Below are 108,675 nucleotides of genomic sequence, written 5' to 3'. Positions count from 1 at the left end.
GTTCCTGGTCCCCTCATCAGGTGAATTGAACTCCTAAAATTGACCTGACGAAGGAGCAAAGTTGTCATCAATAATACTAGTATCATCATCCATATACATCCTCGATATCTCCAGGGTATACGTACCGAAAAGTCTCCACTATACCCTGGACGCATCTACGGCTAAGCCCGATAAATTTATTACCTCCCTTGGCTGACTTTTTATCCAATCAGGTGTATACGCCGGGAAGTTGAGCGAGCCTATCACAACACACTTTCGCTTTTTAAATTATCTAACCGATTAAACTTGGCAAAACAAACCAGGGTATCCAGGGTATAGTGGAGACTTATCGGAACGTATACCCTGGAGATATCAAGAATGCATCCATATACTACTATCTGCCTTTTACTTATGTAGTAAAGTATAGTATATAAGTAAAAGGCAAATACTAGTATCTATATATATATATATACATATATAACACATTTCTGAAATAATTACACATGGATCTTCTCCAACATGTTTCACTTTTATCTTCAAGGAGAAGTAATTACAAATAAACAGATAAAATGTAAGTCTGTCATGATGTCACAATGGCAGCTTTTTAATTGACAGCAGTAGTAGCAGAATAAAAACATGTATAATTCAAACAAATTGTGTTACCTATTTAACACTGGACACAATTCTTTAATGAAAATGGTTTGTTTATACCCCACTATGAAGTAATGAGGGTACATACTGTACTTTCCGTCTGTCCTACCATCTGTATGTCTAACCGTCCCAAAACTTTGTCCGGAGTATCACTTCAAGTTTACATGCTTGGTTCACCCAACTTCACACAAATGCTAATCATTACACATAGATGTGCCTCTTACTATTTTGAAGTTTTCAGAATTTTGTTTTTTGCTGTTTCCATGCAAACATGACTTAATGCCAAATGTATTTGATGGTTGTGTCCGGTCTCTTAAAGTTTACGTGCTACGGTTACCAAACTTCACACACATGATAATCCTAACCCACTGATGTGCCTTTTGCTATTTGCCTTTTTCAGAATTTGTTGTTGTTGTTGTTGTTGTTGTTGTTGTTTCCATGGAAACCTGACTCAGTGCAAAATGTGTTTGATGGTTACCTGGCCACAGCATATCACTGAAACTAAACATGCCAGGTTCACCAAACTTAAGTTAATATTGACCAACAGATATGCCATGTGCTATTTATTTGCAAAATGTGATTATTCAAAGTGTGATGTTACCTTTTCACTTTTCATGGTCTTTCTTTGTGTCATATGTACCAATATTCTCTGTATCTAAATTATCTCCTTGACGTTATGGACGTGTGATTTATTTTCTGTAACTACATGGGTTGTTTTGTTCATGTCATAAGTGCAAATATAGTTCTGACTGATTCTAAATAGTTACCTTCTTCATTTCATATATGCAAATGAAAGTTTACATGGCAAAACTATTATCTAACATGTATATAAATTTTAGGAGAGTCCCAAAGAGGGAAGTAGGGGTATGTGAGCTGTGCTCACTTCTACACTTGTAGAACATGCAGTGAAACAACTGATTCAATATTCACTGAGTTTGAGTAAAAATGAAAAAATGTCAAAAAACACAAAAAAGAAGGGTGCTGAAACACACTAGTACTGGGTTGGATTCAAACACCCAAGCTAGATAGACTGACAGATAGATACTGGTTAGATTACAGACAGTACATATACAGTCAAGTCTCGGTAATCTGACATCTGTTGCACAGCAAATTGTCTGATTAGTGAGGATGTCAGACTAAGTAAATAAAACTAAGTTACTTTATTCAATTTGTTACCAACAAAAGCGACTGTGGATAAACAGAGGTTAGATTATTGAGACTTGACTGTATAACACAAAATTTCTGAAATGATTACACAACACAGATCTCCTCCTACTTACTGCACTTGTATTTTCAGGGAGAAGTCTCAAATTTCTAAAAATGAACATTTTGTGGACATTCTGTGCCTAATTTTAAACTTATTTAACATTTCTGAACAAAGGACTATTAAAAAATAGGACTATCAAAATATCAAAGAACTATTAAAAGTACTATTAAAAATTTGAAAATTCTAAATGTTTAAAAAGATATGATACAGGTTTACAACTGTTATCACACAGTTTAGGAATTCCCAAACTATGAAAATGCGTTCACCAATGTTGAAATGATGAGGACTCTTCTTAAATCAGTAACAAGTATTCTCCTGCCAGTAGCCAGAAATATATCGCCAACACAGTGACATCCCAGCTTGTCTACAGATAACCACATCTTATTAGAACCTTAACTGACAGTATCTGTAGGTAATGAAATTCTGTATGTTAAATTATGTTTCAGTTTGCTTGTAGGATCTTTATACTTTCTGTAAATTTCATAATGTGATGTTAGACATTCCATCCACTTAAAAGGCAACAGAGCAGTGGAAATTATATGTCTGAATCACTGATGACACTACACAATCATAAACAGGGTAGGCAAGCAATGTTAGTATGTGAAACTGACACAAATAGTATTGAGAAGTAAAACTCCAGAGCTGGATGGTGTCACATCAATTTTACACTCATCAAAACAAATATGCAGGATAAAAATCCTGAAGAAAGGATCAAGAACAGTTTGTAAAAATATAATATGATGTCTGGATTAGCTCGTTTAAATTGTAACACCACCCAAACCCTATACGCAAGCATAACCAATTGGTGTGAGACTACCTCTGAATGCAAAGAACAAATGAATTTTGTTGACCAACAGAGCACACAGTGGCATGGACAGTATCTCACACTTTGCTGCAGATAGTCAGTGGAGCTTACAAAGATGATACAGAAACAATACCAGTGTATTAAACTAAGGGCAGTCTTTCTTGACATGATGATGTTTTAATTGCTACTTTGTTTAAAACAGGATAATGGCAAAGACCCCATTTTATGCTTAATGCCAATGTAAGCAACTGTCCTTTGTAGCTTAAACCAATATACAGAATAACATCATTTTGCAGATTGTGACGTGAAGGCTATGATGTAAGTAACAATCTTGGAGTTGCTACTGCCTCATCATTGAATGAGAGTTCTTGTGTCCACTCGTATAGCTTGCTTGCCTCATGTTCCCAGTCTTCCTGGGGCTGTGTGGGCAGCTCCCCATGTTGGTTGTAGCAGTCCAGGTAGTGATCAGCAGCTCCCTCTCCGCCCACCCGGTCCTGCAGGTACACAATGCAGGAACATAAACACAGGAAACAAAGGAGGCCCATTTGAGGACTCCATTTGCATAGTCCAAGTCACCCGAGATCAGTGTATTAGTAAAAGTAAAAGATACAGAGTCAGTGAACAGATTGCCAGAGGTACAACTTGTTAAAAAATCACAAACAAAAAACACCTGGGTAAGACTTCCGCTCGTACCTCTCCTCTCAAAAAACATATTATGAACTGTCATTCACATAACACACTGGATATGAAGTCATTAAAGTGTACAAGGTAAAAAAAACAATATTTGAGGTTCAATAACTGCCGGTCATATATTCACCTTCGGAAATCGATGCAATTCAGCCTACTCACCGGTCTGCACACCATATGCAAGCTATATTCCTTACAACTAATTATTACACACGAAAAACACAACCTACTTCTACTGACAATCACTGATGCTCAAGGCCCTGCAACGGCCATGTGAAAGAGAATGTTATACCCTCATGATCTCCGACCTCGTGGACATGCGCAGGTTCGACAAACCCCAGGGCGAAGGCAAGGTATGTGGGTTACAATTAAGACACAATATTTACAGACAAGTGGAAGTCCATGGTGGTGGTGGTAACTTGGAGATCTCATAAAAACATGCAGTACAATCTTGTCCACAATGACAACAACAAATGGGTGATGATCCCGGCATTTGACGGCAATCTTGGCAATTTAGACAATGTCGAGACCTCGGGTCTCTTTGGAAATATGTTGTACCTGTTAGTCCTTAATGATAACAAGCAATGGACGTTGATGTCACCAAAATCGACTGGCTACTCAATTTCACCCTCAGTTCTCCCAAAGCGCTTGTTGACTCAAAGGGTCACTATTAAAGGTCACATGCAACCAAAAAATCAAACATAATTAAAACACATATATCACTTATTCATGACATATAATATACACTGCTCCTTTTAAAAAAACAAATAAACAAAATTATAAGCGTACAATCGCGATTCAAAAGTGCAATATTTTGTACTTGGGCTTACTTCCCCCGAAACGAAGCCCTCGGGAGACCGAACCCAGCCATAGCGGGTGGATATGCACTCAAGTGAAACAACGGCTTCCGATTGGCTGTTTCATTTGCTGATATGCTAGGTTTCATTGTGTGTACAGAAAGATGATCTGTTTGATGGGCATTTTAGAAGTATAGCCAGTCACCAGAAAGTAAAATTCTTTATGGATAACAACTTCTTTTAGTGTACTTGATCCGTCGTTTCAGTATGGATTCATATACTATTGTCAAACAAAATCATATACACTAAAAGAAGTTGTTATCCATGAAGAATGTATATAGAGATGTTGGGTTTGGAAAATACATATTCTCTGAATTTGCGCTCGATCCAATAAAAAAATCATGTCAGTAGAGATAGTAAACTACTGCGTGGCTGGAATCTGTCATTCGTCCAAGTACAAAGCAGGACTTGAAACTGACAAGAGTTTGCACCAGTTTCCGTCAGATCCAGTCATCCGAAAAAAATGGATGTAGTTTGTTTGCAACCCACAGACATAAAAACATGTCATGTGTATCACACGTGCCTAATTACATAATGTGGCAGACACGGGACTTGGGTGCACGAGTCATAAATCAGCTTATTTTCTTTATGTCGTATAGTCTGATAGGCGTTAAGTTCAAATCGCATGTGGTCAATGACTGAAGCTGTGTATTGCATGTTGTCTTTAGCAGACAGGCAGGCAGACATATTGGTGTGAATAAACCAGACACTGAGCTTTCTCTGTGACAGAGACTGCTCACCACAATCAACATGTTTTTTTTAAGTAACGAGCAGATTATTTACTTGTTTGTGTACACAACCAAGATTAGACTACTGCTCACGACCTCAGTATGCATACTGTTTCAAGCTCCGCGAATCTATTCAGTGCGCATGCGTTATGGACGCAGCGCAGCACAGCTGTTGAAACCAGTTTTCCCCCCAGCGCTGGGGGGAATTTAGTGAAACGTTTGAACTCCGATTTCGCGGGCTTTTTTTTCATCGCGTTTTTTTCAACTTTATAGATTGAATTGGCATTTTTTATTATTTGTTTCGGTAATTGCATATCAAAAGGTACCAGAATCTGCAAAGTTGTGTTTTACGTTGCATGTGACCTTTAAATGAAAGTCCTCTATAAGGGGATTCTCATACGTCCCCAAGTAACGAAGGAGTGCGCCTTTGAGCATCATCCCAAATAAAGTGAGTGGCATGGATAGTCAAAATGTGAGTATACAGTTGGTGTATGAATTTGACGAAAGAAGTGATTTCACGCAGGGGATACTGAACAGGTCCACGCTTTACATCTTTCTCGAGGAGGCATCGCCCAACCAAACTATCGAAATTATACTGGGAGTACACCTTCGCTGGCCTCGAAAACATCAAAATCACATGTGCAAAATTACACTTGCACAACAATGTATACGTGTGGTAAGAAGTCATCGTTGAATCTCTTGAAAACCTGTGAATGCATGTACCAAGAAAGAAGTGCAGGATTATTACCCACCACTACAGGTGTTGTTTTATGTGATGGAACTGAGACAAGCCAGAAATTGCTTCAAAATAATTTCTCACTGCAGATGTCTTTGGTGTCAGCAGGACATGGATTCAATGCTACACATTTGGAAACACATTCCTCCATGCAGTTGAGACAGGTTTCTCCTGACTACAGCAAGATTTCATCTCCTTTCTGTTTCCACTATACTCAGAAATGACCTACAGAAAGCCAGTGTGTTTATGCACAGCGCATAATCCTTTCCATGCAGCTGTTCCCTGCCACAGAGGGGTATGTATTTGCATCCCACTGGCCCAACATCACAGGCAGACAAGTTTGAACTGGGCTGATTATCATGCCAATTGGACAGACTGGGACCAGGGTGTTTTCATTGATTAATCAAGATACTGTCTAGATCTTAAAGATCATGAGAATGGGATTCAAGCATAACCCAGCATGACTGCTATGTAAAGAGGCTCAACTTCTAACAACCATTGCCTACCAACTAACAACCACACAAAACATTACATGGAACATGGTTTCTCACTGGATGCTGCAATCTTGAATGGTGTCTAGTTCTGCGAAATTTTGCTATTAAAAAATTACATATTCACAAACTAACTAAAACATGCCATAAACTCCTGTGGCCAGAAGGCAAATTCTGTTAGAAGCTTTTAGAGACACTATCGATGTCAACACCTTTATGTGAGTCAGTTCCCTAGGCCTGGCAAGTTTAGAAAATATATCAAAAGTTCAAAAATTGATAATGCTTGAGCAACACATAATGACATAAGAGGACTTGACTTTCAGTCATGTGAGCTAAAAATTCCAGAGATGTTTTCACATTGCAGAGAATTAACCTTGTTTAAGCCACTTCTTACATGCACAAGTTTACTTACAGGAGTATATTTTCTTATATAAGTAAACTTACTTATGGTAAGAAAACTGACTATGTAAATGTCACAAAATGAATTTACTCACATAAGAATTTGTAACTCCTGAAGTAAATTTGCACCTTCTCCAGAGATGAAGTAAAAGCATAATTACTCCTGGAGTATTTTACTCCTGTGACAAATTGACCTTGTTCATGACACTTTTAAAATTTGATTTACTCTGTAAGTAAATCTATTGCATCACATCTCCAAATGTACTATTATTCCATTATGTTTGTTTTATCAATGTTTCATCAAAAGACATAAGTTTCATTGGAATTTATATGTTTTCATAATCAGTCTTTGTCGCTTTTTCAATTTCCTTTATGTACAGTCAAATTCCATGACATGGATGTTACTTCATTTATACTAGAGTTACACAAAGGTCCTGGTGGGCATGGCAGCCCGTTTTCCCAAAACATACTGCTCCATGGGATTTTGGCCATCTTTTCCCTCTAAGTCAAGTTTTTTCATGGTCCATTAGAGTATACATGATGGTTCATTTACTTTATAAGTAAACACAGTTACAGAGGTAAATGTGTGCATGTAAAAGAGGTGTTAGATTTATGACTTACCCCATCTAATCCCATCATTATCCTCATCTTGGCAGCCCGTAATTTTGCTTGCTTTGATCTGCGCCCAGATGTGTGTGGGTTCAAAGCAGACATTTTCCCTGATTTGGGTGTTGGCATCGGCACAAGCGGGGTCCTGCAACAGCATCAGCAATAATGCATCTGGTAGCTTCCTTGTCAACAACAAAAGTCTGTATCCAACAATAAAAACTACATACCTATTAATTAACTTTCAGGACTAATAGCATGTATCAGTATATACCCTAAACATACTCCCTGTTGAGGGGTTCCAGAGACTTCTGCTTGGCAGATAGGCTTGAGACCAGTGAACTTAATCATCACTTCTGGATCCTTGTCCTAGTGCTTATCACAAATCAGGCCTTAATCCTGGCTTCCATTTGTTTATTGTCATTTCCCTTGTCAAATGTTACCATTGTGTTACCTCATCATACATGTCTGTATTAAGACTCCAAGGTTTTCATTTGTCCATCCACCTTACCAATTTAATGCTAATTCACTTCTGGTTTCCCTTGTTGTCTTAATACTGTTGTTGTTCCACATGTACATATATTGCTGTCTGTGTCCTTGTCTTTCACTACTATAGAGTGATGCTTTAGAGTTTATGGACACACACCTAACATTACAAACACTCCTAAGCCCACAAAATAACACCCAAACCTTCAAAGCCTTAAGCATATTTCATATACAACTGACCTTTCATATCAAAGACAATTCTGCATAACCAACTATTGCTAACTATACACTTTCCTTCAATCACCTATTCTACCATTTTGTATATATACCATCTGAACAAACAGAATCATGGTTCACACTATTTCAATAAAATAATGATTAACAAGAGTCATCAAAAGATAACAAATATTTGAAAGAACAAATCCATCATTTAGACTAAGTCCAAATGCATAGAAATCATGAAGAATATAAATGCATGCCAAAATCTGCCTATAGCAAAAGGCACAACTTTGGGATCTGTCTCACATATCTGCTAAGTTCTGTTGGAAGATATTGAATGTTATTCTAGGTATGCTCCAGAAACAAAGGTCACCCCACCTTTTGAGACTAAGTTCAAATCATTTTCATGAAAAACAAGAAAAATGAAAATGACAAAAATCTGTAAGTAGCAGACTGCACCACTTCAGTTTCTGTTTGATAGATCGACCAATTTTTGTAGAAAAATATTGAACAGTTTTTGAGTTATGCTCCAGAACCAAAATGACATCTGACAGGCAAGGAACTGACAATATCTCCTTGCATTACATACTTGGGAGACAAAATATATGCGAGAGAAATTATCACTTCACCAAATGTGAGTACTCCCTTGGACATTATATTAACAAACAACATAGGAGGAGTATCAATTCTATCTCCTTTAGTTGCATAAATGTGACTGAACTACAGTGGCTCCAGTATCAAATCTGACATCTGACTACTTCAATAAGGTTTGGTGAAACTGCCAAACTGCTCTATCTATTCTCCTAAATATGCTGTCATGCAAAACCAAGCAAATACTTAGAATAATAAACAAATCATTAAAACAAACCCACAACTTTTGCTAACTAAAAATTAATACAAAACCAAACAAAAGCAACTAAAACAAACACCAACCAAACCATCTCATAGTTCATCACTCCCCTACAACTTCAGGCAAATTAAAAATTCACAGATATTTTGATTATGCAACACATCCATCCCTCCAAACTGCCATATCTTTTGGTCAAATCGCCCCTCTTCCAATCAAACACTAAATGACCTGAGGGATCTGTGTGTGAATAATGCAGTATGTTGGAAAGCACAACAAAAATCTCTTAAGTCATCATCATCGCCTAGTCTTTCATTCACATAATGAAGGAGTAGCACTACACTCTGAAATGTTGTGTTCCTCAAATAGCAGTCGACATCCACATAAGCTCGCCTTTAAGTGTATCACTTTTCAGTGTGTTTCAGAGCTCTTTTGCCACACAACAGTCACAAATTGGTTAAAAAGCGAGAAAGGCGTTCATGTCTGTGTCCTAGTACTTCAACACATGCTACAGACTGGTGATTACCAATAAACTTTGTGGCAGTCAAACACTTATGAGTGGTGAAAAGTCATCTGCTTTTATTCCTGAAATCTGCATATCAAATGCCATTGTTGGAAAGAAAGCTGTCAGTCTAGAGGGTGCAGCTTCTGCAAAAGCCTTGTATTAAGGATGATAGAGTGATGGATAATTCAGTTTATGGAAAACATGTTGAGTTTTCTTCCAGTAAGAATGACTTCACGTCCATTGAGTACTTGGTGAGAACCTATGGTGAAAACATCACAATGGAGTAGGGAGGCTGAGGCTAACCAGTAGCATTCAATGATGCCTTGCCTGAATCACCATGTCCACATTTCCCAAATATTCCTGTCTGTCCCCACTGCTAGATCTTGTTACCACAATGTTCGATTGTCCTATCTGGTGTAAGATGTTGGGCTGGTTAGACTGCACAGAAAACACATGACTCGTCAGCCCATAGTACAAAATAGGCTGAAACTGTCATCTCCATCCAACATGTGTGATTAAATTTCACTAGTTCGCATAATAAAGAAAAAAGAAGCAACAAAATGTTGCTACTGGACGTGCTAGAAAGGTCATGAACCATGGTTGTCATAAAAATATGTAATACCCTGAGTACTAACATTTTCAAATAAAGAGAAAATATGTAGGGGTAACGGTATAGACACTTGAGAGGCTATAGCATGACCGCCCCATAGCTGGAATAATGCCGAGTGTTGCGTAAAACTAAACTGTCCCAGGTTATAATATTTCCTGGTTAAAGTGAGTATAAAGTCACATACCTCATGAGCCCAATGCTGCGTAGCTGGTCCAGCTGAATCTCCTGAGTCACAGGACGGGATACAAGGAGGGGCAGCTCTTCTTCAAGTCTTGGGCTCATCTTATTGTTGTATGCATATTCTACGACATCATAGAAGATGGTGTGGCGAGGTAATGCTGTTAAAACAATCACAAAGAAAAGATGTGGCCAGGATAATATACTTGTGTTTGTATACTGGACAAAATAAGTTAGGGATATTGGTATTTTTATGACTGCTGTTTCACCAGTATGTCAATGAATAAATACATCATTATTCATAATTTCAAAATTTACATATGTCCCTAATATTTTTGTCCAGTATATTAGATTGCTTGTATATCACCTAATTACAATTCAGGAGCTGTCTCATTACCAAGTCTTAAATCAATTCACTGAAATGCTGTAGCTTCGCATGCCTGTGTTCAACATGGCACAGGAGTTGGCCTGCCTTGATCTGCCTAAACCCTATACCAGCCTTCCAAAACACCCTGTATAGACAATCATAGGATCTTTGAATTTTGTACTTACAATAAATTGTATAATACTTATCCAATCTCATAATCCACTTTCCCTTGCTTGAGCACACCCTGCCCAGCGTTGTTGTGGGCAGCCACTATGAAGTCCACACAAAACATTTGTCTTGCTCTTGGCTGACCATATCACTCCCTATGGAAGTCATTCTCTAAGCTGGATATGGTAGCAACCTTGTCAGGTGAAATAGGATAGGTTTTGTACAGTTTACAAATATGTAAACTTCTCCTATCCTAACAGTCATCATGGTTGGATTGTGGGCTACAGACTACACTGGTCTGTAGGAAGACACCCAATAGATGGCTTGTTCACAAGTAACCTGACCTACTACTATGATCCTTTGAAACTGGGCCCCAGAAAAATACAGTTGTATGGTGGAACAGTTACATATCTCTGAGCCTCATGTATCATGATCTCCTTCATCATCATGTGGTTGAAGAACAACTGAATTCCCATAGAAGTATTTGCATGCAGGAATCCCTAACATGCTAGTGAGAGTAGCGGTTATCCAGTATAGTGATGAATCAGGCTGAAATACAGACCCAGTCAAGTGTTGGTGCAAATACCACAACACTGTCTAATAAAAGACAGATCAATGAAAGTATGAATTTGGCGACTACCTCTTTTTTCTCCATTGATGGTCAGTAGACAGTTCTTCAGCCAGGACTAAGGGCTCAATTATGTGCAGGCCCTGGACACCAGTAATACCAGCAGTCCAGAAAGTCCATGTCAGACTTCAAAAAGCAGCTCTCATATTAGACATTATTTGCTCTGAAGAATCATGGTAGATGCCCTTGTCACATGAACCATGGTTGCCTTTGGAGGAGGTTTTCCCATAAAGGTGTAGCCACTGTAGATGTTGTGGAAAGTGGAATGAACAGTCAGTTCTGGAGTCTTCAATTATCTTGTCCAGCTTTAAGGTAGATCCTGAGGACCCTGAATAGGCAGAGTGAAAAATCTTAAACATCATCTCTGCCAATGATGGATGAAAGTTGGGGAATCATGAACAGCCTATCGGGTTGGATAGGTTGCTGGTTTTTGGGCACTGAAGCCAAACAGACACCCAAGAAACATAACACATTAAATTCCATTGCATGGATCTCGGATATGTGTGCTGCAGCATCTAGCAATAGAATAAAGACTGTCTTGAGTGTAACAACCTAAAAAATCTTTTACTTCTCATTCATTTTCTGCTAACTCAATCCAAGCACTGTAGAAATCTTGATAATTTGTGGTTGTAGCCACAATAGTGTTGATAGAGAGTCCCAAGGCATCGAGATCGACCTTACTGCACGAGCAGTAATTCTGTAGGTACTTAGAATTAGAGGTGACTATTGACGGGGAAACAACTATTGCCATAGTGATAGTCTATTGCAACATAATATTGCAAACAACCATTAACTATTACAGAACTATTGCTATCTGTGTAGTGAGATTGGTCAGGTAGGAATCTGTCATGTGAGATCGGACAAGTACTGTATTATGAAATAATAATAAAAATTAATCCACTTTCTAAATAGCATTGCGTAATTCATGCAGGTGGGCAAGCAGAGGAGCCAGACCAGCCCAACGGTCAGCATCCAAAAGACTAATGTGGTTTGTAATATTTCCACTGCAAAGGCTGTATTAAGCGGGGTAATAAGGCAGTTAAGCACTCTGTAATGGTCTTGCAAGGAGCAATGTAGATCTGGCAGAGAAAGCAACAGATCTTAGGTATCAGGCCCCATAACTGCTGACAACCTGTGAAGGTCCTGGGGTAGAATAAGCCTTCAGCAATCATAGTGTGCCATAAATGGCGACCATGCTTGTCGTAAGAGGCGACTAATGGGATCAGCCGGTCAGACTCGCTGACTTGGTTGACACATGTCATTGGTTCCCAACTGCGCAGGTTGATGCTCATATTGTTGATCACTGGATTGTCTGGTCCAGATTGATTATTTACAGACTGCCGCCACATAGCTGGAATATTGCTGAGTAAAACTAAACTCACTCACTCAATACCCATGATTGCTAACAATGGTAAAAAGTAAAGAGTCCTTTCACCTGTCCCAGCAACTGGTTCTTTGCTATAAAATGCCATCAAAGACAAAGGAAGGCTTTGCTGTGCTTCATCTGTTTAAAATGTACTCAGTCCACAGTCCTCAGTATTTCTGCCACACTGTGACTTGTTCAAGTCTTACAGTTGTACAGTAATTTTAGTAATTTTACAGTGGCAAGAGCCACCGTTGAGCCACCAGATGTGCAGATGAAATGCCTGGGTGGCCAGGGAAGTCAGTCAGAGTTAGGGTTCATCATCATGACCAACAGATCAACAAACCAACTTTGAGATGGACAGAAGGATGTGACGAAAACTCAGACGAATTTTCTAGGTGGAGTATTTTCTTTGAAAAAAATGCAGAAGGAGGCTTGTGGGTGGGAATATCATACCACTGTTGAGCTGATCTTCACCTCTCTTTTGGGTGGGTCAGTATCTTCCCCAGGAAAAAAAGAAAGAAGTCAATGGGTCAGAACCCATCAACAATGATGCTGATAGTAGGTGTATCAGAGTAGAGTGACAAACACTCACAGCCAACATCAAGTATGATGGATCCATGAACTGCATGAAAGAAGGGTACTAGTCAAAAGAGCTGCATGAAAAAAGGTCTCCAAAACAGAAAAGTCAAAAGGGCCACAAACCCATAGTCAGAAGGGTCCTATATTAACAACATCTATTTTAAAATAGTGTATTATAGCAAAAGGTTATGCACAACCCTGTGCACAAGAACAATGTACTGTGACTGTGTCCCAGTATATCCAGTTGTGAATGGATGCCTTATAATGGTGGGAATCCCAAACTTGGTTGCTATGGTTGTATAACAGGAAGTTGCAAGGATTCAAAATATATTTTGTGTGTGATTGAGACTGACATCCAATGGTCGAGGGAAAATAAAGTGCCTTTGAGCAGCTGGGCTGGATATGGGCACTATACAAATATTAGTGCATGCATGCTTTCGTGCATGTCAGTCACATGATCAAACTTGGCAGGTTGCTTCTCTGCATGTGTGTATGACGGCATGAAACACTGTTTCAGATTGTTTCCACTCCACAGTAAACAGGACTGGAGAAATTGATATTTTATACTTATCCTGTCTCATGCTTACAGTGCTTGTCTCCTTATTCTATGCAAATTATAGTGGAACACTTGAATCCCTTGTAGTTCCCTGAAGATGAATTTCACTCAACCATGAGTTGCCTCCTTTCTCCCATGCAAACAGACACCTGACCGGCCATGCTTGTCACTCTCTCCATAAAATGGCCAAACGCTTGGATCTGATTTGACATTAGTAGGGAGGCTGAGAGGGCTTGATATCATGAATCACAATAAGAATGAAATATCAATTTATTAATAAAATTACATATTTTTCCTTATTCAGGTTCATACCTATAATTCTTCCAGTGAAAACAAGCTGTCATCTATATGAAGTCTGTTTATAGCTGGCTGGCTGTCATGGCAGAATCTGTCATCTGTTGCTGCAAGACTCCAGATATACAACATTCAATCTGATATCAGAAGGCTTCTATGACATGTGAAGGCAATTGAATGACACTGTAGACTGCTATCTGGACTATAAAATAAAGTCTTTCCATGTCAGAAGGGAAGTTATCGTTGGTACTAGATGACTTTAGTAACCAGTCTCAATGAAGCCTTGTAAAATATTCTTGAAGACCATAAGGGTTACTGCATTCATGCACGGCACCATCTTCTTCATACAGGTAAACTTATCTAAGCAGTCTGCCATCTACGAACATTATCTATTATCTGCACTAATGTAAGTGTGATGGAGCTTCCTCTTTGGAGCTTTCTCCAAAGTTATCTAACATTGTTAGATTCTGGTGTGGGCGTCTTTCTTCCGTAACATGCTGATCATCACTTCCCTCAAGGCTAGTGTGACTTCCCTGGCAACCTCTTTGATACCTCCACCAAAGATGGAAGTCTTCTGGATAATTAGTGCCAAAAGGATGATCTTCTGGATTCTGGAACCTTGAGATGAGTGCCTCATTGATTGCCCTGGATTTTGTTAAGCTGAAGGACGTTTGGCTCGTTGTGGTATCCAGCTGCGCAATCTCCTTATCTTCTACTTTTGCCTGTTGCTACTCTCACTGATAATCTTGTAGTCTTGATCCAGTTCCAGCGCTTTCATGAATGTCTCCATGTGGTGCAGAGAAAATCCTCATCCATTAAATGCAGATACATGTTGATGATTTTGGTACTTTGTAGCTTTCTGAAGGCTGCGCTGAGGCTTGCCGTTCAATGGGCGGGATTGTGAGAGAGACGAAATCCTCATCCATTATTCTGTACGTGAGTGCTTCATTCGGCTCCTTCAATGGTGACAGTAAGTCCAGGCCATTTGCGATCCAGGATGTTACTTCTGCATCAGAAAAGACACCATCATCCTCTTCATCTGTTCTGTGTGCTGAATCTCTACCCGACAGAGTCTTCACGAATCCCTTCGTGCAAGCTTTTTCTCTGAACCTGTGAGTTTTCCATTTGCGAATTCTCATTTCACGAGTGCTCTACTCTTCACAAAGCTTCTCTCTGTAAGGTGATGCTGATCTGTGGTTGTGAGATCTGCTGGATTCTGATGTGGAGCTGTCTTGATGATGATCCCCTTCTGCTGGAACACTGACGTAAAGAGAGCCCTTCTCAAACTTCATCCTCTTCAATGATGTTTGTCAAACCGTCCTGAATTTAGACCATAGATTCTTCTGTTGGAGAGGACCTTCTTGAATGCTGACATTTCTGCACCGCCTCTTCTTTCACCAAGTGAACATCTGTGCCTCCTGTGTCCTCTGAAGAAGGTTCCAGCCTGAAAGTTGCCATCACAGAGGTCTGCTGTGAAGCCTTCTCTTCAGCGAACCAGTGTTCAAACAGGGATATCATTTGTTGCATGAAATGTTTCATGAACACTCCTTGGTGGAACTTCTGTGCTGACTGATAGAACTGCTGTGGAGTTGATGAAGCATCCAAAAATGCTGTGTCTTCCTCCCATCTGAGATGTGGAGATACTGCTGCTGCCCCTGGTACCTGATGTCTGCACAGCTGAAGAGTAATCTGCTACCATGCTGAAGATGCCAGTGACGTAGATGTAATCGACGATGGTTGCTGCGACACTCTGCTGACGGCTGTGACTTCTGGCAGAACCGATGAACCTACACCGCTGTTGACTCCGGTACCTGACATCTGCATTGCTTCTGTGGCTTCATCTGTGACTTCAACTGTGATGAAGCTATGCTGATGTAGACTCTGGTATCTGATGTCTGCGTTGTTTCTTTGGGTTCATCTGTGACTTCAGCTGTGATGAAGCTATGCTGATTTAGACTCTGGTATCTGATGTCTGTGTTGCTTCTGTGGTTTCATCTGTGACTTCAACTGTGATGAAGCTATGCTGATTTAGACTCTGGTACCTGATGTCTGCGTTGTTTCTTTGGCTTCATCTGTGACTTCAACTGTGATGAAGCTATGCTGATTTAGACTCTGGTATCTGATGTCTGCATCGCTGGAGAGTGATCTCAAATCCTGACGATGCAAAAAATGTGTGCTTCAGCAGGAGGTATAATGTCATGATAAAATAACCTCTGTCACTTCATCTAGCTTGAGTGAGATGACTTCAGCAAGGTTCTGGATGCCACTGGCTTCTTCAACACCAACTTTCTAATGACAGACCTCTACAACGACTTGGCTAAGTCATAATCCAGGATGAAGGTCTGCTCCTGTAGCGTAATTGGCTATTCACTAGAAAGATGAATTTCAGCAATAGGTAGCACACGGTTATCAACGATATACAGGTTTATCGCACGTGACATGTAAAGACATTACACTCCTTACACAGTCCATGTTACATCAATAGATGGAAAGCAAATAAGTTTCAATTTTGATAAATGAATACAATGACTGTAGCAAAGACTGGACAACATGGATTAATGCATGACTGGTACTGGAGGTGAGGATCAGCCGCTGATAACAGGTACTTGCAAAGACTGTAAAATTTCATCAACATAAACAAACAATATAATGATGAAACTACGTCATAAAATATGAGAGAATTCCTCCATAATTGACAGTATGAAGTAGGCTAGTTATAGCCAAAACCACATACATAATGTAAATGGGATGAAAGGATATAATATCAAAGGATATAGTGCCATATATAGGACTCTTGTGTTCACCCAACAATAACTAGGGCAATGAAAGAGAGAGCGACAAGCATGGCTGGTCAGGTGAGTGTTTGCATGGGAAAAGGAAGGCAACTTGTGGGTGAGTGAACTTTTAGGTCCTCTTCAGGGAACTACAGGGATTCAAGTGTTCCACTATCATTCGGATAGAAGAAGGAGACAAGTATTGTAAGCATGAGTCAGGATAAGGAAAAATAATGCAATATGGTAGATTGCATAAGTTTCCAAATTTCCAAATTGTGATCTACTTCAATGATATTTCTTGTATGTTAAAAATGATATCCATCCATCCTGCAGCCCATTTCTGGTGTCCCTTGCCTTGATATTGCTTGAACGTTGCTTAACTCAATCACTCCCATTCATCCATCTGCCTGACCGCCTCCTGCCCGCCCGCCTGCACGCACACACATACATACCATCCAATGTGAGCTTCCGCCAGTAATTTTCTTTTCCTCCCATGTAAGCAGGTGTCTCATCCATGTTGGCCAAGTACTGTAACACCAACATAAACAACAGTGGTATCCTGCGGGCAACACAACATGACTCTATGTTTCCATCTACTATGTGTAGTTTCACTCAGATTAGAAAAGTACTGACATACACATAAAACAAACATACAGCTGAATCAATTAGTGACAGAGAATTCACATTTACAAACCTGCATATAATCCTTGAGTGTTGTAACATCCACCTCTTCTGAAATATTGTACTGTTGCTGAAAAATTGAATCTTGTAGCATCTGTTCATAAAACAGTCGGTTACCCATCAGTTGAAGTGAATCCTCTGCTGCCTGCAAATAAACAACCGACGGTAAACTTTTCTCAACATAACTGTTAAAGTGTCATCTACAACCTAAAATGTGAAAAGAGTAACAAATGTCTTGTCTTGATCTCATCAGAGCTTATTAACATGGTCTTTTATTTGTTTCAGAATCAGATTTTTGGCACAAATATATTCACCACAATGTTACAAAAAAATCATTTTATATTCAACAGTGCTTCTGAATTCTTTAACTTATGTATACATACCACAGTTAATGCTTTTTGAAAGTCCACAAAAATTGTTTATGTAGCACCACCTCCTTTTTTGATGGTTGAAGACTACTGACTGGCCATGGGAAAACATGTTTGTGATAAATTGTTGTTTAAGCTAACCTGTTGTTTAACTGTGTAAAACTTCCAGAAAGATCTGCCTTGGACTTTTCAACAACCCTTTATCTCTGTATGTGGAAACTGAAATCACTTACTGCTGAAGCAGCAGGTGAGTAGTGTTAGCTCGTCATGCCAAAGACCTGGTTTGATTCCCAACATGGGTACAATGTATGGAGCTCATTTCTGGTGTCCCCGACCATGATATTGCGTGGAATATTGCTAAAAGCTGCAGAAAAACATACTCACTGGCTACTGCATGTTGCTGGCAACAATCTTGAGCATAGCATTTCATGGAAACACCCATGCTCTAAGAAATTGCAGTCTCAGTAAAAACTGCATTTCACTTAATCTCTACCTCATACAGGACCTCTAGCTCCATTTTTAGTCACAGTTGTAATTTTTTGTCTTATCTGAAAATTCTTGATGTCAATTTCAAAATTTATGAAACAAGAACATGTCAAATTAAACAAAATATCAGCATTTAGATGTTTCTGAAGTTTAGTTTATGCCAAAACATAACACAACTTGGGGCATAACACATGACTTCAGCTGCACTGGTCAAGCCCTGTGTTTTGAGAATTTGGAAATATAAAATGTGAAGGGACAATGATGACAGTGCCCTCTACCATTTATGTCTCTGCTTTGCCTCAATTTTGACAAATCTGCCTAAGCAAGATACACATGAGGACATAATTTCCATTTGAGTATGCTTGAGAGATATATCCAGATAAACGTTTGTCCTTTCAGCAAAGGACGTGATAGACAATAGGTACTGACTCTTCTACATTTGTATACATATCTGTTCCTGTGCACTTACCTCTGATGCTGGTTTAATCATCTTCTTGCCACTTATGTACTTAATGCCCTTCCCATCTGTGTTGTAGAAAATCTTGAAGAAAATCATTGGAGGAAATTCACTTCCACCAAACCTGAAAAAGCATGTATAAATATAGTTTGTTTGTTGTTTAATGTTGCACCAAGCAATATTCAGGGATATGGCAGTGGCAACCCAGTGATCAACAGAATGTGCATTGATGCTACTGGATTGGGATGATATATGTCAGCAAAGTCAGTCAACCTGAACATTCGATCCTGTATGTAATTTCTTGCAGCAAGCATGGGTTGCTGAAGACCAGTTGTATATATATAACCCAAATCTTCACTAGTTATGCACTGGTTTGAACATCATCAACAGTGACAATACTGCTTAGAACTATTTTCCTAACTCTTGATTGCTTTATTCCTGAAACGTGTATCAGCTTACAACCTAAAACATTAAAACTAAAATTGGAGTCCAACTAAATGTGTCAGTCATATGACACCCAATTTAATGCAAGCCACAGGTGTTACCTCAACTTCAGTTTTCCTAAAAGTATATCTTAACTCATTAAGCCCGAGAACCACATCACTGCTCAACACCTGGAACCCTGTGCTGATTGCCTGGCTGGCTGTGGCGAGGCTAATTGGGGCTATTCACGCCTGTTATTGCTGGCAGGATTCGGAGATTACAGGAAACTGTCTTGTCATACGAGCTGGTCCTGATTGTTGGTTTAATTGTGTTGTAAAGATATATGTTGAAAGAAAGCAGGTGTGAATACATATCATATATGTAACATCTTACGTAACTTTATGGCACTTTCTCTTGTAGACCTTTGGCGGCATGTAGATATGTATTTTAACATATGTATGTATTCTTTGTATGTAAGACATGACACATACTTAAACAAATTGTCCCTCTCATATCACTGTGTGAGGTGAAATTGTACAAAACATCTATGTCAGTGGCAGTAAAGGAGAATTTACGTACATGCATAATAATCTTCTATGAAAGAAGTGTTTTTGCGGATACATTGCTGGTGCATACTGAATATTTTAAGGAAAGTACTAATATGCTAGTCTGTGACTTACATGGAGCAGATTCACAGTTTGACACTTTGATTCATCTAGATTTAATGCAGAAAATATATGTTATCATATGAACATACATGTATACATATTGTGTACCACTATTCTTTGCACATATATAAGACAAAGGGTCATGGGATGGGGCGTCATCAAAGCTCCCGAATAGAAAGTTTTGTATCTCAGCTGTTCAATATAGTGGCTGATTTGTTATCTCTGACCAATCGTATCATGAGATACCTGTCACAGAGGAAATGACACGTGATGGGGTGTGGGCTATAAGCCTATAACATTGCTAGCAATTGTTATCAAAACAAAATTTCTCCTGATTAACACAGAAGGCAACCTCTCTCATAAGAAAAGCTAATCTTTGATCAGTACTACTAAATTGATTCAAGTAATAGTTACAGTAGGAATTTAAAATGTAAAAAGCAGATGTGAGTCTCTCGCTGAATGAAAGGTGCTTTCTGCTGATGACCACGTGCGGCTCTCGCTGAATAAGGGGTGCTTTTTATTCTGGCCCATACAAGGCTCTCACTGTGAGAAGCTAATCAATTTGCTGCACATACACGTCTCTCAGCCTTAATGAGTTAAAGGAAAGAAGACACACAGGGATTCCAGGTGGGTGGATGGGAAGCATATGAATAATTATTATCGGTATTGATAAAATGCAAATATCTAATGAATACTTCCCTCTAACACCTGACTGCAATTTGGTGGCTGACAACCATAAACAACAGAGGATTATAGCTAACTGTTGAGATGAAAGACCTTTGGTTGTGACAGCTTGAAGTCCTAGCTTATAGCATACTTCTCCCCATCCCCAACTTGTCATGCTGTCTCATAGATCCATACACAATGGAAGTGAGATTAATGGTCTTTCTCACACAGCTCGTGTCTGTGATCTTAGTGATTATCTGATTTTTCTAAAGAATGATATTCTCAGTGTGTGAAGTACTTTTTGTAGGAGTCAGTGCAGAAACAAAATACTGAATATGTAGTCCAGACCTTTTGAGCATCAAATTTTCATTACAATCCTGAATCATTTCAACATGTATTGGTTCTTTATATGCTCGTGGAAAAATTTAAGGGAACACATGTTTCTTAGGGCAATTCAAAATTTCTGTTTACTAACTATAACTTCAGCGCTGTGTATTATCGAGCACTTCACTCATACTCCACGCTTTCCATGCACGTGCACTACATGCTCCTGAAGTGCATGAAGTTACATGCACTTAGATTTACACGTTACATGTATGTGCACTGTCAAACACAACGGTTACAAACATTGTTAACATGACGAGACAGTACTTAACTTTGGCACAGAAATGGGAGGCAGTTGGCATGGTTAATGGTGGAAGCTCATTACAACAGGTTGCAACAACTTTTCACAAGTCTGTTAGCATGATATCCAGACTTTGGAATCTCTATACAGCGATGGGTGACATCAAAATGAGGTGTGGTCGGGGACGGAAAAAGAAAACCACCCCATGGGATGACCAGACCCTACACCTTATTGCTCTGCGAGCCGCCGTACATTGGTTGGAATGAACGTGACTGAGCAACACAAGCGCTTGAGACTGCAGTGGGCACTGAACCATGGAGGAAGAACCGTACGTCAATAGAGAAACACCATGTTTAGTGATGAGAGCAGGTACACACTAGACCATAATGACGGTCGAATTCAAGTTTGGAGATGCGTTGGGGTGCCAGTGCCTGCACCATCAAACAGCATGATCGATATGGAGGGGCCTCTGTTATGGTATGGGGCGGATTTCCCTTTAACCACAAAGAAGAACCAGGAAGAATGGCGTAGAATTCCGATTGGTACCATCAGTACCTCACTCGCAGCATGCCACAACGATGCCAAGCAGTTCTCCAGAGACATAGGGGACACATCCGATACTGATTTTCATCACCTGACTTAAGCCTTTTCATCTGTATGAACTCTTCTTTTACTGATTCAAAGATTAAAAGTCACAGCTATTTCATGCGTTCCCTTAAATTTTTCCATGAGTATATGTTGCTGATTTAAGTTACCTTTCCAAATTAGGTTGATCAGGATCTATACATCCAAAGCACACATGCAAAATATTCTTTGCATGTCTTTATTAATGTTTGTGTGAAAAATGCAGCTTTCTGCATTAACAAGCACACTGTATCCTTCATCTAAATGGGTCATGAAGCTTATCTGGTAATGATCTCATTGAAAATGTGCCAGAGCTGGTATAGTTACCATCACTGTACTGTCCAGCATTAAATGTCCAACTGTACTCTCCAGCATAAAACATTCAAACTCAGCTTTGAGATTCTGTGCAACAACACTGACACTCTTAAAACTGAAATGGAATTCATTGTTTTCATCACGAATCTTTTCATGCATCACCAGTGGATCATCAAAGTACAAAGTTAAATTTTTATCATGAACAGTATCTACATTAATAGATCCCCAGTCTTGCAAATTGTTTGGCATATATATGTGATTAAGAGAGGAGCAAGAGTGTTTGGTTCTGTGTTCAGACATGATCCCACTGGTCAGACTTTGTCCAATCAGCTACTTTAATATAACTGGAAAGGACTGGCACTGTAAGTCTCTTTCACCTTGTTTCGGGCATGTAGCCTTTCTTTAAGCAAGATTTATCCTCAGGCTGTATATTTTCATTATTATCATTATTGGGTAGACTACACTTCGTGAGTCTCCAGATGTCTGCGCAACATACATGCTTAATAGCCATTTTTTACATCAAACGCTAACGCCAACGTCATTTTTGTTTACTCTAGCGAGGGTTAGGGTTAGGGTTAGGGTCCCAAAGGCAGGGACCTGTAGACAATAGATGTCCCTCACTATTACTTTTACTAAAATATGGTAGATGACACTTAAAGGTCACATGCAACATAAAACACTTTGCACATTCACAATTCAAAATCACAAAAGAGCTCACTGGTCATCCACGCCTTTCAGTTATGTCTCCTTGCTTCACCAATCGCAAATGGCTTTCATAGTTCCACTTGCATTTGCACACAATGCCACAGTTATTCTGTCCTTCGAACATTTCCTGCCAGTTCCGGCTTTAGTTGCTAAGGTGTAATATGGTCCTAATCTGTCAAAAAGTCCCATTTCATCAATGTTGAGAATTGTTTCTGCGTTATACTCGTTCAAAACTCTCTTTTAATTCCTCTCTCCCCGCAATGACTGCAGTCTTTTTGGCACTGGCTACTTCTCCCTGGAGCACTTGCTTGGATATACAGTGTCGAGATTTGAATCTGGACAGGCATGTGAAATCCTTAATTGACAACTTGTCACCGAAGTCTTTTGCTTTTAAAATCAACATCTTATCATTAACAGCTGCATTCTTACTAGTCATTTCATTCATCCATAAAGCGAGCGCCTCCTCCATTTTCTGATGGTTGGCGTTTCTTGCACGAGACAGGGCTGCGGAGTCTTCAGGAATGGTAAGCCATTTCTCCTTGCTCTTCAAGATGTCACCGATTGTAGATCCCCTCCTGAGTGTCCAAATATTTCACCAAAGTGTTTACTTACGAGATCTAAACTTGCTTTAGGACATTCTTCTTTATACCTTGCAATCTCTCTCTTTTCAAATGCTGTTATCCCATTTCGTTTTCGCTTGGTAGGTTGACTCACCATGTTTGCTGATAGGTGTGAAACAGACTGTGAATGTACAGCATCTTCAGTCAGGAACTTTTAAGGTCTAATTAAAACAACAACCCTTAATTGGCATTTCTCAAAAGTTAACAAGAGTTCATCATGTCAACTCAATGTTTATTGTTCCCAGTGACTCAGAGGCCAGTTACGTAAACATCACTAGGGGGTGCTGTCACAGTTTGTGAACATGATTTACCGTGTCCAGACAGTGAAGCAATTTACTGTTTATTTTACTGATTTGTTACAGCTATTTAGCGTCTGGTTCCAGAAACCGAATTTCTGGATTAGTGAGGCAAATTATATAGGCATTGATTGGTAACAAGCTGAAATCGTCCGGGAGACGAGACATCTGGATTATTGCGTCCGGACTAACGAGGCTTCACTGTATTCATTTTGAATTATTAAGAACCATTTTATAAAAGGAACAAGAGAAACATAAATATATAGATTGAGGATTCTAATTATTCTAATTATAACATATGTCACAGCTTGCAACATGCTCTTCAGCAATGTGGGGAACCTGCACGGCACCCTGGCCACTCACTACACATGCTCAATTTGAAGTTGTTGATTCTGAAAGTTGAGATGTGCAGTCCTGCTTCCATTAGATTTAAGAAACTGGGAGTTACCATTCCCCTGAAAATGCTTGATACTTACCGAAATCGAACTTTTATCTGTAAACTTTTGTCTTTCAGGAACACAGCCTCTTTTGGGCACACCTTGCGAAGAATTTCATGTGACAGTGAATTTTCCTGTTAAAAATAGATTTACATTCTATGTTTACATGGAATGAATGAAGGGTTAATGAATGAAGGATCAATGAATGAAGGGTTACAAGACACTTGTGACAATCATGTGGTAGGGAGTTTCCAGCAGTCACTGAGTTATCCTCAAAATTCATGCATATTTCACCTAGGCAAAAATAGTAAATTTTGTTTCCTTTTTTTTTGCCTTGAAATGTTGATGATTACATTTATAGTATCCTGATTATACAAAACATAAATTAGAACAGCTTAACCACATTTCATTTTTCATATTTCACCCTATAAATTTATATTAGAAATTTCATGAAACTGCATCACTATGGGTAAGAAATATGTAATGACATTTTGAAAAGAAAAAAAATTAAAGATGATATTCATTTAATGTACATATTTATTAAAACATCTAGTTATACAATATAACATGGGGTTAACAAGCCAAACAATTTGTTTCATTTCTGATTTGTAATTATGTAGCCAAAAATTCAAAATGAATATGAATTATATTATGCTTACTTGAAGCTTTACTACTAAACATACTTGCACTACAAATTCCAGACATAGATAGATAAATCAATTTTAATTAGATCAGGGAAATTATAATGTTATAGTATAGACATTGGCATTAACTGTTTGAAGCAAAATTGGGTGGTTTAGGTTTTTTAAATAAATATATCTTTTTCCTAATCTGCTACAATAAATTGTAGAATAAACAGAGAAAAAATGGTTACCATAAAAATATATTCGTTTTCACTTGTGTTTTTCAGGTGCAACCATATAACATATATATGCAGAAATTTTGAGAATGACTCAACTACATCTGCTAAATAAACTTTAATATATGAAATGAATCCATATTTTGGGATCTGAAGATACATATATTTTTATCCTGGAAAGATGTTACTAATGTCTTTCCCTTAACATTGCTAATGGTCTCTAGGGCTTGACAGCAAGCAAACAGCAAGCAATCCAGTGTCTGAAGATGCTGGTCACTAGACCTCTAACACAGCTGGCCAACTAGTGTCTGAAGATGCTAGTCACTAGACCTCCACCACAGTTGGAGAAATAGTGTCTGAAGATGCTAGTCACTAGACCTCCAACACAGCTGACCAACTAGTGACTGAAGATGCTAGTCACTAGACCTCCAACACAGCTGACCAACTAGTGACTGAAGATGCTGGTCACAAGACCTCCAACACAGCTGACCAACTAGTGACTGAAGATGCTGGTCACAAGATCTCCAATACAGCTGACCAACTAGTGCCTGAAGATGCTGGTCACAAGACCTCCAACACAGCTGACCAACTAGTGACTGAAGATGCTAGTCACTAGACCTCCAACACAGCTGGAGAAATAGTGTCTGAAGATGGTAGTCACTAGACTTCCAACACAGCTGGAGAAATAGTGCCTGAAGATGCTAGTCACTAAACTTCTAACATATCTGGCCAACTAGTGTCTGAAGATGCTGGACACCAGACCTCCAACACAGCTGGCCAACTAGTGTCTGAAGATACTACTCACCAAACCTCCAACACACCTTGATCACTTGTGTGTAAACAATATCAAGTTTTCAAGAAAATGTTGAATACTAACTGCTGCACAGATTGAGTGCTTGAGAAGACAAAACATCTGACGGTCTCGAAAGGCTATCCATGCTCGCTCTATAATAGATGCTGCTGCCTGTCGAATTAACCTGAAAGCAAACAATAGAAAGTAATGTCCATACCTTTCTAACATTTGGATTAGAATTCATATTTAACTAAGAATATGATACCAAATTACAGAATCATTTTCATCTGCATCACCGAGATCCTGTCACACTTGATACTGTTATCAGTGCTTACAGTTGTAGAGAACTGCTATGAGATGCACTTCTTAAGTAACATGAGATCATTTTGCTTTAGTTGAAGTCAGATCAGTGGATTAGTAATTATTTCCAATCATGCAACCCACTCTCATCAAATGTCCAGGTCACTGTCAATCAGTAAACCAGTATAAAGCAATACTTGCTTTAATTATCTGAGTATAGCCTCAAATCTGGTGATTAAATAACATATTCATTAAGATACATTCAAATTGTTTTATAAAGTCTTATTATATGCTGTGTATTCTCAATCACTTCAGAATTCTTTGGCATTAGTAAAAAGCAGTTCAGCTCTTTGTAACTTCAATTACTGTCATATTGAGATCTTGCTCTGCATAGCAGTGGGGAAGACAGAGTTGATGGCTGTGAAAGAAGACGATATGGTGGAACCTTTCAGTTTCCCTCAAATGTGAACTCAGCAGTTGTCTGTGTTGATGAAGTAGTCAAGGTAGAAACACAGTGCACTGTGCAATCAAACATTGTCCTCTTGCTATCATAGTGGTAAGAAATGGATGTAAGGTGAGCCTTTGGCAACTCTCTTAGGGTAACTTTCGACTACAAGTGACCTCTGATTATGCATCAAGCATGCAGATGAATATCTCTGGAGTTGTTTTGAAAGTGGATGGGTCATTAAGTCATCTCTCTATTATATTATACTGGTATTAGAGACAGAGAGTATTTGTCTGCAAGTCTTATGAAGCAAACCAACTTCCTGCTGGACAAGAGAGTGCGACCGCATGCAGACAAATATTTTTGGTTGACAAACTTCTAGTGTAGCACTTGCAGGAAGTCTGTTGGAAGGCAAGCAAAAGCATTTAGACCCTCACAGTGTACTGCCAGAGTGCCATGATCAAATGTTAGTGGGTCTGGTGTCACAGATACAAACATCAGCAGATAAATGCTGAATCAAGTTTGCAGTACTGATTGTCAGGCAGATGGAGTCACCATTCAGGTGGCAATGGACAATCTCTAGAGCACTGTAATGATGAATTCAACTCCTGGAATGTGTCTGTGTCTGTTGAAGATTGTCATTGAAGACTGTCTGTCAGTTGAAAGAATTGGATAGTGAGACTTGGATACTTTCTTGAACCCATTCTGTTGATGCCCATGTCTACCGTGACGCTGTCTGACTGATTCAATCAAAAACACCAGAACAGTGTGATACTGCAGGGATTGATCCATTATTGGCCACTCATTGATTGAGAAACTGAGTGCTCCAGCAATTAAGAATGCGTCAAGATGACTCCATTCCAGCTCTATCAATCACCACAGAAGATACTCATTGAGAGATGATGATGGGCAAATCTAGAAACAGACACAGGAACACTTGAAGCAGTTGTAACTGTGATGGTCTCCTGAAAGTATGAATTTGGTCCGATATTAAAAGGACTCACATGCACTTGCTACTGTCACATTGTGTGAATGCCTGTGGAATTTGTCTCTGTATTTTCCCCCATCTGTCTGAGGGCTGAACATCTTACTCAGTCAAAAGTGTCAGTCACTGAACCAATGAAGTCAAGCAGATGAGCTTGTTGAGGCCTAAACACTATTGATGGGGAGGTTCAGACATCAAAGGCAGACTTGCAGACATTGTTGCAGACACTTCCACTCCTGGAACTTGTCAACAGAGATAGACAAAGTGATTGAAGCTGAAAGGGAGATATGGAGTCTTGTGCTTGCATCTTCTGTAACTAAACTCCACCAAAACTTGAAACTGGATACATTGAACATAACAAGGGGACATGCCAGACCAAGGTTGACAAAATAGTTCCAGCATAAAGTAATCATCCCATGGTCACCTATTGTATTGATGGAAGCATATGACCAAAAAAGGGAAGATCTGGTGATTTCTCCCTGGATATATGCCTGATAATAAGCAGTAGCATTAGCCACAGTCATGCTGATTGCCTCTGTGGCTAACAAGATAAAGTTGAAGGTGACACCTGTCAACAATCCACATTTGGAAGGATCCACAGTCTCAATACTACCAAGTCTTGTTGCCCATACAGGCATTACAAAGGAACACGAGCAGAAAACATCACAGACAAAATGATGTATCAACAACCGAGATTGTCTAACACTGGGGGAATCTGCCATCCTAAAAGGATTGAAAAACTTCGAAGATTGCTGAAGCTGACAGAGACAGGATGGAACAACCATAGTAAGGGATTAATGAACAGGAGGGTCTACCAAAATCACCACTCCATGTGGAATCAACAGGACAGGTGTTTGAGGATTGGACATTGTGATGACTGCCACAATGAAGAGATGAACATCCACACTGAGTAGTGTCTCTGAAGGATTATCTTGGATGGTTGTCATTGAAACAAGAGGCCTTCATTTAGGTGGGCTTGGATTTCTTTCTAGTACGTGGGACATGTAAATGTCTGTCTCTGGTCTGATGACAGTATGAATTCCAATGGAATGCAAATTTGTTATCATCCTGCAGATTTCAGGAGTGACAAATAAATTGTTCAGCTGCATATCTCTCAGCAGTGGTTGGTAGATCAGTGAGGCTCGTGAGACAACAAAGTCTATCTATCTATGTCTGTCTCTGGTCTGTCTATGGTCATCCTAGTCTCTATGTAGCACTGAATAGGTCTCACAACCATGATACTGTGGATTCCGGAGACTTTGGCAACAGCAAGGTATGTCGGACCCTATCTGCAACATCTCAGTGGAGCTTTTCTCACTTCAGCTGTTAACTGTGGCATATTTCTGTTATTCTGTGTATGGTATCATGTATACTGGTCTCTCTTCATACCCTATAGAATCAGCTACGTTTTGGCAACTGACATTCATGTGTAAACAGAAATGGAAAAATGTTACTTTGCAAGCAAAAATGTTAACAAGGATAATTTCAGATGTTCATAAAAACCCTTTCACAATATCAAAGACATGTTTTTACTTATTTTCACCTATGAAGATCAGCAGAAAATGGCTTTAAAGACCAGAATCACACAAATGATTCATGTATAATTGTACACACTCTCTAACAGTTGTTTCTTGCTTTAATAGGTGAACAATGGTGACATCTAATGTTTTATCAATGTCTTCAACCTTACTTGTAGACATCTAAATCACTGTTATTGGCTTATTTTGACATGGTTGAAAATAGGACAATTTAACTCTTCTGAAAAAGATGCATTTCACCTAAATTTAAAGGTCACATGCAACCAAAAAATCAAACATTATTAAAACACATTTATCACTTATTCATGACATATAATATACATTGCTGCTTTAAAAAAAACGAATAAACAAAATTATAAACGTACAATCGCAATTCAAAAGTGCAATATTTTGTACTTGGGCTCACTTCCCTCGAAACGAAGCCTGCGGGAGACCGAACCCAGTCATAGAGGGTGGATATGCACTCAAGTGTAACAACGGTTTCCGATTGGCTGTTTCATTTGCTGATATGCTGAGGGTTCGTTATGTGTACAGAAAGATGATCTGTTTGATGGGCATTTTAGAAGTATAGCCAGTAACAAGAAAGTAAGATTCTGTATGGATAACAACTTCTTTTTGTGTACTTGATGCGTCGTTTCAGTGTGGATTCATATACTGTTGTCAAACAAAATCATATACACTAAAAGAAGTCGTTATCCATGAAGAATGTACAGAGAGATGTTGGGTTTGGAAAATACATGTTCTCTGAATTTGCGCTCGATCCAATTAAAAATCATGTCAATAGAGATGGTCAACTACTGCGTGGCTGGAATCTGTCATTTGTCCAAGTACAAAGCAAGACTTGAAACTGACAAGAGTTTGCACCAGTTTCCGTCAGATCCAGTCATCCGAAAAAAATGAATGTAGTATGTTTGCAACCCACAGACATAAAAACATGTCATGTGTATCACACGTGCCTAATTACATAATATGGCAGACACGGGACTCGGGTGCACGAGTCATAATTCAACTTATTTTCTTTATGTCGTATAGTCTGATAGGTGTTAAGTTCAAATTGCACATGGTCAATGATTGAAGCTGTGTATTGCATATTGTCTTTAGCAGACAGGCAGGCAGACATATAGGTGTGAATAAACCAGACACTGAGCTTTCTCTGTGACAGAGACTGCTTACCACAATTAACAATTTTTTTTTACGTAACGAGAAGATTATTTAATTGTGTGTGTACACAACCAAGATTAGACTACTGCTCACAACCTCAGACACTGGGCATGCATACTGTTTCGAGCTCCGCGAACCTATTCACTGCGCATGCGTCACCGGCGCAGCGCAGCACAGCTGTTGAAACCAGTTTTCCCCCCAGCGCTGGGGGGAATTTAGTGAAACGTTTGAACTCCGATTTCGCGGGCTTTTTTTTCATCGCGTTTTTTTCAACTTTATAGGTTGAATTGGCATTTTTTATGATTTGTTTCGGTAAATGCATACCGAAAGGTACCAGAATCCGCAAAGTTGTGTTTTACGTTGCATGTGACCTTTAAATACATTTGAGAAAGTGTTTTTGTAATTTGAGACAAGCTGTGCTGTTAACTTTTCTTGGAAACTGGTACCGTTCAACATACCTGAGCTAATATTTAAATAATTATAGAAAATTAATACAAATCTGCAGAGGTTATGAATTCTTTGAAGAAAGTCCTCCTTGGGGTACAGCCACACACCTTCATTCATTCTCTCTGATTTGTTCAGCAAAAGTGGGTTGTGAGGTTGACAGCTAGAGTCACCTGCTCTTGGCTATATCTGGCCCCAGACACAACAGTGAAAACACATAATAAACAACACTACACTAGTGTAAAATGAATAATTATTTATTAATTCATTATTAATTTATTAATTTCACTTAAACTTGATCATCATGTTGTGATTCATGGTCAGTTTTACTTTCACTTTCGGAAATACTGCCTCAAATCGGTCTGTTTGTGCTCGGAAAATCGCCAATGTAGCGCAACATCCTGTCTCATTGCCTCTAAGCTCAAAAGAGGCTGCAACATTCTCTCATTGTTATGGTATGCAAATTGTCTCATTATTTGTAACATGTTCATCATTTCAACATGAGACACATCTGACATTGTTTCATCATCAACATCAGCCGGTTCATCGTCATTGTCATCTGACACACACTCGCTTGCAGTTCCACGATGCGACTCCACCATGTCATGCTCCCAATCATCATCACACATGCTTTCTGTGGGGAAAGTCGAAACTGTGGTCTCAGACCAAGCGAGGTTTATCCAGCGTGCTGCATTTAGGAAAGTCACTGACGCGTCAAGAGAACTTTTAGCATGTGTCTTCGATACCTTGCCTTGAACGCACATATTATCCCTTGGTCGAGTGGTTGCAACACAGAAGTTGTATTAGGGGGAAGAAACTTCACATCCACATTGCTATAATCTAACTCACGTCCATGCAAAGGCACATTATCTATGAATAAAAGAATCTTCCTTCTTTGCTTCCTCATTTGCCGATTCAATTCTCCTAACCAGCTGTCAAACAATGTCTTGTTCATCCAAGCTTTTTTATTGGCTGCCCATGTCACGGGGAGGGACTTAACATTCTTGAAACACCTGGGATGTTCCACTTTACCGATCACAAGCAGCTTAAGTTTCTCACCGGTAGCACTTCAACATAATAGAACAGTCAGTCGCTCCTTTGAAACTTTGCCGCCTTTTGATGCATGTTGTTTATTTCACAGGGTCTTGTCAGGCAGTTCATGGTAAAACAATCCTGTCTCATCACAATTAAAAATGTCCTCCATGTGATAATCTCCGATGATGGTTGGGAGGCGGTCCTTATAGCCGGCATTCACATCACTGTCAACGCACGCACTTTCTCCACTAACAGTAACCTGTTTCACATTGTAGCGTTGTTTCCAACAAGAAAAGGATCCATCAGATGCCTTGAAATCAGTCACACCAAGGTCAGTCGCAAACTGTAAAGCTTTCTCCTTCAATATTGGTCCGGACAGTGGCATATTCTTACTTCGTACACGTGAAAACCATTCGTGGAGCATCTTGCAGATGTTGTCATATTTTCAATTGTGCCTTCGCTTGGTTTCTGCATTTACAGTTTTGGTACCGCGTATAAGCCGAATTTTGAGGAAAAAAAAAGCAGTCTGTAGAAGGGGTTCGGCTTATCAATGAGATATAATTTGTCCTTCTGTGAAGAAGAAGTTAGTTGAGAAAAAACACACCAGGCCGTTATTCCGGGTGGCTGCACATCTCTGCTCCAACCACTAGATGTTTCTCTGAACAAACCATTCAAGGTGAATGTAAGAAAGAAGTGGTCTGATTGGATGATCAATGGAGACCATACCTACACCAAGTCAAATGCAATGAGGAGGGCTCCCCTAAGCGAAGTGGCGAGGTGGGTTAAAGAATTGTGGCAGGAAATACCAACAGCCATGATTGTAAATTCCTTTTTGAAGTGTGAAATCTCAAGTAAGATGGACGGATCAGAGGATGATGATGCCCGAACAGAGAAAGGAAGATGAAGATGTGCTTGTGTGTGACAGTCTGCAGTACTAATACGATGACTTGACAAATGAGTCAGCATGGAAAGAACTGGCTGGTGAGGACAGCAAAACTGAATTCGAGGGTTTCTCAGCCGATGATTTGTAAATATTGTGGACTTACATGATGATTTGTGAATATTGTGGACTCATATGAATTGATACATGGACACAACGGCTGAAAATGTATATAATTGTGTATAATTGCAATACATATTATTTATTTATGTAAACATGCTTCACTAAATGCAATTTGAGACTTCAGTGTTTATTTCCTGTGGGTACTTTTAGTCTTGGGTTCACATTTCTATACTCACCGATTTGACAAAATGGCGTCCTGTCGTAAATGCATGCAGCGATTGCAGGGATATAAAAGGAAAACAAACACAGGTTTCCAGAATATACTGGTAATCTTTATTGTGTATGGCAGTACTTTCACTAAACTTACTTATGTTTTTATGCCCAAGATTTCGCAGCTCTGGTCTCTGTTGATGCAAGCTGTGATCGTTGGGATCGTGGACATACAAAGTAACACAAACAAAGGTTTCCAATCTTTATTCCCTCTGGCCATAGTGGGGGCTCGGCTTATGTATGAGAGATACGATCTTGGCATTGATTTTGAGGGTCAAGTTGGGGGGTCGACTTATCCACGGGGTCGGCTTATATGTGGTAATATACGGTAGTAGTCCCGTTTCCTTAAAATGTCCAACACTGTTTGCTTGCTGATTTTGTACTTTTCGGCAAGGTCTTTCTGTTTAACGGGAGGTGTCGATTCGGCATCTTCTATTAACTTGATCTTAGAAGCCAAGCTTAATGTCGCATATGCACGTCTTCGCTTTGGAGGTGGTTCAGCTATTTTACTACTGATGAAAAATAATCGAGACTGTTTTCGATTTATAATAAAATGACAGTGACACTGAGTGACACTGAGCTGAGTCCTCTTCTTTGAGTTGTTTTTTTACTGATTAACCTGATAATCCGCTTGAAGTCGGGGACCCCTAATTAGGCCACTCACTCCACCTCCGGCAGGAAGTCCAACGTAATCAGCGTGTTTTCATAGTCAATTGCCATGTCGGACCGAGATTCTAGTCTGAATTCCGAATTATACCGAGTCTGAATTATTCAGAGTTTGTGTAATGATAACTTAACTAAGTTCTGCCGGGACCACCACTAAGGTCCGAATTGTAAAGAAAAACGATTTACCCAAGGTCCAAATTTGACAGATTCCACTGTAGTTACAAATGATTTTGAATGGACATAAAAATACTTATATGTACCCCAAGGAGGACTTTGGTTACAAGAGGTAAAAGGCGGCAGGCACCAACCCAGCTGAGTCAACACCTGGCTGTGACCAGGTGATCCCCAATGGCAATCAAGGTGTAGACTCGTTAAATTCTGGGGAGTTGAACATCATATCCTCTCCCATCGAGTAGTGATGGCTGAGTTAAGGAAGATCAAACTGTGACCAGCTAACGGACAGGAGGGGTTGATTACCTCACTAACATGTGAGGGTAATATGCAAAATTGGATCTCTGCAAACTGACACTGAGTGAAAGCTTCACCGGGAAAGTGAAAGGCCGCTGGGTTGGGGCCATCTAAAGGGACGACTACCTGCGGCAACACTGCAGTGACAGCATGCCTGCCGCAGGGACGAACCACGAAGAAGCCTAAGCTCCCCCAACTGCTGCTGACCCCCATCCTCCTCCATAGCTTCCTCCTCCCACAAGTCCAGGAAGGAGCTCTCGATATCATTTACTTAGAGTTACCTCCAATGATCCTGTGCGAGTGCCTACTGAAGCAGGATTTATTGATGGACCTGCGCCAGTGAGCTGGACTGTAGCGAAGTCAAGGATCAGGTCAGACACAGCTGTACTTGCGAAGAGGCCATGACCAAAGCTCAAGTTTTTGTTTTGTAAATGTTTAATTACAAAATATAGTTATATCTGTCATAGGATTTTTAATGGACATAAAAATGCTTGTATGTACCCCAAGGAGGACTTCTGAAAAAGAATGTGTGAAGTTACAGAACTTTAAGACATATGGTAACATAAATAGTTCGTCAGAACTTACTCTCTCTGATTGTGTGCTCCATGTCTGAGGCTCTGTATAGGGGAGGGGGACAAAGTTTTTGCACTTGTTGGTGTAGGGGCTGGTCGGTTGTGTACATACTCTCTGCCCTCAAGAGAAGCTGAAAACTTGCTTTCATGGAATTTAGGAGTCAGTGGTGTGAGTTTCCCATCACCAGTTGAGGCTCGATCTGGACTTCTACTCTTGTTGTATCCATCACCAGAACTTGCAGAAGGCAACTTGACACTGATGGATGTGCGACTAGTCACACTCTTTTGTTCACTTCTTCTTGATTCAGGACTCTCAGACATCTTTCTAGCACAAGAAAATATAACATGTCAACCAAAGACAAATCATCCTTTATCATAACATTGATAAATGGATTATTTGATTGATGGAAGAGACATAATATTCAGTATTTAACAGTGACTTAACTTCTTTAAGGTAAATTAAATGGACAGATTCTCTGTTGCTTATCACAATCAAGAAGTCTTCTCCTAAAAAGGGAAATGAAATGGGGAATATCGCCAACATCCTGACTATACCATACATATCCGAAGCCATGAGCATTTAAAAGATATTTAACCACCCAAGTCACTCAACCAGCTAAATCTAATTTCTCCATAAGTAAATAACACTGCTTAGGGTAACGATCCTCAGGCATCCTTAACAATTTGCACCAATACACATGATGCACCTTTGGTAGTATTCCACATAAATATTTGATCTACCACATTCTGCTAAAATACCATTACTGGAGACATGTTTTCCAAATACAGAAATTAGTATGAAATATTTCGATCGATTTCCTTTCCTCAAATCCCCATATTTTGGAACCATATACTAACGCTGGTTTAAATTTGCAATCAAATAATTTGAACATTAACTTTACAGGCATGTTAGGATGTTTATTAAATAATAGCTTCAAAGAGAAAAGTGCCTTACTGGCCTTACCTACTAGAGTTTGTGTGCACTTTGTCCAAGACAACCGAGTAGAAAATAGAATACCAAGGTAATTATAGTATGTTGATGTTTTGATTGGAATATCATTGTAAAACCATTTTTCATAGGAACGAAGGAAACCACCATTGAGAAATACCAAAACCTCTGTCTTATCCATACTAACCTCAAGACCCCAAGAGCTACAGTAGTTATGTAAAATATTTATCTTTTTCTGCAATCCTAAGACAGTATCATCAAATAAATTAATATCATCGGCGTAATCCGACAAAGATACCCATTAGACCTGAATCCTGCAGCATGACCTGAAATTCTGTTATAAACATCGCAAAGAGAAACGGGCTTAAAAAACAACCCTGATGTACACCACTTAATGACTTGAAATATCTACCAATTGACAAATGGGAATGGCAGACTGACACCAAAATTTTGGAATATATATCCCTTAGAACTGAGATTAAGTTGCCTCTTATCCTTTGCATGAATAGTGAGTACCAAAGTAGTGTCCTGTAAACGGAATCGAAACAGTTTATTCTGTAATTTACAAGAGAGAAACAAATCCTTCAACTGTTTGTGGGGTCAGTCTATCTGCATTGTCAAATCATGGATGGCTGCTGCACAGTAAACAGTCCAAATGGATGAAGCCACTGTACATCAGAGACTGGCATGTCATCGAGATGCTAAAACCAATGATTCTCAGAAATTTTTAAACTGCCCTTCCATGTTGAATGTTAAGGATCGGTTGCTGTAGATGGTGGAGAAAACTTTCTTCTTCATCTTCTTCTTCATCTTCCAAAATCTCTCCTATTCCAGGAGGTATTTCATCCTTGCCTCATGATAATACTTGCAAATTTCTTAGAAGTTAACATTGCATCAAAGCTCCAAGATAACAAATATCTCAAGAGAAAAAGAATTTTCATCCCCAGAATGCCTGCTCTCTTAGAATAAGATGACTAGAAAACGGTGTTACGATTAAGGGAATGAAAGATTCAATAATAGCTATTAATATGAAATCAAACACATGATGTTTTTCAACATACATGAAGTAAGATATACTACCCATAAAAAGTTTAGACTCACTAGAGTAAATGTCGCCACCTACTTTAATCAACTGTTATAAACACTATTTTGCAAAATACTCCACACTGTTTAAAGGTACTGTTTACACATGAACTGACATATTGTGAAATAAAGTCACATTGTTGACAAGATTATTGTCTTGAGTTCAATAAATGATGAAATTCAGTAAAAATTGGTAATTCTTAAGAAAACTTTACATCAAAATGCAACTGTTCACAGGCACGATATTTGGTCAGGCCTTGCAGCAATTAAAGCATGATCACCTAGCAGTTCATCCACAGAAGGTTTGCAGGAGAAATTAATCTTTGATGTAAACATATATATATACATACACATAACATATAGTGAGTGCTTAAGGTAATCTTTTGACAGGTAGTATAGAGTGATAATCAGAAATTTCCACATCTTTGTCACTCTTTGATGGTACGTCTAAACTTTGGAATGCAATGATACGAAGGTGATTCTCTAACATCTGATAGGTAAACCCAAAAGAAATCAGGCCATGCCCACTAAAGGAATAATATTTCCTTATTGTCTACTTTTTTGTTTATGTTTGTGTTAAGTATGAGCAATGCATCTCTTATGCCCAGTATCCCGGCCTGAGTATGATTAAAGTTCTGTTGTGAGAGAGCAAATATAATTTCATTATATACGTTTGATTTTCCAGTACAGTACATTTATCTCCATTCTATCATAACCGAATTATTAAGATTTTAAAATAAAACACACACTGTTGGAAAATCAGAGGTATATAATAACCAATCACAATCCAATATTGATTGAAGTCATAGTAGAATAATAATTTCACTACAGTTATCCCAAAACAGAATGCCAGTCAAACTGAAACCCACAAACTACACAGTTACCTGATTTATTGGAAGGATGTACCGATACATCGATACTGATACAGAGTGAACTGGCTACATCTAGATGTGTGGAGCATCATTCCTGTGCATGTTGATAGATGCAGATGTTAGAGGGAGAATTCTTTCAGTAAGAGTTCCGCCCTCCCAAAACATTAACTTATGAACTGTCACTCAAATTAATCACCAGTTATACCATCAATAATGTGTGTGTGGCATGAAAAACAATATACGACTTGCAATAACTGCCGTTCCCGTATTCAGTCTCGGGAATCGAACGGGTGCTCCCAAACTTCTAAACCCCCATTAAACACTTTAACTCCCAAAACATTTATACCAACGCCCCTTTTTGAAATATTGCATCGGGGAATAAATCCCCGGGACAGCATTTCTAACTGAAAAAAGAGAGGGGTCATGGGCGGAACTCCTTCCATCCTTTCCTTTAAAACCATAAGCATACATACGAAAAGAAGTGTTTGTATTATTTTTTCAGCAGATACCCGTAAGTACCGCGAGAATAGGAGACGCCAGTATACTCGACATCGGGTCTGTAACACACACCACAGATAGAAACCATTGAAGTATGTAAAAACGGCATCTGTATTTATAAGAATATATCATATGTCGAACATAAACATGTTTCAGTAATTTGCCCACATGATAATTAACCTGCAATATTTTGATATTCAACAACTTTTCCTGTCCATCCGTATCCACTGTAAACAATGCTGATCACTTCCGTTGCAGTTTACACACTTCCGTTAAAGAACATACTACTATGCTAAACACTAATTTTTAGGCTTGTAACTTTCAAGTAGGACGGTAACGTTCTTTGCATTATCAGCGTTGACATCTCTTGAAGTAGTATTTTAATATCAATATTTACTAATACAGTTGGAAGTTATTGGTCGTTTTTAAGCTAACACATTGTACGCTCTATAAAAATATCATTTAAGTTACTATAGTTTTCAACAGAGGATATTTTGCACGCATGCGCTCTTGCACATACCTAGATTTTGCTTATACCGAGCGAAGGGGGCTCTCTCTGTATACAGATTCCAATGAAATTGAGCCGGTAAGTTTTGGTAAATTGAAAGAGAAGAAGATGCGTTTGAAAACTACGTTGCCGAAGGAAGCTAAACATATCCTTTTTACAAGCTTTAATCACATTTTACATCTAAATGCGAAACTCATGTGTTGGATAATGTTGTGCACAGCGACTGACGGGACCTGACTGATTGTATCAGTGTACACCGTTTTACTGTTCGAAGTAAGTACTTTACGGTATCATGTGGCGTGACAGTGAAAACATGATCCTACACCACAGTCGAGGACACCACCGGTACAGTTACAGAATACCTTGTGTCACGTCACGCAAACCTTAAATCTTAGCCTAAGCTAAACCACAACCTAACCTTACCAAACGTAAACTCGTTTGCTTTCAAAGATGCAGAGGGCGTTCGGTATTCAGTAATCTTGCCCATGTTATGTTATGTGGGAACAGGCTAGTTCGCACCGACAGAGATTCGTACAGAAACTATTCCGAAGGACTGGTATCCAAAACCACATGTTCTGAACATAGATTCTGCCCTAAAAAGCATATATGTACCTTATTAAATTATATCTGATTTCCATACTCCATCATTACCAAAATGATGAAAGAAAACAAAAGTGTCCTCATGCTGGCATAACCCTGATTCATGGAAATAAGGGAAAGTCAGCGAAAACCGTAACTGAAAACTCACTGATCATTTTATTGTTGATTCAGCATATCGAAAATGCCTGGTAGTCCAATTTCCATTTGGTTTGCACACAAAATGTGACATCACCTTGTTTCATGGATTACGCAGTGGCCTACCTTTAGACTACAGCATCAGAAACTTTAAAGACACGTCATAATACTATTTTACGTAATTGCAGGTGATTTTGTTCAAAAGCACATTCTTGGAACAATGCCCTATGACACTGGCATAGCAACAAGGTCGTCAAGCTCTGCGAGTGCGTATAAGCTCCGTTCAGCCATGTCATTACAGAAACCCAACGATGTTGCGAGTTTCCAGTAGTAGTTCACCGGCGGATGCACAATTTTTCACAAGCCCCAGTTTATATATTTATTCTTTTTTTTTTACTAATATGCTCATATTTCTTTGTATTAAGAGGTGCTGAGGTGTTATATTTTGTGTATTTATATATTTTGTATTTTTAAATTTATTAAGAATGACTTACATTGATCACATTGTGCTATGTTTTATTATTTGCAGTTTTGGTCAATGAAAATAATCTAAATATATTCTATTTTTCTGTTTCAAACATAACTATTTGGATCAAAGGAATTATAACTGTAAACTAATATACATGTATATACTTGTCGTTAGTAATTTGCACCATTACAAGGAAATGTTTATTTTTTCAAAGCGGTAAGAATTCATTACACTGGATATGTCAGCTGTTTTCGTGCCGGTTCAGTGAGCGCATTCTGTTCATTAGAATTATTCCAAGGGTTAGGGTTAGGGTTAGGGTAAGGGACCTAATCCAATATAGTAGGTAAATGCATGAGTACCAATGTATGTGTTTTCCTTTTCCATTTTTAACACTTTGTTCACAAAGAACAACAGGAGACAAAAAAACCTCAAAAGTGAAATAAATGATCAAACGGTTTAATGTCGAAATTTTGGGCTGATGGAAATCGGCCTCCAGCAACTTTCACCTCTAGATCTACATATTTTCAATAATGATTCGAAGTCGAACTCATCCTCGTGCCGTCACCAAACATGCCCATGTCTCACTCATTCCTTAACGTGATCCACATTATCCTTACTGTGTTCCTGACAACACTTTTCTGTCACGAAAGCACACAATCATTTTTATACAAGAACGTCATTCGTGCATGCACTGTGAAATCAACGTCTGACGCCTGACGTCAACAACCGTTTTCAGTTCAAACCATATCGGCTCATTCAGCACAACATGGTATCTTGTAGATTACGGAATAGGACGATCGTGCCAAATGATATCGGGACCATCCGGCAACCGTCAGTAGATTGAAAGCATGAGGCACCAAGTCTACCCGTAACCTTTGTAATTGTCCGCAACCAATTCGACTCTGTCCGTTCATTTCCATGACGTCACAGGCATGACTAGCTAAATTTGCACATTGTGCAACAATGTGGACGTAGCTCAGTCGGTTAGCTGTCGGGCTAACAATCCAAAGGTTGCGGGTTCGCATCCGACGGGTTCTCACAAACTGGTTGCCTGTCTCACTAACGTGTGACCTACTCCTGGGAACGTCCTGATGGGAAATTGTGGTGCTGAATTCTAAAGGTGCTCCATTTATACCGGCATCTTCTGTGTTTGAAAATAGCACTAGTATTAGTGTGTTTGTCAGGACCACATCTGAAGGGAAAGGTGTTCTTTCATGAAACTGTGCTAAAACTAAACTAGGTAGGCAGCTTCTAACATTTTCTATTATGATTTCTAAACTTTTGTATTTTTCCATTTCGCTTTGATATTTGTATGTTTCGTCTCAGACGGAAGACTACTCATGTAAACATGGTAAATGGACGTGCAGATAAGACAGTAATTTTATCAACAAGTCAGACTGTAAGTAATTGTTAGATGATTTGTTCCTTCAAAAATATGTTGGGTTCTGAGGGGATTTGTCATCTTCTGATAACTCTTATTTTTCAATTTCTATTTCAATTTCATTTTGATCCACTTGTAATGTTGCCTTCTGGGTAGTTGAAATAGAAAGTACTTGAATTCCTATGTTCTTCAGTAAATGAATTGTACATCTAATTAGGTCTGGCTAACTAAAATAGTATTTAGTTACAAACCTTTTTTTTTTGAGTTTTTTTCAAAAGTTTATGCATGGCGTTTGTATGAAATTGTGTTGTGCTGATGAGATTAAATTTTTTTTCCATGAAGGCTGCAGGTGTAGTTTAAGTTTAATCACACCCAGAAATACATGGTATTTGCTGGAAAGTATGCCTCAACTTGGATAAGAAGACAGTACCTTGGTGCCAGTTCATAATATAACGAAAAAGATGCATAGAGAAGGTGTCAACCTGATTCATTAATTCAATAAATGTTCGGTTCTTATTTTCTCTGTGCTTTTTTGAGATTTTTGAATCATATCAATTTTTTATTGTTTGTTTCAACATCACATCAATGATGGATCAGTTTGTTTGCCTTAACCTTCCTTACATTCTGACCTGGTGAGTTGTGTTGGATGGACATCACCTGATGAACTGTTCTCAGGTGCAGATGACCACATCATTTTGAAATGGAATTTGCTAACAGGCCTGGAGACAAACAAATTGCTCACCCTCCCCAATGAGTGCTTCCCAACTGGAATGCACTTCTTCCCAAAGTCTGGCAGTAGTGGTGGACCAAAGAAATCAGGCGGGGATGTATTTGCCCTCACATCTACTGACGGTCAGTGATACACAAAGCTTCAAAATTATGAGAGACATAAGAAATCATAAACCTTTATAGATTACAGCATGTGATTTATTGCATTTAGCATATTGTATACCTTCAAGAAAGCTGCACCTCCTGAATTGTGTCTTTGTGGTGTCTTTGTATACCTGAAGTCCGAGGCTTGATCATGTTGATGCAACACTCATCTTCTGTTAATTTCAGCCTCCCTTATGTATGTGTTAAAGAATGTGGTTACTTACATTAATCGTCTTTGGGTTGAGATAACTCCCCCTTGGTAACTAGATGTGAAACCATGATTAAATGTGGAATGGTGAAAGATAGTAACAAAAAAGGTCTTATTTATATTTAAAAAAGGCTTCTGTTGATTGTTGTTGTCAACAGCTATATAGTTCACTTTGCATTTATGCTTTGCAGGCAAATTCCACCTGATCAGTCGTACTGGGCGTGTTGAGAAGAGCGTGGATGCCCACAAAGGTGCTGTGTTGTCTGGGAAGTGGAGTTATGATGGAACAGCCCTTGTCACTGGTAATACCACATTATCCAGATGTTTACAGTCTGTACCAAAGTCTTCTTAGTGTTATTGATTACTTCGTTTAATTTCCAATTCATCACACAGAATCCGCTGAAGGTCTACAAATTTTGGCCACCAATCTTTGCATGGTCTGATCCTCCCGTTGATGAAAAAGGTTGTCCACAGCAAAAATGCCATTATCACATGCAGTTGTGCAGTTATTGCTGGGTAGTCCTTTTGTAAAGTTTTGAAAGATATGGAAATTTGACTTAGGCAGTTGTTGTAGTAAGCATGGATGCCCAGTGGTCCATGGATACTAAGGTGGCAATCAGTTTTTGATTGTTGATAATATGATGTGAAATTCATGATAGAAGCAAAAAATGTACCATATGGAGTCAACTTATCTATGATAGTATACGGTCATTATCTATGGAGATACATCCTTGAGACATGGCAGAAACCACGATCATGGTTTTGAGTGACGATTTTGCCCTAATTGTGTTTCTTCTCCGTATTCATGTTCATGGGTTTCAGACCCGTGAAGGTCCCGTGGTAGAATAGGCCTTCAGCAAACCATGCTTGCCATAAAGGGCAACTATGCTTGTCGTAAGAGGCGACTAACGGGATCGGGTGGTCAGGGTCGCTGACTTGGTTGACACATGTCATCGGTTTCTAAGTGCGCAGATCAATGCTCATGTTGTTGATCGCTGGATTGTCTGGTCCAGACTCGATTATTTACAGACCGCTGCCATATAGCTGGAATATTGCTGAGTGTGGCGTAAAACTAAACTCACTCACTCATGGGTTTCACAAGTGGCAAACCTTAAAAATTTAAACTTACCTCACCATGTGTGTTATGCATATTACCTCAAGTTTCACGTAAAAGATACCAGACTTAGGTTGATTTACCATTCCCAAGCTTGGCTACCTCATGTATCAACGAATGTATAGGCACGAATGTAACGTGACCTGCACTCCTATGCAAGTGCAGACAATGCAGTGGAGGCAGGCATCTTGGCTGTTTACTCTCTGCTGTATCAGCCTGTTTGGGCGTGCCTAGTTTTCACGCAGGGGTGCTTTACATCCATGTTTCGTGTAGTGTGGTTTTGTTGCTGGTGTTATGTATTTTCTACATTTCACCTTTTGTTGTTTGAGTGCTAGTTATCGCATTTCTTGACTCCCTTATAGGCGTCCTCTTGTGAAGAGAACTTACAGCGACAGATTTTGGAAAGCGTGTTCAATGCTTGGAGGCCGAATGTTCTCAGCGCTAGGTTAGACTTCGCCGACAGTGAAGCAGTGCATGACAAGTCTTTTGAAGCGCCAGTCTAAGTAAACTTATCCTCAGTACTTTTCGTTACACTCCACCACTGAGTCTAATAAAACCTTATGGGAGGTCGTGTCAGGTAACCTTTCAGATTGACCAATCAGAACACAGCTTACCAAATCGCGAAAGTGCACTTTCGCACATCTGTTATGGACTTTTTGTCTCGAAAAGGTTGGTACCCGAACGATTCCAAATGCTCTTAAGCGTACGATCGCTTCCGGGTGATGCACAGGGCGTATGTACTGCCATGACAAGGGGGAGTAAACAGTCGCTGAAAATAGTGTTTTTTACAATATTCAAGGGTGTTAATTTGCGGAAATATTAGCTAACGGTAACCATGTCAACAGAAACCCCAAAGCATATATACTGCAGGTCAAATAACTGTGATATATGCTGATTTTTGTTTGTGGAGAGATTTGTGTCGGTGACCTGAATATTTTGAAAGTCCCTCCGATCCCTAAACAGTAACCGTTGTCTGATTAGTTAAATCTATTTAACCGTCTCGCATTTGTTTGGACTTGGTTGCTCAAAGGTTACCTGACGCAACCTTCTACCAGGTTTTGTTAGACTCAGTGGTGGAGTATAACGAAATACACTGAGACGAAGTTTACTTAGATTGTTTGATGCGCCTTTAGAGTTTCGCCCAGTCTTCCTATCTGGTGCAGGATTCAAAGATGCTCGCCACTGATACGGAGTTGAAGAGGATGCTCAAACTCGTATCAGCGTTGGCATCCGTGCCTTCAGCGGCTGTTTGGGACCTGGTGGAAGAGAATTCGTCCAGGATGGATCATTTATCCACCCTTTTTCATCAGTGGCAAGGGAGAGTGCTTCCATGATTTACTGGCGCACTTACAAGCAGCGTGCACCAATGGTGCAATGCTCAGGTTTCTTGGATCCCTGTTCCTGGCAGGAGGAGTTCAAGCGTCAATTGTTGAGCGCTCCATTCACCTCACGCTACTTGTTCGATGGGAAGATTCCGGAGGTCTATATCTCTCTATCTTCAAGGCTTTAGGATCTGCATTTTGATGCAAAGTGTTGACCAAGGGCAGGGGCAAGTGCTGATTTCGCGGAGACTGTCCATCTGTAGGCAGGAGACTGGGGATCTTCTGGCCCAAATGGCCAATCCAGAAGGATCCTTTCGTGACCAACATTCTCAAGACAGGCTACAGATTGCAGATTGACATCAACGTCCCAGTTACGATAGTATTCACCAGATCGACATTCATGCCTAGCAGTCAACATCGAGACTTTATTAGACAAGCAGCCTCAGGAACTGATGTTTATAGGAGATCTGTTCTTGATGCATTCCAACCTCATCAGAGTTCCACTAGATTGATGGAGGAAGATTCTCAGTTTTGCAAACCAAGGTCTGTCCCAGCCTCTTGCTCTCAAGGAGTGGCAGTCCCTCTTCTCGCTTCAGCCCAGGACTTCACACTCAGGGGTCGCCTGATGCTCCGACTGTTACGATTCCTTCTACCAATCGGATGACATATGGGTCAGATTTCTTCTGCTAAAGTATCTTCATCCTCACCTCCGCTGGTGGACTATCGAATTAAATGTTTGCATCGGAATCGCTTTAACAGACATGGTTCACGACCACAAGTTCTTTGTAGCCATGTCACTCCAGGGTTGGGGTGCTTATCTCAATTGTCAGACAGCTTCAGGGTGGTTTTCTGATACCAAGCGAGGAGTTTCAGGCGGGTATCCTTGTGGTTCCTCTACTGAGAAACACTAGGTGACTGATTGCGTCAGACAGTTGCACGGTGGTGTGGGTGATTCAGAACCAAGGAACCAGGTCCAAGCAGTTGTTAGAGCAGATGTTACTGCTGGCCAACCTCTTTGACAACAACGGCATCACACCATGGGGTCGGCACATACCAGTATGCAGGAACGTACTCGCAGATGCTCTATCAAGACCTGGCATACCATCGCCGACAGAGTGGACACTTTTAACCTGCTTTGCCTTGATCACTGCCGTTTCCTGATCGACCTTTTTGCGACCAGCCTTAACAGTCAGCTTCTGTTGTACAGGGTCCCCCATTCCGGACCCAGAGGCTCGGACAGTCGACAGCATGTGCCTGTCGTTGGTAGTTCTGAATGCTGCACTTTTCCTACGCCAGTTCTGCTGTCTGCAGTCATAACCAAGATCAAACAGATGCAGAAAATACATCTGCTTTTGGTCGTGCCTTGGTAACCAACCAGGACATGATTTCCAGACCTGCGCTGCTTTACTGATGGAAATCTGTGACAGGTACCAGCATGGCCTCACCTGCTCTGTCATCCTCACAGTCGGCAGCTGCACCCAGACCCATTACAGTTTCATCTGCACATCTGTGGAGAGCTCTAAAGGCCAAAGGTGTTTCTTCAGGTGTGGCTAAGGTTATTGCACACACCCACCATTCTTTTTCATAGAGATCCTCCTTGGGGCACTTATATGCATTTACATGTTCTTTAAATTCTTGCGACAGTTGTAACTATATTTTTTCAATAAAAATATATACAAAACAAAACACATCATTTTTGTCTTGTGATACCACCCCTACGGGGCCCCTGGCCCCGTGACAGCCAAGAGCAGGTAACTCTTCAGACCATAGCCTCTAGCAAAACTTCCTTTTCTGTCGCCCGCCTGTGAAGACGTGCTACAGCGATTCAGAGATTCTTGCTTCTGAGAAACACAAGACAAGTACTAAGATGAGTAACTCAGAGACTCAAACTGTATGTATGGTTTCTTTATTAGACGCATGGGCGACTTAGGAATCATTTTTTACAGTTTACTTGTCAAAATGTTGTAACTTTTTTGCTGTCCCTGTTGGTAGCCACGTGGCTAGCATAATGATGGAAGGCAAGCCTTTTTCCCGCCAAAACTTTTAAGTTTTCAGGGCGGTCTTTTTAAAAGTAAGCTTTAGTCAGCTATACTTTTTATGTATTTTATTCATACTATTTCCATATTATCTCCATATTTACTACAATTTGTATAAATTTGTTGTAAATTATGGTGTAGTGGCACTTAGCTTTTACCTTAACTACGTGGGTAGTTTTAGTTATTTAGCTTTGCGCCCATGCGTGTTCATTTATTGTTTCATTACACAACACAAGGGGTTATTTGTTGCTTTGCAGTTTAAATCCTGCTCAACATGCAAATCCTCTATTCCGGCCAAGGACCTTCACGACATTTGTCTAAGGTGCCTGGTTGAATGTCACTATGATGACCAGTCATGTGAGGTGTGCATGGGATTTACCCCCCAAACAAGAAAGTCAAGACACGCTGACTTTTTGTTTTATTCCAACCTACTTAAGGCGGGGGATATTTGGGCTCAGGACCCTCCATCCAAGCTTCCCACAAAAAGAAAGGCGCAGCTTCCTCTTCGGAGGGGTCGGCTAAGAAGGCCAGGGTGTCTAGGGACCCTTCCCCTTCTCCTGCCTCTGTATCCTCTGCACTAACCCCTACTTCTCAATTTCTGTTGATTCAATTAATGCTTGTTTCAGCAACAGATGTCCTCGGTCCAATCAATGATAGATTCGGCGCTGTCAGGTTTCCAAAAGGAACTTGACGCCCGATCTTCATTGAGCGGCCATGGTGGTTCACTTGAGAGAGGCCGCGGCCCGGGCTTAGGCTCGGAGAACGCTCCTCCCTCTGGGCAGCCGTCCTGCGCTTCGGGCGCTCAGTTGGTTTTGCCTAGGGCAGTCCCAGCTTGTACCGTGGGGCAAGTGGGGCATCAACGCCCGGTGTCGGCGGCTCGACCTGGGTGAGCGCTTCTAGTGCCACAGTGGGCAGGCAGCCTAGTGCTGCCCAGCCGCAGGGAGCATTGGCACCCCATCAGTTCCCTGGGCTCTCGAGTCACCCTCCGGTGGGGGGCTTGCCTCAGTTGCCCAGGCGACCTAGTTCGGGCTCTGGCAGGGGCGAACCTAGTGTCTCGGCCCTTCTCAGTCCTTCTGTTCCTTCGAGTTCTGTCTCGGTAGCACCCTCGACAGGCTCGCTTTACGGTGAGGGTTCCCTGTCTGAGGAGCATGAGGAGATGGATATGGAGGAGGGGATTGAGGAGGAGTGCGAGTCGGAGGTCCCATACTCATTCGGTACGTCCCTCAGACAGGTTAGAGAGAAAATTGCCAAGGTCCTACCTGAGGTTTCTATTCCTGTGTCGGAGCCCGACCCCTTGGAGTTTAGCAGCCGGTATCAGTTGGATGAGGATTCACTGTTCGAACCGCCAGTGGTGGACGAGTGTGTGTACGCCTCGGTCACCCTGGGGGGGTCCTCCTCCTCTTCCTTGGCCTCGGCCAGGCAGGGCCGGCGGCTGCCGCCCTTCTCCACGGCCGCTGCATTGGCACCCCGTCAGTTCCCTGGGCTCTCGAGTCACCCTCCGGTGGGGGGCTTGCCTCAGTTGCCCAGGCGACCTAGTTCGGGCTCTGGCAGGGGTGAACCTAGTGTCTCGGCCCTTCTCAGTCCTGTTCCTCCGAGTTCCGTCTCGGTAGCACCCTCGACAGGCTCGCTTTACGGTGAGGGTTCCCTGTCTGAGGAGCGTGAGGAGATGGATATGGAGGAGGAGGGGATTGAGGAGGAGTGCGAGTCGGAGGTCCCATACTCATTCGGTACGTCCCTCAGACAGGTTAGAGAGAAAATTGCCGAGGTCCTACCTGAGGTTTCTATTCCTGTGTCGGAGCCCGACCCCTTGGAGTTTCGGCTTCTCCACGGCCGCTCCAGCGCTGAGGTCCGCCTATCGTTCCTTCGAGGCACTTTATAGGTATGTGGCCCAGCAGCTGAGAGTAGTGGTTCATTCCGCCTACCTTTCTGCTTTGCAGGGGCAGCTGTTGGACCATGGGAGCACTGCCGACGACTCTCTGTCGGCAGTGTTGGGCCGTCAGCTTACGGAAGTGCACTCTCATCTGGCGCGGGACAGCATTAGGTGCTGTGCCAGCCAGATGATGGGGGCCGTCATGGGGTTGCGTCGGCTATGGTTATCCGTAGCCAGGTACTCTCTTGTGCGGGAGGCTGTTAGCACTTTCAAGGACTCTAAGCCCTTGTTAGAGCAACCCTCCTCGTCTCGCCAACGACCTCCCACTCTTGCTTCAGCTTACCCTTCGGTGCCGGCGAAGGAAGGTGCTAAGTGGACTGCTCCACTGCAGCACCAACGGAGCAAGAGGGCGAAAGGCAAAAGCAAGGGGCCTGCGTTGCAGCAGTCGCAGCAACAGCAGCCTTCCCGTTAAACATTTGTCCAGAGCCTTTGATGTCCCCCGCACAAGCAGGCGGAGAACTGCCGAATGTGGGGATACATTGCCTTGCGCCAGAAGTCCCTGTAGGCGGAAGGCTGTCACTATTCCTTTCGGAATGGCAGGCAGCCACTTCAAATCCCTGGGTCCTGTCCCCAGTCAGGGATGGCGATATGCCACAGTGGAAGTGAGAACCTCCATGCTTCTCAGGGATTCGGCACACGCCGATGCCGTTCTCCCGGGAAAAAGCAGAGGTCCTCCATACTGAAGTCCAGTCGTTACTGGACAAGGCAGCCATCGAGGTGGTTCCGGAAGGTCAACGAGAAGACAGGTTTTATTCCACGTACTTCCTTGTGACCAAGAAGGACGGAGAGTTCAGACCTATCTTGAATCTCAAGGGGCTTGAATCTCAAGGATGGAGACACTGCGGTCAGTGATCTCTTCCATGGAGACGGGATTGGCTCACGTCAATCAATCTCAAGGACGCTTACCTCCACGTTCCGATACACTCCGAGTTCAAGAAATACCTTCGGTTTTCGTGGACAGGCGTGCAGGCGTGGACAGAATCCGTCCGTCTGTCCGGCGGATTAGTCCCCCGTGGGACTTGCCAGTCGTTCTTGATTGGCTGTCCGGTCCTCTTTTTCACAATCTGTCGGCTCTGTCCCTCCAGCTGCTGACATGGAAGAGACTGCTTTTCTTGTGGCGGTAACTTCTGGCAGGCGGGTAGGCGACATACACGCTATGTCCGCCAACCCTGAATTAACGGTGTTTCACAAAGACAGAGTGAGCATTCGTTTGCCAGATACTTACCGTCCTAAAACAGATTGCACCTTTCACGTAACGGCGCCTATTGAGCTCCCTGCTTTCACGCAGTCTTCACCGCCCGGTACCTCTCTTCGACGTGCTCACGTCTTCGATGTCCGTATGACGCTTAAGGCTTATATCAAACGAACAAAAGACATTCAGAAGGCGGCAAGGCTGGCCTTCCGGCGAACAAGCAGACCATATCTAGGTGGCTTGTCTCTGTCATTTGTATGGGATACACCTTGAAAGGTCGTACACCCCCTGAGGGTTTGAAAGCTCATTCGGTTAGGGCTGTGGCGACGTCTAAGGCATATGCGTCTGCCTTGCCCATTGAGGAGATCTGCTCCGCGGTTATTTGGAGCCGGTTTGGCCAGTCAGTTCTCACCAGTGTAGCTGCAACAAGTAGACTGGTGGTGGTGTCTTACTCTATACTTTCCATCTTTTATCCCGGTGGTGGGCTCTATTATTGTGGTGGTATTTTTTGCTTTACCGGTCTAGACTGTCTCAGTCCTTCCCTAGCACCTTGGCCGGTGCATGAGAATAGAACTTAATATATCGGTCGCCTGTCTCGGCTCCCATTTTTTGGAAAAAAAATGGGGGGGGGGGTCAATTTTTTATAGGCACCCTATGGCTTTCTCGTAGAATGGTAGGGTTAGACAGTGTACTAGCCTGGCCCTGGTCTGTACCCCCGCCGCAAGGCACAGATAGGTCACGTGACCAGGTAAGTTTAATTCCTTGTTACTTTCAGTTTGTAATAAAGGTTATCATGTCAGGTTTATGAGCAGACAGAATTCATCTCCCTAAGATCAGTCTTTAGGAGTCTGTCTTATGCTTATAAGTTCCCCAAGTAGGATCTCTATGAAAAAGAATCGAACAAACCTGTAGAGGTTGCAGATTCTTTGCATAGAGTCCTCCTTGGGGTACGGCCACCCACCTCCCCACATTCTGTCTGTATTGCTTACAGAACGGAAGTGTTTTGCTGGAGGCTATAGTCTGAAGAGTTACCTGCTCTTGGCTGTCACGGGGCCAGGGGTCCTGTAGGGGTGGTCTCACAAGACAAAAACGATGTTTTTTGTTTTGTACATATTTTTGTTGAAAAAATATAGTTACATCTGTCGCAAGAATTTAAAGAACATTTAAATGCTTATAAGTACCCCAAGGAGGACTCTATTCAAAGAATCTGCAACCTCTACAGGTTTGTTCGAGTTTTTTAACAAGTTCCCTGTAAGATGATAAATGGATGTCCTTTGAGAGATTTTGTGCACAAAAATCTAAGGATCCATTGTAAGTCTCCCCACAGTTCATCACAAAGTTTCTTCTTTTTTTTCGGAGATCCTGGCACCTCAAGGGTAACACCATAAGGACCTACCTGTCAGCCTTATACTCAGAGCTGGCAGTCAAATGCAACAGGCAGATTTCTTAAGTCCAGAAGCTGATTGTCATGCTTAAGGCATTCAAGTTAAAGGATGAAAAGGTCAAGTAACTCACTCCCAACGCTGGATGCTCCTGCCCACTGCGGGCTCTTCGGACCTGTCTTTTTTTTCAGTAAAAGTGATTTTTTTTATTGTCCAGGTTTGTCTGGGAGTGGAGATCATGATCACGTCCCTCCCACACTGATGCATTCATTGATACATGAGTGCCAGTCCTTCATGAATTCTAATGTTTTCTACTGAACTTCATGAACAGTCCCTTAACTGTTAACTCATGTTTCATACAGAGTGCTGTTGAAAAGTGATCTAAACACAAAAGTGATGATACCTGACATACTTCACACAGGCGCACAATAGTCATAATAGCTGTAACATGACTCTGTGAGGGAGTGATGGAGGGAGGATCAGGGTGGGGATCGTGTTATCCCTATGATGTGGATTGTTGCCCATGATATCATTCACTGGATTGCATGACACTTTATTACATTCAGGACTTTACCAAGAGCTGGAATTTTTATGAAAGTGGTCTTGAATAACATCAACAACACATCATTATAATTTAGTTGTACCACCACTAATTCTGAATATTTTTTTTCTGTCAACTGTCACATGACATGATGGACTCATAGCAGGAAGTGATTTTAGAGCTGCAACATTAGCTGTTGGAGGGGTTTCTTACTTCATGTTTTCCCATTTGCATAAAGTATCATGGCTAGGTGTGACCATATGGGATATATTTAGTCCCTCGAAACAGTCCCTCAGCTTCAGTGTTTGTATGTTATTTAATAACACCGACCAACACCTTTATTTGCCTCTTAAGACCTCAGCTTTTGTAAGTTCAACCTGAAATTCGGGACATGTGTAGTTAACAGTGGGTACTGAACATCTATGCTTAGTAGCAACTTGATTTTTTTTCGCAAAATTTTGCTTCTTTTCTTTTGGTGTCACTAAGTTTCATTTCCAGCTGGAGAAGATGGTCAAGTCAAAATCTGGTCACGTAGTGGAATGCTTCGCTCAACTCTTACACAGAATAGTGAGTACAGTCATGTAAAATGGAATTCTTCAGTCAACACTTACAAGCTGAAATTTTCCAGTCATCTCCAACGCAAAACAGTTCAGTAATGTAAAAAGAACTTGTTCTCCAGTCGACACTTACAATCTAACAAAGGATAATGAGTTTTAGGTTAGCTTTGCAAGTCATTGTTTGTTGACTGGTATGTATATATATGTGTACTATTTGCAGGCCTGACTGTGTATGCTGTATCTTGGGGCCCAGATTCAGATCAGGTCTTGTTCACCAATGGCAAGCAGTTAGTCATCAAATCTCTTCAGGCCAATGCCAAACCCATAATGGTGAGATCATCAAAAATGTCACAAGAGATCTTGTGAGGTGTGATGTGTTGTGGAGTGTGGAAATTCATTAAAAAGATACATGGTACTTGGACCATGTGACATTACCAGTTGCATGTGGTCCTTCGGTTCTCAATTAATGGAACACATATCTCAGATAATATGAATAGGAGTCACCAAACAGTCATTCTGATGGAATGTCCATGCACACACACTGGAACCTTTCAGGTTGTAACGTATACAAATACATGTAAGGCCACAATAAACTAGCCTCATTCACATGTGTGCACCGTTCTCCAGCATAAAAAATCAGTAATGAATGTGTGACTCCACAATCATTTTATTAGTAAAAGGCACAAATATGACTCCAATAGTCATATTACTGTTGTTACTGATTACAATAAATACCAGGGTATCATGACATTTATGAATAAGTATACAATATATATTCTACATTACAGATACAAATTATAGATATTCTACATTACAGATATACTACTCAAAAAGACGCATAACTGAAAATTGTTATCAATATATACACTATAGTTCAGTAATACAGGGCAGTCATGAAGAAACATGAATGAAGAAACATGAATGAAGAAACATGAATGAACATTAATGGGCCAATGCTGCAAGAATGCTGTACGTCGCAAATGACAAGCGTTCCAAGGTGAAGGTGGCAGAGCAGACAGTATCTTGTGTGGCCACCATTAGCATCAATGGACCAGGGTACTCTTCCCTCAAGGCCACAAACAGCAGGTAACATCTGTGTTTGAGGGTCATGCTGTCGCACACAACAATCGAATCCGTCCCACAAATGTTCAACAGGGTTGAGATCCAGTGATCATGAGGGCCAATTAGTAACCTGAACATTGTTCTGGGCCAAGAAAATCCTGGTTATTCATGCTGTATGCGGCCGGAGAAATGACATTCTGGCGGTTAAAGAAAGGAAAGTCATGAGGCCTGATGATTTCATCACGGTAATGTCAAGCTGTCAAATTGTCCTGGACTGAAGGAGATCTGTCCTGCCACTGTATGAGATGGCAGCCCAAACCATGACACTGTCATCACCCTATCTGTCTACTTCCTGTACACGATTTACAGCGTAGCGTTGGTTACGACGTCGATATACACATGCTCTTCCATTGGGACGTCACATACTGTGACTCATCACTGAAGATAACAGTTCTCCACCGTTGCAATGGCCATGGAAGATGTTGGCGACACCATTTTCTGCATTGTTGCCAATGTTGATGTGTAAGGACAGGTCCTTGCAAAGGTCTTCTACCTCATGTAGGCAGTTCCTCACAGTCTGATCAGAAATTTTTTCTGAGTACTGGTACTTCAAATGTTGTGGAGGATGCTGTGGTGAACCTGGAAAAACTACTACCTATGCATTTCGTTTTTTGAGTAGTTTATATAATTGCAGATATTCCATTATGTAAATATATAATTAAGAGTATTCAACATTATGGATATATAATTGCGAATATTCTACATTACAGATATATAATTCCAGATCTTCTACATAACAGACATATATGGACAACTAGTAGTCTAGACTGTGTACTTTGTGTACCCCTCTTGTTGTACTATGTTGGTGGGTGCGAAATTTGAATGAGATCACCTGGTGTGCTTTTCCCATGCATATGATGATTTTGGTGCAAGTTGCTTGTATCTACTGATGTCCCATGATTTGATGCTTTTTGAATAAAACTTACACATTGTCGTCATTCCCATGTGAGACCCTAGCTGACTGAGTGTGGTACACATTCCCGGTGTAAGAGAAAGACAAAATTTAGAAGCCAGGTCATCATCCTATAGTTTAGACATTCCCCCTAACGTAGTACAAGATTGTGAGACTCTTTTTCACCAGACCCACTTTTGGAATTTTTTCCTTCCTTATTGGATGGTAACATCGACCCAGGTTAGAGAGCGATTGACGACTTGAACGAGGACTCACCGGGGTTATCAAGCATTAGGGACCCATTGACTCAGAGACGAATGAGTGACAGTCAGCCCGACAGTTGTTCAGTGTCCAGCACAGGTGTATCTTTTTTACTTACTCAAAATATTAACACCAGCAGTGATAGTACTAACACTGCTGTCATACCTCCTGCAAATCCTAGTACGTCGTTTCCTCCCGCTCAAGCACACCCTAAATGCATTATTAAATGTCCTGTTCACTTTGTACCTTCTTCACCGAAAACCATGCTAAACCATCTGAAACAAGCCGCCTCCGTAAGTGTAACAAAAAAAACACTGCAGACTCCTTCCAGTCTGTCTCACTCCACGCTATCCGACACCTTCAGCTGTTGATGAAGTGTCTCACCCCACACCCCCTTGTAGTGTCGCCCCAGCACCTCCTCCAGCACCTTGGGTTGTTACACGTTCCAATGCTAAACAACACCCTCCCATGAATCTTTTCTTTTTAATTTCACGTGTAGGTAGCACCGAGAACACTTTTCTTTTTACCAGCGGTACGGGATGTTACCAACGTAAGCAACTTGCCCTAACTGTCAGCAAGTACTAACTCATACTTACGCAATCAATCATAAGGATAAGGTTCCTGACTATCGTTTCTAGTATGACTGCAAAGTATGTTAAAAAAGTAACCAAAATCAAGTTCCAGCTCAGTGGGGTACGTTGTTTTCTGGTTCGATTTCGTCACTGAGAAAAACTGTTTTGCTTACCTACTGCTTTGCTCATAAAGTGTCATATGCAGACACAATCAGAGAAACAAGTATTGATTGTGATGGTAATGGGAAAGTCCTGGAAACCTCAACAGTATCAGACTATTTCATGTATTTTAAAGAGGTATGCTTTGCGATGGTTGAAAAGAATGGTTCGAACAGAATTGGTGGGGGCTGGCTTGACAATGGAAATTGACAAAAGTGAATTTTGGAAACTTAAGTATCATAGAGGTATGATGGTAGAGGGTCAGAGGGTTTCGGGTGGTATTTGTAGGGATACTAGACAGTTCTTTCTTGTTCTTTAGAGACGCACGACCGATGGACATTACTTGATGTTATTTGTAGGAAAGTGGTGTGGGGTAGTCATATTGTTACGGACTGTCGGAAGGCTTACGACGGACTGTCTGACCTGGGTTACACCCATAGTACAATCAACCATTTAGAGAACTTTGAAGGTAAGTGTATGCAGTATAGTATTGGTGCACAAATGATTTGCAAATAATCCGCCATTTCCAGTAATGGTTAATTGTATTTATTACCCAATCCCACCACCGGTGCCTGTACAAACTTGATTGAAAACTGGTGGTGGTGCATCAAAAGGCAACTACCAACAGCACACACTGGGCGACACTACTTTGCTCTACATCCAGCCAAAAATATGTATCGCTGTAGTGCCGAGAAAGACATTTTTGTGCAAATCCTAGATGACATTGGCTCCATTTACTTGGGAGGGCAGTAGAGGTAAGTTGTACTTTTTGAGTATTGATCAGTTGTATGGAATATAGCTTCCATATGGCGATGTTGTTATACTGACCTCAACCTATGTGGACACCTGTTTGATTCCTGAGGCTGAATACATGAACGGCAGTTATTGCAGGTCATATATTGTTTGTCATGCCTTATACGCATTATTGACGGTATAACTAGTGATTAATTTGAGTGACAGTTCATAAGTTAATGTTTTGGGTGGACGGGTACTGGCAAAACTCTTACCCACCACTTGATCGGTGTGTTCCTTTATTTGTTTCTCAGTTTTCCACCAACAGAACTAGTCATAGATGGGGATGAAACCATGTTTACAAGAATGCTTGAAATTTCTAGTGATCCTTTATTATAGTTACAGATATTCTACTTCATATATATGGCTACCCCCCACCTTTATATATATGTAGAAAGACATATTTATCTTGACTAAATCACAACATTCTAACCTCCTTGTTATAAATATAGAAATACAAAAATGCAAGTACGAATAAACAATGCCATTTAGAAAGTAAATTTTTTTTTTTAATCTAAATTAACTTACAGTCCTATAACAGTCATGCAGTTTTGAGATGGCATCAGTAGCCATAGAAAAGAAATGTTGCAGTATTATTACCTCAGCTCCTGTCAAATGCTACAGAAACAAGAGAAATTCAGTCACAGGCCAAGCTATGGCTATGACCCCCCAAGCTGACTTACATAACTACTTTACTGAGAGATTAGTTCTCTGACTAAGGTTAAATTATGCAATATTTACATTATACTGTATGACATCACATGGCTAGTTACTGTAGATAGTATTGAAGCTGTATGACCTCACATGGCTAGTTAATGTGGATGGTACTGAAGCTGTATGACATCACTTGGTTAGTTAATGTAGATGGTACTGAAGCTGTATGACATCACATGGCTAGTTGATGTAGATCGTACTGAAGCTGTATGACATCACATGGCTAGTTGATATAGATGATACTGAAGCTGTATGACATCACATGGCTAGTTGATATAGATGATACTGAAGCTGTATGACATCACATGGGGATTTGTCATAGTCCAAGGATGCTTTGGTTTCTTCCTGTTGTGTTAAGCGAAAGTTTGCAATAACTGAGATATGACATTCACTTTGACAAACATTTTGTCATGTACCATAATTATGCAGATGATACCATCACTTCAGCTATGATTGAAAGACCTTCTGAAAAGACATCTGAAAATATTATGGTACAAGGGGTGGTACTCATTGTATTGATGAAGTTGGTTGCTATTTGCGTCTTTGATCATAATCCCCTCAGGGGTGCACATGCTCCTGCCAGCAGTAGTGGAGCATGTAGATCTCACTGCATCAATGTTTTGAGGAAATTCCTCAGCTGTACTCATGGTGCTAATTAGAGATCAGGGAAGTTGATCAATGCATAGGCAGTTATCCCATGCCAGTGCCTTTTGCCTGAGTGAATGTTTGCATGCAATAGAGTCTGCTTTTGACATCTTTAACACAGAGGCCAAGAAGAGCAGGCTAGCGTTGTTACATGTAATGACTGCATGATTACTGAATGCATGAATAGAGAAGGGCTGGACCGTTTGTTTTTGCACACCATTCATCCCAGAAATCCTACATGAAACACCTTCCAACTTTCCAATACCCTGAAATGAAACCAAGAGCTGGCAGAAGATGAAGGTTCTCTGATCCAAGGAATATTTTCAGAACTTATGATGGGAGAAGTACTGAGAAAGAATAGCTCCATCTCATTCTGACATTCATATCAGACAAATACTTTACAAAGAAGCCAGTTCAGACCCAGAGTGAATTCAGACCTTGTGTTGAGTAGCATGTATTTTTAGGTGCCTAAACCTATTCAGTCTGAATGTGAAGCACTGAGTAAGGATGCTTGACTTGTTGTCATTTGAGCAAGCATGAAATGTCAACATTAGAAAGTAGGACAAACATGTTATCTAAATGAGTTGTTTCTTAAGTTTCATGAGTTCTCTCTTTTGGGGTTACACAGATTTTTTTTCAAGGTCATCACAACACTTGGAACAATTTTCCAACTTAATGCAATATCTCATTAACTGTTGTACCCAACATCTTCAAATTTGGTGACAGTCTACATTTATTGTCAATTCATGTTATTTTCTATTAAGTGTGGTTTCTGAAAAATAAGCAAATTATAGAGATCTTAAGCATAGCAAAATATTCTAAATTCGTCGCGCAGTGTTTTAAAAGGGTGTATAAGGGCCTATGAGACCCTTGTAAATTCTGTATTTCCTGGTGCAAACCAACAAAACACTGTAACTAAAAAATGTTTTTTCACTTAGAACCAGTATATTGTGGTTATATATGAAGTTTTGTCTTTATCTCTATTCTTTAAATGAACATCTAGACAATCTTCAGTTGTCATTCACAACATTTTTCCTTTAATTTTATGAAATTTAGAGTTAACTGATATCAGAACCGTAACATGAACTGAATAATGATTTTTCTAAATTTGAAATTTATATTTCAGTGGAAGGCTCATGATGGGGTAGTGTTGGTGGCTGACTGGAATCCTGTCAATAACCTCATCCTGTCTGGTGCTGAAGACTGCAAATATAAGGTTGTTATCTAAACGTTATGAGTTTTGTACAAAAAGCACCCCTTGTTCTGAAATCCAAATATTTACAATTTTACTGTAGAAATAAGTGAAAAATGAAATACACAACTTTATGGATGACAACTTCTTGTTTATTGGGTTAAAGGAATTATTTATGTAGATTCTTACATGATTATCATGCTAAAATAAACAATGTAAGAATCTACCTAGAAACATTGCATAATGCCATAAAGAAGAAGTTGCCATCCATAAAGTTGTATGTTTTGTTCTTGACTCAGTTATTTCTAGAATGGCAGTGAAACATCTAGTAAAATAGGTCTTCTGGTGTACTGACAGTAAACATATCACCATGCTATTACATTTCAGTTGGTGGTATATGGTCAGCAACTCTGAATCACATCATATTCATTCCAGTACTTACTCCCAAGCTCTGAAGTCTGACAGACTGCATATATAACAAGTGAACAGCACATTGTCTGCAGTATCTTTATGAAACTTGAAGTGCTGCTTGAATTATGTAAACATGACCATTGACGACGTAAACCTGTTACAGTTTGATTACAAGGCCATACAGACAACAGATTACTGATGTTTCACTTCTGTACATACATAAGACAACTTTGTGTAAATAAATAAACAATGGAAAATGTTCAGAGGCATTCATTGGAATTCAGAAACAAATTATAAAATTCCAGCAAATTTGCTCTGAAGCTATTAGGTTAACTAAACTAAGTAAAGAGATGAAAGCTGACCTAAATCATGTGCCATTGTTCGGTGCCATTGTTTACTGTACAGGGGGAATATTGGAGTTTCTATGCATCAATCCCAAGTTCAGCTTGGGCAACACTGCTGCTGTGAGCAAACTGTATTTCCTAAGCCTATTGGCCTTATGTCATCTTTCAGCAGCCATTGATATGTATTTGCTAAAGGATGAGTAGAACCTTTGATGACAACTGTAGTTGGTGTAAATGTACAGCTGTTGTTGCAGGTGTGGGACACTTACGGCCGACTGATGTACAGCAGCTCACCTCATGAGTATCCCATTACCTCAGCTTCTTGGACACCAGACGGGGAGATGTTTGCTGTTGGATCCTTCAATACCCTCAGACTCTGTGACAGGAGCGGGGTTGGTATTTACTGTGTATTTGGGTGTAAGAAGAGTGGCTAATTCTCAGCCATCACTTAACTCATCATGAGTCAACCATAGGGCAGGAATTAATTTTCACATGTTGATATTGGAATAACCACCTGCTTTTAGTTTACCTTGGTCTACATTGTGCTTACCACTTGTGTTGAGTCGCAAACATGTTTCAGTGGTTTCCTGTTGAAAGGATTGACATCCATCTCAGTTTGCCTCACCCATGTGCATTGGCCCACATAAATCTACTCCATTTGCGTGTTTCCTGCAAAGCACTCATGTGCCCTAGTTTCCAACTTGTACAGCAAGAAAACCTCCCCAATACTTTTAGGTTTAATTTGTTTTAATCATGTAAGCATTAGTTTTTGTAAATTCAGATATCTGCTGGTAGATTTTTGTAATCCTCGGGATAGACTTAAGTTGACCCTGCTGTTTCTTTACATGTCTCTTTTCTTTAGATGTCTCTTTTCTTTGTCACCACATGTAACAAACCTAAATCTGTGAGAGCCGTTTACATTCTATGCCCAGATTGTCAGGATCTTGTCACCAAATTACAGCGCGTTCAGAATGCAGCTGCATGTACCATCACCAGAAGCGGGAAGCAGTCACACATCACACCAGTCTTGTCAAACTGCACTGGCTGCCGATCAAAGCAAGGATTGAATATAAGATCCTGTGCATCACATACCGCTGCATAAATGGTTCGGCTCCATCCCACCTGTCCTACCTAGTGAACGAGTTTGTTCCATCTCGCTGTCTCAAATCAGCCAACAACTCACTACTCAAAATTCCCACAGCCAAACTGAAAACCTTTGGACACAGACGCTTCTCGTTCTCATCCGCCTTTCTTTGGAATGATCTGCCCGTCTTCATTAAAAACACTGAAACACTGTCTACCTTCCAGTCAAAGCTGAAAACTTTCCTCTTCCAAAAATATTACCCTGATGTCTAGACAGCTGTCTTATCAAAAGCGCCACGAGCCATCACTTGGTGTTTGGACTCTGTGCGCTATGAAAGATGACTTATTATGTTTTACAGATTAAAAATTGAAATGCGGCAGAGAGGGTTCAGGTGATCCTGGCACAGTCAGGCTGGTCAAGCTCATCATCAGCTCAGGGCCCTCGCCCCCTCTACACGCAGCCCAGACAGCGAATGGGACTTCTCCCAGGAAACACTGCCTAGTCGAACCCACCAAGAACTTTTCGGAGAATATGAAGGCTCCCCAACACTGCAGCCTTCTGCATTACCCAGATTGTCAGAAGGGCTGTGCTTCCGGTGGAGAACCCGGGCACTCTCCTCATCTGCGCCAAGAGATCAGGAGGTACCAAACCAAGGGCACCGAGAACAGTGGGGAGCCTGACGACAGTGTACTTGGGATGTAAGCGAGACATTTCAAAGGCGAGGTCCGCATATTTATCATGCTTTTCCTGAATCTTGCCAATCACATTGCTGTCAAAAGGGACAGAAAATTCAATGTTATAAATAATTTCATTGGCTTTATCAAAAAGGACAAGATCAGGTTTGTTGGCTGGAATTCGTCTCAGGCTGTATATTGGCCTATTCCAGAGAAGTTTGAAAGCATCATTTTCCAGGACGCCCTGGACATGTTCAGGGTCGTACCATGGATGGACCTCAGAGTCAAAGCCACAGGCATGGCGGAGACGATAGTAAAAGCAGCGAGCCATGCCATCATGTCTTTTAAGATATGCTGTTTGTGCCAAGGAAGGGCATCCACTGACAAGGTGTTGGACAGTCTCTGTAAATTTATTGCAAAGACGACATTTCATATTGATATTTTCTTTAAGAATCACATTCTGGCGATTGCGAGTGGGAAGTGACTGGTCCTGAGCAGCGAAAAGGAAGCCCTCAGTTTCACATTTGAGACCAGCCGACTTCATCCAGGCGAAGGAGTCGGTTGGATCGCTGTTCTGTTCCACACACTGCATATACACACGATGAAGTGGCTTCTCAGACAGCTTCTCCATGAATTACCGACTCTGGGCAGACTTGGTGAAAGACTTCACCTGGTTTACTCCCATCACTGTACCGTCCAGCAGTACATCGCCATCAACAAAATCAACTTCAAATTTCAAATTGTGTCCAACAACCTGGGCACGCTTAAAGTAGCTGTGGAATTCCTTGCTTTCATCATGAATCTTGACGTGCATCACCAGAGGATCATCTGACAAATAAATATGTGCAAAAGTACACAATAAAATTCTATCATGAAGAGCTTCCACATTAATCAAACCCTGACCTCCCGAATTGATTGGCATATATAAACGATTAAGAGAGGAACGAGGGTGGTGTGCTCTGTTATCAGACATGATCCTTCTGGTCAGGCGGTCAAGACTCTGGATGTCTTGTTTTGTCCAATCAACTACTCCAAAGGAGTAGGAGAGGACTGGCACAGCAAAGGTATTGGTGGCTTTGACCTTGTTTCAAGCATTTAGCTCGGAGCTCCAGATTTTCTTTAATCGAGATTTATACTCGGCCCGAAGTTTACCCTGAATCTGGACTTTCTGGAGCTTGTCTCGAACTTGCATTCCAAAATAGGTGTATGCCTGATCTTCCACAAGATGCTCAATAACTCCTCCCCCTTGTAACTTGACCAATCCATCATTAGTTACCTTGCCACGATTCAAATGAAGAGTATTACATTTGTCGAGTCCAAAAGTCATGCCAATATCATTAGAGAAGGACTCGACAAGGAGAACCTGTTCTTTCAAATTGGTCTCTCCTTTGGCAAGGAACTCGATGTCATCCATGTAGAGGAGATGAGTAAGAGGTGTTGGGGATCTGTGCTGAGGAGGTCCGGGATGGTTCCCTTCTTCCCTGTTGAGGAGAAAACTCAAAGGATTTAGAGACAGACAAAAAAGCAAAGGACTGAAGGAGTCCCCCTGAAATATTCCCCTTCTGATTGCAATAGATTCTGAAGTCTGCACCTGCCCTCGCGAGTACATCTCAAGTTGAGTCGACCAGCAACTCATTGAAGACTTGAGTAAATCAGGGAGGTCAATACACTGAAGAGACTTCAGAATCCATTCGTGAGGGACAGAGTCGTATGCCTGTTTGTAGTCTATCCAGCACATGGAGAGGTTGCGGTGGTATGTCTTAGCCTCTTCCAAAATCATTTTCTGTACAAGACGTTGATCCTTGCACCCCCAACATCCCTCTCTCGCCCCCTTCTACTCTCTGTAAATTATGTCATTAGAAGAGCAGTAAGATGACACGAGGTTTGTCAAACACCTTGTGAATAATTTGTATTGAGTATTCAGACATGTGATAGGGCGGAAGTTTTTGGGATCAGTCAAATCTCCTTTTTTGGGAAGCAGTATTGTGCGACGACCTTTGCAGAACCATGGAGGAACATCACCTGTGTCCACAAGAGAATTAAAACAGTGAAGTAATGGTGTTTGGACACAGGGAAACAGTTTCCAATACCGGTTTCGAATGCCATCAGGCCCTGGAGTTGTATCAGATTTGGACTTTTTAATGACACTTTTCAGGCAATCTGGTGAGATGTAACACACAAACGACCTAGTTACTTTCTCATGCATTGCATGGTCATAATCATCGACCCATGGTGCCTCCAGGTTACAGTCACCGGGTATAGACCACAACTGTTTCCAGAACCTTTCATTGGCAGCCATGGGAGGCCGTTTGTCATGCTCATCAACACCACTTGTCTTGAGTTGCCTGTAAAATTGCTTTTCATTATTTCTAAATAGTTTATTTTGTTTGATTAATTTGTTTCTCTTTTCCCATTTTTTCTTTCAGTCCAAATTTTTATTTTTGCCTTAAGGGAATCAACAATTTGGAGAAGTACCTTTTCTTTTGTTGTCTTGTACTGTAATTTTAATTTTCTCCAAATTGCCTTTTGACGTTTAGACATGGGATTCCCTGATGACCTTAATTTCAGGCACAGCTCTATCCACGAAATATATTTTCTAGTTTCTATTAATTTTACTTCAAACCGGTTTTTTCTTGGTTTATTTTTCTTAGTATTGGGAGATTTTTCTTTGGAAACTGTGTGAAGTTCCTCCAAAGTTTGAGCGGCAGCATAGACACAACAATTTACTTCATGTAACGAACAGTCCGCAGGGAGTTTTAGAGAGATAATTTCATTAAGTAAATCAATTTCATTTTTGGGAAAAGACATGTTTAGTTGTTTAATTGGCCTCCGTTTCTCTAAAGGTAAATCACAAATTTCCTCATAAATAGATGTAAACAAAATGTACACAGGATTTTCGGTAAGGTCTGCAACTGAAGAAGAGGAAGAGTGAGGGTCCAAAATTTCAGGGCCAATTGGCTCTTTCTGAGAAGAGTTTCCATCAGGAAGAGGAAAGAGGTTGACGCGGACGTCCATCAGAAGTTTGGGGTCTGCTGCCACTTGAGCACTTTGCTCTTGCAAAGCTTCCTGATGGGCACCAGTTGTGGATTGAACTGGCTCACGGGGGCATAAGATGTTTTAGCCGCCGGAGTTGATCTCGGAGATTTTGCTCCGTCAGGTAAGCATACATGGGCATGGCATTGTCCCAATGCAGCTTCAGCGACTTGCCATTAATACGTGGATTATCAGGCCATCCAGTCGCCATCGCACACTCAAGTAGTGTGGATTTGAGATGTTTTGACCAAGATATTCTTGGCCGGGTTCTGTGCCTTCCCCTGGGGCAAGTCCCATCTCCAGTAAGGTTGGTTTGACTACCGGAGGAAGGCTGACTGGGCTGCGGAAGTGAAAGATTGAATTCTTTTTGTCTTGCTGTAACCCAGTAAGAAAACCAGCTTCGGGGGGTCAGCCCTAACTTACTTATTTTTCCTTATCCTGACTTGTCTCCCTCTATGTGAATGATTGTGGAACATTTCAATCCCTTACAGTTCCCGTAAAGCAGATGTGAAAGTTCACTCACCCATGGATTGCCTCCCTTTTCCCACCAAAACATGCTTGTCATGCACTCCTTTATACGGATGGTTGGGCAAGCATGTATATTTTTTTGGCTATAGTTAGCTAACATTTGAGAAATTTTTCATAGTATGTGATATAAATTGATCGTAATGTGGTTTGTTTACATTTGATGAAATATTGCAGTGACTGCAGGTACCAGCCATCAACAACATCCTTTCCTCCAATGCCAGTCATACGTTAATCATGTTCTTCCAGTTTCTGTAACAGATACAGTATTCAGATTTGCAATTTAATCGTTATTTGTGTTATATTTATAGACATGTGATTGATCGGATGAGGAAATACTCTCAATTCACCTGTTGAAGCAGATGTACGTGCACACCCTCAGATACTGCTGCCTAAACTACCATTAAGACCAGAGCATCAATGCAGACTACTTCAACGTAGAAGTTCGACCTGGGTTACTTCATGAAGGAGTTCATTACACAGATGATGGCTATGATGGAGCAACAGTTCGCCAAAAAGAGAGGCTCACATCAGAACCCTCCGAGGATGTTTGTGGAGGCACAAATCTTCAGAAACATGTTCCTGTGAGATCAGTGTCCTCGTCCCACAAGTCTACGAATGAAGATGATGTTCACGAATAGGAAGTCGCGTCCGCAAGCCCTCGACGTCCAAGAAAACTAGGCAGGGATGGAAAAAGTGAATCACCTTCACTATCCAGTAATTCCACATCAGCCTTCCACAGCTTCCACAAACGATTTTCGCAGCAGGAAGAACATCGGCGTCACAAAAGGAAGGTTTGTGAAGGCACCACTCACTGGACCTGCTGCTCAGATAGTTTAATGAAAACATTGTGCCTTCCGGCAAGCAGACTAATGCTTTGTCCACACCCCCTTTATGCAGCCTTATCATCCCTGCTATCATCTGCCTTTTGTGTCAAAATTGTTTTGTTGATAGTCAAAATTGGCTTTCATTCGACTTGTAGAAATGATACTAAAGAACTGGTAGATGTCATGAGTGTTGATAGATAGGCCAGTCACCCATGATTATGTTTAGATGAAGTTTTAATGGATTGCATGGGATGGTAGCTTAGCGATCAGAAAAACAGGCAGGTGGGATACACCGAAGTGTACGATCTTCTCTAGATATATTGTACTCTGAAGTGTTTCAAGGTGGGGGGTCTTCTCAAAATTGTTATGTTTAAAAAAAATCTTCAATGCTCGCAATGACACGGGGGCCCTCTGCTGCAGTCAGCAAGATTTGTCATCAAACAGAACGACATCATGTTACCGGAAGATTGATGAGGCAAGATTTAAGCCATGATTCCAAAAACAGTCATCTCTACGAACATGGCAGTCTTCTCACCTCAGGTCCATACTTCAACTTTGTCCACTACAGGGGTTTCCTTGCTGAATACCTGGACAGAAGGAACAAGATTGCTCTACCAGGCAACTTCAAGAGACTGCTTTTTATTGCACGTCAACGTGGATGCTTCGCTATAAGAATGAAGGGCACATTTCTACAACGAAGTGGTTTCAGGGAAGTGGTCAAAAGAAGAACACCACCACATAAATCATCTGTGGCCGTATGCATATCTCAGGCGTAAATCCAACCACGGGCATAAATGTGAATTGCGCCCAAGCGCATGACGTTAGAAAAGTTACGCCTTACTTTATGTCCCAGAATTACGTCACCTACCTAGGTGGCATAAGCCAGGCGTAGCTGATCAATGGCGGCCGTAGTTTACCAACACTGCAGACGACACTTGAACAGAAACAGGATATTCAGAGACAGAACGAACCCGTTGGAAGTATTTGACGATCTTGATCTTCATAGTCGATTCAGGTTTCGGAGAATCGACATATTCAGGATTGTTCATTCACTCGGAGATGACATCAACCGTGGTGTTTACCGCAGATCCACTTTATCTTCCGAGTTGCAAGTGCTCGTTGCCTTGCGCTTCTATGCTACAGGTTCATTTCAGAACGTTGTCAGTGACACCATCAATGTACACCAGTTGACCGTGAGTAGAGTTGTTAGGATGGTGTCCCTATCACTTCAGTAATTGCGTGAAGTGTACGGATATAAATGGCTCATGAAATCTTATGTCCCTGGATAATCAAACAAGTTGTCAAGACAGCTTATGTAAAAATGACCTACATTAAAATTTGGAAACCAATAGAACATCTAGCCTAAATTTTAATCAGTGTCTGCGTAATAGATAAAAAATATTGATATGCATAGTAGCTTCACATACCATGACTCGTGAACGAGTCGCATGGTGCCGTAGCCTTAGAGGTACCGAGTGGTGTAGCAGCTCTATTGAGGGAAGAAGCAGCTGATGTTGATGGCACTGGGGACCCGGTCGATGTTTGAGAGAGGTCAAGCGCTGCTGTGTCAGGTTGGCGGGATTCAACACCCTCCTCTATCCCGACAAGCAAGGACAACTGGGGCCCAGTGATGTCCAGCACCCACGATGTATATGTTGACTCCTTTGGTTGGGGTCCACCACCAGTATACAGGTTCTCCATGGCACCGATGTCCCTCTTAGCCCTTCTCAGCAGGTCTTTCCACTTCTTTTTTATGTCTTCGACGTCCCGGCTGACACCGGTCGATAGAGAGTTGATCACGGCCGTGATCTTTCTCCATTCCTCTTGTTTCTGTCTATTGGTTACCGAGTTCGTCAGCCGGGACTGCAGAATAGTCTTCCTGTCGTTATACATCTCTAGCAAACACATAATTTCACCGTCACGGGTTTTCATTGCTTACGGAAGTCAGCCATCATGGATCAATCAATGAATGCTGCGAAATTCTTTGGCACGAAAGTTCGAAATCTAATTATAGCATGCTTACTCCTAGGCGTAGAACTGTTACACCAGGCCTAGCTACACCGTGACTATGCCTCGATTGTGCATGCCGCTTAAAAGGAAGGCGCCGCTGAGCCTGACGTAGTGCTTTAAGCCTGACATAAGCTAGGCCTGAGATATGCATACGGCCACTGGAGATTAAAGCAGCAATAAATGCCATACAACTCTGCACAAGCCCATTGATCAACTGATTGCTGATGGTCCACTGACAACTCAATAGTGGCGTTCTACATCTACAAAATCACCAAGTCTGCTCCAGCTCACCTTCCCTCTATTCAGTGTCACAGATGAGTTAAACATACGGCTTAAGGCTTGTCACATCCGGGAATGAAGAAGTTAAGCAGACACTCTATCCCATATACCTCACCTATCGCCAAGAGCATAGATACACCACCCATACTGTTTCCTGGCTTATCATAAAGGCAATAGGATCTCCCCTCATAGACCTTTTCACCACAAGGTTCAACAAGTAACTTCTGACATTCATCTCATCAGTGCCAGACCCTCAAGTCTGGGCAATGAATGCCCTGAGCATATCATGGGAAGGACTATACGTATACACATTCCCATCTCCAGTTCTACTACCTCGAGTGTCGAATTGCAGATTTAACAGGTTCAAGTGCCTAGTCATCCCCTATAGAAGTCTCAAGGATGACAAAACCATACTTTATGTGAGCCATTATGATGAGGGCCTACTAGGCAGCAGGGCTAGAACCTCCAAAATACTTGAAGTCAGAGCACTGGTGTTCACACTTGCTTTTCACGGAAACTGTCCGATATCATCTATAGTGGAGGGCTGCTTGTGGAAGGTGTTTGCCAACCTCAACCTTAGAGACATTGTTTTCCCTTCAGCCAAGCCCTCCCGGCAGTACTAAGTCTAGATTTCCCCAGGTTCTGAATCTCTGGTCCGCCTTGGGCTCCTTTTCAGTTAAATAGGTCTGTTTGTTGCAATCAAAATTATATATTCAGAGACTAAGCATTAGTCTACCTCTCACTGTGCACCACAGATCTTTGTCATAAGTTCTGGTTCCGCTCTGTTTCTACAATTGTATCTGAGCACAGTTTGATGGTGTACTTTTCATAAATTCTAATTCTCATGCCTACAGCAAATAAGGCACAATGTTGAACAAGATAACCTAAAACATGAGTTCTCTTCAGTTAGAACAAGATTTTGTGGTTACCTTAGCCTACATAATTCACTGCCCACTCTGATTTTGTCATCTTCCCCACTGCACGTTCTTTGTGACCACTGTAAACACAACTGGCTTAGCGCAGAGTGGGCCAGTGCACAAGGTCAACAGGGATTAATGCAAAACTTTTCAAAAGGAAACTGTTGAAGTATGTGTGTGATTGAAGCTAACAAAAGTAGTCAATGCTGTGTAGACCATTGCAGGTGTAAAAACCTTTTAACAGGTCTATCTGTAATGATTTTTTTAATTATTAGTTTCAATAATTTGTAAGCTCTTTTTTTTTTTTTTTGAGAAAATATTCTTTGCTCTGCATCTAAAGGTATTCATGGCATTCATTTTTCTCTGCAGTGGTCCTATGCCCTTGAGAAACCAAATACAGGCAGTGTTTTCAACTTGGCATGGTCGAGTGATGGAACTCAAGTGGCAGGAGCATGCGGGAATGGCCAGGTCATCATTGCGAATGTTATAGAGAGGTAGGGCAATATGGAGCATGTTCCCATAAACTCTAAATTCTTGACTTTCTTGCTGTATTCTGTGTATCTTATTTTCCTGCATTTATGGTTTCAATTCATTACTCTACAGTATAGTCTCGTAATCAGAGGTTCTGCATATGTAGCAGGGTGTGGAGAGTCATCGACAGATGACATCCGTACCTTGTCAGCTTGCTGACGGGAGTTAACCTCTTTGGTCTTGTTGACAAGGTGTCTGACTTCATATCAGAAGGTCTGTGCTTTGAATCCCAAGACGGGGCTCTGAAATTTTATGGACGTTACATTGGCAGCCAAAGTGGAGATGAGCATGTTCATCTTTATTTTGAGCCGAATAAGTCTCAGTACCCTGCTATGGGAGTTTGTTAAAAATTGCCTCTGTTCTCCCAGTCATAAATGGGTACCTGGTGGAATAAGATGGTCATATGACTGTTAACCTTCTAGTGCCACACACAGGCAGCTTGGGTTACCTCAGGGTATTTTAATGTCTGCACTGTGTGCACAATTAGCAGTGTATTTAGCAGCACTGAGTATCTTCAAGGTGATTATTATGTGCTCTACAAATGCATCCCATATACACACTGACTTTTTTTAGATTTTGTTGTGGAATGTTGAGGACAGCTCAGCGTGGTCAACATTCTTCCTCGCCTCTGCCGGTGTGACAGTGTTTTGTTTCTTTATCATGTATCATATATTTGTTTGTTGTCAATGTAGGTTTGCTTTTCCAGGAGACTAGAATGGAAGAACTTTGAAGCCACGCTCGTAGCAAGTAAACAAATCTGTATCCGTAATGTGATGAATGATGCTGGGGAGAAGCTGGACTTCCGGGACAGAGTCATCAAACTTTCTATGTCATTTGCTCATCTAGTGGTTGCCACATCGTCTCAGTGTTACATTTACAGGTGGGTAACTCATGTCTAGACTGCTGCATTGAATGACATATCAGGCGACAACATTTCTGACTACATAATTCATTTTCTATAAAATGCTGTCAGTGAGACACTGATTGTATAGACAAGAACTGAATCATTTGTGTTTTACATAAGTCTGATGCCTAGTCATCCCCCAGTATGTTCATACACTATTCATGCACTACTGTTTTAGACCATTAATAAAAACACATACTGATTTATGATATTGGGATCTGTCTGCATATAGACATTCTTTTTCATGGAGATCGTCCTTGGGGTACTTACATGCATTTTCTGCTGCCGGAAAATGTCAGGTGACAGTTGTATCAATGTTTTAGTAAAATATTGTACACTCAACAAAAAGTCGTTTTTGTTGATTATAACGTATCTACAAGGTTGCAATTACATGCTTGAAGATACCTCAGGAGTCTTCCTCTACTGATGTATGGTTTATTCGTTCGTTAAAAAGAAACAGAACATATTTAAAACCACAAGTTACCTTGTTTGTCTGTGACTAGAATTGTATTATGGCGGCTTTCCCGTGGGTTACGCACGTGTTGCTTTCCCATGACGGGAAGCCGGCGTCCACGCATGTTGAAATATTGTGTCTTGTACCAACTAGTTCATGTTGTGGGTGTTCATGTAATTTTCAATGTTTTGTACGTGATAAATAGCGTTTTATACGTATGTATGCTCGTATGTATGTTCGCTCTTAGCTTATGCCTTGCATATTTGGCTTATACGCGTTTACGGCGTGTACGTCTTGCGGGACAAATATTTCCCCCAAAGACAAGCACTCTAAGTGCCTTTGTTGTGTGGAGAAAGCGGGACATGACCTTGGAGTTTGCGAGTTGTGCTTGGGTTTCTCCCCCCGGGCTCGGAAAAGGAGGGCAGCGGACTCCTCCGGTTTTGATATGGCACTAATGACTCAGAGAGGGAGGGTTCGCCCCCAGTCCCTCTCACAGTCTTGGCACAGGGTCCGTTGAGGGTTCCTTGGGTTCCAGTCCCTGCGCCACCCCTCCCCATGAGAGCGGAGGACTCGGTTCTGTCCAAACTTCCTCCCACGTCTCGGGACCGGGGTTCGGCAGGCTCCGCGTTGGTTACTGGAGCGGAGTGTGCCTTCGGCTCTTCTCTCCCCTCTCTCGCTCGCTCGTCCGTCGGGGCGTGGGTTGTCCTTTCAGGAGGACTCTGTCTCGGCTTCGGGCTCGGATGTTGAGGTGATGGCTGTCAGGGAGGTTGAGGAGGCTGAGGGTGCCTTTCGTTTTTCCTCGGCCTTGCGGGAAGTGCGTCAGAGAATAGCACAGGCAATTCCTCAGGCCGTAGTCCCAACTAGCCGTCTGCCGGGTGAGGCGTTTGCTCCTAGGCAACCCTCACAGACGCAGCTCCGCATACTCCCTCGCTAGTTCTGGTTGTGATGGATCCCCTCTTAGCTGGTACGCGTTTGCACTTCAATCTGCCGGAGCTTGTTTGCCGTTACCAGCTGGGGGACGATTCTCTCTTCCTTGTGCCGGGGGAGGTTCAGCTTCCTTGGGTGTAGCTCCGGCTGCCAAACAGGGGCGGTTAGTTCCACCATTTGCCCAGTCAGGAACCCCCCTGCGGCAGGCATACCAGACCATGCAGCAGGTGCGGGTGGTGGTGGTCCATGCGACCTACCTCTCCTCTTTACAGAGTTCGGCCCTGGAGACGGTATAAGGCGCACTTTGGTGCCGTCCTGTCCGATCAAGGCGGGTATTCTGCGAGACGAGGTTCAGGCTTTGCTGGATAAGTCCGTGACAGAGCGTGTACCGTTGGGCGAGGAACAGGCAGGATTTTACTTCCTTGTTCCCAAAAATGATGGTGGGTTCCATCCCATTCTCAAGTTCAAGGGGTTGAACCGCATGTTAGAGGTTCCGTTCTTCAAGATGGAGATTCGCTCGGTGATCTCCACTGTTCAGCCCAGCATTTGGCTCACGTCGATCGACCTGAAGGACGTGTATCTTCATGTGCCGATACACCCGTCATTCAAGTAGTTCCTTCGGTTCTCTTATGACATGGTGTGTTATCAGTTCACGGTGCTTCCCTTCGGCATCGCCACGGCCCCAAGGGTGTTCATCAAACTCATGATAGTGCCGGCTTCTCTAGTCGCAAGGAAGGCATTGTCACCCTTACCTGGATGACTGGTTGCTCTGTGCGCTATCCCAGCCAGTGTGTCTAGACTCTACTCATGTAGTGATAGATATTCTAGTTCGGCTGGGGTGGATCATCAACCTCAAGAAATCCGACCTGGTACCCACCCAGGACTTGGTTTTTCTCCGGGTGAGGTTCACAACGAATCAGGGTCTTGTTTCCTTGTTGCCCAACCGGGTCAGCAGAGTGCGGGAGAGGGTGTCTTCCTTCCTCTCATAGCCCCATGCCCCTGCGTGAACTTGCATTTGGCTCCTGGGTCACATGGCGGTGACCGTCTCTGTGGTATGGCGGGTGCAGTTGAGGATGTCCCCCATACAACAAGCTTTGGCGTATCTGTGAGCTCACTCCGAGGATTTGGAGAAGCGTCTCACAGTCCCCGGGTGGTTGTCTCCTCGCCTTCAGTGGTGGACCGATGTCGGGAATCTCTCCAATTCTTACAGTTCAAACTGATGCGTCCGTCACAGGCTGGGGGAGATCGTTCTGGGCAGTCTGTCGGCGTCCGGACTCTGGTCCGAAGCCGAAGTCAGTCTTCACATCAGTGTCTTAGAACTGAGAGCTGTGCAGTTGGTTTTCGAGCGCTTTCTGGATCATGTCAGGGGCCAGGTGGTTCGTCTTCAGTTGGAAGCAAGGCGGCATGGTGTCCCCTGCCCTCCTTCAGGAGACATGGGATTTTCTCCTCTGGTGCGACAAGTACGACTGTCAGGTGATTCCAGTTTATCTCCCGGGACTGGAGAACATGCGAGCAGACACTCTCTCTCGCCGGATCCTGGCCCCGCACAAGTGGATGCTCCATCGGCAGGTATTCTGTGTTATCTCCCAGGTATACGGGTCGTTCCAGGTGGATCTGTTTGCGTCCGGGGGTACGAATCAGTTACCCATGTTCTGTCCTCGGATACCAGACCAGAGGGCGGTCGCCTTCCTGCTGGATTGGACAGGATGGGTTCTATGGGCATTTCTGCCGCTTCCCCTGATTCCCCGGGTCCTCTCCCAGCTGTCCACCCAGCCAGCTCGGCTGCTTGTGCTTCTGGCACCTCTTTGGCCATGAAAGAGCTGAATTCTGGTAATTCTCAGGTTTCTGGCTCAGCCTCCTGTTCTGTTACCTTTGCGACTGGACATTTTCACTCAGAACAGCATGCCACACCAAAGTCCACGGATTCAGTGGGTGGCTTGGCCTCTATCAGGTCTAGCCTCGAGGCACACGGAATTCCTGCGGCAGTTGCAGACACAATTCTGGCTTCGAGGCGGGATTCAACAAACGTTCAATACGAGGATAGGTGGTCCCGCTATGCGCGCTGGTGTTCAGATAGGGGGATTGCAGATCCCTTTTCTGCGGATTTAGTCCGAGTATTGGAGTTCTTGCAGGCTCATTTCTAAGAAGGCCAGACGGCTTCGACCATTCATGGCTACTCCACCGCTATTTCCACTTTTCACACCCCTGTCGATGGTGCTCTTCTGGGGCAGCACCCTCTCGTACAGCGCTTTCTAGCTGGCGTGGATTGGGTTTGACCTGCTGTCAGGCGAACCAGCCCACCTTGGGATTTGTCAATTGTGCTTGATTGGCTGTCCAGTCCTACTTTCTCACGTTTATCGGCTATTTCCATTCAGCTGTTAACATGGAAGGCTGTATTTCTTGTGGCGGTAACATCTGGGAGAAGGGTTGGTGATTTACATGTCATGTCTGCAGACCTGGTGCTGACAGTGTTTCACCCTGACCGTGTCAGTATTCGCCTCCCAGATACTTACCGTCCGAAGATCGATCACGCTTTCCATGTGACAGCTCCTATAAAACTTCCTACTCTCACCCAGCCTTCTACATCGGGGACCTCTGCAACGAGCACTCACCCCTTGGATGTCCGTAAGACCCTCAAGGTCTATATTAAATGAACACAAGGGATCCGTACGGGTACCCATCTGTTCTATTGTTACGGTGGTGGGTATGCTGGGTTGCCGGCAAGCAAACAAACTCTCTCTAGTTTCTGTTATCTGTGCCGCATATCAGGCTACTGGCAAGTCTCCCCACGAGGGGTTGAAGACTCACTTGGTCAGGGCAGTAGCAGCTTCAAAAGCATTCGCATCAGCACTGCCCATTGAAGAGATTTGCTCTGCTGCTATTTGGAGCAGGCCTAGCACGTTCATCAAGCACTATCAGCTTGATACGCACTCACGTGAGTGTGCATGGTTTGGTCATTCGGTTCTCTCCAGTGGACAGTGACCTGCCACCCTGACCGAGTGAGTCTTGGTTACTTGGCAGTTGATGCTGCTGACATACTGTGTATTAGTGCATATCTCCAGTGTTGACATGTCCTGCGACTGCGATCTGACTAGATTTGTTGTCAGTCTAAATCATGCTTAGCTCTGAGTCAGTCTTGGTGCAGTTGCTCCCTGTCGGTTCTCTCCCATAATGCCTCTTTTGGAAGCTCATCGGGAGTATGACACAGGTGAGTATTTGTTGTGTGTGTTAATTTTCGTAATTACAATCGCTAATAATTCCATACTGTACCAGAATTCCCTCCTCCCTAGCCGACCCGTGAAGGTCCCGGGGTAGAATAGGCCTTCAGCAACCCAGGCTTGCCATAAAAGGCAACTCAGCTTGTCGTAAGAGGCGACTAACGGGATCGGGTGGTCAGACTCGCTGACTTGGTTGACACATGTCATCGGTTCCCAATTGCGCAGATCGATGCTCATGTTGTTGATCACTGGATTGTCTGGTCCAGACTCGATTATTTACAGACCGCCGCCATATAGCTGGAATATTGCTGAGTGCGGCGTAAAAGTAAACTCACGCACTCCTCCCTAGCCTCCGGTCTTTGCGAGTCTGAGTTATGCATAAAAGTACCCCAAGGACGATCTCTATGAAAAGGAATTAGACAAACCTGTAGAGGTTTCCAATTCTTTGAAGAGAAGCATCCTTGGGGTTTGGCCACCCACCTCCATGCAATTCTGTTCACTGATTTATATATCAGCAGAAGGAATGATGATACCTGGTTGCCTGTGCATGCGCGGCAGAGGGGTGACTCCACGTGTTGAGGGGCCGTATGATGAACAAAAAAGACTTTTTGTTGATTGTACAATATTTTATTAAAACATTGATACAACTGTCACATGACATTTTCCGGAAAATGCATGTAAGTACCCCAAGGACGATTCTCTTCTAAGAATTGGAAACCACTACAGATTTGTCTAAATATCAAAGAATGGACACTTTTAATGATAGGGATCAGTCATGGTACTGATTGTTTGAACTGAATATTCAAATTAAGTGGCCATTTGAAAGAATCATGACCGTGTGTTCTCGTTTCTTACACAACCAAGATGTTTGTAAAACGTGGGTAATATTTGTTTTGGAATTATGCTTCACTCAAAAGAACTAGCTCTTTTAGCATGAAGCCATATCCTTTGTGACCCGTGAAAATCCGGGATAGAGTTGGTCTTCAGTGACCTATGCTTCGCTTAAAAGGCAACTAACGGGTTCAGGTGATCAGGCTTGTTGACTTGGTTGACAAATATCATCATACTCCAGTTCTGTAGAGCAATGATCATGTTGTTGATCACTTGATTCTCTTGGTTGAAAACTATTTACAGACTGATGCCATATCACTGGAATATTGCTGAGTATTATGTTAAACAATAGACTCAGCAAATCTAATTTGAACTTGTGTAAAAATCTGTTATGTACTGTTTCATCTTGATACAAGTGTTAGCATCAGCCGCTTTTTACTGGTGCTTGATGAGTTATGTCTTGCACAACATAAGGGTCTTTACCTTGGCCCATGTCACCCTGTGTCAGTCACATAACTATTGTTACAACAGCAGTGGTCAGCTAAGTTAACATGTGATTCCCATTGTGGAGGGAATGTGATAGCAAATATAGTATACGCTACACCTTGAAGAGCATTTGTGCAAAATGGTGTGTGAAAATAGGTCAGGAAACCCCCAGCACTAAATATATTCTAGATTTAATGAGTCATACATTTTTTTTGTACATCCATGTCATCTAAACACTGTTAATCAGTTTATGTCCATGAATATGGTCTTTGAGTGTTTAAGAAGATTAAGTTGGCTTGAACCCAAAGACTAATTTTCCAGTTGAGACCCTGGGTTCTCATGATGTAGTCTGAACTCGAGTATGTGTTAAGTTTGAACATGACACATTATGAAAGCATGTCTGTATAGCAGCAACTAGGTTTGAATGAAACTTTACAGAAATTCATGGCCTTTCAGCACAAGGAACTGGAACACTCCAATGATATTTGATCTGAAGGAAGCCAGTGTTACTCTCATCAAGCAAGCGGAAAAGTGAGTCAACCATGCAGAGCAGTCAGCTTCAGCCCATGTTATCCAGTTTAGTGTCTCATCATTCTGTGCAGTAAATACCCTGGTCTCAGTCCATACCATCTTTACAAGTACTCTTGAAATGGCATAATAGTATATGAATACTAGAAGTAGTCATCCAGTCACATTGGTGTTATTTATGAGAGAAATGTGCTGAGGTACAGATATCAGAGATGGAAGCAGTGACATTTCTTTCAAAAGAAGTGATGATGGCAGGAAGGTCCAGGGTATCATAAATGAATGGAGATATAATACACTGATAATTAGATGAATATGCTGTGTTTTCTTGGTATGTTAGGTAACCTGTAGACTTTACTTTCCTCAACTGAACTTGGAGCACATACACATGGCATGCATTTTATAAACACTAAGTGGGATGAAATTTGCTGCATTTTTCTATATCAAACACCAATGCAGAACACTGTATCTCTTTATCACATTTAGATATCACACTTATGAAAAATCATTATATGATTGTGGTCACTGATGACAGAAATTCTGTAGATGCATGGGCTAACTGTATAAAAATGACAGGAGTCAGAGATCTGAGACAGTATTCATTTGGACTGTCTTTTTTATCTGTATTTTAACTTTAAAAGATTTTTAAGATCAGAGTGTTACCTGGTTTTGTTTTGTGAAGTAGTTGTTCTTGGTTTGTTCATGATTTAGTCTTGAAACTGTTTTCATTTTGGGCTTCAATAACAAATACATTATTTGCAGGCATTTCCTGTTGGTGGATGGAGGTGGTGTTTATGTTTATTCTTATGATGGCCGCCTTGTATGTAGTCCTCGTTACCAGGGCATGAAGGCAGATATCCTCAACACACAGACCATTTCGCTCAGTAATGACACAGTTGCTATTCGTGACAAAGCAGATGAAAAAGGTATGAAATTTGGGTAAAACTTCCAATATGGATGATGTATTTAAATATAAAATTATTGAAGTTGCAGTGTGTATTTGTATTTCAGCTCATGTGGCTGAGAGTAAGTGTCCTGATAGTCAGTTGCCTGATGTCAGTGACTGAGGCTGTGTCTCTAAACATATACTTACAAAACCATGATACGAATTAAGACCATACATGCAGATCCAGGTTACAACTGGTATTCAGCAACCCATGCTAGTCATGAAAGGTGACTAACAGGATAAATGTCAGCTGACTTGGTTGACAGATGCCACATCCCAGTTGCGTAGATCAATGCTGATGTATCTGATCACTGGATTGTCTTGTCCCGACTCTACTATTTACAGACCTCCACCTAGCATTAGGCAGGGAACAAAAAGTCAAATACATCTTCGCACCAGTGTTTTAATGATTGTTGTTTCATCATTTTATGAGCACAATGAGAAATATTTCAACTGTTATGTTACGTCTGAGCTACCAATGACGAACTTCTACCAGTGATCACACTCTAGTAATTTTTGATGAGGTTTAACCTTGCTACTGAGAGCGGCTATGTTAAAACCTTTCATCAAAATGTTATCAAATTTCACATGTGTATAGTTTGTAGTCACATGCAACATTTACATCCCAAGGGTGCATTATGTGGACAGTAAATAATGTCTGGTATTGGTGGAACTGAAGCATGTGTCTTCAGTGATGTGATTATATACCGATACTCCGCATCATAACTGAATGGTCATGTAGGTAATGATCAGTATACTATGTCATTTCCATAGTCCTAGAGTGCAGTCCAGTTTAATGTGTAATGAACCATTTTACTTGCACAATGTTTGTCAGTTCTGAAGCATTTCATGTACTTGGGCAAACTACTGTTGGCATTCAGGTGGGTCTGCCATCTAACACAGTGTATAAAGCAACCCCACATACAAGAAGACCCACTTGTCGTACAAACTTTCAATGCTAGTCCATAAACACCATCTATAACACGACTCTGAGTGAAGCACATCATCAGAGCATACGCTATCCGTAAATTTATAATAGAAAGGTGTTTGTGTCAGAATACTTTGTGTTAAGTACAGCGAAGACATTCTTTTTTCATTCACTGAATTTCTTATGTTTCCATTCACTGTGCTTAGGTGTATGTGACATTGAAGTGTCAATTCAACAGTCCTTCAGGGACTGGAAACTTTGACATTGGACCATATCATTAGCCATTTTCTTAATTTAGAGTGGGCCACTGCCCTTGTATCAATAGTAAACTTCAAAATTTCAGAATACAAAAATACACGGCTCCTGCCTTTTCCAATCCCTGGTTCTTGATAAATCTCTTTTCAAACACTTGCTGATATTTGAAAAAATGAGGTGATTCCGCTAACGTAGGTCACTTGGCTAACTGATTATAGATGTCTCAGTTCTGAAAATATTATTTCATTAGTCTTTGTTAACTTTGTAATTTATTCCAAGACAACAATATAAATATTTATGTATTTATAGAAATGCAATGAATATTAAAATAATACAAACTTGTTAAAAAAACTTTCATTCCAAATTGTATTGGAACATTGATCCACTTTCATCTGTGTTTGTTGTTGTTTTGGGGTTTGTTTTTGTTTGTTTGTTTTTTTCTTTTTTTTAGACTATTTTCTCAGTTGGCTGGGCAATATGAAATAATATTTGGAGAATATGTATAGTATGAGCAAGGTATTCTGGTGCAGTGGTACATACCAAAATAGTCATTTCAACTAAAGTGTGAAGTGTTATTGTCTAATACCATCAGTGGGCAAAGAACACCATTTGACATTGCCAGCCAGAAGAAACCTGTTATCTTCTACCCTGCATATAAGTTGACTCTTATTTTAGGTACAAAAACCTTGTCTTATACACGGAACTATACAGGAGCTCTGTTCCACATATTCAGTCTGTCATTTCATTAATGGTGCTGAGTCTAGTTGCATACCTTTCTGAAGTCCTAGACTGGCACAGGTCTCCAGCACTTCAGTCTTTGTTGTTCAGCCTGGCAAATCTCATACCTGAAAGTAGAGAGGAGGAAGGTGAGTACTATTGAGGTACTTGTACATGACTTTCTTCATTGATGTGTTTCAGTGGTGTATGTGTTTGATGCTCAGACTGGCAAGAGTATGGGAGATGGCAAGCCAGTTACTCACAAGGTAAAAACTGTTCTGCTATTATTTCTTGAAACAAAATTTTTTCAATGTCAATGTCTGAAACAATTTAGATAATCCTGAGTGTTGGTTACTTCAAGTTTCTTTCAGATACCCTGATTGACCCACACAGCTGTGAAAAGTTCAGACGAAAGCTCTGGCCATTCAGTCGGATTGCTTGCACTTTTTAAATGAATGCCATGAATTTCTGCCATCTGCCACAGTTTCAAAATCATATATTACAGTAATAATAGAACTTCAAAATCATTTGTCTCTTACAGCATAAAACTTCTAAATCTTCCTCCAAAATATGAATAGTGAAATCTATGATGAGGCACGAGTGATTATTATATCATGTACTTCGATTACGTTATCATTCATCATTATGTTCTGAATAGCTAGACACTGTGCATATGTAGTTATATATTATAATATGCTTTGTAATGGCTCTTCGAGTGCGAGAGAAATTTCCCTTGTGAGACAATAAAGATTATCATATGTTATTATCTCCCATCGCACATTTAGCACCATTAACTTCCCACAGAGGTTACTTGGCGTATCTTCCGAGGAACCTCTGTTCTAGTACGACCATATTTGGTGGTTCTCATAAAATCCCCTAGCGTGCAAATCATCACAATTCAAATTATCTCCCTTATTTCTATCCAATCAGAACGTGTGACTTACATCCAGCATGACTAACATAAGCAAGTTGGCGACTTGTGTTGATGTGACACGCAAGTTTAATGGCTAGCTTGTCTGTTGTCAACGAGGACGACCGAGACGCCATTGAATCGCCGTTTCATGGATGTGCTCTGTATAGAAGAAACATTTGTGCCTCTTGTTGGGGAAGATTATTGTTTTCCCGATGCATACAGAAATTTCCAAAGCCTTACGAATGATTACTTTTGAAAGAACGTTGCTGACTGCACAACTGAATCAGATGGCATCCAATCACGAATCTGGAACAGTCACACCATGAAAGAGCTGTATTAGAACAGAGGTTCGTAGGAAGATATGACAAGTAACCTCTGTTGGAAGAGAATGATTTAGCGCAAATTGAGGTATATAGTATTAGGCTCAGTCAGTACAGACGTACAATTTGGAATATCTTAACAACCATTGACCAGATTTTTTTCATATTTTGTACCGTTGTTCATCACACAATAAGAAAGGTCCCAGTCAGGTTTGGTGACCTTGACCTTCATTTTAAGGGACTTTATCATTTTACCCTTGTCGGCGAGATATCTCAAGTACCGTACACTTGATTTTCTTCATATTTGACACCAAGCTTCATTTAGGGTAGGTGGAGGGCAAAGTTGATTTTTGGTGACCTTCAAGTAAGTTTGAAGATGTCAGCATTTTAACCTGCATGTTAACACTGTCAGTGAGATATCTCTAGAACAGTTCACTGGATTCTCTTCATAGACTTACGATACTCCCCGTGAATGTATTTTGATAAACACTTTCGTTATTATTCTTTTGGCATAATCCATATACCATGACATTCATGTCAAGGTCAAAGTGTCTTCAAAATATTTGTGTGTTTGAACAACTATCGAGCAAGATATCAAGAGAGGTTTGCAGGTCATTTTTTTTGTTAACATTTAACTTCATCTAAAAACAGGACGCTCACTTTCATTAGGTTTTAAATTTGATTTGATATAATTTATGGGGAATTTTGTCACCTTAGTGATGATGCTTAGTAACAAAGGCAGTAATTGGGGCTCATCTGTCATGGGGGCATGGTGGGCGAGCTGGCTAAGGCGCCAGGCTAGTGATCCAGCGAGGTTTCGGTTTCAGGATCGAGCCCACCTGTGACCGGGTGTAAAAACTTTAGAGTCAGCTTTGTGTGCAGACTCTTTCAGTGTTGTCACAACCCCTAGTGTACAGTACACAACCCTGTGCACTTAAAAGAAACCACGCATCCGTTGGTATATTACCAGATGGTGGCCACATGAACACATGCATACACCTAGTTGCAGGTACAGCAACATGCAGTAAACTTGGACAAAGTGCTGTGGCTATGTGTCCCAGTCCACTCAGCTGTCAATTGGGTACCTCGTTAGGATGAGAGAGTCACACTAAACTCGGTGTGCCTAGTGGCAGCAAGAGTTGTATGATACCCGGGGAGTTGAGATTGACATAAGATGTGCTTTTGAAATTGACATCCAGTGATCGAGGGAAAAATACCAGCGCCTTGAGCATGCACTAGTGCTTGGATATGTGCGCTATATAAATATCCTATCTATCTAACTGTCAGATAGGACAAATATTTACCTGGTGAACAGTGGCTGGTGTTGGGTCCGTTTTTGGTCCTCTAGGAACATCATAATGGGCTTATGGCTTCAGGGGTTGAAATCACCCATTTCCTGAAATCCAACTAAAGTGTTGTTTTTTTCTGTTGGGCAAGCAAATTTGTGTGTCATGCTGTATCAGTGTCCAGTTGATTTTCCAATGTTAATTATGTTGTTTGAAAAATCAGGAAGAAAATCCAAAGTCATTCCCTCCTCTGGGTTTATCAATCATTGTCTGTCATTCCATTGTCTGTTAAGTTTCAACTTCTTTTCCTGTAAAAGAAGGTTAAGACGTTTTTCTGTAGTTCATACAATCTCATGCATTTATCATTGAACTGGTGTTTGTGTAAATCATTGATTTGATGCAAGAGTGAAATTGATGAAATTATGAAAAACTGTAAACATTGTTGTCTGTGCATTTGTTGTCTCGGCGAAATGGGCCTGAGAGGTACCTCTCTTTGATTATGACGTAATTGGTGCCAAATTTGGTCCCAGTGTGATAGGCTTATCAGTTGTATTACAATATATGCAAGAGATAGTCAAAACCTGAAGTATAGGAGAAAGCGCACCTCCGAGGTCGTGGTAGATGTAAATCCATAGGGGGAGGGTAATCTCAAGGGTTTGTACAATGTACATGATCCTTCAATGAAGGTGCATAACAGTAACTGAAGTGCATTAATGACAGTAACTGATAAATCTTTATTCCAGTCTTGCACGTGGTTTGCCCTTGCACCAGGCACTGATGTTTGAAAAAACAACATAGCTTTGCCTCTTAAAGTTTTGCTCACTTCTCATGATTGTTGTGATAGTCTCGAACCAATTTACAATCTCAGCTATCTTTTTTTTTTTTTTTTTTTTTCATTTGTTTTGAAATAAACATGATAAAAGTTGTCATCTTGGTACAGACAGCCACAGTCACAGTTCTCTATTACCATGACAACAGTCTCTTCAGTGATACATATATATACTATTATTATTTTCCAGTCACTTCTGTGTCTTCACTTACTGTTATGAAAACAGTTTTTTGAGTTTCTTCACAGCCGCTATGTCACTATATTAATATATCCATCTTGCAGAGCTGGTGAAGCCCCTTTTTTTGTCATGCAATCAGCCAACTGTTCAGATTGATTCACCTAATTAATCTGAACCATCCCCTTGTCATGAAGTTCCTTGATTCCAGCAATTTCCACTCTTAATTTCTTCTCAGTCACAGATGTATTGGAATGAACAGCTTTGCACACTGACATGCAGTCTTTCAAGTACAGGATCAGCAACATTTCTTATTGCTCACTTTTTCCAGATAAAAGTTCAGCATAGAATGTTGACATATATACTGCTGTGTCAATTGCATCTGCCATTGCTAAAGTCTCTGCGGCAAGAGTACTGCGCACAACTCGTTTTAGTTTCTTATAACTCCAGCACACTGGTGATACTTGTCCGTGTTCATTCATCAAAAAGATCACATATGATCCCTAACTCCTCCATTTTGTAGATTTAATAAGGAGGCATCAGTGTATGTCAGAAGTTAAAAGGAGAATAGTAACATAAAACTATTTTTTGATACATGGATAAGGGCATCTCTAAAGATCACTTTCCGTATCAAAATGTCTCAAAAAGTTTGTAAAATTGCAATAAAAATGTGAAAAACGACCTCGGATTTCCGCTATTTGAGGGAACACCCGACAGTTAATGAGCAGAGGCGATGTCACGTGACATGACGTCAAATGTGACTATAGCCGGTGGCATCCTCTTTGGTTGTATACCAAATACCAGCTGATTTTACATCATGCAGCAGAAACTTCCAATGAAGATGAAGAGGAAGAATCCATCAAAACGGAGGCACCTATTTGATTCATTCCAATTTAATTTATTTATTCCGAAGTTTGGCCATGTGACCCAAGTGCAAGTGATTGTGACGACATAGCCATAACATGTGACAGGAAGAACATATGTACATCTTCATGAAATGGAAAACACGTTTCATGAAAATAGTGAGGGAAGTCATGGTTTGGGTATATTTTGTACCGGGAACAGACTTTTGAAATTGATACTACGTAATTATTTTGTTCCGAGATGCGCATACCTTTCACATACAAATAATACATGGTACTCATCTTCGATAACTCCTAGATTATTACAACATACATACATAGTGCATACAGGAATGCTTTCATTAGTACAATGTTCTCAATAAATTAACTTTAACCTAAGGCAATGCAATATGTAATTTACAGAATGCATGAATCAGGGTGTTATCACTTAGTACTGTAAGGTTTTATTTCAGGCTGTAATCCTAAAGTTGAGTAATTCCTTAAAATTGTGGATGTACAAGAGAGTCTTGCCAAATCAGGGAATATATATCGCAGATTCTTCATGCAAAAGTGCTGTTACACATTTGTATTTTTCCTGCATCTTGCTCCATTCAAACAAATGAAACACCAGTTGTGAAAAATATGTGGCAGATATCTGGAATCCATGTATGCTTACCATTTTCATCAAGCTTTTATAGTAATAGATAACACTGGTGAGGAAGGCAGTGTGATTCCATTCTTAATATTTCAGACCAAAACTTTGTAACACACCTCTGAGTAGAAACGTGTGCATATCTACCACACAAGCCCAACATGGCCTTATTTGACTGGTTTTACATTCAACTGTGAAGGACATATGCTTAATAATCCATACATGAAGCAAATTACTTACAATTTTAACATCTTCACCACTTGATGTCAACATCTGAAAACTCAGTAACACAGACTAGTAAGTTCGTCAGATTGTGTTTATTTCGTTAGAGGGGCACACGCCCATGATACAGATGCCATAGTACAGATATTTGTTGAGTACAGAGAGCTTGAAATGGTGGCTAACAATTATATTAATTGTATTTATACAAGAATAACCTCTGAAACAAGATAAATGCATTAGAAATGTTAATCTAAGAGGAACATCTTCAAATAACATTTCCCTTTTCGTAAGTTCATCATATAAACAACTGTTGAATATTCGGTTTTATAGGTTCATATTAAGGTGCCAAACTGTGATATACAAACTTTATTCATAAAGTACTAATTAATCTGTTTAAACAGTTGGATTACATAAATGATTGTATTACAGTTCAAACACACAGAGATGTTTTCATTGTACTTTAATATACTGTGACTGTGATGAGGGCATTCCGATGTCAACTGGTGTTGAAAGTAAGGGCTCCTGATTCGGAATAATCAGAATATTTCTCTTGCCTAAATCTGTCTTTATACTTGGAAAACTGTTGAAGTGGTGGCTCTTTTCATTTTTCAATGATTCCATGCATCCCCAAACAACTGAATAAACTATCGTACCATTTGCTAAAACGACAGAAACAACACGACTTGTATTACTGGAGCTCTTGGTCATTGGAAGCTAGTCACATTTGACGTCATGAGCGGAAAGGTCACGTGACTTCCAGCAGAATATGCATAATGGCTGAAACTGAGATAACAGAAAATGTTTATATTTCTATAAAAAAATTATAGAAATTGCAGAAATAATATTTTTCTCTGGAATGCAGTAACGAACATGCCGTTAGACTAGAAAAACTTGAGTTTGCCTTGCAGTTGTCTATCTTTAAACTGAATTGTAATTTATGTAAAAATAACAAAATTTTCATTGGCTTTATTATTTGTTAGAATTTTCTTTTTATCCGTTTTTTCTTATATAATTTGAGAAACTGACGGTTGAGGTGGAGCAGAACATCCTGACAACCCCGTTGCTCCACCCCCAACCCGTTACAGTAATTAAGACTTAAATATTCATAATTTGTACTTGAAACTTTGGGAATATGTTTTTGATAACTTTATCTTTCACACAGCAATTTTTTTAAATACTCTCATATTCCCCTTTAAGCTTTCCATCTAGTTTCCTGTATCTCAACAGATTGGCCACAACTGCAGATCTCATACAACTTGAAAAACAACTTGTTTCGAACAAGATATCAGGACGAGTAGGATGAGCCAACCAGAGTATTTGCCCTAAGTGAGATTTTTTGATGAAAATTAGGATCCTAGTTCTCATTAATAATGCATCAAGTTTTCATATTAGATCCCAGTCTGGTTAGGCTGAGATGATATACGTGACACAGATAAGTAATTCCCTGTGAAATGGTGAATTGTAAAATACTAGTCAGGACAATGCTTGTTTCCTTAGTTCTTGGTTATGGAGATAGTAATGGTATTGGGTCTTAGCCTAAGAATGGCATCTTGTCAGCCATTGAGAATATAGAACAATTTTCACGTCACAGACTACTGACAAATAGCAAGTCTGATGCCAGTGTGTAATTGGACAAAATGGAAAACTATAAAAGCAACAACTACTTCAATTTTTGCTGTTGTATTTAGTAATTTTGTGTGTAAATAGCAGCATTTTCGGGTTCCAACCAGAAAGCAACATTAGCAAACATTTTCAAGCTTACGTGAAATCTCTTTCTGGTTTTGATAATATCATATCTGATGGGTACCATTTGAACTGCCCCAGCCACAAAATGCTCTAGCAAATTGGGTCATTGATTCTAATTTGGTCAAATGTATTTATAATAATTACTTATATGCTGTATATGCATAGTTTTTGTTTACTTTGATAATATGTTCTTTATATAGAAGTTATTAGGAAGTAATATGTTTTATAAATATTCATTAGTTAACTCATAAGCACGTTTACTTTTATGTGAATAATATAATATCAAATTTGACGAAACCTATGCATTTTTTAGTTATATTTAATCATTTTAAATAAACTGACAAAACTCTAGTGCTATTTGACCCAAATTGCAGGGGCATTCTGCTGCTGCGGCAGTTCGACTGGCAATTGGACTTGAGTTAATATTAAGGTACCACTGACAGTAAGTTGTAACAGGAAATGATGGAATATGAATATTTCTCATGCTTACTTCTTCCCTCTTCAGACAAGTTTTTGGATTTTCATTTCCAGTGTTTTCATGTCTCTTTCATAAGCGTCCGACTCGGAATGATCGGAACATTTGTCCTGCCTAAATCTGTCTCTTTATGTGGAAAACGGAAGAAATGATGGCTCTTTCTAATGTTCGATGATTCCATGCCCCCCCCCCCCCCCCCCCCCCCCCCCCCCAAGGCAACAGAATACACCATTGTACCATTTACAAAAAAACAACAGGAACAACAATATTTGTATTACTGTAGTGCTTGTTATTTGGCAACATGGCAGACTCTTGCCACATTTGATGTGATGAGCATAAAGGTCATGGAAGTTCCAGCAGAACATGCATAATGGCTGAAGCTCGGATAACAGAAACTGTTTTCACAATAAAATTTTAATGAACCATATTTTTAAAGTAAAAATTGGGATGGCTTTATCTTTCACCCAGCAAATGATTGCAATTGCTGTTAATCTTATGACAGCTAACAAAAGCTGTATCAAGGTGTTACTTGCGACTGAAAAGTTTCCTGAAAGGTTTTTAAACTCCAAGGTCAAAGAACAAGGGAAAGGGCATTTTGTGAGATAGGATGAATAACAGTTTATTGTAAAATTTACAGTATACCTCCTTAAGAGCAGGTAGTTCCAAACATGCATTTTTACATGAGTTAGATTTGGTCACCAGACAAGATTTTACAGATCTGTTTGATTGGCATTTTAGAGTGTTCCAAGGCCCCAAGTGCTATCTCTGTCCTCTGCCATAGATGTGCAGTTATATGTGTTCACTAATAAGAGCATGTGACATTTTTCTCATTAATTTCATGCTTACTTTAGCTTGATAATTTAGTTAAACCTAAGGTACTTGCTTGCTTTATTTCATTTGTGGAAGGTTCTGACTCCCTGTACATATGCCCATGTGTGATGTGACTTGGCTGTTTCAGGTTGAGGTGATGGAGGTAGCCCTGGACCAGTTCGGCCCTGCTACAGAGCGGAGACTAGCCATGATAGACAAGAATAGGGACCTGTACCTGACGTCAGTCAGAGTGTTTGGCACAGACAGAAAATCTGTTAAACTTGGTGGGTACACATCACTACAAATGAACTTACAAAGGCTATGAAGATTCAGTCCTAAGATTATACTGATTTTGACTAAATCAACACTCATGTAATTAAGCCATGTTTGTTTCAATCCAGTATTCAATTTATAGATGTAAACTAGGTTAGGCTGAAATATTATTGACACAGATATTGAGGACAGTCTCCCTTGTAAATACAAATGAAACTGGTCCAGACAGTTGCTTAGTGTTGAGATAGTTATAGCAAGGCAAAGGTTATGCTGAATGTTTTCCGTGTTTTATAAATACAACACTTCTATGACATATTTAGTTTTCGAGACCATGAGACATGGACACCATACACTAAGGTATGATCAAAACTCAGTATTCATTTTCTAAATTGGAAAATATTTACATGTTGTATATTAAAAATATTGCGAACTTACACACCTCTTCCGAAATAATGCACAACTGCGATGCACATGGCTTCAGTGTTTGAAATTAATTTTGTTGTGAAGTTAGCAAAGTCCGTTGACAGGTAGCAGCATTTTTTCCTATTGCATAAAAGACATCATATGATCAGTTCATAGCTTGTTAAGTACCTCTGCATACTGGTATTTATCACGTTTTATCTTAATTCAAACATGAACGTCGCTTTCTGACTGGCTAAGCGCCATTCTATTATTTTCAATATACCCGCTTACAGGCGATGTATTATTTTCAATGTACACTGCTGGGAATTCCAAACTCTCCTGGTGCTTCGTGGTAGTACTTTTTTATCTCAAATAACATTGAATCACGCATGAAGCACGGAAATTACCGTTGTTTTGCTATTGAAAATCGATAGAAGGGAGATAACTCTAAATCTGTTTTCCTTGTGCCATCTACAAAATGGCGATTTGCGATTCAACAGAAGTGCTTCAAACAGTTCAAAATTGAAACTCAGGTGTTTGGGAACATAAACAAACCTCGAGGGTACATGAACCCAAGGACCCCTCTTGACCAGTGAACAACTTCAAATTTTAAAGTGATACATTTGCTTGTAGTAGAAAATGACATTTTATTGCCCTAACACTTCATGAAATGATGAGTGTCCGTTATTAAGCACATGAAGCAGTATTATCGTACCTCACACATAAATGTTGTTTACTGATAAGCTAAGCGCTCTTCTCATATTTTCAATGTACCCACCTTACGAGCGAGGTATAATGCAATGTACCCCGCTGCCAATGACAGCTCAAGTTGTGGTACTTCTTTATCTTGAATAACATTGAATCAGGCATTGGAAATTTCTGATGTTTTGCAAATGCAAAATGGATGGAAGGGAGATAAATCAAACTTTGGTTTTCTGGTTTCATCTGCAAGTTATAGGGATGGCTATGAAAAGATTTGCCTCAATTCCAGTAAAATACATTTAGACAAAACGTTCTAATGTAATCCCTGTGAATATCAAGAAGTGGATTTTGAGACAATACCTGCGGGAAAAACAGCAAGATATCTTGCAAGATTCGAATCTTTTTATTCACACAGGTTGCCTGAAGTGTATGATGATCCGATACCCATGTTTCAAACAATTCAAAATTAACATTGATGTGTTTGGTAAGATAAATACATTGTTCACTGATCAGTTAATGTACCCTCAATGTTTGTTTATGTTCCTCTCGCCCTTTGGGCTCATGGACCATAAACAAACTTCGAGGGTACATCCCCCATGCTTCCCTACCCAGTCGTGACCAGTGAGCAACTTATAATATTATACTTCTGCATATGCAAATTGAACTGACTGGTTATGTGTCGTAGTTATGCGAGCATTGCGATGCGTATGTCACCCATACAAGTTACGATGATCAATCTTTTAAAATAAAGTACCAGCATCAGTAAGTTTACAAGTGAGAGGAGATCTGTCCTGTGAAAATGATGGCTGATTGATGAACATAAGCAGTTTCACTAAAAAATACCCAGAAGCAAGTTGTTGCTACTGTGTGTGTTTTTTAGGAGGCAAAATTGGATTTTGAATAGCAAATTTGCTACCTCAAAGCATTAATTTCAAACCCTGGGTTTGTCCCTATGCTTCCATGCCTGTCTTTCTCACCATACTGAGCACACGTGGTGTATTGCTCTGTGGTAAATGAGTATTGTCTTGCCACTTGCATCTTACTCTTTTCTACAAAATTTTAAAGTTAAAATTCAAAATTAAGACAAGTTGATTATTTCATGCACCATCTTTAACTGTAGAATTAATCCCCAGGTTGGTATCATGTTGATTATATCACACGTTTAATATCAGGTACAATGATCCAGTCCATGGCGTGGAATGATGATACTAACATGCTGGCAGCAATGACCGATGGCTGTGTCCTTGTCTGGTACTATCCAAATGCTGTATTCGTGGACCGAGACCTCCTGCCCAAGACCCTGTACAGGAAAGATGCCAGGTGAGCACAGACAGTCATAAGAAACCACATGATAGTGTACACACAGTGTGGGTTGCTTTGCGTGTCCCCACACTGTCTACACCAATGACCCCACTGTCGCAGTACAAGTTTGCATTGTTTGTCCCATCACAGACTTGACTGAACACCCCATTATTGCAGTAGATGATGTATTGCTCATCTCCTCTCTGTACGAACTGAACACCCCATTGTTACCAGGTGCCAGTGGTCACTCCACAAGTCTTATGGAAGCTGGACAACACATATTCCCAAATAACTCCAGTGTGGCCAAGCACACTGAGTAGATATTTTTTTCAGCAGCCTCCAAAGCCTTCATTTTCATGATAATGTTATTAGTTAAGTAAAGGCTTCCAGTTCTACAGTGTTCAGATAACAGCATTCCTGCTTTATGTGGCTGTAACTGCTACAGTTTTGGAGATACATACATCTGCTAATACTACACTAACCATGCAGGGAATTGGAGCTTCATGTCTTTCAGAACTCTCAGAAAATTAATGGGCATTAATCAGTCAGTGCCTCAAGGACTGCTTCCACATTGACAGGACTCAGTATCTGCCTTGGCAAGACTGTGAATCTTCCTGATCCACACTTATGTCCACTTTGATCACCATTTGGTAGCATTGGAACGGCATAGGCTCTTTAGACATAGGCTCATAATATCAAGTAAGATGACTTTAGACAAGGGCTCACGAAATTCGCAAGTTGAGGACAAAATTAGAAAGCTACCGTCACAAAGAGCTTCTACTAAAGGATTGCTTGCCCTTACAGACACCAAATCAGTGCTATGTCGGCCGGATTAGCCTCATGAAGTTCAGTAGACGATGAAAGGGATATTTCAGCCTGCAATATCATTGAGTCCTTGCGGTTGGAAAGTATTGAGCTCAAAAACCCACCTTATTTCAGAGACCTTCTTTTCTTGGTGGTCTGTTCTGTCTGGATGCTCTCTGAGTTTTGTGATGATGTCGAATTTTAGATCATTCTTGCCATGATGTTCCCAATTAAAGTGAAGTGTGACAGGTTTGTCAGGCTTGTGATTTATATCAGCATAGTGTTCTGTTAAGCAGATTCTGAAACATATTTTGGTATCACCAACATATTGTTTCTTACAGTGTTTGCAAGTAAGGAGGTATACCACATTTCAAGATTGGCAGGTGTAGCTTCTTTAATTGAAGACCTTTCTGTGACTGAACTTGTGAAATGTCACTGGCTGGTAGTAAATTGCAAATTTTGCGGTTGTCTCTGTCACGCTTATTGTTGATGAAGTTGACAATTTAGCCACTAATGTATGGTAACTGTCAGGGATAGATCAGGTTGGCTCTAGCCAAGTGATCTTTGAGGGTTTTGTCTCTACGGTAGGCAGCAATATGTGGTGAGATGAAAGTGGCCTGGCACATGTCTGAGCCACATAATAGGTGCCAAAGTTTTTTGACAATGGCATTGAGTTCTATGTTCATGATATTATAGTCGCTAACTAGAACCAGTCTATTGTTATTTTGTGGTTCTTTAGTTGAGGAAGATAACAGAGAACTTCGGTCCTCTAAGATGCACCTGTTTTTGTTTAGTTGTATGTGTTTCCTTGGATAATCTCATTTGAGGTTTGAGGTTGAGGCTGTGTCTTTCATATTCCTCTGATGTTGAACAGATGCGTTTCAATCTTAGGAACTGACTGAAAGGGCCCATCAATTTCATATGTCTGGGGTGACATGATGTATACAACAAGTAACAGTGCATGTCAGTGGGTTTACAATAAAGTGTGAAGTCCTGTTTTTGGAGGTTTTTGTTGTATGATACCCATGTGTCTAGAAACGAAACTTTGTCTCTAGAGAATTCAGCCTCGCATTCAACAGAAGTGCTTAAAACACTTCAAAATTAAAATTCAGGTGTTTGGTAAGATAAATACGTTGTTCACTGGTCCCCCGGGGGCCATGGACTCACGTACCCTCGAGGTTTGTTTATGTTCCCCTCGCCCTGGAGGCACTGTGCATATACCTTCTGATCCACACCTATGAATATGATTCAGGACTGCATTACTATCCACTGTCCAAGGATAGCGATATAATCAGAACTAGGGGTGGGTATTGCAGAGAATTTTCATAATGCAATGTATTGCGATATGTATTGAAATATATCACAAGAAGTACACTACATAAGACACTACTTATAATTGAGTGAATGATTTATGAAGCATGACCATAAGAAAATTACTCTGCTTGATTAAGCTTTAGTAGAAACTTATAATCATGGCAAAATGAAATATGTAAGTAATATCTGGCACAAATGAAGCAAGGAAGTATCTGAAGACATCCTAGTGTTATGAAATTTTCTGAATGCAAGTAAAAACTGGTTATATTGCTCTGACTTAGTCAGAACTTTCTTTATGGAATAGTATGACTGAAGTAAGGAATTACTAGGGTATAAGAAGGGATATCATTGTTAGTAATTCTAACAATACCACCTCCATTATATCAGTAGAAAGTGATGATTTTGTCGAGATAGTGTTTATATCTGAACTGATCATGAAAAGATGACAAGTGTAGTGGATATCACTTGAAATCATAAATATCGTATGTGGACAAGACAGCCAAAATGCCAGAGTTTGTTTAATCATGTATTGTGAATTTGCTGCAAAATCACCCTTTTGAAAAGGCAAATAAATATATACTATATCGCAAAAAGAATGTCATTCCATTGTTTAAATAGGTTATCAGTTTAATCCAAACACATATAAATAACCTAATAATTAAGTCTTTGAATGTCATTTAGAAGTGTAAATACATAAGAATGAAGATTTATGGATATCAACTTCTTTATGAGAGAACACAACGTTTCGGAATTAATGCTTACTCCTTCATCAGGTGATTGAGAAAGGGATTTCAGAATTGACATGTTTGAACATCAATGCTTAAAGATGACATTTTTAACTTAAATTAAATAGGTCTTATGCATATTACCTCAAGCTTCACTTAAAAGAGATCAGACCGAGTTTCACTACTTAATAACCCTTTTCTGTTTTGTGTAGGTGAAGAAGAGAATATGTAGACATCTTTGATTAATGAAGCTGCTCATCCATAAAGTTTTGTCCTTATACAATATGTAGACATGTTTCCCACGTTGCTTGTAATCTTTCTGTTTGTTGTTTGTGGTGTTTTGTAGTCTTACATGTCTCTTTCACCATAATGTTCTTGCTTCTTACTGTATTGTCACTTTATATTTTAAATGTTTGCTTTTTTTTATGCTCTTGGCTGTTTACTCTCTGCTGTCCTGCCTGTTTGGGCATGCCCATTTATTCTGCAGGGATGTTTTCTCCCAAGTCAAGTAAGACTGATTACGAGATTCATACTTAGTCTGGATTTCACTTATACTGGAGCGTTGCAAGACGAATCTCTGAAGCATCTACTACTTTGCCTCAGTCCTCTTATCGGGTGCAGGATTCAGCTTTAATATAACTTCAGCGGCAGCCTGTGATCTTACTGAAGATCATGCATCTAGGGTTGACCATTTATCTACTTTGTTTCAATAGCGAGCTAAAGTTCTTCATGACACCTCAGGGCGGCATTGGCTATGATAACCACTTTATGACGCTCAAGTTTCCTCGACACCTGTACATGACAAGAGGAATTTAAGAGTAAGCTGTTCAGAGAACCTTTCACATCATCCTTCCTCTTTCACAACAAAATTCTGGAGGTGTACAGACAACACGCGGAACTCACCAACACGAAGATCTCACTATCTTTGAGGCTTTGGGTTCTGCCTTTCGTGGGCGGTCATCATCTAAGGGCATAGGTAAACACTGCTATATCCCACTGAGGGAGTCTATCCAAAGCACCTTCAGCAGAGGATGTGGTAGTGGCAGGTCCAACGCTGATGGACAACAACATCAACAGGACTGTTCCAGGGAGCCTCCTGAACGTCTGGCAGGAGTAGGTGGAAGCAACCCTACTCAGGTCGATGTAGACGGGACCTCCAGCCCCAAGTCATACCAGTTCAACGTACTCCAGTATGTGAGAGACTGGGGATCTTCTGGCCAAACTGGACAGTCCTGAAAGACCTGTTTGTTACCAACATTCTCAAGACCAACTCCAAGCTCCAACTCTATTGCTGTGTTGCCTCCTCTGACTACAACACCCCAGTCACTCATATATACACCAGACCAGCAATCTTTGGTAGCAGACAGCATCCAGACACGGTTAGAAAAACAGGCTTTATAGACAGTACTAAACCCTCAACACTCCCTGGTGTTCTACTCACCCATCTTCCTGGTGCCCAAGGAAAATTCGGGCAAAATGCACAACATGGCAGCCTTCAGCAAACTGTATCTACCTCACTTCCAGATGGTATCCCTAGAACAACTTCGGCGAATCTTGCACCCAAGGTTTGGTTGGCCAGCCTCGACCTTCAGGATGCCTATCTACATGTGCCCATTTATGACTGTTTTCAGTAAGTTCCTGAAGTTTGTGTTCTATGGGTCTCACAACCAGTGGAAGGTGTTCCTGTTTGTCAATTTCAATGGCCTAGTGGATTTTTAATCAGATTACTTTATCGATCTCTCGTTTCTTACCTCTCACTGGCATCGACTTCAATCCTTACGTAGACGACTGCCTCATGAACCATCTCAAACTTCAGTTGTTATGCAAACAGGACTGTGCCACCCATCTCATTGAGCTACTGGGGTGGATCATCAACATTGAGAAGTCTCATCTGGACCATCCCAAGAACTGACGTTCATAGGAGACTTGTTCCTGACTCATTCCAACCTTGTCAGGATTCCATTTTTTCCGGGGATCACTTAAGTAACAAGGATTTGATAATGAATTATCCCTGGCAGTTACCCAATCTATTAGACCCTCTACAACAACACTCTAAATTGAATCGATTTGTCAAGTGGAGAAGAGACCAAGGACTCTTGGATTGAGGAGATGAGATAACAAAAACATCAAAGGATATAACTTGAGTTGTTGATATAACCAGCAATTTGTGTGAAGCCAGGGGTGGGGATGGGGAATTACAGCGTTGAGGAGACCAATTAATAGAGGATTAGTGACGGAAGCCAGAAACTATGACATAATACCACAGAAGGATATACATCTGCCACTGCTTCAGTTTAAGACGTTGTAGGATTGTCAGTCTGATCTAACTCTGTACTTCATAAATTGATCAGATCCTTTCATACCAAGGATATCAAATCGCCTACCACCTTTCCAAAATGGGACTTATGCTTAGTTTTGCAATGTTTGAGTAAAGCTCGATTTGAACCCTTGCAGGCCACAAGCTTAAAGTTCCTCTCATTTAAAGGTCACATGCAACCAAAAAATCAAACAATATTTAAAACACATTTATCACTTATTCATATAATATACATTGCTGCTTTTGAAAAAAACAAATAAACAAAATTATAAGCGTACAATCACGATTCAAAGGTGCAATATTTTGTACTTGGGCTTACTTCCCCCGAAACAAAGCCCTCGGGAGACCGAACCCAGTCGTAGCGGGTGGATATGCACTCAAATGTAACGACTACTTCCGATTGGCTGCTTCATTTGCTGATATGCTGAGGGTTCATTGTGTGTACAGAAAGATGATCTGTTTAATGGGCATTTTAGAAGTATGGCGAGTCACAAGAACGTAAGATTCTTTATGGATATCACCTTCTTTTTGTGTACTTGATGCGTCGTTTCAGTATGGATTCATATACTGTTGTCAAACAAAAAATCATATGCACTAAAAGAAGTTGTTATCAATGAAGAATGTATATAGAGATGTTAGGTTTTGAAAATACATGTTCTCTGAATTTGCGCTCGATCGACTCAAAAATCATCTCAGTAGTGATGGTAAACTACTGCGTGGCTGGAATCTGTCATTCGTCCAAGTACAAAGCAGGACTTGAAACTGACAAGAGTTTGCACCAGTTTCCGTCAGATCCACTCATCCGAAAAAACATGACGTGTATCACACCTGCCTAATTACATAATGTGGCAGAGACGGGACTCGGGTTCACAAGTCATAAATCAATTTATTTTCTTTATGTCGTATATTCTGATAGGTGTTAAGTTCAAATTGCACATGGTCAATGACAACAAGCTGTGTACTGCATGTTGTCTTTAACAGACAGACAGGCTGACATATAGGTGTGAATAAACCAGACACTGAGCTTTCTCTGAGACAGAGACTGCTTACCACAATCAAGTTATTTTTACGTAACAAGTAGATTATTTACTTGTTTGTGTACACAACCAAGATTAGACTACTGCTCACAACCTCAGACTCTGGGCATGCTTACTGTTTCAAGTTCCGTGAACCTATTCACTGCGCATGCGTTATGAATGTAGCGCAGCACAGCTGCTGAAACCAGTTTTCCCCCCAGCGCTGGGGGGAATTTAGTAAAACGTTTGAACTCCGATTTCGCTGGCTTTTCTTTCATCGCTTTTTTTTTCAACTTTATAGGTTGAATTGGCATTTTTTATGATTTGTTTCGGTAAGTGCATACCGCAAGGTACCAGAATCTGCCAAGTTGTGTTTTACGTTGCATGTGACCTTTAAGGTAGTGTTCTTACTGGCTGTGGCTACAGCCTGCAGTGTAATCGGAAATTGAAGCCTTGGACTTTAGATCCAAAAACTTTCTTGGAAGGCAACACTTGTATGTCTTGTAGAAAAGTACCAGAATTTGTGGCAAAAAAATCAGTCAGTGACTAAGGGGCCTTTGGGACCAGGGATTTTTAAGATTCCAGCCTTGCCTTCCACTGCCTCCAGAGCAGACAGATCAAGATTATTGTGTCCTATTTGTGCTTTACATTGGTACAATCAGAGGAGTTCAAGTGATGTTTAGAAGTGGATCACAAGTCAATACTTGCTGGATCAGCATAACTGCAGCACCTTGAATATTGGGTGCTGGAAGATTCTTGTAAAGATCTTCAAGATTATCGGGTGGGAAATTGGAGAGAACTATCACACTTTGGGAAGTTGTTTAGAGGTTACAGGAGTAAGGTAGAATTATGAAGGAGTTGCATAATATGATCGACAGGTGATATCACGTCCGGAAGTGATTTCATATAAACCGGAATTGACGTCATAAACCAGAATTGACGTCATAGAACAGGAAGTGGCGTCATAGAACCCAGAAGTGATGTCTTAGAACTGAAATATGGTCAAGAACAATTATTTTTTAAACTGGAAGGTTGTTGGAATTAATTAGGACTTTTGTCTTTATTTGTGAATTAATTCTGTTATTGATCTAATTTCTCTCAAGATACCTTAAAATCTTCCTGCACGGTTACTTCTTGTTCAGGAAGTTACGTAAGTCATATTTATCCCAAAAGAGTTATTTTGGATTCCAAAGTATGGTGGTATTCCTGTGCTTCGTCATTCACACGGGCCCTCCATCCTATGTGGGTTGCCGGCAGCCATAATCCAGAGTGAATGGTCACAGCATAATTTGGAACAGTTACAGATATTGTTAGTAATTATTAGTAAACTTACCTCTGGATTACATGATATATTATATCTGTGGGTTGCAAACAGACAGCATCCATTTTTCCAGGATGACTGGATCGGATGGAAACAAGTGCAAACTCTGGTTGTCAGTTTCCCAACATCTCTATATACATTATTTATGGATAACAGCTTCTATTGTATATGTGATGTTTTGGTATGGATTCTTATACCACTATCACTCTTGCTTGACAGTGGTATATTAATCTACACCGAAGCATCACATCATATGCAATAACAACAAGAAGAAGTTGTTATCCGTGGAAAATCTTTCTTTCTTAATATTCACCATACTTCTGAAATGCCAATCAAACAGACCACCTCTGTATACACACAATGACCCTTCTGTATATCGGCAAATGTACCAGGCAGTGAAAAGTCTTTGTTACACTTGAGATTACACCCATCCTCTCTGACCGCATTTGGTCTTCTGGGTGGTTCGTTTCAAGGGAAGAAAACTCAAGTACAAAATATTGCACTTTTGATTCACAATTGTACACTTATGTATCTGTTTATTTCTTTTTTCACCGTTAAAAATGTATATTATATGTCAGGAATAAGATACTTTTCATTAGTAAGACCACTTCCCAGGTTTTACTTTTCCTAACTTTATATGAACATCAACATTCAAATGATACATGAGGATTTGAAATCAATTGAAAAATATCATTCAAGATTAAACTCACAATTGTTTTCCCAAACAGTTTTGGAACTGCAAATCTCAGATCAGTAATCAGACGCTCTACCGCCTGGCGTCAGGGCCAACGAAGGTAGTGAGGTTAAATTATCTACTGATAGTTACTTTCATTAAATTGATTTTACACACGCTTCGGTTATTGTTATGTAGCTTCATTAAATGATCATCTACATTATAATTACGGTATATATGTTAGAGAAAACACATCTCCTTGGTTGTGGTAGACAATGTAAAACCATCAGCATCGGGAAATCCCTTCCCCCTTCGGTTTTACATTTTCTACCAAAACCATGGAGGCATGTTTTCTCTTACATACACCAACAGTTATATGATCATCGTGACACAACTTTTCTTTCCTCTTTTTCATACGAATGTCTGAAATTATAGTTACAATTTTGTATGGACAAGTGTAAACTTTCATACTATGTAAGATGATTTGTTGTTTTTTAATGTATTTCTATGTGCCATGTTCATGGTTATGTTTTTGCAGCAGACTATGATAGGTAATATTTTTTTGATAGTCTATGATGCTGCTATTGTTGGTGTTTGGAGACTTTCAACAAAAGTTAGGCTGTGTCCATTTGTGCATGTAATGGAAACATCCACCTTGTTTTAGAACCTGCAGGAACATTTCACTGTCAAAAAGACTTTCAATTCTTACCCATTATTGTTTCTTTACTAAGTAGTTATGTACTGTCCTTGCACCCATGCTGATTGAAATATGACTAGATTGGGTGGGTGTATGTTACATGGCTGGATGTGTCTTATTGTACTAAGATAATTGTTGCTTTTTTGCTCACTGGCTTGAGACAAACGTGACTCACTCCTTATCTAACATTTAGTGGTTGTACCCTCCCTGGTGTGTACAAACATCAACTTTGTCTCAGTTTCATTTTCATTGTGTAACCTTAGTGAGCATGGTTAGCATTTCACTTGTTCATGTGTACATTTTCTGTTTCAGTGAATTTGGCAAGACACCTCAACTTATTGATTTTGTTGGCAATCATTTAATCCTGCGTCGAAGTGAAGGCTCTCTGATCAGCACCACAGTATCCCCATACCCTGGAGTGCTCCACAGCTATGCCAACTCTAGTCGCTGGGGAGATTCCCTCCGTCTGTGTCGCTTTGTTAAGGTATTACTGTTCTCTGTACAGACATTTTCCAACCATGGGGATGGCCAAACTCTCTTCAGTTTCAGATATATCAACAAACTGATCAGTTAAGTAATGTTTTTTTTCAAATGTTTTCTATTTGTGTGATGAATGGTGTGGTTTTTCCCAGGAGGACACACTGTGGGCATGTCTGGCAGCAATGGCATCCTATGCCAAGGAACTGAACACAGCAGAGGTGGCATATGCTGCCATCAAAGAGGTGAGTAGCTCACACAACAGTAATGAGCATTACAGTCTTATTCTGCCTTTTGCAAGCTCTTAATTTTGAAAGTAAGGGAAGCAAACAATTTTTATAACAGACTCTTCATATCATGTGCAAAATGTTTTTGTATTTTGGGTAAATTCCAATAGTTGGATTTTTTACTTCTGAAAAGGGGAATTGTTAATTAAATTATCTGGGAAGAATCATGACATAATGGCCATTATCTAGCCTCATGTAAGAATGTCGAGTTTTGATTGGTCCACATGACTCTGATAAAATACCATGTACATCCATCACAATCCGCCAGCGGGAGTATACGACTATTATATGGTGACGACGCGAGAAGTGAAAAAAGCGTGCATCGACAAGCCTTTAGTAGCATGCGGTGCATTGAGGTCAAATGATCAGCTGGTGTCCACATGGCAGCAAGTCGATTTGATGCGTGTTGTTTTGTTTTGATTTAGTGAAAACATTCAGCTAGATAAATGCGTTATCACATCGTGTCTCGGGAAATACAGGGTTTTATCAGTCCCGAGTATGGTTGTATTCGGGGAATACAACCGTACTCGGGACTGATAAAACCCTGTATTTCAATCAACACGAAGTGATAACTTACATTATTCATGAGTGAACTCAAGATTTCAAGGCTGTGCTAATTCTGTTAAATTCGTACATGATGTGATTGTTGTGTTTGGCGGACATAAATATCTGACTAGTTCTCCACTAGGAACATACTGGTTAAGCCGAAATGTAAAGCTGGAGGTGAAGTGATTACGTCTTGGTCTGTTTCTGCAGAATATGACATGATTCAGAAGCCAATACCAAGTTTATCATAAGAATGTTTGACCATGATACATGTATCACAAGAAGTGTAATTATGGTCAGGTTAAGGTAATGAGCTCATCATTTTAATAGAATTTCTGATAAAATTCTTTGACAGAAAACAAAAATATATGCCATGATAAATTATGCCATGATGATGAAATATGATAGATAGCTTGATTAAGTGGGGACTTTATTTTATATAAAATGAGAGAGTGAGCATGAGCAATATTGCAGCAATACCATGGCTGTGGACAGTGGAATTAGGCTTCATATGTTGTGCCTATGTGAGGAATCATATTTGGGTCTTTCATGTGACCAAACACTTCGGCTGGTAGGCTTCCCAAACCACTCATATTTGATCAAATAATATGTGCTAAACAATGGAAAACTATGTGAAACAGGGCCTGATTCCTCAAAGCCTCTTGGCAAGTCCATTTTAAATTGTGGGAGTTGAGATCGTCTTAGGGTTACGACAACTTTGAGGAATAACTGGATATGTTTCAAGGTTTCTGTTTGTTAAATACCAAGAATATTAATATATACATACAACTATTTTTTAGGGATAATTGACATGAACAGTTTATGACCATGAGTGTAAATCATGTTTACAATTACATAGGGGGTTATAACAACTAATAAAGTCAATTCTGTAAGCCCTACCGTGTAATTGTTTTAATCTCTGATTAGTTTGGATGCATGTCCCTCCGCATGTTGTGAAGTTGGTGTGTCAAATAAGTAATAATTTCTTTTCTATGATACTTTTTTACAGACTGATAAAGTGCAGTTCATTATGAACATCAAAGATATTCCTGTGAAAGAGGCACGCAATGCTGAAATGGCTCTGTTGTGTGGAAGTCCACAAGATGCTGAGGCCATCCTGCTGCAAGCTGGACTCACATTCAGGGCCATCATGCTCAACATCCAGCTGTATAACTGGGACAGGTACACTCCTCTTCTTAAATCAGTACTAATCAACATGAGATGAAGAAATTCTCACTCTTCCAACGGAAGAAAAATGCCTTTGTGACTTCAATGCCAGAAATTCTAAAACCATACTCTGAAACCTTAATGTTTTCAGCATAAGTCATCTTAGCTGTCAGAGTCTGTATACCAGTTGTGTTACTAATTGGATTTCATTCTTAAACTGCTGCGCATACACTGCCAGGTTGCTACACCCATTTACCATGTGTCCTTGGTATTTCACACCCATTTCTGAATTGAATTAATGTCCAGCCATGATCATGCACACAGAGCTTGCTTCTGTTACATGCACCCACAGACTTCTTCTGTTTTTTACAAGCACTTAGAGACTGCTTCTGTTACATGCACCCAGAGCCTACTGCTTATACAGGCACCCACAGACTGCTTCTGTTACATGCATCCAGAGCCTGTTAAAAGTACACCAACTGCTTCTGTTACATGCACCCACAGACTGCTTCTGTTACAAGCACTCAGAGACTGTCTCAGAGCCAAAGAGTTGATCCTGTACATTTGACATCTTTGGAGCTTGATCCAGCAAGTCAGCTAACTGGAGCTTAAACCTGTGTTTCAGGTTGTTACAGTTTGATCCTGTATTTCAGGGGCTCCTTCCATGAAGCAGCCTTTACTTAGGTCAACCTTAACTCCCACTCTTTAACATTGCACTGAGGTTACCTTGGTGACTTATGATCACCTTGTGTGCTTTGTGAAAGGAGACCCTGGTCACAAGAACACAATCCTGTATTTCACTGTGCTAGAGCTTGATCCTCCATTTCAGGTCACTAGAACTTGATTCTTTATGTCAGCTAACTGGAGCACAATCCTGTCTTTCTCTGTATTTGAGCTTGATACTCCATTTCAGGTCACAAGAGTTTAATTCCATGTTTCAAACCACTAAAGCTGGATTGTGAATATCCTTTAACGGGAGCTTTATTTTGCCTGTGATTCAGGTCACTAGAGCTTGCTGTGAAGCACAAGACTCATGTTGATACTGTGCTAGGTCATCGTCTCAAGTACCTTGATAGATTTGGTAAAAAGGAGACCAATAAGAGATTCTTACAGTACAAGGAAGGGGTGAGTATTCCCAACACAGTGCCAAACAGGGAACATCTTGTGATATCATATGCCGTTTTCTGAATATCTCGGATTTTGATAATTTTGTGGAGGTTGTCAGCAGCAAAACTAAGTCTTTCTTAACACCTAAAATATCTGAAAATTCAAACAATTGACTCATTTTTGTGAATTTTGAGATTGTGAACATTATCAAGAATATAGAACATTAAGTTCTAAAAAATAAGCAGATTCATGTTCTCAGATTTTGTGGAACAATGTGACTTTCAATTTGGTTCTGTCCATTAATATTAATGGATTTGTTTAGCACCAAGTACCCATCAATAAATGCTCAGTGGTGCTTTGACAAAATCCATAGAGTCGAGTACGGTGTGAAAGTGGTGGGTTTTGCAGAGACACTTAAAATCATCTTTGGATATGGTGGTCCTTAATTCTGAAGGTAGTGAGTTCCAGAACAGGTGGATAGAAGCTGATCGAGTTTGTGATCCTTGGATGATCAGAGTTAGCATTCTGGAGAGTAAAGAGAGATGAGATCCCTTAGATATGATGGATAACTGTCATTGAAGAGACAGTCATAAATGCTGCAGCAAATCTTGTAGACAATGCACGAGGTGACAGGGAGTCAATACAAGGCTTTGAGAACTGTTGTTACATTTTCTGAGATACACCAAGACATTTTAGCTTTTTATCCCCCCCCGGCATGTAATGCCGGAGTATATAGTCGACGCCTCGTCCGTCCATAATCATTTTGATTCCGGAGCATAACTCAGAAACCGTTCAATATTTTTAGACCAAACTTGATAGATATAATGATCTCAACCTATGGTTGTGCCTTTTGCTATTTACAGAGTTTTCGCTTTTTTATTTATTTTTTTTTTGTTTTTCCATGAAACATCTTGGTGGGGTGGGCTTCGTTTCCGGAGAAGAACTCAAAAACCGTTCAATATATTTCTGCAAAACTTAGGGGTCTGCCACACATATCTACCAAGTGGTGCCTTTTGCTATATATAGTCTTTCTGATTTATTATTTTCTCCGTTTCTATGGAAATGTTTTGGACTTTGTCTCAAAATGGAGGGATGGGCTTCGTTTCTGGAGCAGAACTCAAAAACCGTTCAATATTTTTCTGCAAAACTTGGTAGACATATCAATCGGAACCTAAACTGGTGCCTTTTGTTACTTACAGGTTTTTTTTATTTATTATTTTCTCGGTTCCATGAACACATTGCTGGAAACCATTTCATATCTTTCAAAAGATCTTGGCAGATATATGAGACAGATCTTGAAATGGTGACTTTTTCTGATTGCAGATATATGGCATTTATATTTTTCATGAATTCCATGGAAATAATTCAGACTTGGTCTAAAAACACAATAAGTAACTGTCGGATGATTTGTCCTTTCAAATATGTGGGGGCCAGGGGGATATGTCATCTTCTGATGACTCTTGTATTTAATTATTGTAGAAGTTTCAGTAATAAATCGCATGTTTCAGATCGAAGTTGATTGGGAGAAGATAGAGGCCAAAATAGAAATGGAATATCAGAAGGAGCGTGAACGACCGTCAGCAGGGAGTACATCTGCCTCCAGTACATCTCACCGATCTCGCCCAGGGCCAACACCCTCCACTACATGATCTACTGACCTCACATCCAGAACAGAATCTGATGACTGGAACAGCTGATACTTTTCATAAGAACATCAGTATCAGTTTGAATGTTTTTTTTGTGCATTGATCTGTACATAGGTCAGTGACATCTGTACTTGACATTGCTTGTTGTAAATTACAAAATCAGTTAATGGAATATGTATGCATGGGTTCAAAAATTCCTTTGCCCAACACCCAGTACAAGTCAGATTTCATTTCAGGCAATCAAATAATGGTATGGTACATGTCCATGGGCTACTAGATGAATTCCACTTATGGTTTCAAACTGCAAATAAAATTGATTTCATGTATTATATGCCCAAGATGTAGCTATTGAATTTCACACTGATAATACAGTAGTTATCTTTCTTTGCTATTCATCACTTCTCAATAGTCAACTGAACATTAACACCGGTTATAATTATGAAATGAAAAATCGACAAGTGGGAAATTAATTAGCACAAGTTACTTTATTAAAGACTTTTGAAAAAGAAAAAAAAAAAATGAACCCCTGGTATAGCTTTCCATAGTCAAAGTAGCCAAGACACCATAAGATGTTCTTGATCAGAGAAAGACATGACGTCAGTGCTAAATCCTGTCCCCAAAAGGGGTCATGAAATGAATTCAGGAAACCTGATTGAATCACAACCTCAGTAACTGGCAAACAGGATATCATGGAATATAATAATGTATGGTGTTCAATGATAATTTGAATTAGGCAGCTGTCAAGACTGTTCAATCTACTTTATTTTAAAAGTGGATCAACCAGAGTGTCTTAGTCACCTGCATGTAACAGTATACTATCAGCAGCACCTGAAGTGCTGGCATGGAGTGGATTTCATGACTGGTACCTATTCCAGAATTCAGGGTCATCAGGTTCAGCTCGTCATTTATGTTGTGCATGTCAGATTCCAACATATATAGAGTGTAGTATCAAATCATCGTTGAACCAACTGTCCATGTGAAGATATTGATTGAACAAAAATAACTTGAGAACTAGTAGTTGTATTGATGTCAAATTTGCAGACCACCTCGTTACACTAAAGGAGGGGTTCAGTGCAAATTAATATTGCGATATTACAAATGTCAACTTTTGTTCAACCAATAACTGGAAAACTCTTGGATTGTTTTCAAATTCAGTGACCAGATTCCTTGTGTTAAGGAGAGGTGCATTGTTCCAAATTACATTGTTATAATTCTTGAACTTTGGGGGGTAGTGGTGGGTAAGTCCCACATCAAATTATGCGACCAGTTATTTTATGGATGTTTTTCAGATTTGGATAATGGTATCTTTGTGATCACAATTTGTTTATATGAAAGGTGTTATGCAATGTTTTTTTTCCAGAATGATCATCTGAAGTTAGGAGTCATGGTCTGGGATATTAGTGAGCCTTCCTCATATTTTCACCAAGTTATGTAGGACCAGTATCTAGGGGATAGTTGTATATTGCAAACTATCAGTGAAAGGAAATGTATTGGTGAATGTGACAATGGATTGATACAGTTACAAGTTCTGTTAATGTTAACATTAGCCTTCCGACTTGCTTGCCTGTCCAGAAATCACTTTTCAGATTACACCTGTATTGTTTGTTCATATTTTACATCTTTACATGTTTTTTTGCTTGTACATATGGATTTATCTGTGATACTATTGGTGGTACATTCCACGTTCATGAACAGTGTACAAACAAACCGTCCATGTCACCTATTCTTTTTAATAAACTAATTTGTTTCAAACTGGACATGCTCTGTTTTTTGGCTTCAACAAGGTTATTCTTAGATTGCATGCATGTTGTAAATAACAGTTGCGAGGCATGCTGACTTGTGTAACTGACTGTTGACAAGGGGACCAAGTCAAAATGGCCATACATTATTTTACTGTGGGTACATTATATTATTATTTTTCATTACTCATGGCATTTGTATTATTTGATATCAAAAATGAGAAAGTTATCAGACAAAACTTGTTTATTACACATAAACAAATCATTTTATTCAAATAACAAATATATATGGATGTTCTTTACTCATGTACAAGCACCTTTTTACTGTTTATCATATGTTCATATCAATAGTCCTCCTAAAGATTGGCCATGGTTGTTTCATTCACCTGAAAGAATAGACACAAGGATTAACAATTAATTGAGCAATGGCGGCTAGTTAACAAGGCACTTCTAGATTCACATATTATGGTTACACAATGTATACCATTCCATAAACAAAAGTAGGGGATGTTACATTTTGCAAGCATGCCACTAGCCAATGCATATGAGAACAAGTAATACATAGCAATCCAGATGAAACATTTCCAAAGGAATAGAATAAATTGTCACATTCTCCTTATTTTCTCTTCATCAGTCTCCTTGGTTTCATCAGTTGTGTTTTATCAACCTTGTAAATACACATCCCCTACTTGTTTTGAACGGCATATGTAATCATGTGTTGATAAGTATTTAACGAGCCAATTAGAGGATAAGTGGACATTACACCTTCTGATCTCTTGAAGACTAAAATGAAAATAAATGTAACATCATACATATGTTTGCATTATATTTACATTAACATTGTTTACCATTATTTACTAGATATGTATTATTTCATATATTTGAGAAGGGGGAAATACCTTTAGTGGACATAAGTTTGTCCACTACACTTCTGAACTGAACTTCCACCTACATCTCAAAGTATCAGTGAGGAAATTACCTCAATAATAAACATCAAGTTTTGTGTGATATAACTTGTCATTTTTATACCTTTATTAATACAAATGTCATGAGTATTGAAAAATAATAAAATAATGCATGGCCATTTTGACCTTTGTGTGTGGCCATTTTGACTTGTTTCCGTTCACAAGCATGTTGACTTCTGTTAGTGATGGTTGACAGCCTGCAGATGTCTGTAATAGGAATGGAGTAAACCCTCCTTATTCTTGAGAGGCAGGACTTTCAGAAAAAGGTTTCAGAAGTTGAAACCATTAGTATATTCATTCCTGTACAACTGTCTACCATGGGTATAAGACTGAGGACTTATCTGAATCGGGACATACAAGATCCGTGGTCTCAAAAGGTTCTCAAAGATGATTATAGGATTCAGTTAGATGTACCTACCTTAACCGGGAACCCCTCAACAATAGAATATTAAGAGATACTCATGCCCAAGTTGTCACGGAAAGGATAGAGTTATTTCTTACGAAGGATAAGGTAGAATTCACTCAACCAGAAGATTTCTCTCTAGGATATTACTCACCAATTTTCCTAGAAACCAAAATAATTTAAAGGAAAATGTTCCGATTGATTTACCACATGACAGAATTCAACAAAGACTATCTTCAAACTCAAAATGCTCCACCTACCATATCTGAGGCATTTAATAAGACTAAGTGATTATTTGACAAGCATAGATCTTCAAGATGCATATCTATCTATCTCTATCTCTATCTCTATATATATACATCAACTCATTCATCAGAAGTTAAGGAAGTTCGTATTGTTCATCCCGTCACTACTAGTGGACAGTACTTCCTTTTGGAATATCTAGATCCCGAGTTTATTTACACATGTGACAAAGTTTACAGTGACTTACCTCAACAAAAGGGGGATACACTGCGCCTTGTATCTGGACGACAGGATTCAAGCTCACCAATTAGTAGAGCTACTCAAACGTCAACGGCAAGTGCTCAACTGAAAACTCAATAAAGAATTAGGAAGAGATCATAGGACTTCTCACATCATCCAAACAATTAACGCTCAGAGGTAGACTGCAATTAAGACCAATCCAAAGATTGTCAAGACTGTTTCTGGATCACCAGCATTCTAACTTCCACTACATCTTTTCGCAGGCTCGTGAAAACAGGTATTGACCGAATACACACAATTGTTTTATTATGTAATTACCGAGAAAAGCTTCTGGTAACCAAAGAATGTCCATTTAGTCAAGGGAATTATATTTTCACTACAAACCAATAACGTTATGTCAACAATACTGTGACATGTAAGCAATAGAATGACGCCATAAGTTCACGTCATCAAATCAATGACGTTTGGTCGGACCTGGCTTGGAGTCAAGATGCTTGTCTATCGACGGTCACGTGACAGGCT

The 108,675-nt window shown here is 40.4% G+C and overlaps 2 protein-coding genes across 3 annotated transcripts; one reads left to right on the top strand and one right to left on the bottom strand.

Annotated features, from left to right (window-relative positions):
• Positions 1–492: 492 nt before the first annotated feature.
• On the bottom strand, positions 493–38,368 carry LOC137282463 (uncharacterized protein CXorf58-like). Of its 2 annotated transcripts, XM_067814219.1 has the most exons (11): positions 38,275–38,345; positions 37,609–37,690; positions 34,706–35,017; positions 25,890–25,989; positions 24,193–24,287; positions 18,787–18,898; positions 17,477–17,608; positions 17,235–17,310; positions 10,058–10,211; positions 7,222–7,354; positions 493–3,196 (listed from the first exon to the last, which is right to left on the bottom strand). In XM_067814219.1, exons 3-11 carry the CDS (start codon positions 35,011–35,013, stop codon positions 3,014–3,016), a joined length of 1,293 nt encoding a protein of 430 aa, XP_067670320.1. In that variant the 5' UTR covers positions 35,014–35,017; positions 37,609–37,690; positions 38,275–38,345; the 3' UTR covers positions 493–3,013. The 2 variants fall into 2 exon arrangements, with proteins under 2 accessions (XP_067670320.1, XP_067670321.1); XM_067814220.1 differs by lacking the exon at positions 37,609–37,690 and having other exon boundaries at positions 38,275–38,368.
• A 232-nt stretch (positions 38,369–38,600) lies between these two features.
• Positions 38,601–106,320, top strand: LOC137281520 (intraflagellar transport protein 80 homolog). The gene is made up of 19 exons (XM_067812796.1): positions 38,601–38,747; positions 41,809–42,039; positions 42,460–42,570; positions 52,284–52,352; positions 52,563–52,672; positions 58,626–58,715; positions 59,701–59,838; positions 69,165–69,289; positions 70,033–70,206; positions 76,603–76,677; positions 77,434–77,597; positions 79,719–79,783; positions 87,936–88,071; positions 90,337–90,484; positions 99,646–99,817; positions 99,966–100,055; positions 101,653–101,825; positions 102,812–102,935; positions 104,426–106,320. Exons 1-19 carry the CDS (start codon positions 38,711–38,713, stop codon positions 104,564–104,566), a joined length of 2,373 nt encoding a protein of 790 aa, XP_067668897.1. The 5' UTR covers positions 38,601–38,710; the 3' UTR covers positions 104,567–106,320.
• Positions 106,321–108,675: the final 2,355 nt, after the last annotated feature.

Source organism: Haliotis asinina, chromosome 4 (assembly GCF_037392515.1).
Source record: "Haliotis asinina isolate JCU_RB_2024 chromosome 4, JCU_Hal_asi_v2, whole genome shotgun sequence".
NCBI classification, from domain to species: domain Eukaryota; kingdom Metazoa; phylum Mollusca; class Gastropoda; order Lepetellida; family Haliotidae; genus Haliotis; species Haliotis asinina.
This window is presented reverse-complemented; position numbering and strand designations above follow the sequence as displayed.

Bases quoted from the DNA above. Each gene is read 5' to 3' on its own strand.
- LOC137282463 (XM_067814220.1), bottom strand. From the start codon at position 35,013: ATGTCTGAGAGTCCTGAATCAAGAAGAAGTGAACAAAAGAGTGTGACT. The intron at 7,355-10,057 runs GTATGTGACTTT...ATGCTGTTGCAG, and splicing joins CGCAGCATTGGGCTCATGAG to GACCCCGCTTGTGCCGATGC. The intron at 3,197-7,221 runs GTAAGTCATAAA...GTGTACCTGCAG, and splicing joins TAATGATGGGATTAGATGGG to GACCGGGTGGGCGGAGAGGG.
- LOC137281520 (XM_067812796.1), top strand. From the start codon at position 38,711: ATGCGTTTGAAAACTACGTTGCCGAAGGAAGCTAAAC. The intron at 52,673-58,625 runs GTGAGATCATCA...TTTATATTTCAG, and splicing joins CCAATGCCAAACCCATAATG to TGGAAGGCTCATGATGGGGT. The intron at 90,485-99,645 runs GTGAGCACAGAC...TTTCTGTTTCAG, and splicing joins CTGTACAGGAAAGATGCCAG to TGAATTTGGCAAGACACCTC.